Raw genomic sequence first — 104,359 nt, 5'->3', positions numbered from 1 at the left:
TTTTTAAACACACTGCTATTATTTTGAACACGACTGTATCTATGAAAAGATAGAAAGTTGACCAAGAAAATATTCAGAGATGGAAAATGTATTATCACTTTAAAAATATAGCATCTGTTCAGAGCATGTGCTACTATTAGAATGCAACACATATAGCAGAAAAACTGTCTTATTTACAACCATAAACTAGATGTTGAAGTATTAAAATATAACTCATCACCATTAAGTCATGTTAGTTCATCTGCAGTTTTGTAAGCGAGGAAGTTTATGTAGCTTGCACAATTTTTTTTTTTTTAAAAAAGACATGAATGCTCCTGTGTTGAGTTTGTGGTCAGTTCTGGTTCATCTCACTGCCTGCTACTGGTCCACCATTGGCCAGTGCCTAGTGCTGCTCATCCAGAGGCGGGACAATTAGGATATTTGGACTTGTGACCTCCTGCTGTTGGCCAACTGCTGTTCTGTTGCACTTCAACTATTTCTCAACAAGGTCACCCTCTGCTGGAAAGACGCATTAAATAAACTCTGCAAATGTCTCACGCTGAGCAACTGTTGATCATTTCATTGCTCCAGAACTGTACAGTACATTGCTGTCAAAGTGTAAGATCCAATTTATTAGTACTGTAGTCAGCTTGCAATGAAGTTCTACCAAACAGACGTCTTACTGACATTTAATATTGAAACAGCATCTACGGAATAACAGCAGACATTCTAGTGGAGTTTTTGCATTGAATTTTAGCCTAAAATACACGAGACATTTATCCAAAACCTCGTCAAAATGTAAAATTCATCTCTGATCCATTCAGAAAAAATCTTAAAACAAAACACCACACTTTAAAGAAATATTTTTCAAAAATAAAGGCATGATTTATTAGTACCAATCACCTCAAGGTTACATTGATGAGCAAGAGGACACTACAAAACCAAGTGCTTTTTAATACCCCCTTAAAGTTTTTATACAACACTTGGACTTGGTATTACTAACTCAAATTTCATTAACAAATTCACTCTATAAACAAATCTGACCATTAAACAAATCTAACTGGATGGACAGACCAGTTACTAATGCACATTTGATAGTTTGGAATCAAACCTGCGTTAACTGGAAAAACTTAAGCTTAATGCGTTGATAGTTTTCTTTTTATTGTCAGGTATCAGTTACACTTCACTCAAACTTGATTCCTTGTGCCAGCGGGAGGTCCTTGCTGTAGTTGATGGTGCTGTGAGAGGGAAAAGAAAATATATTTAAATTCTCTCATACAGAATTTGTCTATTATGCACCAGTTCCAATGCTCACTCTTGGAGGAACACTTAAAACATTGTTATAAACCAGTCAGCCAGAACATTAAAACCACTGACGTGAATAACATTATTTCATTACAATGGCACCTATCAAGGGTGGGATATATATGAGGCATCAAGTGTACAGTCAGTTCTTGAAGTTGATGTGTTGGAAGCAGGAAAAAAAATTAAAAAGAAGGGGGGGGGGATCTGAGCAACGTTGACGAGGGCCAAATTGTGATTGCTAGATGACTGGGTCTGAGCATCTCCAAAATGGCACATCTTGGGGAGTGTTCCTGGTATGCAGAGGTGAATACCTACCAAAAGTGGTCCAAAGAAGGACAACTGGTGAACCTGCAATTGTCATGGGCACCCAAGGCTTAACAATACGCATAGGGGGTGAAGGCTAGCCTGTCTGTCCAACCCGACAGAAGAAGCTCATCTCATCTCATTATCTCTAGCCGCTTTATCCTGTTCTACAGGGTCGCAGGCAAGCTGGAGCCTATCCCAGCTGACTACGGGCGAAAGGCGGGGTACACCCTGGACAAGTCGCCAGGTCATCACAGGGCTGACACAGACAACCATTCACACTCACATTCACATCTACGGTCAATTTAGAGTCACCAGTTAGCCTAACCTGCATGTTTTTGGACTGTGGGGGAAACCGGAGCACCCGGAGGAAACCCACGCGGACACAGGGAGAACATGCAAACTCCGCACAGAAAGGCCCTCACCGGCCACGGGGCTCGAACCCAGACCTTCTTGCTGTGAGGCGACAGCGCTAACCACTACACCACCGAGCCGCCTTGTAAACTGTCATTTTGAAATAGCATTTTGATTCTTGAAATGACGTCAAAATCCACCTGATGTGTTTCGTAAATACATTCAGTTAACAGGAAGTCAATGTGCGACAGACCTGAAAACGGTACAGAACCCCAAGCTGAAGCTCGGCGCCAAATATCAAGCGCTTGTGATTTGTAGTTGCTGAGAAAAGTGTTATGAAAATTTTGTAAATCCACGCTGTGTGTTTCGTAAATACATTCAGGTCAGTACACAGGAAGTCGATATGCGACAGATCTGAAAACGGTATACACTATAGAACCCCAAGCTGAAGCTTGGTACCAAATATCAAGCAGTTGTGATTTGTAGTTGCTGAAAAAAAAAAAAAAAGTGTTGAAAAATTTTGTAAATCCACACTATGTGTGTTTCGTAAATACATTCAGGTCGGTAAACAGGAAGTTGATGTGCGACAGACCTGAAAACGGTCTACACGGTTTCGAACCCCAAGCTGAAGTTTGATACCAAGTGGCTATGGTTTGTGATTGCTGAGAAAATGGGCGTTTCGAACGGATGGAGGAGATATGGATGTAAACCAGTATAAGCCCCCCCCTTCCTTCGACGCAAGGTATAAAAAGTTAATGCTAGCTATGACAGAAAGGTGTCAGGACACACCGTGCATTGCAGCTTGGTGCGTATGGCTCAGTGTCCATGCTGACCCTTGTCCACTACTGAGCATCAGAAGATGGCCGGGTCTGAGGACTCGTTTTCCTTGACATCCTGTGGATGGCCAGGTGCATGTACATCCCTTACTTGGAGAAAGATGGTACCAGGATGTACTATGTGAAGAAGCCATCAGAGGCAGTGTGATGCTCTAGGCAATGTTCTGCTGGGAAACTTTGGGTCCTGGCATTCATGTAGCGGTTACTTTTTACACGTCCTATCTATCTAACCATCGTTCCAGACCAAGTACACCCCTTCATGGCAGAGGTATTCCCAAATGACAGTGGCTTCTTGCAGCACTATAATGTGCTCTTCTACACTGCAAAAATTGTTCAGGAACAGTTTGAGGAACATGACAGAGTTCAAGATGTTGATTTGGCTTCCAAAATCCCCAGATCCCAATCCGATCGAGCATCTGCAGGATATGCTGGACAAACGAGTCCAATCCACAGAGGCCCCACCTCACAACTTACAGGACTTGCTGCTAATGTCTTTGTGTCATACCACAGCACACCTGAAGAGGTCTTGTGGAGTCTGTGCCTCGATGGGTCAGAGCTGTTTTGGTGACACAAGGGGGACCTACAGGGCGGCACGGTGGTGTAGTGGTTAGCGCTGTCGCCTCACAGCAAGAAGGTCCGGGTTCGAGCCCCGTGGCCGGCGAGGGCCTTTCTGTGTGGAGTTTGCATGTTCTCCTCATGTCCGCGTGGGTTTCCTCCAGGCGCTCCGGTTTCCCCCACAGTCCAAAGACATGCAGGTTAGGTTAACTGGTGACTCTAAATTGAGCGTAGGTGTGAATGTGAGTGTGAATGGTTGTCTGTGTCTATGTGTCAGCCCTGTGGTGACCTGGCGACTTGTCCAGGGTGTACCCCGCCTTTCACCCGTAGTCAGCTGGGATAGGCTCCAGCTTGCCTGCAACCCTGTAGAACAGGATAAAGCGGCTAGAGATAATGAGATGAGATGTTATGGCTGACTGGTGTACGTAGCAACCTACAAGTGTCTCCCTATCGGAGAACTGTTTTCAGAAGGACCTTTAAATTATAGTTGAATAAAAGAAGCCCACTATCCTAAAATTGCATTTCGCATTACATTCACCAGCCAATTTAATAGGAACCCTATTAAATTGGGTTTAATAGTGTTCATTATTATTATTATTATTATTATTATTATTATGTAACCCTGCTCATTTATGTAATTATCCAAAATCACATGGAAGTAGTGCAATGCATAAAAATATGCATTACGGATACAGTAATAGCCACAGTGAGCAGAAAAGCTTTTCAGAATACACATCAAACCTTGAGGCAAATGGGTTAGAACAGCAGAAGACCACACTGGGTTCCATTCTCATAACAAATCTGAGGCTACAGCATGCACAGACAGCAGGTATGACCAACTCTTCAAGACTATACATGACCCAGGCATGGAGGGTTGTAGGAAGTTTTCCTAAGGTTTGTGCCTGCCTGCATCTCTCTCCCACAAATCCAAGGGAAGAAAATTTTCCTTTGTGTAAAACGCAGACAGATAGCGTACGAGTGCGCTTACCACGTGGACCTCCTCATATACTGCTTCCACGAGTCGCTGCCTGACTCACGTCCACCTCCTGTGTGCTTTTCCCCTCCTGTACACACAAAAAGCCACACGCTCATCATCAGAGCCTAATCTAGGAATTTGAAAATAGGGGACAGATCCCTCACTAGTTGGAGAAACAGGGGACAGAAAATATTAACATAGGTAAAAATATCCCTCATTTGTTCCAGTTAGTGGGGACAGAAAAATAAGTAATACATTGGTAGATATTTTCAAGAGTACATCTATAAACAGAAGAGTTTTATTAATAAAACTAAATACATGTAACACATTCATATCAGATGTTAATCTATATAATATCATAATTATGGCACTATATACAGTGATACAAAAACCATATCAGCAAACACTTATCCACAGTTTATAGTATTGCACAAACATGATCAGATCTGAACTTTAAAAACGTAAAGATTTTAGATCAAAAACTATATGAAGACTTATATACTGCAAAACCTTACAAATATTACTAGTTTTCTGTTATATGACTAGGTTACTGTTTTACTATAAATCATGTGACTAGCCTATTTTTACCGATTTGACCACCAGTAGTATAATGTTGCATTTCAAATATGACTAGGTTAGGCCCCGGTCACACCGCCCGAACTTTGCTGGAGCGTTCCTGGAGCGGTGAAAAAAATTCATCACCACTCGTAACCGTTCACCACCGTTTAACAAAAGTTGGCCCCCGTTAAAGCAACGCCATATACGCTCGGCCACCACTGATGTTTCTCGAGAGGCCCTCCTACCGCTCCGAAAGTTTTGAGCTGCACAAAATATTGCGAGCGGTGAGGAGGGGGCAATTTTCCGCCCCGGCAAAGTTCACGCCCGCTCCACCAACGCCCAGTCAAAGTTTGGCACCGCTAGACGCAAGTTCGTGGACGCTTGGGTCCGCTAGGCCAACGCAGAAATCTTGAACGCTGGACCACCGCTGCTTCGCCAGCGTTGCCCAGGCGGCGATTAAATGTTGCACAAACTTCGGTGGAGCGGTTGTAAGCGTTTTACGAGCGGACACGGGGTTGCTGGAACGGTGTCGGGCGTTGAAGCAGCTATCCATGGCGGCGATGAACTTTGGTTTGGCGTTGGTATAGAGGTGTCGGAGCGGGACCAGAATTTGGCTATTAATACGGGGAGAAATGGACCAGGAGCTCATTTGGAATCAAGCTGCCGTTGAGTTCAGACCTCATCTATATCGAATTTGCTCAAAGTTACAGTAAAACTGTATCACCATGGATGCTGAGAGACTTGCTATGATTGGTGCTAAACCAACTTTATACCCCCGCCGAGCCAAAGCCCGCATGCGCAGAACGCCGCTATACCAACGCTCGCGTCACCGCTAAACCAACGCTCGCTACCGCTAAACCAACGCTAAAGCAACGCCGGCTTCAGCGGTGCGCCGCTAAGCCAACGCCCGTGTTTTCGATTTTTTTCCCCATTTTGTGCGCGGTGATGAGCGTTGTCAAAATTCGGCCCCCCCTCCCTACCGTTCAAGGAACGCTCCAGCAAAGTTCGGGCGGTGTGACCGGGGCCTTAATATTGCATCATTTGATATAGTTAAGTCTAAAATCCATGTAGTCTTGCCACTATTAATTAAGATGATGATGAAAAATCTGACTTTCTGAATAAAATAAAATCACTATCAAATATTTAAAAATGCTCTCATATTTGTTTTGTTCAGACCACCTTTCATGAAAGTGAAAAATATTAAACAATCTACCTATGTTTAAACTAGATTTTGACATAAATGACTGGAGATAATCTCAAAATTCAGACTTCCTAAAAAGTATATAATCTCTATCATTTACAATCTTACAGTACCTACAATTACACAAGAACAGATTCAATATATTTCATAATATTTTAAATAAAACTTTTCGTTTTCTTCTTGGTCGGTCCATCGGTAGTATTTGTATCGGGTTGTGTAATGTCAGCTGGATTAGTATCTGTCACTTCTGCGTCTTCGTTTTGTTTCCTTTTTTCGTCCAAAGGTCTTTCAACGTGACCACGCGTTTTGACATTGTTATGTTTGGATGAGACAGAACAATATGCCATGTGCTTTTGGGTATTTTTAAAACACTTCACACGATTGGTTGAGATACACTGTCTTCCGGTTCAGTGACCAATGATATAATAGTTCACAAAACTGTTTTACCCGCTAAATAAAACCATTCGGAATACTTCGGTCCTTTCCGATTGGTGTGTAAACAACACTATATTTACCGCAGCGCTTGCTAGCTGGTGCTGACAAATTGATACGCACAAGATTCAGTAAAACGTGACTACATGCTCTCTACTTATAAATGCACGACAAAATGAATAGATACGCGATATCACTCTCGTGCCCAAAAAGTGGATGTGCGACAGACAGATAAAAAAAGCGTATTATGCGCCCTAGATTAGGCTCTGATCATCCGTTCCTTCCGCCAGCCTCTGTTAGTACTGTAAAAAGGAATGTGTACCCACCGAAGGCTCCTCCAATCTCAGCACCGCTGGTTGGAATGTTGACATTCACAATGCCACAGTCTGATCCTTTAGGTCTGGAGGAAACAAAATCCTCTCAGTCTCCCAACAGCTACTTTACACTTATTAAAACATTAGCAGTGCACATATTTATAGAGTCCACATACCCGAGCCAGCGGAACACTCTGCCCATGTCTTTTGTGAAGATGCTGCTGGTGAGACCCTGCTTGACTTCGTTATTCCAGGCGAACGCCTCCTCTTCTGTCTAACGGTAAAACAAGCCAGGGAAGGAGACACACACACCATTGAAATTTGGAAACCCATATGCCTGTCGAGAGAAAGAAAAGAAAAGTACCATTTCCTACCTTGAATTTGATCACATAGAGAATTGGCACGAAGGTTTCTGTCTGAACGATAGGGGCGTCATGTGCCAGCCCAGTGAAGATGGTAGGCTCCACGTAGTGACCAGGGCGATCCATGACCTGCGCAGCAAATTTAGAGGTAGAATTCAGTTTTGCAATAGAGGTTCTTCAGTAAAGGCGTCACAGATACACAACATATCTACCAAAATGCTGCTTTCCAACCCTGTTTACATGCACGAGACCCAGTGAAAAGTGCAACACTGTACCTTTCCACCACAAACCAGAGTGCCACCCTGCTGCTTGGCTTGCTCTATGGCTGCCAGGTACTGGTCCACAGCTTGCTTGGAGTGCAGAGGACCATACAGTGTACTAGCTGTTGACCAACATACAAAAATACACTCAGTACTAAGCTATTTGGTTATGATGCGCAAAAAAAAATAAAAAATTATTTATTCATGACTATAAATCAGTGGTTCTCTACTGGTGTGCCATAAATTAAGGAATCCAATGCATTTTTATACAGGCTCATGAAATAGTACTTCTTTCAAATACACCAAGGACACTGCTTCTTAATGTAAATCATTTGTAGTTCGTAACTTATTACACCTTTTACAATTTTTATCAAAATGGCCTTTCATCCCAATCTCAGTCTGATTTCGAAAATAAATTTAGGTCTAGGGAGAAGGATTATTATTGCAGCGACCAGAAAAGTCGGTCACTCACTGCTGTCGGCTACATGTTGCAAGTGCAAAGACTCTTGGGAAATGTCAATGTTGAAGCATAGAGCGCGTTAGAGGCTATATAGCAAATGAGCCACCATGTTCGAGACTCCTACACTAACTGATCACCTCTGGCCAGTATTCATGGTAGGCATGATCATTCTGGATATGGGGGGGTGGAGCTTCTCCTAGATCCATGGACTGTACAGAGCACATCTGTCTCATGACACCTTCCATGCATGCTTGCCACATTAGTTCACTGCCTGTCAACATGGTTGCTAGGATACGTTGTAGAATCACGGTCACCTACTTTTACATTTTGATTTGATGGAATGGAGAGATTTAACAGCTACTGCAACCCGCAAAAAAACAGGTAGATGGTCTGACAGTCTGCTGTATTGCAATATAGGTCAAATCTTGCTAATGACATTATAGCCCATCATAATGTGGGCGGCATTCTTCATAATCAATAACCAACTTTAAGTTGGTGTGTGGGGCGGCACGGTGGTGTAGTGGTTAGCGCTGTCGCCTCACAGCAAGAAGGTCCGGGTTCGAGCCCTGTGGCCGGCGAGGGCCTTTCTGTGTGGAGTTTGCATGTTCTCCCTGTGTCCGCATGGGTTTCCTCCGGGTGCTCCGGTTTCCCCCACAGTCCAACGATATGCAGGTTAGGTTAACTGGCGACTAAATTGACTGTAGGTGTGAATGGTTATCTATGTGTCAGCCCTGTGATGACCTGGCAACTTGTCCAGGGTGTACCCCGCCTTTCGCCCGTAGTCAGCTGGGATAGGCTCCAGCTTGCCTGCGACCCTGTAGAACAGGATAAAGCAGCTAGAGATAATGAGATGACATTGGTGTGCCTTTAAGTACTGGTTTGACCTCTGGTGTGCATTAGCCTGCCAGAATGTTTGAACCTCTGCTATAGACCCTTTTCAGTCACGTGACCTTCGTAAACGCGACCGCCATTTTGGACATGTAGTGGACTTCGGCTCGAATCAGTTTGAATGCGAGGAAGGCGACAAACGAAAAACATAAAAGAAAAAGGAGCGAGATGTAGAAAACACCTTCACTATCCAGCGACGTAGGGCATTTACAGGGCGAGCAGAGGGAGAGGTATTTGCAAAAACTGAGGTTAGCAGGCTTAGAGAACGATGTTTACCTGCTTCCACCAGGATTGTTCACTGACGTACGGAAGTACACGAAGCCCTCGTCTTTACCTGACTTCGGCCCACATGATCTGTATACCTATGTCGTTAAAAACCCATCGCCATACACATACACGCCAACGTCCGAGGTTCCGGAGTGCGCTCCGGCTTGCTCCCCCTCAAATTAAGCAGCGCGCTCTGGCTTGCTCCCCCTCAAATTAAGCAGCGCGCTCCGGCTTGCTCCGGAGCAAGCCGGAGCGCGCTGCTTAATTTGAGGGGGAGCAAGCCGGAGCGCGCTCCGGAACCTCGGCCGGAGCACTCCGGAACCTCGGACGTTGGCTCCGGCAGCTATTTACACTGGATCCGGTGTAAATAGCTGCCGGATCATAATTACAGTAAACTAGTAAATACAGTAAAGGAAAAACTTGAGACTGAAAGGTTTTAACACTCATCCAAATGACTGAACGTAAACATTGCTACAGTAACATACCAGCTGCTGTTGTTGACATTAGCTAGTCAACAATAGCTACTACAGAAGAACAAAGAGGTTACAATGGGTTATTTTAACCCATTTGGTTACAAACTCGCCGCCACAGAATGTTAACAGCAATGTAATGCCTTTTCTGGCTAATTTTATTCGTCTTACCTCCAACAAAGTGGTCACTACACAAGCGTTGGTATGCCGAGGGCTGCCAATCTGTTAATGGCCACTATCCATCTTCTCCGTCGGGATCTGATAAAATGATAACCCTTGCCTTGTGTGTTGATGGTTACTACATCCAGGTGCACAACAATATAGTGGCATGATGGAAGTCTTGCTGAAAGTAAAAACTTTCTTTGCTGCCATTCCTCAATGTTGGCTGTGGTAAACTACTGGTAGTACATGTCCAAAATGGCGGCCGCGTTTGTCGTGACGTCACGTGAAAAGGGTCCATAGATGATAATTTACAAACTGTGCATAAATATTTTAATTTCCGATTCATTATTTTCCTTCTGATACAACAAAGAGTAGTTTGGCATTTTTAGAGCCCTCTGCTACTCTGAAAATATGATGAAAACATTGACAAGCCTTTGTCTTCCCCTCACGTGACCCCACCCTTACTCGTAAAGTGCCTTTTAACTAAAATCATGTCAGCTCTGGCTGGGGAAGTGGCTAATTTCCAAGCTCTGTGTGTGGGTTTTTTTTTTTTTTTTTGGGGGGGGGGACGACACAAAACCCCATCCACCTATATTGCACCGCATAGCAATATTTAACAATTATTGGCCAAAGGCAAAGTGACTGACTAAAACGACGACGACGAAATTGAGGTTATTTAGTTTTCACCGATATTTACTGCACCACATAACTGTTTTAGTATAAATACACAGGTGATTATAGGAAATCGCGCACGCTGATTGGGCAATAAATTCGGACCATTTCTCAATAGTCACCTCGAGCAACTCGGCAAAATAGAGACCAATTGCTTCGCCACCGTAAGTGAGCAAGAATTACAAATTATGAAAGAAAATGCTGTTCCTAAAAGCACGAAAGATGCGCCAAAGTTTGGTCTAAAACTATTCAAAGGTAAGGCGGAATTGAGATTTATTTTATCTATTTCAGAACAAAGTCTTTTGTGAGACTCTGGATAGATAAGTGACAAGTCTGTGTGCGCCTTTATTACATTTCCACACTACTTTTGAAGTTTGAAATTTTTTTGAATGCAATTTTTTTTTTTGAATAATGACCTGTGTATTTATACTAAAACAATTATCCACCTCAGGCTCAGTGAATAATAACCTCAACTTCGTCTCAGTTATTATTCACTAATGCTCACTTCGCCATTGGTGAATAATTGCTAATTCTAGGTATATTTTAAATCCTATTATTTATTACAGGTCTAGAAATATTTTATAGACTACACCTTTAAAGTCGGCTCTCCTCTTTTTATTTATTTATGTACACACCAAACTAGCAAAAAGATTGTGTGCGTGTGTGAGCCTAAATTAACTTACGGTCCCAGGGGTCCCCAATGCGGACTTGCTTGTAGGCTTTGATTAACCTCTCCATGACCTGATCATGAACACTCTCATGTAGCATCTAGTGAACACAGTGAAAGACCGATTATAGACTGCAGATTACTAATAACCAAAGCATGGCTCATAAGATTAAAAGGGAACAAAAAAAAAAAAAAACTCATTTTCATTTTCACAGTCGTTGTTTCTTCATACCATTCATATCTTTTATTGGGAATGTTGCATTTTGCATAAAGTCTAGCTTACAGTACTCCTTTTGTTTTGACTGTATAATGTAGAGCAGAGGTGTACAATCATATCTGTAAAAGGCCAGTGTAGCAGTGCGTTTTCATTCCAACCAGTCAGGAGCCATATCTGACTCCAGTTAAATTCAATTTTATTTGTACAGCACTTTCAACAAAAAGTATTTTAGCAAAGCAGTAAACCAGATATAGATCAGCAAGTCAGAAACCACAATGGCAAGGGCAAACTCTGACAACGTGAGGAAGAAACTTTGAGAGGAATCAGCCTCAAAAGGAAACCCGTCTACTTCAAGGTGTCACCAGATTGTGTAGGATTATGAAAAACATTCTATAACTGTATCTCAAGTCAGACAGTGCCAAGTGTACTTAAATGATGTTTAGTACAAGTATATTGTGAATAAGAGTCCTGGGATAAGTACAGCAGAGTCTTGTTTATAATTTCATCTTAGCCTTCAAGTGATTATCGGGGTGGATGCTAATCAGTTGAAATGAAAATATGCAGCCACACTGGCAGATAAGATTCTCCACCCTAAATAGAACAAGAGTGCTCGGAGAGCACAGTATCCCCCGCTGGCAACTATGCCATAACTCTGGTAAAATGTAACTGAATTGAATGAAATTGCAATATGCGTATCACTGACGTATAACAAAGAATCCTGTCAAGTTTCGTGAAATTCCTCCAAAAATTGTGAGAGGAGTTGATTTCAGAAGGTGAGTACCCTTCCTGGGCCGGCCAGCCAGCCATCGCCACAACATAATCCCCCTTCGGGCCTTTCGGTCAGCGGGGGATAAAATTGTGAGGGAAGTTGATTTCAGAAAGCAAGCACACCTTGATGAAATTGCCAAAAGTACAAGTTGGTTAATAATCAAGGGCATTAGCCGGGTTTATCAAGGAAATCAGAAAATGGTGACAGCTGTCCAAAGCCCCATAAAGCTGCCCGACATGATTGAAGCGGTGGGCAGAGCTGTCGGCACTCAGACTGTGGCTATTCAGAACTTGAACGGCAACATGGATATCATCATGGAGAAGCTTTTGGCTTTGCAAAGGAAAATCAGAGCTTAATCTAGGAATTTGAAAATAGGGGACAGATTCCTCACTAGTTGGAGAAACAAGGGACAGAAAATATTAACATGGGTAAAAATATCCCTCATTTGTTCCAGTTAGTGGGGACAGAAAAATAAGTAATACATTGGTAGATATTTTCAAGAGTACATCTATAAACAGAAGAGTTTTATTAATAAAATTAAATACATGTAACAAACATTCATATCAGATGTTAATCTATATAATATCATAATTATGGCACTATACATATCCATTAATACAGTGATACGAAAACCATATCAGCAAACACTTATCCACAGTTTATAGTATTGCACAAACATTATGATCAGATCTGAACTTTAAAAATGTAAAGATTTTAGATCAAAAACTATATGAAGGCTTATATACTGCAAAACCTTACAAATATGACTAGTTTTCTGTTATATGAGTATGTTACTGTTTTACTATAAATCATGTGACTAGCCTATTTTTACCAATTTGACCACCAGTAGTATAATGTTGCATTTCAAATATGACTAGGTTAATATTGCATATCAAATATGACTAGGTTAATATTACATCATTTGATAAGTCTAAAATCCATGTAGTCTTGCCACTATTAATTAATAATAAGATGAAAAATCTGACTTTCTGAATAAAATAAAATCACTATCAAATATTTAAAAATGCTATCATATTTGTTTTGTTCAGACCACCTTTCATGAAAGTGAAAAACATTAAACAATCTACCTATGTTTAAACTAGATTTTGACATAAATGACTGGAGATAATCTCAAAATTCAGACTTCCTAAAAAGTATATAATCTATCTATTTACAATCTTACAGTACCTACAATTACACAAGAACAGATTCAATATATTTCATAATATTTTTAAATAAAACTTACATAATACCAAACATTATCAAACTAATTTTATATTGGCATTAGGAAAATAATACCAAATTCAAACTTCAAAAACCATTATCAATCAGAATCAAATGACTTAGTATGTCTTCACACTGTCATATAATTACTCTAAGATCATATTTGTACACAAACTTGTATATATCAACTAAGCACCTTTACTATTTGAATATGATTAATAACATAATACTCACTTCTGTGTCTTCGTTTTGTTTCCTTTTTTTGTCCAAAGGTCTTTCAACGTGACCACGCGTTTTGACATTGTTATGTTTGGATGAGACAGAACGATATGCCATGTGCTTTTGGGTATTTTTAAAACACTTCACACGATTGGTTGAGATACACTGTCTTCCGGTTCAGTGACCAATGATAATAGTTCACAAAACTGTTTTACCCGCTAAATAAACCATTCGGAATACTTCGGTCCTTTCCGATAGGTGTGTAAACAACGCTATATTTACTGCGGTGCTTGCTAGCTGGTGCTGACAAATTGATACGCACAAGATTCAGTAAAACGCGACTACATGCTCTACTTATAAATGTGCGACAAAATGAATAGATGTGCAATATCACTCTCGTGCCCAAAAAGTGGATGTGCAACAGACAGATAAAAAACGCATATTACACGCCCTAGATTAGGCTCTGAAAATGGATCGATTCGGAGACCAGAATGGACAAACAAAGTAGTCGTGTAAAATAATGCGTCTACTTGCCCCAAGACCAAACAATCCCAATCTTATCTGCATTCGGCTCCCTCAGACAGCACTGGCCTTGGCCAAGGCCGTTGCTGGAACAACAACTCCCCCTGAAGATCACTGCAGTGAGATGCTCTTGCATTCCTTCCCCCACTCTCCACGGTCGCCGCTTTTTACCCCCAGTGTGACAAGCGGGTGCACGACCAGCGCCGTCATGGCTGCAGGAACCGGCTGCTTGCTTGCGCTGGGTTACCTATTCCCCTCCCCCCCTCCTCAAGTCCCGAGTTTTCATGTAAAGTGTACTGTGTTATTTTGTGCTTATGTGCTGAGGTGTTCACTGTTCCCACACTGTACTCCCCACAGGAGCATAGTGTGGGGGGTTGCTTTTTCTCCTCCCCTCTCCTCATGTTTTCTGTATTTTTTCTTTTCATCCTTGTCTTCCTGTCCTGTCTACTCCCCCTCTGTCAATTGTATGCATGTGTATATGTAAGGACGGGCTGATGGTCAATTTCACTGGCACGGACTAGTGACAATAAAGGGTTCATTCATTCATAACTCTGGTAAAATCTGCCCAAATTAAACAAAATTTCAATATGCGTATAACTGTCATATAACAAAGCCTTTTGCCAAGTTTGGTGAAATTCCTCCACAAATTGTGAGAGGAGTTGATTTCAGAAGAACATACACCCTCGTGGAATTGTCAAAGTACAGGTTATTTAAAATCAAGGGTCAAAACTCTGGTAAAATTTTCACAAACAAAATTAAATCGCAATATGCGTACTACCGTCATATAACAAGGGCTTTTGCCAAGCTTCGAGAAATTCGCCCAAAAATTGAGAGAGGAGTTGATTTCAGAAAAGTGAGTACCCTTCCCGGGACGGACAGACATCACCACAACATAATCCCCCTTCGGGCCTTTCGGCCAGTGAGGGGATAATAAAAAGTCTCATCATATCATGATTTTTTTTTTTTGCAAATCAGTGTGTGTCACTCAAATGCTACTCACCAGTCTCCTAGTAGTGGTACAGCGCTGACCTGCAGTTCCCACGGAAGCAAATAGAGCTGAAGGCACTACCAGGTTAAGGTCGGCGTCCTCAAACACTAACAATAACAACAACAGTTTTTCTTCTATCAGCTATACAAGAAGCAGGGCTCCATGCAAATCTTTTGAACACTAGCTTACCGATGATGGCATTGTTCCCTCCCAGCTCCAGCAGCTGTCGACCTGGCCAGAAAATAAATAAATATCCAATATCTTCATACAGATGCCCCAAATTCAAGAAACAACTGTGAAAACAATGTCACACAAGCTGAAGTGAATCATGGGTAGCAAGAAACAGATCACTCACCAAACCGCTCCTGCACCATCAGAGCCACCTGTTTGCCCACCTGAGTGCTGCCAGTGAAAGACACGAGGTCAACCCGCTCATCTTTCGCAAGGGCCGTGCTACAAAAAGAACACAAGTAAACCTGAAGTGTGCACAAGGGAGCATCAATGTGTCCAAATCATAAACTGCCCTTTTCCACTGAATGGTACTGGCTCGACTTGCTTTTGGCATCAGTAGTTTGTTTTCCGCCCTAAATTGACCGTAGGTGCCAATGGTTGTTTGTCTCTGTGTCAGCCTTGCGATAACCTGGCGACTTGTCCAGGGTGTACCCCGCCTCTCGCCCATAGTCAATTGGGATGGGCTCCAGCTTGCCTTCGACCCTGTATAGGAATGTTAACCGATGACCATTTGACCAATGGTTGACCGAATCAGCGTCAACCGGTTAATTTTTTTTTTGGTTGTCGGTTAAAAAAAAAAAATCAATCAATCGTTTTGGAGCTGCCGATTTTGGAGCGGAGAACCTGGAATTCTGTGTTGTAAACTCTTGGGGCATGCCATGTGGTGTAAGGATGACAGCTGACAAATCAGAAACACCCGTTCAGTCATGTCCCGCCCTCCCACCCCAGTTGAAGACAGCTGCCACTCAGCGAAAGAAAAGTCTCAGTGTTGGATTACATTTTACTACGATGTTAACCAGGTACGGAACATCAAGGAAATTCTTGACTATCAAAGAAACAAGAACACGGCGCATGAATGAAGTCGATGGTTGATTAGTCCGGTGAATATTAATGTCAACGTAATAATAATAATACACAAGATCTGAACTAAAACCTGGTTACTCACTGATGTTACTTATGCCGCTTTTCCACTACAAACGCGGCTGAGTCGGGCTGAGCCATGCCGTGCTGAGTCGGGCTGAGCGGGGCTGTTGGGGTTGCATTTCGACTACAACCGCGCTGAACCGTGCTGGCTGGAAGTGGGTGGACACATTGGGTGGAGTTAGCGAAAGTGGGTGGACGTCAGGTGATGTCGTTAAGCAGCACAAACAGTGACATCAGTGATCTTTTAAGCGGTAGTCTCACGACCCGAATAGTAAACAATAAACATGGAGGACATGGAGTCGTTAGTGTTGCTGGTCTTGGTGCTGTGGCTTGTTGTCACCGACAACGCCAACAGATACTGGCAAGAGCGTATAGATGAGCCGAGGCGCATAAGGCTTCAGAAATTCTCGTAATTCGTAATTCTTCTTCTTCCGGGTTTGCGGTGTTTACAGATCCCAGCGTGCTCGCGGGGCGTGTGTGGGCATGTGAGGACACTCCTCCTCACCAATCAGTGCACAGGGGAGTGTCTGCTCACGCCCCCAGCCTCACTCGGCACGGTTTGGCTCGCTTCAGCCCCACTCCAAAACGGTGCGAGTTTTAGGGGCTAAGCAGGGCTGAAGCGAGCTGAGTCGTGCTGGTTTTTGGTAGTCGAAACGCGAGCCGTGTCGGGCTGAAGTGAGCTGAAGCGAGCTGAAGTGAGCTGAAAAAGGGTAGTGGAAAAGGGCCATTAGCATCAGACAGTTGTTATATTAGCTTAGCGGCTAATCAGCTCAGCTATCCCATTCCCAATGGCTGTGCACAATTAGCAGCCATGTAACCGTAATATCAGTAGCTGGAAAACAATTGCAGTATGAGGTCTCTGTGGCTCACTTTGAAGAAAAGTGCCTAGTCCGTAGCAGTATGCAACATCAACACACAGCCTACTGCAGTTAACTGTAAACACCAGGGGCCGTATCGCTAAAGCGTCCTATCTTCAATGAAAAGTTAAGATGGGACAAGTGTATGATAGGATTGTTTTCAATAGGCTACTCAATGCAAGCACCTGTAGTGACTGAGCTAAAGCTTGCCGCTTAGAAAATAACGGCAATTTATTGAAAACATGTTCACACTGATATTTTTAATGCCAAGTTGCAACTTAACAAAAAGTGCGTGCCCCTTGCTGACACGGCCACAGACACAGACCCGGGTGGAGAAGGACAAGGAGGAGGGGTCGAGGGGGGATTTCACGCTTCTCACGATGTCTCTAAGGCCAAGTTTACATTAGACCGTATCTGTCTCGTTTTCTTCGCGGATGCACTGTCCGTTTACATTAAAACGCCTGGAAACGCCGGGAAACGGGAATCCGCCAGCGTCCACGTATTCAATCCAGATCGTGTCTGGTCCGGTGCTGTGTAAACATTGAGAATACGCGGATACGCTGTGCTGAGCTCTAGCTGGCGTCGTCATTGGACAACGTCACTGTGACATCCACCTTCCTGATTCGCTGGCGTTGGTCATGTGACGCGACTGCTGAAAAACGGCGCGGACTTCCGCCTTGTATCACCTTTCATTAAAGAGTATAAAAGTATGAAAATACTACAAATACTGATGCAAATACTGCCCATTGTGTAGTTATGATTGTCTTTAGGCTTGCCATCCTTCCACTTGCAAGTGGTAAGTGATATGCGCTGGGATCACACACACAGCGGCTCAGTCCCAAATCACTGCTTGTGCACTTCACTCGCGCGCTCTGTGAGCTGCGCAGGGCCGGAGTGCGCACCCTCCAGAGGGCACTCACTGTTCAGGGCGGAGTGATTTGGAGCGCAGGATGCCTGCGGAGCCGAGCGTATCCGTGTATTGGTATTGCTGTGTGCACGCGAATCGTGTATTGGCGTTGCTGTGTGCACACTAATCGTTTTAAAAACGTTAATCTGATGATCCGCTGATATGGTCTAATGTAAACCCCACCTAAGCTGGAGCCATTTGTCCTCCGCTTCAATACAAACCCCTCGACATCAGTGCCGCGTTTGACTAAATGTTTCGCACTGTAGAAAAGATAATGTGCGTGGAGGGCAGCGACTGGGACTGAATGTGCGGATGCTCACGGTTAGATTTAGAATAGATTCTAATAATTCCAATTCTAGAATTTTAAACTCATAGGTTAACCGACTTTAACTGGCTAATGAGGCTCGGTGGTCGGTCAAGAGTTTTTTTAGTTTTCGCCGTCCCTAACCCTGTAGAACAGGATAAGCGGCTCCAGATAATGGATGGATAGTTTGTTTTCCCAGTACAGCTGGTAATCAGAGCGATGCTGCATGAAACTGCCGTGACGTCATCTTCAACGCAACACATTCCAAAGGCTCACTGTTCGATGTATTCAGTGATTGTGCACTTACCCAATGTCAGCTCCACCACATGTCATAGAGCAGATAGCACCAGGAAGGTTATTCTGCTCCAACACCTCGGCCACAATTCTGAATGAACGTACACACACAGAAACAGACGCACACATTGTGGTGAGATGTAAATCCTGACATGTTTTATGGCAGAGTTTACTGCATTTCATAGCCATATTGGTGAACTACTGTTCACACACACTCACTTAGTCACTGCTACACTGGTCAGAGGCGTGCTTGGGGCCCCTTTCCTGCCAAGACAGGAGGCACATTTAACAGCAAAGCACTGCGAGCCAGGTATAAGTGCCACTTTATTTCATGTTTTATCTTTGACTCCTCAATTTAAAAGTCGATTAATTGAATAAGTTTTCTAACAAAAAAAAGTCTCACCAGAGGCAGACGTTGCCACAGATCAGAGCAATAGCATTGTTCCAGCCATACACTGCTACAGGGAAGTTAAAGGCAGTGATGATGCCCACCAGACCCACAGGGTTCCACTGTTCAATCAGGGCATGGCCTGGTCCTGAAAACACAATAGGAAAGAGCTTCTGAGAGACTTTCTCTACCAACAAGTGCCACTCCTGATTGCAGAGGTGCTGTGGAACCATTGTGCACTTTTTCCAGAAAAGATCCTGTTCTTGGTGTACGAATTGAGATTGCTTCCAACCTTAAATTGCTGCTAGAAGCAAGCACTGATGATGTAACGTGCTTGGGGGTCATCATGACAAACCTGAGCAACTGAGGGGGAATAACGATAATATCGATGCATCGATAGAGTATTGGTCCAGTCCTGTGCTCATTTACTCGTGCTCACAAAAAAGCTTCAACAACGCCACCTGATATCATGTGCTATTACACTACCGTTCAAAAGTTCGGGGTCACCCAGACAATTTTGTGTTTTCCATGAAAAAAGTCACACTTTTATTTACCACCATAAGTTGTAAAATGAATAGAAAATATAATCAAGACATTTTTCTGGCCATTTTGAGCATTTAATCGACCCCACAAATGTGATGCTCCAGAAACTCAATCTGCTCAAAGGAAGGTCAGTTTTATAGCTTCTCTAAAGAGCTAAACTGTTTTCAGCTGTGCTAACATGATTGTACAAGGGTTTTCTAATCATCCATTAGCCTTCTGAGGCAATGAGCAAACACATTGTACCATTAGAACACTGGAGTGAGAGTTGCTGGAAATGGGCCTCTATACACCTATGGAGATATTGCACCAAAAACCAGTCATTTACCATATTAGCAATGTATAGAGTGGATTTCTGATTAGTTTAAAGTGATCTTCATTGAAAAGAACAGTGCTTTTCTTTCAAAAATAAGGACACTTCAAAGTGACCCCAAACTTTTGAACGGTAGTGTATGTAACACAAACATTGCGTACCTTGTTGTGCAAAACAGAGCTCTGGATATATTTCGCAATTAATGATCACAGCAAAGACACGGGGACCTTGTCAATGGAAAACTGTGCATTAGTGAGCTATTGACATGTAAACACTGACAGATCAGCAAATTTATCTCAAAAGCCTTCAATATTTCACCTCTCCCTACCTTACAGATGCTGTAAATGACCAACTAGAAAAGTGAATGATTTTTAGCGCCACTGATGGGACATACTTTCAGAAGGCAGGACTGGACCGCCAATCATACGGGAGAGGCCGACAGCGTAGTCGCACACGTCAACGTATTCCTGCACCTCACCGACGCCCTCCACGTAGATCTTCCCCATCTCCAGAGACACCTGATGATAGAAACAAGTTTTCACACAGCAGTCCATGTATATGCTTTAATTCTGAAATAGTGTCAGTCGGAATGCAGAATTTTTAAACGCAAGTGTACCAAGCTGCCAAGAACTTTGATCTTTTTCCTCAGAGCATCTCCGATCTGTCTTACAATCTCCCCTCTTTTTGGAGCAGGGACCTGCAGAAAACAGTGAAGTTTGATGTCAGAGATTCAGCAAAGCTAAAAGAAGAAGCAGCTATGCTAGGAATAAAATATGACGAGATGTGAAAGCTAGACGGCCTTTCAATTTCATAAAAAAAAAAATCGGTGAAATTTAGTTCTCTCTGAATTTTGGTCATTGCGATACATGTTTATTTCTGTAACATCTCAAAAAACAGGCCATTCTGTGGCTGGGAAATTATTTAATTTGAGGGGATTCCCTAGCAAATAACATGCATGAAAATCGCTCGCTTTGTGGAGTCAAGCAAACAGAGGACGTCTGCGTGCGCATGTGCAGGTTTACCTTCGTCTTTTGGGTTTTACGGCAGCTGGCATCCACAGTGTTGCATTACTGCCATCTACAGGTTTACCTTTGACCGTGCACTGACAGTTTCATCATTCTGTCACTAAACGAACAGCTGATCACACCGAGGTGCTCGCTGACCACCGATATTTATTAGTTTGGTCCTGTGTTTCCTTTCCTTCGCAACATAACGTCTTCTTCTCACTTTCCGTTATTGTAGTCGCTCTTTCACGTTTCATTCACATCCTCCATTTTTCTCTCCTGTTTCAAATTTGTATCCCACAATACCTTGCGCGAACAGGGAAAGCCCACCATGTGATGCATGGCGTAGTATCTTGTATTGCGTCATGGTGAAGCAGGAAAAAAAATAGCAGAGAGTTTAGAGCCACATGGCCCTAAATTAATTAATTGTTCTATTTTTAAAAAAAAAAAAAACTCATAAAATTGGAAGTCTGTGATTTCAATTCAGTAGCTTTTGGTCCACTAAAAAAATAATTAGGTGTCAGGGAAAATTCTTTTAAATTACCTAAACTTGAAAAATCTGAAAGGCAGGCTACCTTTAATTGTTATCAAGGAGAACCCATTAAGGAATAACCATCTTTATTCAGTGATCTCAATGGCCCTCAATCTTGTTTAAAACCTGTTGTTTTTAAATACTCCATTTTCCTACCAATATATAAAACGTAATGCATTGTGCTTTTCAATTTCATTTTACAAGACAATGTAGACAGTCTATCATTCATAGTCTTCATGACATACTTGAACAGGATATTGTACTTCAATAAATGTTGAATATTTCAGTGTTGTGTTATGATTACAAACAAATTATGATTTCATGAACTATACATTTTTCTGTGTATAGGCTTATGCCGCTTTTCCACTACCAACACGGCTGAGTCGGGCTGAGCCGTGCTGAGTCGAGCTGAGTGGGGCTGTTGGAGTTGCATTTCGACTACAACCGCGCTGGCTGGAAGTGGGTGGACACATTGGGTGGAGTTAGCGAAAGTGGGTGGACGTCACGTGATGTCGTTAGGCGGCGCAAACAGTGACATCAGTGATCTTTTAAGCGGTAGTCTCACGACCCGGATAGTAAACAATAAACATGGAGGACATGGAGTCGTTAGTGTTGCTGGTCTTGGTGCTGTGGCTTGTTGTCACTGACAACGCCAACAGATACTGGCAAAAGCGTATAGATGAGGCGAGGCGCATAAGGCTTTATAATTCTCGTAATTCATAATTCTTCTTCTTCCGGGTTTACGGTGTTTACAGATCCCAGTGTGCTCGCGGGGCGTGTGTGGGCATGTGAGGACACGCCTCCTCACCAATCAGTGCACAGGGGAGTGTCTCCTCACGCCCCTAGCCCCACTCGGCTCGGTTTGGCTCGCTTCAGCCCCACTCCAAAACCGTGCGAGTTTTGGGTGCTAAGAAAGGCTGAAGTGAGCTCAGTCGTGCTGCTCTGAGGTAGTCGAAACGCGAGCCGTGTCGGGCTGAAGTGAGCTGAAAAAGGGTAGTGGAAAAGGCCCATTAGTATACCAGTTACAACTATAATAACTGAGGAGCGGTAGGAGGTATTAAATGTCACATTATGTTAAGACAGAGTTAACATTATTGCAGCGTTTATCAAACATATGAGCAAGTCTCTGCTCTGTGTAGCAGCTCTAGGGCCGCTGAATAAAAGTAAACATTGAATTCCTTATGTTACTTCAATCATCTAATATAATATAGAACTATTCACATATTTTATAACATTTGTACTTGTAAAGTATTATATATTATACAATAAGTTTGTTATTATGATTGTAGGTCAGCGGCTTGTAGATGAAATCACGTCCTATCTGGAGGAAGCACGTGGGCTCTGGCCCTGGCTCCTGGGCGCCGCGGTCTTGGGTGCAGTTTGTTTTGCGCTTTTGGCTTTGAGCTGGCTAAAACCCTCAGACTTTTATCAAGACGTGGGAAAAGGGGCTCCGAGAGGCAGCCGCTCATCAGCAGCTCGGAGGGCTCCAGTGACTCTTACCAAGCCATGATGGCGTGAAGAATATTACCACTAGGGGGTGACATTGCCCATGACACCTCATCCACCAGACCTACGCTCGATAAGCGAGGAGTAGAATATATACATATGAAAGTCCATTATGATTTTTTTTTTTTATTTCATTTAAGAACAAAATGTAAATTGTTCATTCATAATCCTGAGTATGTATTGAAGCATGATGCTTCAATAAACGTCAAATATTTCAGTGTTAAACTTACTGACTGACTTAAAGTGTGTTTCAAAATACATCACTTATCCGCCGGTTATTTCCCAGACTACTCTATGAGAATATATCACAGCACAAGGGTTTGTGTAGGCTTAGCGTAGCCCCGTCCCAAACAGCCTACAAAAAAATCCAAAGACATCAGCGTTACTGGATCATGTGTACAGCAGTTCTGGAAGACCATCATTTTCCCCACTTCTATACTGGGTCAATGTGGATAGATTAAGCTGATAGGATTAAATAAGGGCCTTACCCAAGAGGCCAGCAGTGCTGGGGCTTGAACCACCAACCCGCTAAACAGTAACCCAGACATTTAACCCATAAACCATCACTGCCCCTTGAAAGCTGCTGATTAAAGGTCCATGGCGACTTGCTGATTAGGATCACCTGATTCGAGTTAGGCTTGGCATTTAAATATTTCACCAGGAAGTTAACTTTTTTTTTTTGGACCAATGTCGTAATCGGCCTGGTGTGGTGGTGTAATTATCTCTACGTGAAACAAACAATGGCGCAGTCCAAGCTGATCAAGTTTTTGGGTAGGTTTCGATGCCAATCTCTCAAAGAATAAATAAAAAAAAAATACAAGTCCCAGAAAAACTTGACTTGGCCCCGGGTCTTTTAGCTGCTACCGTATGATGAAAAACGCAGTGTCGTTCACTGTTCGGCTTCAAAATTGACTGGAAATTCAAATTCCTTCACCGTTTGTTTCAAGATTCTTCTTGACTCTCTTTAATTGTAAATCAAGTTTCCTGTTGAGGTAAAGGGAGTCCCAGTACCTATTTTGAATAACTCCATGCTAAATTAACCTTAAGTAAGCTCAAACTAAATGAGGTTTATTTTAGCTTAATGGTGCACATGGCACCCAGAATCAAGTCTCTTATTAGAGACTGGACTGAAGTCCAATTTTTTTTTTTATGTAATGGAGAGGCCTAGCTGTATCTGTACAAATATTTGAGTTGTGGCAGTTTGGTTTGTATAAACCTGTATCAAGTCCACTTTGATAAGTCGGTAACGGAGATAAAACAAGGTCAACTGTGAGCTACTGCGCACTTACGCATCCCCCCACTCTCGCTTATATCAGAATGCAAGCAATCGAAGGAATAGGACACTTATTATAAACGTTGACTTCAACAGATAATTAACCCTGAAACGAGTAAGTAAAGAGCAGTGTCTCTCCCCAGGGATTTCAAATAGCATCCTGGTAAACGGTCATTTTGAAATAGCATTTTGCTTCTTGAAATCGCGTCAAAATCCACCCGATATGTTTCGTAAATACATTCAGTCGGTAAACAGGAAGTCGATGTGGGACAGACCAGAAAACAGTATAGAACCCCAAGCTGAAGTTTGGTACCAAGTGACTAATGATTTGTGGTTGCTGAGAGGGAAAAAAAAAAAAAAAAAAAAGGTGTTTCAGACAGACGGACAGAGGTAAACCGGTATACTCCCCCTCCTTCGGAGCAGGAGTATAAAAATACAGACTAAGAAAAAGCGAAGAATACTTAGATAATTTTTCAAGGAAAAAGTGGAGAATATTTTTCAGAACCCAGGGGGAGCCCCGATATTTAAACCATCAATGGAACAGAACATAAATCTCAGTGCCTTCACTTTACAGTTAGGTCCATATATATCTGGACACTGACAATTTTTTTTTTTACCTGTTTACTGAAACATATTCAAGTTATAGTTATATAATGGACATGGACATAAAGTCCAGACTTTCAGCTTTCATTTGAGGGTATCCATATTAAAATTGGATGAAGGGTTTAGGAGTTTCAGCTCCTTAACATGTGCCACCCTGTTTTTAAAGGGACCAAAAGTAATTGGACAATTGACTCAAAGGCTATTTCATGGGCAGGTGTGGGCAATTCCTTTGTTATGTCATTCTCAATTAAGCAGATAAAAGGCCTGGAGTTGATTTGAGGTGTGGTGCTTGTATTTGGAAGATTTTGCTGTGAAGAAAACATGCAGTCAAAGGAGCTCTCCATGCAGGTGAAACAAGCCATCCTTAAGCTGCGAAAACAGAAAAAACCCATCCAAGAAATTGCTACAATATTAGGAGTGGCAAATCTACAGTTTGGTACATCCTGAGAAAGAAAGAAAGAAAGCACTGGTGAACTCATCAATGCAAAAAGACCTGGACACCAACAGAAGACAACAGTGGTGGATGATCGCAGAATAATTTCCATGGTGAAGAGAAACCCCTTCACAACAGCCAACCAAGTGAACAACACTCTCCAGGAGGTAGGCGTATCAATATCCAAATCTACCATAAAGAGAAGACTGCATGAAAGTAAATACAGAGGGTTCACTGCACGGTACAAGCCACTCATAAGCCTCAAGAATAAAAAGGCTAGATTGAACTTTGCTAAAAAACATCTAAAAAAGCCAGCACAGTTCTGGAAGAACATTCTTTGGACAGATAAAACCAAGATCAACCTCTACCAGAATGATGGAAAGAAAAAAGTATGGCGAAGGCAAGGTACAGCTCATGATCCAAAGCATACCACATCTGTAAAACACGGTGGAGGCAGTGTGATGGCTTGGGCATGCATGGCTGCCAGTGGCACTGGGTCACTAGTGTTTATTGATGATGTGACACAGGACAGAAGCAGCCGGATGAATTCTGAGGTATTCAGAGACATACTGTGTGCTCAAATCCAGCCAAATTGATTGGTCGGCGTTTCATAATACAGATGGACAATGACCCAAAACATAAAGCCAAAGCAACCCAGGAGTTTATTAAAGCAAAGTAGTGGATATTCTTGAATGGCCAAGTCAGTCACCTGATCTCAACCCAATTGAGCATGCATTTCACTTGTTAAAGACTAAACTTCAGACAGAAAGGCCCACAAACAAACAGCAACTGAAAACCGCTGCAGTAAAGGCCTGGCAGAGCATTAAAAAGGAGGAAACAGCATCTGGTGATGTCCATGAGTTCAAGACTTCAGGTAGTCATTGCCAACAAAGGGTTTTCAACCAAGTATTAGAAATGAACATTTTATTTACAATTATTTAATTTGTCCAATTACTTTTGAGCCCCTGAAATGAAGGGATTGTGTTGAAAAAAAATGCTTTAATTCCTCACATTTTTATGCAATCATTTTGTTCAACCCACTGAATTAAAGCTGAAAGTCTGAAGTTCAACTGCATCTGAATTGTTTTGTTAAATTCATTGTGGTAATGTACAGAACCAAAATTAGAAAAATGTTGTCTCTGTCCAAATATTTATGGACCTAACTGTATCTCAGTACTCACATCTGCCCAAACTTTCCATGCTTCTCGTGCCTTCTTCACAGTTTCTTCATATTCAGCCATGGTGGCCTGATTGAAAGGTAGAAATACATTTTTACAAAAGATCAAAAACCATCTTACGATACACATTTACCCATTTGTCATAATAGAGCATAAGACTCACACAAGGAGAGCTCTTGCATGGTCATTATTTAAAGTGGAAAAATTCCGTTCACCAGCTTTAGTTTAGATATTTACCACTTTGAAGTGACTTAAAAGACTCAGCATTGACATTGACATTTGACATTGATATTTATTTCTTAGGAACGAGCAAACATGTGTACACAAGTAAAGTTACCTGTCGGACTCGGGCGATGGGCTCATTGTTGGCAGGACAGTATGATGTGACCACCTAGGAACATAAGGGAACAATCAGAAACTAGTAAATAATTGTGAAACTGGACTGCACCATATGAACACACTCCAGTCGGAGGATAAATATACTCCAGGAACATACTGTCATCAACCACTTCATGCGAGTTCTGGATCATCCAAAAAAAAAAAAAAAAAAAACCTCTTGCTTCACCAAAGGTTGATATCATAGGCCAACGTTGCAATAATGATTTGTTAATCATTTGTGTAACCCTCAGTTAAACATCAGTTAAAGTCAACTCAGAATTACAAAATGTAATAAAATCGTTGACTATATAAAATCAACATGTGATGGGTTAATCATGATCATGGGTTAATTAAAGATTAATATGCAAGTTTTTCGGTGTGGATTTTTCATTTAACAGTCATGAGTATAAAAGGGTTGGTACCAATAGGAACATGATTTTGTTTATCCCCCTCGTACTATTTAGTACAGTAGTATGCACAGCCCTGTGTTTGGAATAGGGATGGTGAAAACTAAAAAAAATCTTGACCGACCACCGAGCCTCAGCCGGTTAACCTATGAGTTTAACAGGGATGCAAATGGCACGCCTTTTGGCGCATGCCGCCTTTTTCACGGCTGAATCGTGCAGATCCGATTTTTTTTTGGGGGGGGCGTTGGAGTGTCTGAATAATTTCAACGGCATTTGCTTATTTAGTAATTTTAATACAGAATTTACTCTGATGAAATTATTCAGACACTTCAACGCCCCCCCCCCTAAAAAATAAAAAATCGGATCTGCACGATTCAGCCGTGAAAAAGTCGGCATCTGCACCTTTAGTTTGTGTGGAGAGATGTGATCTGCAATAACATGCATTGTTGGCTACAGACCGAAACATACTTTCAGAATGCACTGGCCAAGGCAGGACTAAACTCGATGTGCCTTCTAATAATAATTTTAAAAAAAAACCAATCGTAATTTGTAAGCTAAAAAGCCTGTGTCTACACTTTTCTCTCGCCGAGTGGCAGCTGTTTTCAACTGGAGCGGGAGGGCGGGACATGACTGAATGGGTGTTTCTGATTTGTCAGCTGTCATCCTTACACCGCATGGCATGCCCCAAGCGTTTACAACACAGAATTCCAGGTTCTCCGCTCCAAAATCGGCAGCTTCAAAACGATTTTTTTTAACCGACAACCAAAAAAAAATTAACCGGTTGACGTTGATTCGGTCAACCACCGGTCAAACGGTCATCGGTTAACATCCCTAGTTTGGAACACAGCCCTCCTTGGTGTAGTTGTGTGCCAGTTCCAGTAGGCATCACTGCATGCAACCCCAATAGTAAGGAAGCAACTAATAACTTGCTAGCTAGCTTTAACCTACAAATAGTTTACTTTCCATTCAGCATGTTGTTAAAGCATACTCATTCCTCAGCACTGAAATGCATAAATTTAGTCACTGAAGCACTGTGGCAGCCAAGCGTACCAAAATTAGATAACCTGGTCAGTGGCGGATTTAGATATGGGTGACATGGGCAGCCACCCAGGGCTGTATCCTGCCAAAGGCGACATGGATCTCCCGTACAGAATAAATTAGGAATGGTGACATTTGCACAATCGGTTTTCAATTGCTCATTTGCACATCAAGTCAATGATCTCATGACACCGTGTGGGTCAATTAACCTCGTCAAAGCGAGCACCCTGATTCTAGTTTGTGAGCTAGGCAGGCTACTGCCTGAAAGAAAGGTCGCCCACTCAGAAGTATGAGATGGGGAAGGGGTAGGTTGATATCAGATCTCCCGACTGGAAGCCCAAAGTAGGGGGAGTGGGAGAATCTATCCAATAGCACAACCAACTCTGTACAGTACTAATGCAATTAGTAAAAATCAGTCACACTACAAAATTCTACCAAATAATCCACAATTCTTTCATAATACTGTGAACTATATAGATTCACATACATCGGTGCATTTTTCTTTCCGATTTGTGTGAACAAACCAAAGTGGATTAGTTTAGCCTTGAACGACAGTGTTGGGGGATGAGTAATGTACTGATGTAGTACTAATGTAGTGCCAAGTCAACAAATGGATAAGCAAAGGTCTCAGATCAGCCATCAAGTGCTCAGTTTAGACGAAAGAAAAAGGAAGAACGTGCAAAAGATAAAAAAGGTAAGCAAGCAAGTCGTCTCTTTATGAGTACAATATTATCCATGTAATGAAACGGGCTAGAATAACACTTATGTTTGTCAGTCTACGCTGCCATGTTGGCTTGCTTTGCTATTACACATAATGCAACAACATTCCATTTTCTGTCCAACTGGCTTACGCAACATTGGGCTTACACAACATCTAATTTCACACAGTTTCATGATAATGTACGGCTATGTATTAAATAAATAAATAGCATCTGGTGTGCAGGAGATCATTTCCAGTGCATGCAAATAAGTATCTGGTGCACACATCATCTGTTAATGGACACCATGTGTTCCAGACCAAAGATGAAAAGGACCATCCAGACTGTTACCAGCAACAAAGTCCAAAAGCCAGTGTCTGCCATGGTATGCAGAGATGAAAGTGGAGCAAAGAAAAAAAAAAAAAACCCTGAAAGTCAAACTAAGATATTGGGGGGGGGCAACGTCCCCCGAAAATATTTTAATAACATAACACGCAAAACCCTGCATTCTAGCGCATTTTAGTGCTTATTTTCACTAAAACAAGTTATAACTTTTAAGCCTTTTTCTTTCATGTACATTAATGATTAACATGTCAAAAATATCAAATTTAATCCCCCCAGTTAATGAGTAAATTTCAGGAGTGCATTTAGAAAACGCGGTGATTTTCCTGCTACACAGTTCATTACTTTAAAAAAAAAAAAAAAATCAGACAGTTGAAGGTAAACTCAGCAAAATCCCAAAACTGTACTGTTAAAAAGTAAAAGGTCTGTTAGAGTTTCTAAGGTGGGGTTTACATTAGACCGTATCAGCGGATCATCAGATTAACGTTTTTAAAACGATTAACATGCACACAGCAACACCAATACGCGATTCGCGTGCACACAGCAACACCAATACACGGATACACTCGGCTCCGCAGGCATCCTGCGCTCCAAATCACTCCGCCCTGAACAGCGAGTGCCCTCTGGAGGGTGCGCACTCCGGCCCTGCGCAGCTCACAGAGCGCGCGAGTGAAGTGCACGAGCGGTAATTCGGGACTGAGCCGCTGTGTGTGTGATCTCAGTGCATGTCGGGCATGCGCGTCACTTACCACTTGCAAGTGGAAGGATGGCAAGCCTAAAGACAATCATAACTACACAATGGGCAGTATTTGCATCAGTATTTGCAGTATTTTCATACTTTTATACTCTTTAATGAAAGGTGATACAAGGCGGAAGTCCGCGCCGTTTTTCAGCAGTCGTGTCACATGACCAACGCCAGCGAATCAGGAAGGTGGATGTCACAGTGACGTTGTCCAATGACGACGCCAGCTAGAGCTCAGCACAGCGTATCCGCGTATCTCAATGTTTACACAGCACCGGACCAGACACGATCTGGATTGAATACGTGGACGCTGGCGGATTCCCGTTTCCCGGCGTTTCCAGGCGGTTTAATGTAAACGGACAGTGCATCCGCGAAGAAAACGAGACAGATACGGTCTAATGTAAACTTGGCCTAAAGCTTTCAGGTTTCAATGTTGGGGACATTGAGCCTCGTTTATCAATCTTTTAGTCGAGTTGTGCGTTTGCAGAAGCTAAAGTGAACTAAACATTTCCAATTCATATTTATGCGAGTTGAGGCCAATTGTTTACATTAGTTCGTATTGTCTGTAAATTTAAAACACATCAATGAATACCAAATTTCTCATGTAAATCGGGGCGTACGGTGTGTGTGTGTGTGTGTGTGTGTGTGTGTGTGTGTGAGAGAGAGAGAGACACACACACTGACTAGCAGCCTGAGTACATTATGTAACAAAAAATAAATTACCATTGCTAGTTTTAGGCAGCTTAGAAACCGGCTCTTCCATTATTGCTGTTTCTTCCACGTTTTCTTGATGCGTTCTAGAAACGGCACTAACCCTGCATTCATGTGCTCTGGGAAGATGATATTTTCCAGTTGGGAAGTGGTATTTACCAGTGTGTTGTGTTCACATGCTTTTGTTGTGGTTGACAAATTAAAGATGGTGGACCAGATTCAAGTTAGCAATAGTTAGTTAGCTATCGTTAGCAATAGCGTCTGCTCTGGATAGGTAAAAACAAACCATAACAACGCATTTTTAAAGGAAACGGATTTCTAATGTATTATATTACACTTGTTAATGACGCAACAATGCATAGACACCAAAAACTACCCACTAGTACTAGTTGTGGCAGCGGGGGCGTGGTCAAGCGCCGGTCGGTGACAGGAGGGCGGAGTCAGGGAAGGTAAGTGGCAGAATCACGACACCTGAGAACAATTAACCTGTGTTTGTGTGTGTCTTCCCAGTGACCGCGCCCTATTTAAGGAGGGAGAGTGAGAGCAGAGGGGATCTCCGGACTAGACGCTGGCTGTGTGTGTGTGTCTGTCTAGTCACCGTAACGATTGTTCACTGAAAAGTGTGGCAATAAAGCCTTTTCCCAAACCTGATCTCCGTCCTGCCGTCCTCAGTGCTCCACCCACACGTAGGGAGTGTTACAGTGGTGCTGAAACCCGGGACGTGGAGCACCAAACCAGCAGCCCCATGGAATCCTCCCCGTTCACCGATCTGGTCCACGCCCTCGCCACGGCTCAGCAAAGCCAGCACCAGGCACTCGTCACTCTCCGAAAGGAGCAGGAGCAGCGCTTCGAAGCCCTGGTGCTGGCCCAGCAGGAAGATCGCGAGGCGTTCCGGCATCTTCTCGCGTCGGCGGGGTCCACCAGCGCTCCGGCCGCGGGCCCGTCTCCCCTCATTGTCACCAAGATGGGCCCGCAGGACGACCCCGAGGCGTTCATCACGTTGTTCGAACAGGTCGCCGAAGCCTCGGGGTGGCCGATCGAGCAGCGCGCGGCGCGCCTCCTCCCCCTGCTCACGGGAGAGGCGCAGCTGGCCGCGCTACAGCTCCCCGCCGACCGCCGGCTGGCCTACGCAGACCTCCGCCGGGCCGTCCTCCAGCGCGTGGGGCGCACACCGGAGCAACAGCGCCAGCGCTTCCGCGCGCTGCGACTGGAGGAAGTCGGCCGGCCGTTCGCGTTCGGCCAGCAGCTCCGGGACGCCTGCTGGCGGTGGCTGAGGGCCAACAATCGCGACGCCGAGGGAATCGTCGACCAGGTGGTACTGGAACAGTTCGTCGCCCGCTTACCAGCCGGAACCGCGGAGTGGGTCCAGTGCCACCGCCCGGCGTCGCTGGATCAGGCAGTCGAGCTGGCGGAGGATCATCTGGCGGCTGTCCCGGCGGCAGGACAGCAGATGGCATCGTCTCTTCTCTCCTCTTCTCTCTCTCTCTCTCCCTCCCTCTCCTCCTGTGTCCCGTCCCTGCCCCATTCCCCCACCGCGGAGGCGGGGGCCGGCTCCACCCCAGCCGGCCCGCCGCACCCGCGGTGCCCTCCCGTGTCTCCCTTCTGTGTCTGTCTCTCCCCCATCTCAGGTGAGTGAGCCCCAGATCACCGGTGCAGAGGGAAAGCCCGGGCCGGTTTGCTGGCGCTGCGGGGAGCCGGGCCACCTTCATGAGCAGTGCACAGCAATGGAAGTGGGCGCGGTGGTTCGGATCCCCGACGCGCCAGAGGCCGCCCTCGATCGGGCCGGAGCGTATCGCATACCGGTGAGTATCCAAGGGGCTACATATCAGGCGTTGGTGGATTCTGGTTGTAATCAGACCTCAATTCGCCAAAGCCTGGTTCAAAACGAGGCATTGGGGGGAGCACAGGGGGTGAAGGTGTTGTGTGTGCACGGGGATGTTCACAGCTACCCTTTGGTGTCGGTTCACATTATTTTCAGAGGGGAAAAATTTATAGTGAAGGCGGCGGTTAATCCTCGCCTTACCCACTCGTTAATTTTGGGGACGGATTGGCCGGGATTTCGGGGTTTAATGACACGCCTAGTCGAGAGTGGGTCCTGCCATTTGACAGGGGGAGGTCCCGGTGTCGCTTTGGCGGGAGCAGCTGTCACAGAGCCGTCTACGTCATCTCCGCGTCAGAGTGAGGAGCCGCCGGCCCCTCCTCTCTCTATTGGGGATTCCCTCACGGATTTCCCATTAGAGCAGTCGCGAGACGAGACTCTGCGGCATGCGTTTGACCAAGTGAGAGTAATCGATGGTCAAACGCTCCAGCCGAACGCCACCCCGTCCTTCCCCTACTTCGCTATTATGAAGGATAGATTATACCGAGTGACGCAGGACACTCAAACTAAGGAGCGAGTCACGCAGCTTTTGATTCCAAAAAGCCGCCGGGAATTGGTATTCCAGGCGGCTCACTTTAATCCCATGGCTGGACACTTAGGGCAGGATAAAACACTAGCCCGAATAATGGCCCGTTTCTATTGGCCGGGGATTCGCGGCGATGTCCGTAGGTGGTGTACGGCATGCCGCGAATGCCAGTTAGTAAACCCAGCAGCCATTCCAAAAGCGCCATTGCGCCCTCTACCGTTAATCGAGACCCCGTTTGAAAGAATTGGGATGGATCTCATCGGGCCATTAGATCGGTCAGCACGAGGGTACCGCTTTATATTAGTTCTAGTGGACTATGCAACGCGATACCCGGAAGCAGTGCCTCTGCGCAATATCTCAGCACGCAGTATTGCAGAGGCACTCTTCCGCGTCATCTCCCGAGTTGGAATCCCGAAAGAGATTCTGACTGATCAAGGCACTACGTTTATGTCACGAACACTGCGCGAACTGTATGGGTTATTGGGGATTAAGCCGATCCGCACCAGTGTATATCACCCACAAACGGACGGTTTAGTAGAACGGTTCAACCGCACCCTCAAAAATATCATTAAGAAATTCGTAAGTGAGGACGCACGTAATTGGGATAAGTGGCTCGAACCCTTGCTGTTCTCAGTGCGAGAGGTCCCTCAAGCCTCCACGGGGTTCTCCCCGTTCGAATTATTATATGGGCGTAAGCCGCGCGGCATCCTGGACGTGCTGCGGGAAAATTGGGAGGAGGGACCTTCACAAAGTAAGAATGAAATTCAGTACGTTATGGACCTGCGCGCAAAACTCCACACGCTCACCCACCTAACTCAGGAGAACTTGCGGCAGGCCCAGGAACGGCAAGCCCGCCTGTACAACAAGGGTACGCGCCTTAGAGAGTTCACACCGGGAGATAAAGTACTCGTACTCTTGCCCACGTCGAGCTCCAAATTAATCGCCAAGTGGCAAGGACCCTTTGAGGTCACACGGCGAGTCGGGGACGTCGACTATGAGGTGAGGCGAACAGACAGGGGTGGGGCGCCACAGATTTACCACCTCAATCTGCTCAAACTCTGGAACGAGGAGGTCCCCGTGGCGTTGGTGTCAGTAGTTCCGGAGAAGGCGGAGCTGGGGCCGGAGGTTCAAAAAGAGAGTTTGGCATCACGTACCTCTCCGGTCCCCTGTGGAGACCACCTCTCCCCGACCCAGCTCACGGAGGTCGCCCAGTTGCAGGCCGAGTTTTCGGATGTGTTCTCGCCCCTGCCCGGTCGCACTAACCTCATAGAACACCACATAGAGACACCCCCGGGGGTGGTAGTGCGTAGCCGCCCTTATAGACTACCCGAACACAAAAAAAAGGTGGTTCGGGAAGAACTTCAGGCCATGCTCGAAATGGGCATCGTCGAGGAGTCCCACAGCGACTGGAGCAGCCCGGTGGTCTTGGTTCCCAAGGCCGACGGCTCGGTCCGGTTCTGTGTGGACTATAGAAAAGTCAACGCGGTGTCTAAATTTGACGCATACCCAATGCCTCGTGTTGATGAGCTGCTCGATCGACTAGGCACGGCTCGCTTCTACTCGACACTGGATTTAACGAAGGGATATTGGCAGATCCCCTTGACTCCATTATCCCGGGAGAAAACGGCCTTTTCCACACCGTTTGGCTTACACCAGTTCGTCACACTTCCGTTTGGGCTGTTTGGGGCGCCCGCTACGTTTCAGCGGCTGATGGACCGGGTCCTCCGGCCCCACGCCACCTATGCGGCCGCCTACCTGGACGACATTATCGTTTATAGTAACGACTGGCAGCGGCACCTGCAACACCTGAGGGCCGTCCTTAGGTCGCTGAGACGGGCGGGGCTCACTGCCAACCCAAAGAAGTGTGCGATTGGGCGGGTGGAAGTACGGTATCTGGGCTTCCACTTGGGCAACGGGCAGGTGCGTCCCCAAATTAATAAGACAGCAGCGATTGCGGCCTGCCCGAGGCCCAAGACCAAAAAGGGGGTGAGACAGTTCCTGGGGCTGGCTGGCTACTATCGTAGGTTTATACCTAATTATTCGGACGTCACCAGCCCGCTGACTGACCTCACTAAAAAGGGGGCGCCAGATCCGGTCCAGTGGACGGAGCAGTGCCAGCGGGCTTTCTCGGAGGTAAAGGCTGCACTGTGTGGGGGGCCACTTTTACACTCCCCTGACTTCTCTCTCCCTTTTATGTTACAGACGGATGCGTCGGACAGAGGGCTGGGGGCCGTTTTGTCCCAGCAGGTGGAGGGGGAGGATCGCCCGGTCTTATACATCAGCCGGAAGCTGTCAGTGCGTGAGGGGCGCTACAGCACGATTGAAAAGGAGTGCCTGGCGATCAAATGGGCGGTCCTCGCCCTCCGGTACTACCTGCTGGGGCGCTCTTTCACCCTCTGTTCGGACCACGCGCCCCTCCAGTGGCTCCACCGCATGAAAGATGCCAACGCGCGGATCACCCGTTGGTATCTGGCGCTCCAACCCTTTAATTTCAAGGTGGTCCACAGGCCGGGGGCGCAGATGGTCGTGGCGGACTTCCTCTCCCGTCAAGGGGGGGGGGGGGGGGGAGTCGGCTGCAGGCCGGACGGGCGCCCGGCCTGAGTCGGGCGGTGGGGGTATGTGGCAGCGGGGGCGTGGTCAAGCGCCGGTCGGTGACAGGAGGGCGGAGTCAGGGAAGGTAAGTGGCAGAATCACGACACCTGAGAACAATTAACCTGTGTTTGTGTGTGTCTTCCCAGTGACCGCGCCCTATTTAAGGAGGGAGAGTGAGAGCAGAGAGGATCTCCGGACTAGACGCTGGCTGTGTGTGTGTGTCTGTCTAGTCACCGTAACGATTGTTCACTGAAAAGTGTGGCAATAAAGCCTTTTCCCAAACCTGATCTCTGTCCTGCCGTCCTCAGTGCTCCACCCACACGTAGGGAGTGTTACACTAGTAAAAAAAAAACTTTAGTAGCGTACAATGCTTAGCATTCAAGTGTCTTGTACCGCTCGCCGCCATGTTGAAAAGGTTAAAGTTCATCTCATCTCGGCAACTCGTGTATCAAAATTTTCTACGAGTTGCCCAGTGGAAAATACCACAAGAGGGGGCGTTCATGTGTGCTTTCCATGTCGGCGTTTGGTATTTACCATAATTCCCATAGCACATGAATGCAGCATAAAACTCAGCTTCGAAACCACAAAATGCAACTTTGATGGGAAAAAATATATATACGTATAAAAAATAAATTGCTTACCTCTCTTCACGTCGAAAGAAGGAGGAAAGTTTTGCTATGGCGAATTATTAACACGAGAGAAAATACTCGTAATTCGCAACTAAAAAGACTGCAGCTACACTGGCACAATGCTTTCTAGTGCGATTGTGTTGCGCAGAACAGTGTCAGTCCTGCGCGCCTTAGCACGTGCACCTGAAGGCGCACCTAACGAGCTCCGGCACGCACGCCGTTAGCAAAAAACACCTGTCTTTAATCAATGAACTGTGTTTGGGCTATTTAAGGACTGCGCCCATGCAAGGACAATGCAAAGTATTACGCCGCGTCTAGGAACGCGAAAAATCCGAAAAATTAATTTCTCCATTCGGAAAACCGGAGATTTTCAAGAGTTTTGTCAAATATCCGGATTTCCGGGTCATTAGCGGAAAAAATCCGGAACACTTTCATGACTAGGTATGGGGTTGTGTGGCAAAAAGGTAACTTGTACTTCTGTGACGGCAGCATTAATGCAGAAAAGTACACCGATTTTGGAGCAACATATGCTGCCTTCAAGACGACATCTTTCCCAGGGAGGTTTCAACAATGGCTGTGGAAGAAGAGGGTGCCTGCCTGTCTCCTCTATCCTCAATAGAGATTGAGGTGTTGCAACCAGTTTATTTGACCAGGGTGCCATGCCCTGCTCTCAAACACCAATGCCAAGCCCAAATTTATTTGCTCCCTGCTCATAAAAACACCCTTGACATGCACTCCACCACAGAAACAAAAGTGGAGTACTAACAAATGTTGCCAATTTCCAGTGAAAGTAATGCATGTTAACCAAATCACAACACTATCTGCATGGGTCATAGGCATGCTCTGCTGACCATTTTGTCTTAATAGCAGAGCTCCATATGATAAGGAATATGCATCAACTTGATTTTTGACAGCTTCTGCGACCGTGGGGAACCCGATTGTAACTGAAGGCCAACGCATCTCAAACACGTGACCACCGGACAATGAAATATGTATCTTTATTTACATAAGATGGGTTTTATCCAGAACTTATTTTTAATTTGCTTTTTTTTTTTTTTTTTTAAACATGGAATTATTTACCAACACATTTTACGGAAAATATTCATGACAGTTTCAGTTTTTCCTTAACAAATTTCCAAGATGATATGCTGGTGGAAAAAAAATAAAACAAGACCCTGTGGTTTCAGCGGGATTCCTTGACACACACGTGCATCCAGGTGACAAAATGAGTTTCGAGTGTTTTTGCTACTTTTTGTTTTCATACCTATAAGCTTGATACTAAAATACTTCTAGTTTACTTTTTTCACGGTCCGGTTTCCATCAAATCATGCGCTCTGATTGGCTCGCGGGCGGTCCGGAATCCTACGATATGGACCCCGGTTACAGACCTTTGGCGACTCGCTCGTTCACAACAACAAACATAATAGCAATTTTTTGTCAACATTTATTTTCACATTTCTCAGTATAATAGCATTAATTGTGCAGCATGGATAGCGATAACGACAGTGTTCACAGCGAAAGCGAGTTTTACTACCCTGATGAAACAAAAGAAAACATTTCAGGAGAAAGCCGAAAACCTGTAACTGTTGCTAACGCCGAGCGAATCCAGCAGTTTATTGAGGAGCAAAGGGCAGAAAATACAACAAAAAAGACGACCTACGACCTCAGTGTCTTTGGGAAGTTCTGTCGAAACCTAAATGAAGGTTGAAAGGTGGAAGACATACCTGGCGGCGAAGAACTAAACATGTTGCTGTGCAACTTTTTCATGTCCGCAACAAAGAAAAATGGCGATGCATACGAGCTGTCCTCGCTCACGTCTTTCCAGAGAAGTATCCAGCGCTATCTGAATCAGGTTTGTTCTAAATATGGTTTCCCTTTTAGGCGCTCTCATTTTCTGTTAGAATTTGAAAGAAAAAAAAAAAAGTATATATTATTTACCAGCTTAAGGTCAGTCCGTATCGTGAAATACCGTGACTGAGGTCTTGAAAATACTGACCGAGGCCTCTGGGCTGAGGAAAATACTGACTGAGACCTTAAGCTGGTAAATAATATCTTTTGCTTTCTTACAATCACATCAATACAACAGAATAAAAGTCCATAACCATTTTGGAATTGATTAAGGAAAAGTCACAACGAAATTACAAGTCGTAACTCTTTATCCTTTGAAATTGCAACGTGAGAATCAGGGCTTTGAACCGGTTTAAGGAACGAAAACCGGGAACTTTTTCTATTTCACATGGAACAGAAACGAAACCAGAAACTTTATTATTTTTTATGCTCCGGAACAGAAACGCTTATTAAAAATAATGGTAACCGGTTAATACCGGTTTTTATTTCATTCCTCAAAGTTTCCGTAGCCTACAAATAAAAAAAGTCATTCTTCTCCTGCGCAAGTTTCTGTGACCCGCTGGGGTTCACTTCCTGTGTGACGTTCGCTGACTGAATGGAGAGAGCGGGAGGGTGGACTACTATCACGTCTCCACATCTTAAATAAGAGGTAAATATTGCAGTCTATCGTTATTCAAAAACGTCAATTTCAAACACGATATCAATATATTTGTCCACATTAATGAGAGGCTCGCGAACATTAAATGATGTTAACCTCTGTTAGCCTATCAATGCATAGGGCCTGACTAGCCTTTGGTAACACACTAAACGAATTATCTTTCATTTTTGGCACTTTTTCTGTTTGTGTAGATGGGAAGACATACTGAGAATCCAAATCGCCAACATTTGAAATAATAATTGTTTTGAATTCTTTTTTGTCTTATTTAATGAAGGTTGTAATAGAATTAGCCTACATTTGGCTTAAGCTGGATGAGACAGAAACATAATTTTATAGCCATTTGTTAAACAGCTGACAGGGAACGTAATTAACCGTTCCGGGAACGAATTTTTTTTGTTCTAACCGGTTCGGGAACGTCTATTTAATGGTGGAACCCAAAACGTTAAAATTCCGTTTCTGTTCGGAACGAACCAATAGGAAAAAAAATTCTGGTTCAAAGCCCTGGTGAGAATTCTTGATGCCTGCAAATGAATTAAGCTTAACTTTCAAATCTTGTAGAGAAACTGGATTATTTAAGCTTATTTATGAATATTTTATTCAGGTTGATTTTGTGCCCTTGCAAATATTTTGCTCATACACTCATCAGAAGCTCCGCTTTTAAGCAGTGCCTAAATATCTATATATTAACCCAGCAATAAATCTAAAAAGATTAAATCTTTACAGTTAGGCTGCTGTACTCAATAGGCCTAATGTTATTGGTCTATATTTGGCCCATGATCTCATTTGAGGTGATGATTTACAGATCTACATTCTCCAATATATTTGCAGTAATATTAATTAAAACTAAATCCCAATGCACCACTTTGTCAGTGATTTGTGCAAAATACAGACATATGATCGAAGCTAAATTTATTAGATCAACACCGGCAAGTCAGCACTAATGAATCCTTTATCATCTTTCACATTTTTCCTTTAAATAAGTTGAAGGTATTTAAATATTTTGCACAAATCGACTGATTACTTGAACGTGGAAAGCTGTCTGTCTTTATTGTAACGTCAGCACTCAGCATGGTGCATTTTTCTTTCCCCATCCTGGATAATACAATATTATTAACGTTAAATGTAACAGTTATACTGGGGCTGCTACAAACAGAGATGTTAATTGGCAGCAAGGTCTACATTCAGGATTAGTTAGTTTATATAAAATGGCCTACACTGCTTTGCAAAATCTTAAGTCAGCCTGTTTAGGGGAAAAAACTACAGAAGCCGCGAGAGGCCCTTCATATAATCTTTTCTATTCACCTTGTTATCCTGAGATAACGACATAATTAATTCAGGATCTCGAGAAAACAAAACCGTTATTTCGAGATCTCGAGAAAACAAAACCGTTATTCTGTGATCCCGAGAAAACAAAACCGTTATTCTGTGATCCCGAGAAAACAAAACAGTTATTCTGTGATCTCAGCTGGATCACTGTATCTCCATCGGTAGAGACGAAGCCGGGCCAGTCTTCTGCGGAGGTGCCGCGGACTAATTTTGAAATGATCCCTTATTAAAAGACTTAATGCAATCTCTCCCTGTGTCAACCCCTGATCAAAATATTGCCTTATTAGGTGATCGATTATTCCAGACATTCTAATGACCAAAGTTGCGTCTATACAGAATGAGAAATAGCCCCAAAGTCAGCATATCACAAGTCTCTTGGTGCACCTGAATGAACCATTTCTCAGCTGTTTACTCGAGATCAAGAAATAATTGTTTTGTTTTCTCGAGATCACGGAATAATTGTTTTGTTTTCTCGAGGTCTCAAATTAGTTGTGTTGTTTTCTCAAGATCCTGAATTAATTATGTCGTTATCTCGGAATAATGGTTTCGTTTTCTCGAGATCTCGAATTAGTTGTGTTGTTTTCTCGAGATCCTGAATTAATTGTCGTTATCTTGGGATAAGGTGAATTAAAAAAAGGATTATATGAAGGGCCTCTCTCGGCTTCCGTAAAAAACAAACAAACCTCAGAATAATAAATTTATTCTCAGCACGTCTGCAGCTGAATGCAGGGATTCTTTAGAGACTGATAAAACTGATAGTAAAATAGAACAGGACAGAAATTACATTCCCGAATGTATGTATGTATTGCGTACAATTTTTGCAGAGACGATCACTTAAAATGCCTTTGTTAGAATTAGTCAACTCTGATAATGTCACTTTTAATAAATATACGTTGTGTGTAATCCTATGGTATTAATAATACTACACTGCTATTATGAAGTACTGTATTAAACCGGTTAAGTAAAGTTTCAGATTTGCGTACTTTATTTTACAAAAGTAATCTACCATGCAAAGTTGCCCAGTATGAACAGTTTTGCATGATAGGTTCTTTGCTCACAGCGACGTGTGCAAATGGCCTAGATGCACGAAAAAATTGGCTGCGATAATCATTGGCACCCTGCCCTCTCGGAAAGTGAGCTAGAACACTGGAATGTGTGGGGAATTTTGAAATGGAAAATATGACCATGACGAGCCCGTAACGTTGCACACTGGAAGACCTGTTTGCAGGAAGAACGGGACAAAAGAACACCTGAAATGCTTCATCACTTGGTGTCTTCAGTCCCTAAACGGTGTTGTGAGAAGGAATGGCAGCATTATAAAGTAGAAAATGCTTCACTGTCCTAACTTCTTTGGAAATCCATTACAAGAATCAAAATTGGGATGTGTTTATTTCGGAAAAAAAACAAAACAAAGGTAAAACATCAAATAATGTACTGGTGTATTGTTTCGAGTGCAATTCAGGTCACAGATTATTCACAAATCATTGTTTTCAGTTTTAATTTCAACATACCGTCCCACCTTTTCCTGATTCGGGTTTATACTATTGCAGGTGATATGAACAGACGAAGTGTAAAGATTAAGTGTGAGTGTATGCAGTCACTAAGCATAATGAGACTTGCATGTTAAAGAGGTTCTCCTTTGTGTGTGTGTGTGTGTGTGTGTGTGTGTGTGTGTGTTTTAAATAAGGATCATGACACTGATGTTTATATCATCTAAAGATGCACAAAAACATGAAGTTAGGGGGCGTCGTGGCTCAGTCGACTAAAGGCCTCTGCATGCTCTTGCGACAAGGCTTTCGCAGATAGCTTTTCGCAGACGGTTGTAATTTATCGTTGAGCGGGGAGTAATAGGCGTGCGCGATGTTATTCACCGCCACAACGCAAGGGGGCGCGAAGTCGCGAAATCGCTAGGAGTAGTTGGTGGGTGTGGTTAGTGGAGTGTTTATCCTCCGGTTACTTATAATGACTAGAACTGGAGTCGTATAGATGTACGTACTTCCTCACTTCCTCGATCAACCGCTCTTCGTGCTGCTCCATCTTCGCTCGTGTTTTTAAAAATGGCGGTCGTGAAAACAAAAACCGGGAAAGTAGGGAAGCGGAAGTGCGTGTACAGCGGATGTAGAGTGGACCAATCAGAGCCCTCTTGTCTGCAAGGCTTCTGCGGTGGTCACAATTTTTGGGAGGTGCGCGCAGAGCGTCTGCGAAGGTGGGGGGGCTACGCAGACGCTGTCTGCGACGCCATCTGCGAGCACTGCGTTGTCCGCATAAATTGGCCTTAAAGCGCCATACCATAAATCCAGGGACCCGGGTTCGATTCTGACCGGAGGTCATTTCCCGATCCCTCCCCGTCTCTCTCTCCCGCTCATTTCCTGTCTCTACACGGTCCTATCCAATAAAAAGGTGAAAAAAGCCCCCCCCCAAAAAAATCATGAATTTAACTGTAATACGTGTTCGTTTTCCAATACGTTCATGAGTGATTTCAGCATGTGTGGTGTAGCTGAGAAACTTTTTTTTAAAGGACATAATCCAGCTAATTTTATAAGCAAGGGCACTAGAGGGACATGAACCCCTTTGCAGACAAGGGTCACCATGTCGGTTTATATGATTAGAACACATTTGCAGTGTTGTCAATTCTCTGATGTCAGGAGGCATTCTGCATGCTTCCGAAAGAGATTAACTCATAACTGTGGTGTTACGTTAACCTGGAGATAGCGCCAGAGGCCTGTTAACATTGATTGTGGTCATTCTTCAGGTGCTCTGTGATAACGTCTACCCTGCAGCAAAACGATTACAACCAAACTAGCATATTATTGATTTGGTTAACTTTCATTTGCATCATGGGAGGCAAGAAATGTCAGGGTTTAGATGGCAGTTGTTCAATTTAGTTTATGCCTGAAGCAAAATGGTGTAATAATCAGATTTGATTCTTTATAAGTGTGCTATTCTATTTGTGTGATACAAGACATGCAATTTGTGTGTTTTTTTTGTTAGCAGTATGGTGATCGTCTAATAATTCAATTTTGCATTTATACACTACCGTTCAAAAGTTTGGGGTCACTTTGAAATGTCCTTATTTTTGAAAGAAAAGCACTGTTCTTTTCAATGAAGATCACTTTAAACTAATCAGAAATCCACTCTATACATTGCTAATGTGGTAAATGACTATTCTAGCTGCAAATGTCTGTTTTTTGGTGCACTATCTACATAGGTGTATGGAGCACTTGCATGTGACGTCACAGCCGATCCAGATTGTGACAGACGCCATCTTGTCGGTCAAACGCCATATTTCCGCCTTCTACTTCTGGTTCTACTTCTGCTTCTACCTTTTCTTCTGGAAAACCCTACTATATACAATTCTACTACAACGGCTGCGGCTACAAGCTCTCCCTACCTGTGCACATTTTTTTATGTTTTTTGTGTGTATTTTTGCGTGTTGTTCGTCTGTATCAGACTTCAATATCCACTACAACCGTATGGACTTACTGGACATTGGTTTCCAGCAGAAAATGACGGTTTGTAGCGATTTCCATCGCATGCACAACATTCCAGACGAGATAGCGAGACCAGCGGGGTCTCCGTGGATTGTTGTCGGAAGCAAAGCAAAGGAGGCGGCACCGGGAGCAGAAGCAAAAGCGAGGCTGCAGAGCCGGCCTGTTTACTAAGCTCAGAAAACAGCCACTCAAATCTCCACTGCTAAGCCTCTATCTCTCCAACGCCAGATCCATGGTAAACAAGACGGACGATTTGGAATTACCTTATTCTATTCTATAATCGGCTGGTCAGTGCTATACTCAATACTTAAAGGAACAGTCCACCGTACTTCCATAATGAAATATGCTCTTATCTGAATTGAGACAAGCTGCTCCGTACCTCTCCGAGCTTTGCGCGACCTCCCAGTCAGTCAGACGCAGTCAGACGCGCTGTTACTCCTGTTAGCAATGTAGCTAGGCTCAGCATGGCCAATGGTATTTTTTGGGGCTGTAGTTAGATGCGACCAAACTCTTCCACGTTTTTCCTGTTTACATAGGTTTATATGACCAGTGATATGAAAGAAGTTCAGTTACACAAATTTAAATGTAGCGATTTTCTATGCTATGGAAAGTCCGCACTATAATGACAGGCGTACTAACACCTTCTGTGCGCTTCGGCAGCGCATTGATACGGAGTTCTAAAGAGCTAAACTGTTTTCAGCTGCGCTAACATGATTGTACAAGGGTTTTCTAATCATCCATTAGCCTTCTGAGGCAATGAGCAAACACATTGTACCATTAGAACACTGGAGTGATAGGCCAAGTTTACATTAGACCGTATCTGTCTCGTTTTCTTCATGGATGCACTGTCCGTTTACATTAAAACGCCGGGAAACGGGAATCCGCCAGGGCCCACGTATTCAATCCAGTTCGTATGTGATCCGGTGCTGTGTAAACATTGAGGATACACGGATACGCTGTGCTGAGCTCTAGCTGGCGTCGTCATTGGACAACGTCACTGTGACATCCACCTTCCTGATTCACTGCCATTGGTCATGTGACGCGACTGCTGAAAAACGGCGCGGACTTCCGCCTTGTATCACCTTTCATTAAAGAGTATAAAAGTATGAAAATACTGCAAATACTGATGCAAATACTGCCCATTGTGTAGTTATGATTGTCTTTAGGCTTGCCATCCTTCCACTTGCAAGTGGTAAGTGACGCGCATGCCCGATATGCACCGAGATCACACACACAGCGGCTCAGTCCCGAATCACAGCTCATGCGCTTCACTCCCGCGCTCTGTGAGCTGCGCAAGGCCGGAGTGCGCACCCTCCAGAGGGCACTCGCTGTTCAGGGCGGAGTGATTTGGAGCGCAGGATGCCTGCGGAGCCGAGCCAGTGAAGAGAACACATTTCAACTTACGTGCCGTCTAATTAGTCATGTGATTAGCGTATCCGTGTATAGACCCTTTTCACTGACGTCACCCGAAACCGGAAGTAAACAGACCCTGCGCCATTTTGGAAGACCAACAAACTCGTGATTAGGGGGAAATAACGGCAGCGGTATGTGAACCCACAAGAATAAAGTGGAGTGGCAAACGACTTAAACAAATCTGAGCTGTTTTATTTATGATTTATTGGCCCAACAGTAGACTTGAAAGAAACCTGTGTGAGACTTGGCAAAAAACTGTGGATATAATGGATAAGTCTGTGCATGATCTGCGGACACTTTGAGGTAAGCAAACGCAAGAAATTCAGATTTAAAACATGCTAAAGTGGCCCCAAGTTGATAACTGTATGAGGAGCAAGCCTCCCAGACTTCTACAATTTAATAATAATAATAATAATAATTTAGGATGGTTTGGGGCTTGCTCGCTGCTGCCAGGTTGGTTGTTGAGTAGCCTGACTGGTTTTTTTTTTCCTTGCATGTGGTATCATTGTTGACGCAAGGTTGTTTTTTGAACATGCCAATGCAGACATGATTTCCCCTGATGAGTTATGACTTCAGACGCGATGCGTGTGTGGAGGTGTGGAGTCCGCGTGATATGTGCGCAAGATAGGCTTCTCATGTGTTTGGAGATCCGCGCTCCGAGACCAGCGCAAGCACACACACCCCCAAGGGAAAAAAAGGGGCCCCCCGAAAATATCGGCATAGTTCGAACACTGAGTGTAGGCACTGGGTGTAAACAACAAATAGTTTATAATGTCTGGGTAGCAAACAGATGGCAGAATTGGTGTCCGGTCCTCCTTATGTTTCCATTCTCCCTTGCCCCGAGTCTTATCATATAGGTCAAACCCATCAATCACAGCCAGTTTCTCCACATACCGTGCCCTTTCTGCAACTGGTAATGTACTCACATAACCAGAATTATCATCCATCGTGTCACTTTACTCTCGCTCGTACTTTGTTTTATATTGTGAGTGCATGTACTTGGTCTTCCAATATGGCGCCTAACAAAATCTCGCGGCGCGGTGACGTCATGTGAATGGGGTCTATTGGTGTTGCTGTGTGCACGCTAATCGTTTTTAAAAACGTTAATCTGATGATCCGCTGATACGGTCTAATGTAAACCCCACCATAGTTGCTGGAAATGGGCCTCTATACACCTATGTAGATTATTGCACCAAAAACCAGACATTTGCAGCTAGAATAGTCATTTACCACATTAGCAATGTATAGAGTGGATTTCTGATTAGTTTCAAGTGATCTTCATTGAAAAGAACAGTGCTTTTCTTTCAAAAATAAGGACATTTCAAAGTGACCCCAAACTTTTGAACGGTAGTGTGTGTGTGTATATATATATATATAAGTTGTCTTTTCAGATTATATTTTCAGAGGTGGTGTGATTTTATGTTGTAATATAAAATAATTCTGTTTATGTTTGAATTTAATAAAAATAAATAATGAAGGGAAAAAAGTCAGTTTTTTATATCAAGTCTAGACGCGACAGCCGACGTCATCATAACGCGACACAGTAAAGAGCAAAACAATAACTCAACAGGTAATGCAGGACGTCACGTGACAGAAACAATCATTTCAATTGAACACCTAATAGCTGGCTGTGAATTATGAACAATGCGGTGCCCCGACAACGCAATAGTTACACAGCATACGTTAGCTTCAAGGTGCCTGGAAAAAACTGCTCCAGGTACAAGTTCCTGGTCAACAACCTCAATACATAAAACATAAAACTGTTTAAAAAATTATATAAAAACATGTTATACATGTGGATAAGTTATTACTTCTTCCTAATCCTTTCTGAACATTATGTTATTGCCTTGTGGCTACGCTATTGTTTGTTTATGATGATGTTTTGATTATTGTATTTTTTAAATTTTTTTATTTTTATATCTTTCTTCTTTATTGTTCAGAATAAAGTAATCAATCAATCAATCAAAAAACAACCTCAATAAAGGAGGATAGGCCCGAGTGGGCCTCTGTTTAACAGCCTCCATGCGCTCTGTGCAGCCGTCTATAGGACCGTACAGCTGTCATGTATCTGCTCTTCCGGTCTCACCTCGCCTTTACCTCCCCAAGTCCCGTTGTAAACGCCGTCGTTGTCTTCACTCAGACCCAGTTCTTTCAGCCAGGAATACTTCTGCTGGTTGATGAGAAGCGTAGACATGGCTGCAGTCTGCCGAAGGGTCAAAGTGCAGCGTCTTTTCTGAAGAACAAACTGACGGAAAGCTGTAAAAGACAGCGCGCGCTGCATGGCTGGTAGTGATATGTCATGCGCAAAAGAGCCAACTCCCCCACTTTTTTTTTTCCTTTCGCTGCTCAGCTCTGCTCACGGCAGAACTTTGTTTTGATTGGCAGCATGGTGGCCTTGTGGCCAATCACATGTGAGGATATAGGATCATACCATTATGTGAAAACAGAGAGGGGGACTTTTTGATTGATTGATTTCGCAATAGAAACATATGCATAACATGTGAACATATAATGTAAATATAAATATTGCGGAGGATAACACAAAAAGTAAAAATACTTATTTCCATTGTGGTCCTCGAACAGAAGACAGTGGTGAGGAGGAAAGTGCGAGTGTGTCGCAAAAACACGTAAATATGACTGACACCCGTAAACGAAGCTGGTTCTGTTCTGCTCATTTGTTTTTGTGTTAAATTAAAATGAAAAGTTTGATTAAAATATTAAACAAAAGTAAGAATGCCTGCTTTTGTAACAGAACAAATACACAAAATTAGGCAATTATAAGGCTTCTCATAAAAACACTGAATGCAAAAGAGTTTATCAACACACAAAGCATTCATATTTGCCAAGTGAGGCTAAAATATGAGGCGACAGATGATGATAAATAAAGAGCTGGCTCTCTGAAATGGCTGGAGCAATTCAAAACCAATGCGCGTGTGCGAACCCGAACCTGCTCGCCACGTGACTGAGACCAGGGTTGCCAGATATGTATCACAAAAAAAATTTAGAGAGGGAGAATCAACTGTGGGGTGGCACGGTGGTTGGCACTGTCACGTCATAGCAAGAAGGTCCTGGGTTCGAGCCTAGCGGCCGATAGGAGCCTTGTGTGGAGTTTGCATGTTCTCCCTGTGTCTGCATGGGTTTCCTCCGGGTGCTCCGGTTTCCCCTACAGTCGAAAGACATGTGGTTAGGCTAATTGGTGGCTCTAAATTGACTGTGGATGGTTGTTTGTCTCTTATGGCCCTTTTTCAGCTCACTTCAGCCCGACACGGCTCGCGTTTCGACTACCTCAGGACAGCACGACTCAGCTTGCTTCAGCCCTGCTTAGCACCCAAAACTCGCACGGTTTTGGAGTGGGGCTGAAGCAAGCCAAACCAAGCTGAGTGAGGCTAGGGGCGTGATGAGACACTCCCCTGTGCACTGATTGGTGAGGAGGAGTGTCCTCACATGCCCACACACGCCCCGCGAGCACGCTGGGATCTGTAAACACCGTAAACCCGGAAGAAGAAGAATTACAAGAATTTCTGAAGCCTTATGCGCCTCGCCTCATCTATACGCTCTTGCCAGTATCTGTTGGCGTTGTCAGTGACAACAAGCCACAGCACCAAGACCAGCAACACTAACGACTCCATGTCCTCCATGTTTATTGTTTACTATCCGGGTCGTGAGACTACCGCTTAAAAGCTCACTGATGTCACTGTTTGCGCCGCTTAACGACATCACGTGACGTCCACCCACTTTCGCTAACTCCACCCAATGTGTCCACCCACTTCCAGCCAGCACGGTTCAGCGCAGTTGTAGTCGAAATGCAACTCCAATAGCCCCGCTCAGCTCGACTCAGCCCAACTCAGCACGGCACGGCTCAGCCCGACTCAGCCGCGTTTGTAGTGGAAAAGCGGCATTAGTGGGCCTTTTTCAGCTCACTTCAGCCCAACACGGCTCGCGTTTCGACTACCTCAGAGCAGCACGACTGAGCTCACTTCAGCCTTAGGGCCTCTGCATGCTCTTGCGACAAGGCTTTCACAGGTAGCTTTTCGCAGACAGTTGTAATTTATCGCTGAGTGGGGAGTAATGGGCGTGCGCGATGTTATTCACCGCCACAACGCAAGGGGGTGCGAAGTCGCGAAATCGCTAGGAGTAGTTGGTGGGTGTGGTTAGTGGAGTGTTTATCCTCCGGTTACTTATAATGACTAGAACTGGAGTCGTATAGATGTACGTACTTCCTCAATCAACCGCTCTTCGTGCTGCTCCATCTTCGCTCGTGTTTTTAAAAACGGCGGTCGTGAAAACAAAACAAACCGGGAAAGTAGGGAAGCGGAAGTGCGTGTACAGCGGATGTAGAGTGGACCAATCAGAGCCCTCTTGTCTGCGACGCTGTCTGCGAGGCTTCTGCAGTGGTCACAATTTTTGGGAGGTGTGCGCAGAGCATCTGCGAAGGGGAGGGCTACGCAGACGCCATCTGCGACGCCATCTGCGAGGACTGCGTTGTCAGCATAAATTGGCCTTTACTCAGCACCCAAAACTCGCACGGTTTTGGAGTGAGGCTGAACTGAGCCAAACCGAGCCGAGTGGGGCTAGGGGCGTGAGGAGACAGTCCTCTGTGCACTGATTGGTGAGGAGGAGTGTCCACACACAAGCATGCTGGGAACCACCATCTGTAAACACCGTAAACCCGGAAGAAGAAGAATTACGACAAATTATGCGCCTCGCCTCATCTATACGCTCTTGCCAGTATCTGTTGGCGTTGTCGGTGACAACAAGCCACAGCACCAAGACCAGCAACACTAACGACTCCATGTCCTCCATGTTTATTGTTTACTATCCGGGTCGTGAGACTACCGCTTAAAAGGTCACTGATGTCACTGTTTGCGCTGCCTAACGACATCACGTGACGTCCACCCACTTTCGCTAACTCCACCCAATGTGTCCACCCACTTCCAGCCAGCACGGTTCAGCGCGGTTGTAGTTGAAATGCAACCCCAACAGCCCCACTCAGCTCAACTCAGCCCAACTCAGCACCGCACGGCTCAGCCCAACTCAGCCGCGTTGGTAGTGGAAAAGCCCCATATGTGTCAGCCCTGCGATGACCTGGTGACTTGTCCAGGGTGTACCCCGCCTCTCACCCATAGTCAGCTGGGGTAGGCTCCAGCTTGCCTGCGACCTAAGCAGCTACAGATAACAGCTCCAAGGAATAACTTGGTGGTGTAGCAGTTAGCACTGTTGCCTCACAGCAAGAAGGTCCTGGGTTCAAGCTCAGAGCCTTTCTGTGTGGAGTTTGTATGTTCTCCGTGTCTGTGTGGGTTTCCCCCAAAGACATGCAGCTTAGGCTAATTGGTACCATCGCTCTAAATTGGTTGTCTGTGTCAGCCCTGTGATAACCTGGCGACTTGTCCAGGGTGTACCTTACCACTTGCCCATAGTCAGCTGGGATAGGTTCCAGCTTGCCTGCGACCCTGTAGGACAGGATAAGCGGCTACAGATGGATGGAATAACTTGGGCTGTGTGCCAAAATCTGGTGGTGTAGTGGTTAGCACTGTCATCTCACAGCAAGAAGGTCCTGGGTTTGAGCCCAGTGGCCGGCGAGGGCCTTTTTGTGTGGAGTTTGCATGTTCTCCCTGTGTCTGTGTGGGTTTCCTCCGGGTGCTCTGGTTTCCCCCAAAGACATGCAGGTTAGGCTAATTGGTGGCTCTAAATTGACTGTAGGTGTGAATGGTTGTTTGTCTCTGTGTCAGCCCTGTGATGATCTGGTGACTTGTCCAGGGTGTACCCTGCCTCTTGCCCATATTCAGCTGGGATAGGCTCCAGCTTGCCTGCGACCCTGTAGAACAGGATAAGTGGCTACAGATGATGGATGGAGTGTGCCAAAATCACTATCTGGGGGGTGAACAGGCAGAAAATTCCCAATCCAAGATGGCCACCAGTATTCCAGTACAGAGATGGCGGCAGGAAGTTTTGATTTGTGTCGCACACCGAAGGCGTGCCAAATCTGTGTGTGTGTGTGGGGGGGGGGGTTTAAAACACTATTCCCTGCATTTTGAGAGGCAAATTTTGGTGGAGTAAAGCTAAGTTTAATGTCTCTATTCTTGTACATTTCGTCCATGTATTTTTTCTGTATGAAACAAAACCAATGATACAATTAAAGCCGCAAGCGGCCTCGACGGGCCCTCGCGCCAGCGGCCAAGGGGGGCGGGGGCACGCGTCCCCGCGAAATACCTTCCACAGCTTCTTTGGCAAGAGACATTACTCCCACAATGGTGACAAAGCACAGAATTGGACACAGAGTACACGGTGCGCTGAGATGTTGTCATGGACAGAACATTTTATGCCATGGCTTCCCAACCAAATTAATGTATTTACCTCATCAGTCACCAAGCTAAAGCTACATAGGATTGTCTTCTGCTAGACATCTATTAGTCTGTATGTAACGCTACAACACTTGCTCCCGACTGCCTACCCATTCCCCACAAGTCATGTGTGTTTAAGGCAACCAAAACAACATACTCCTGGTGCCTCATGATTGTAAACACCTCTCCTGCAACTGCTACAGCGCAATGAGCGCCCCCAGTGGTCCACAAGTCATGTTTGTTTAAGGCAACCAAAACAACATACTCCTGGTGCCTCATGATTGTAAACACCTCTCCTGCAACTGCTACAGCACAATGAGCGCCCCCAGTGGTGAAAGTTCACCAAATTTGGTAGACATGTCAAGGGACCTATGAAGAGTTGTTTTGTAAAGTTTGATCAAGTTTGACCAATCAGAAGCCGAGATATAAATTGCTGCCTGAAAACAGCGCCCCCAGTGGCAAAAGTTCACAAAATTTGGCACATATGTCAGGTGACCTGTTAAGAGTGTGCGTATCAAGTTTGATCAAGATTGAGAAAATAGAAGATGAGATATTGATTTTTGAAGAATAAATTTTTTGGTTTCTCCCATGTCAGTAGGTGGCGCTATGCTGCACATGAGCGATTATGAGTTGGAAAAATAAGTGTCTACAACAGCAACGTACTATCACAAGGTAGTGGTGTGAAGGAGAAGCATTATGGAATTATTTACCAAAAACCTGTTTCGGAGCAATTGCGTTGGCCAAAAACAGCGCCCCCCATGGACGAAAATTCCCAAAATGTGGTGTACATGACATGGGAGGTAGTAAGAGGGTGGCCGTGAAGTTTGACCAAATTTGAGGAAAGATTGGATTTTTTGCCCCAAAATAGCGCCCCCAGTGGCGAAATATCACAGAAATTGGGTAACATGTCAGATGCCCAATGAGTGATTTGCGTGTGAAGTATGAGCAGTTTTGAGCAATGTGAAGAAATGTTATGAATTTTTTAGCATGTAAAATTTTGAAGTGAAAATTGATTGACGTATAACTTCTGAACGGTTTATCCTACGTGAAAGGTATTTAGGAACTTTTGTCAGCCATGTCTGACGATGATGTGTATCAATTTTGGTGACATTCCTATGAACGGTCTAGGAGGAGTTGCGCCGTCTTCGTGGCCATGCATTTCGCACAAAAGTGAAATTACCTCACTTCCTGTTGGGCGTGGCTAATGCATTGGCATGACATTTTTGTCCGGCTTAGTGAGATACATATGCGTACCAAATGGCATGCCACTACTACAAACTACATGGCAACCAGGCACCTTAATGCGGGAGGCCAAAATCACAATGAGTTAGGGGGCGCTAAAGAGGCCCTGAGGCCCGCCTGGATCTGGGCTTCTGGTTCCCAGTAGCGGTGGGAGTCTAAGAAAAAGGAGCCAAATTTCCCGCGATGTCGACCATGGCAAGCGCCCCAAAAAGGGTCTTGTAAAGAGTTTGCTTGCCAAGTTTGACAAATCAGAAGCTGCAATATCATTTCTGCCATAACCAGCACCCCCAGGGGCGAAAGTGCACAAAATTTGGCGTACATGTCAGGTGAGCTATGAAGAGTTCGCGTATGAAGTTTGATGACAATTGAGTAAACAGAAGATGAGATATAGATTTTTGAAGAATAAAATTTTTGGTTTTTCCCATGTCAAAATAAAGAAGAAGAAGAAGAAGAAGAAGACGGAAGAATAATTAAAGCCGCAAGCGGCCTCGACGGGCCCTCGCGCCAGCGGCCAAGGGGGGCGGGGGCATGCGTCCCCGCGAAATACCTTCCACAGCTTCTTCGGCAAGAGACATTACTCCCGCAATGGCGACAAAGAACAGAATTGGACACATGGCAACGATAGGGTCTCGCACTGTACGGTGCTCGGGCCCTAATAATAATAGCGCCCTAAAAAGGGTCTTGTAAAGAGTTTGCTTGCCAAGTTTGACAAATCAGAAGCTGCAATATCAGTTCTGCCATAACCAGCACCCCCAGGGGCGAAAGTGCACAAAATTAGGCGTACATGTCAGGTGAGCTATGAAGGGTTTGCGTATGAAGTTTGATGACAATTGAGTAAATAGAAGATGAGATATAGATTTTTGAAGAATAAAATTTGTGGTTTTTCCCATGTCAGTAGGTGGCGCTATGCTGTACATGAGCGATTATGAGTTGGAAAAATAAGTGTCTACAACAGCAACGCACTATCACAAGGTAGTGGTGTGAAGGAAAAGCATCATGGAATTATTTACCAAAAACCCGTTTTGGAGCAATTGCGTCGGCCAAAAACAGCGCCCCCCATGGACGAAAATTCCCAAAATGTGGTATACATGACATGGGAGGTAGTAAGGGGGTGGCCGTGAAGTTTGACCAAATTTGAGGAAAGACTGGAATTTTTGCCCAAAAATAGCGCCCCCAGTGGCGAAATATCACAGAAAGTGGGTAACAAGTCAGAAGCCCAATGAGTGATCAGCGTGTGAAGGATGAGCAGTTTTGAGCAAGTAGAAGATTTGTTATGAATTTTTAAGCATGTAAAATGTTGCATTGAAAATTGATTGACGTATAACTTCTGAACGGTTTATGCTACGTGAAACCTATTTAGTAACTTTTGTCAGCCATGTCTGTAGATGATGTGTATCAATTTTGGTGACATTCCTATGAACGGTCTAGGAGGAGTTGCGCCGTCTTCGTGGCCATGCATTTCGCACAAAAGTGAAATTACCTCACTTCCTGTTGGGCGTGGCTAATGCATTGGCATTACATTTTTGTCCGGCTTAGTGAGATATACATGCGTACCAAATGGCATGCCACTACTACAAACTACATGGCAACCAGGCACCTTAAAGCGGGAGGCCAAAATCACAACAAGTTAGGGGGCGCTATAGAGGCCCTGAGGCCCGCCTGGATCTGGGCTTCTGGTTCTCAGTAGCGGTGGCAGTCTAAGAAAAAGGAGCCAAATTTCGTGCGTTGTCGACCATGGCAAGCGCCCCAATAAGGGTCTTGTAAAGAGTTTGCTTGGCAAGTTTGACAAATCAGAAGCTGCAATATCATTTTTGCCATAACCAGCACCCCCAGGGGCGAAAGTGCACAAAATTTGGCATAGACGTCAGGTGAGCTATGAAGAGTTTGCGTATGAAGTTTGATGACAATTGAGTAAATAGAAGATGAGATATAGATTTTTGAAGAATAAATTTTTTGGTTTTTCCCATGTCAGTAGGTGGCGCTATGCTGTACATGAGCGATTATGAGTTGGAAAAATAAGTGTCTACAACAGCAACGTACTATCACAAGGTAGTGGTGTGAAGGAAAAGCATTATGGAATTATTAACCAAAAACCCGTTTTGGAGCAAATGCGTCAGCCAAAAACAGCGCCCCCCCATGGACGAAAATTTCCAAAACGAGGTATACATGACATGGGAGGTAGTAAGAGGGTGGCCGTGAAGTTTGACCAAATTTGAGGAAAGATTGGAATTTTTGCCCAAAAATAGCGCCCCCAGTGGCGAAATATCACAGAAATTGGGTAACATGTCAGAAGCCCAATGAGTGATTTGGGTGTGAAGTATGAGCAGTTTTGAGCAATCAGAAGATTTGTTATGAATTTTTAAGAATGCAAAATTTTGCATCGAAAATTGATTGACGTATAACTTCTGAACGGTTTATCCTACATGAAACGTATTTAGTAACTTTTGTCAGCCATGTCTGTAGATGATGTGTATCAATTTTGGTGACATACCTATGAACGGTCTAGGAGGAGTTGCGCCGTCTTCGTGGCCATGCATTTCACACAAAAGTGAAATTACCTCACTTCCTGTTGGGCGTGGCTAATGCATTGGCATTACATTTTTGTCCGGCTAAGTGAGATACATATGCGTACCAAATGGCATGCCACTACTACAAAGTACATGGCACCCAGGCACCTTAATGCGGGAGGCCAAAATCACAATGACTTAGGGGGCGCTATAGAGGCCCTGAGCCCCGACCAAGTTTGGGCTTCTGGTTCTGAGTAGCGGTGGCAATTCTCGGAACTGGTGCCAAATTTCGTGCGTTTTCGCCCATGGCAAGTGCCCCGAAAATGGCCCAACAGCGGAGAAAAATAAAGAAGAAGAAGAAGACGGAAGAAGAAGAAGAAGAAGACGGAAGAATAATAATAGTGAACTCTTACAAGAACAATAGGGCCTTCGCCCATAGGGCTCGGGCCCTAAAAATAGTGAACTCTTACAAGAACAATAGGGCCTTCGCCCTATAGGGCTCGGGCCCTAATAACGTAATTACGTCTACTTAGTATCGTTGAGAGGATAACACCCTCTTACTATAAGTTTGATACTTTCTACTGTGTTTACATGTGAGTAAATACACATACAATGTTCACATGTACCTTACTTAATTGAAGGAACCAAAGTACCACATTCTCTCGTCATTGAAAGACGAGAAGGCAGCAGCAATAGGGGTCAAGTCCATAGTGTCCACGATATCTTTATGTACATGTAGCAGTGTACAGTTGTTAAGTCGTTGTTCGGTCATCGAAGACCAAAGGTATGTCAACACCCTTTTCAAGGTGGACAAAGCTTTTACAGATGTTGCGGATGCTGCCGGGATGAAGGGACGCAGCAGGATTTAATAAGGGAAAACAAAGGCGCACAGCCGGCTGTTTATTCACACTACTCTTTTTCCTTCCTTGTAAATAGTCTAAGGACTCCCATCGTAACTTTTGGGAGGCACAGTCCCCCCAACATAACTTTAGGACCCCCTGCCCCCATCTTTGCCGCTGCCACTGCAGTATTATTATGATGTTACTCTTCATGTTCCTGATCCTGGTTTAGTGACACATAAACAGTAATAATGTGATGTTAAAAGTTGCATTGTTGGCTGTTAAACGTTTAGGCTCTCAAGATATTGTTGCCGACTGAAGTAATAAGTTTTGTTTTGCATTTTTCACTTTAAGTTAACATTCCATTTATCATAATAGTATGATTGAAAATATAATTTCTTTATATTAATCAAATGCTTGCTTTCTTATACTCTCCTAAATTATGTGCATAGGTCTCCCAATTCCATGAGTTCATGTTTGAGATAGTTTCTGTGAAACTGCAATTTTGGACAATTTTTGATATATTTTTTTTTACCTTGCCTTTGACCATAGCTTGTTCCTTTTTCCTTCAATCATGAAAATGATGTCCCCATACCCCCCCCCAAAAAAAAAAAAAAATAAAAACATAAAATGAGGTATTGCACATACTTCTGTGGTGAGGGATTCAAAAATTTATATTTTCAATATGGCTACCGACAGCCATCTTGGATTGGTAATTTTCGGCCTGTTCGCCCCGAACATCGATTTTGGCACACATCCCAAGTTGTTCATTGGGTTCAAATTAGCCTATAACAGTTGAGTTATCCTCTCCTAAACTATGTGCATACATATCTAACCCAGGTCCTCTACTAATAATGGAGAAATCCATCCATTTTTATAGACCCCTTGTGCATGACGTCACGGACACGTCATAATTTATCCTGGGGGACAACCAGACACAGTCTTTCCTGTAAGTAAGGCTTAACCTGTCTTAAATATAGTTCATTTTTGTGCTGTTTTTGGTTGTTCCAATTGTTTAAATAAAAAGGTACAATGTATTGCCATCTTCCTGGAACTATGCCTTGAACATCTGATTATGGCTTAAGAACTTGATTATGAGAAACACGATGATTTTTTGGGAAATGTTTGCCAGTGACGGGCAGCATGGTGGTGTAGTGGTTAGCGCTGTTGCCTCACAGCAAGAAGGCCCTGGGTTCGAGCCCAGCGGCTGACAAGGGCCTTTCTGTGTGGAGTTTGCATGTTCTCTTCGTGTCCGCGTGGGTTTCCTCCAGTTGCTCCAGTTTCCCCCACAGTCCAAAGACATGCAGGTTAGGTTAACTGGTGACTCTAAATTGACCGTAGGTGTGAATGTGTGTGTGAATGGTTGTCTGTGTCTATGTGTCAGCCCTGTGATGACCTGGCGACTTGTCCAGGGTGTACCCCGCCTTTCACCCGTAGTCAGCGGGGATAGGCTCCAGCTTGCCTGTGACCCTGTAGGACAGGATAAAAAGGCTAGAGATAATGGATGGATGGATTTGCCAGTGACACTAAGGACGGTTTGGAGTTGCTGGAGGATGGGGGTGAGGACCAGCCTGTATCTGCGCTGGGCACAGAGGGAGCTCCTAGAATGTATAACTGTTGTATAGCTATTATTTATAACTGTTGCATAATTTATCAAAATGTAGCAGATTTAATATGAGCTTTAAAATGCATGTTATCCTCTCGGGGACTTTCCATAGGACTGCCATGTATTAATGCTCTCGCGAGATCTGTGTGTGTGAGTTGGAATGGTGGGAAAAGTGTTCTAATAAACGGATGTAGATCTGTGTCTCCCTCCGAACGTGTGTCTCCTCAGTTATTACAAAACTCTGTTTATAAGATAAGTACCAACGCTCGGTTACATTGGTGGCAGCGGTGTAGGTTGAATTTGTTTTACGAACGGTTATTTTGTAATAGTCGTTTCTTTTACCAGTTTTTGTATACCGCTGTTAACTATCCGTGCCTAGCTTTGCATGTACGGCTTCCTCTGCTAATTCAGACCTAAGCGTGGAGTAGTTAGTGGACAATTCGAAATGTATTTCAAAGAGGAAGAGAATTTGGATGCATTTCCCTTTCGTCAGGGGAAGGATTATCACGTTGCTCGAGTGAAGATTGACCTCCCACCTCCGTTTTGTGGTGAAGACGACAAACAAAGTTTTCTCTGCTGGGCACGTCAATTTGAGGTAGCAGTGCGCGCTCTCACCGAGCGGGGCAATGAAAGAGACTATCAATACGAACTTGTAAGGATTCTGCCAACCCGTTTGAGCAAAGCTGCATTCCTGTTGTGGGATAATCTGCCCGCGACAGTGCAGAGCGATTACAGTGCAGTGAAAGAGAGACTCAAAGAAGCCTTTGGTCGTAAGCAGTTTTTGAACCGTTTCAGGACCGACCTGTCGGCTCGCCCACGCGCTCCTCACGAGAGCCTCGTTGTTTATGCTGCTGAGATCAGCCGTCTCGTTTCGGAGGCTTTCCCAGACTATGGCGAGAATGCGACTAGAGAGGAGAAATTCCGCCGTTTCCTTGGCGGTCTCGATTCTGAACTTAAACTCAAGTGTCATGAACAAGGTGCCACAGACATGGAGGAGGCGTTGGTGATTGCTGAGCGTTGTGAGAACGCCAGAGAGGCAGTCAAGCAGGACTTTGCCTCCAAAGTCACAGCAGCTGGCAGCGCAGTAGGGCATATCGCCTCTGTTCATTCTGTGACTGATTATGAAGGGCTTCACAGGGCGGTACACAGCCTGACGGAGGAGCTTAGGGAGATGAGAGTCGACATGAAAAGGATGGCAGAGGAGAATCAACGGCTGCGGACGAGGACGAGTCCAGGGGGGTGGCGTGGCTCTTCTTCACCAGGGAGGATGTCATGCCGTTGCACCTGTGGAGGCTATGGATGCCAGTCGCAGGTGTCACATGAGCCTCAATATAGCCGTTCGCCTGACAGAAGATTCCCGTCACCTGGCAGAGACCGGGGCCAGTTCACACCATCCCGCAGTCGGAGCCCTGGTGCTACCTGGTCACCAAGAGGACGCAGCCCCAACCCGGGTCGACGCATGCAATATGAGGACGACGCTCACAGGAGACGGGGTGTGCGCTTCATCTCCCCACACAGCGACCACCAGTCCAGCCATCAGGGAAACGGGGTGTAGCTGATGTTGCGGGCCGAACGCCAGCTGCCCTTTCCTTGGGCCCTTCAACCACTACCTGTGGCAGCACCCCTGTAATGTATGACTCTGTGAACAGCACTGAAGGTGAGATCCCTGTATCCTATGTTAATGGTGTGATTGAAGGCACAGTAGTCCCTGTGTTGTTAGACTCTGGGTCAAGTGTGTCTCTTATTAGTGCTGACTTCCGCACGTCTGTACCTGCACTTCGTAACCGTCCCCTGAAGAAAGACTATGTCAGTGCCCGTGCAGTGAATGGACAAATGTTGGACACTTTGGGTACTATATCTGTTGTTTTGTGGTTGGGGACAGCATCATGGCAGCACACTTTTCATGTAATTAGGGGAACTACACAAGCTGTGCTTTTAGGTTGGGATTTCATGCTGAAAACCAATGCTCTTTTGGACCTCCCGTACGGCAGGGTTCAACTGCAGGGCTCTACCATCCCCTTACTTACGAGAAACGACCTAACCCCTGTATGCTGTAATGTCACCATAGCCAACACTATGACTTTCCCCCCACTTAGTGAAATTATTGTGCCTGTTAATGTCCTTCCACCTACATCATCCGAGGCCTATTCGTGTAATTTTGTCGGCTATTTAGAGCCCAATATCCCTGATAGCTCTAGCCTAGTGGTAGCACACACAGTTACATCAGTGAAAAATGGGATGACTTGTGCTTGGGTCTTGAACCCCACTAAAGGTGATGTTGTTTTACAACAAGGCACTCATCTAGGGGAGATCTACTCTGTCGACGAGGCAGACATATATGCACTACCACACGTTGTGGCCACGGTGGCTGCTAATGACCCCTCTTTTTCTGATTTGACCCCCCCTGTGTCGCTAGCCGATTCGCCTGTCTCACCATCACAGAAAGCGGCTCTGTCTGCATTGCTCCTACGGTATAGGGATGTTTTTTCTTCCAATGATAGGAACGTCGGCAAGTGTACGCTTGTGCAACACCGTATCCATACAGGGAATCACCCACCAATTAAACAACGGGCCTACCGCACCACTCCTGAAAAAAGGGCCGAGATTGAGAAACAAGTGGCTGACCTGCTAGCTGATGGTGTAATTGAGGAGAGCTGCAGCCCCTGGGCCTCTCCGGTCGTTTTAGTCAAAAAGAAAAATGGTCAGTGGAGATTCTGTGTTGATTACAGGCGTCTTAACAGTGTGACTGTGAAAGATTGCCACCCTCTGCCGCGGGTGGACGACACACTGGATGCACTAGCTGGCGCCGTGTGGTTCAGCACGTTGGACTTTTCAAACGGGTTCTGGCAGGTCGAGGTCGCTGAGCAGGACCATGAAAAAACGGCATTCACTACAGGTAGGGGTCTTTACCAATGGCGTTCTATGCCAATGGGTTTATCTAACTCACCTGCCATGTACCAAAGGATGATGGAGTTAGTTCTGAGGGGTTTGCCTTGGAATATTTGCATGGTTTACCTAGATGATGTCCTTCTGTATAGTAACACATTCGAACAGCACCTCTCCAGCTTAAGGGAAGTACTTGCTAGGATTGAGGCCGCTGGTCTTAAGTTAAATCCGTCCAAGTGTCACCTTGCCAGAAATCATGTAATTTTCCTAGGCCATGTAATTTCCCAGCAGGGTCTCCAGCCCGATCCAAAAAACACAGATAAGGTCAAGAATTGGCCTGCCCCTCAGTCCACGTCAGAAGTCCGGGCATTTGTGGGTTTATGCTCATACTATAGGCGCTTTGTACGCAATTTTGCCAAACACGCTGCTCCCCTGAATCACTTAATGGGTAAAAACGTGCCTTTTCAATGGACTGTGGACTGTGAAGCGTCGTTTCGTTACCTTAAAGACGTGCTATCCTCTGCTCCCATCGTGACCCTCCCAGACTTCAGTATGCCCTTCAGGGTGTTCACTGACGCCTCTAGGGAGGCTGTAGGTGCTGTTCTGGCTCAGATAAAGGAAGGGGTGGAGCATGTGGTGGCTTACGCCAGCCAGACTCTGAGCCAAACACAGCGGAGATGGTCAACATTTGACCGCGAGCTGTGGGCAGTTGTATGGGCTGTTCGCGAATTCCGGCATTACATTGGGCTTAGGCCTTTTACCATTGTCACTGACCATCGTCCTCTGTTGGGCCTGCGACGCATGGCGCTTGGTGATGACCCAACTGGCCGACGGGGTAGATGGATTTTGGAGCTAGACCCCCTTAACTGGGACATAGTGTATAAGGATGGTCAACGTCACATGAATGCTGACGCTCTCTCCCGACGCCTGGAGAGAGACAGCCGAGCTGATTGTGAAATACACCCACCTGACACCACAGGAGGGGTTAAAGCCGTTCACCAGCTAATAGACAGTACCACACCCTCCCCTGAGCAGCCTCAGACAGTAGCCTGCGGGTCATTAGGAGCATCTACTGGTGACCCAAGGCCTATTCAGCCACTGTTTTTCACCTTGGACCATGACCTGGCGGATGTTAAAGCTCATCAGGAGGCAGATGCGGATATTCAGATTGTTTGCAGCTGGCTAAAATCATCACGAAAGCCGTCTAGGGCGCAGTTGAGGGGGGCCTCTATTAATGTAAGGAAACTGTGGGCAGAGTTTGATCGCCTGCTCATGCGAGATGGACTGTTGTGTTGGTCTGTTGTCTCCCCCTGCAGTGGTGAGAGGCTCCATCAGATTGTGGTCCCCTCTTCACTGGTACCTGACCTCCTGAAGCAGCTGCATGGAAGCCCCGCGTCAGCCCACTTTGCGGTGGAGCGTGTGTGGGAACGAGCACGTCAGACTTGCTATTGGCCATCCATGTTCAGAGACATAAAGAAATGGTGTGAGCAGTGCAAGGCATGCCAGACGCGTCGGTCCCCAGTGCCATCTCATTGTGCTCCGCTGGGAGGCTCTGGTGCGACTCGTCCTTTTGAGAGAGTGGCGGCCGACATTGTTGAGTTGCCAGTGACTAGCAGAGGAAATAGGTATGTACTGATAGTCGAGGACTATTTTACGAAGTTTGTTAATCTCTATCCCCTACCTAATCAGACAGCACAAACAGTGGCACGGTGCCTCTTTGAAGATTATGTACTGGTACACGGTGTACCTGAGCGCTTGCACAGCGATCAGGGACGGCAGTTTGAGGCGGATGTTGTGCAGGGTCTTTGTCGTCTCTCTCTCATCTCTCATTATCTCTAGCCGCTTTATCCTTCTACAGGGTCGCAGGCAAGCTGGAGCCTATCCCAGCTGACTACGGGCGAAAGGCGGGGTACACCCTGGACAAGTCGCCAGGTCATCACAGGGCTGACACATAGACACAGACAACCATTCACACTCACACCTACGGTCAATTTAGAGTCACCAGTTAACCTAACCTGCATGTCTTTGGACTGTGGGGGAAACCGGAGCACCCGGAGGAAACCCACGCGGACAACATGCAAACTCCACACAGAAAGGCCCTCGCCGGCCCCGGGGCTCGAACCCAGGACCTTCTTGCTGTGAGGCAACAGCGCTAACCACTACACCACCGTGCCGCCCCGTCTTTGTCGTCTGTTAAAGATAACAAAAACGCGCACTACTCCCTACCATCCGCAATCGGATGGGATGGTTGAGCGCTTTAACAGAACTTTGATTGATCAACTGGCTAAAACATTACTGGACTGTGGGGGTGACTGGGACGATTATGTGAAACAGGTGGCCTTTGCGTACAATACCTCAGTTCATGCTAGTACACATTACACTCCTTACTTTCTTACCCATGGGCGCGAAGCCAGAGTCCCAGTAGACGTACTGATACCTACCCATGTTATTGAGTCGCAGAGTCCTGAGTCTCACACAGAGTTTGCCTCCTCTTTACAAACAAAACTGGACGTTGCTTTCAGTAGAGCCAGAATGCGTAGTGCTGAAGCTCATGAGCGCCAGAAGCTTTACCATGATGAGAGGGCAAGGCACAAACCCTATGGAGTAGGTGCTATGGTGTGGCTTGACAACCCGGTTGAAAGTCGCATGAAACTAGCCCCTCACTGGAAAGGGCCTTATCAGGTCTTGCAGGTGATGGACTCAGGTGAGGTTCCCGGCCTCACTTACCGCATCTCCAACCCCTTCAATAGTGATGAGCGGCAACAGGTCGTGCATTATAACAGACTGAGACCTTATACATTACCAGTTCAATTGCCCCCTCAGCCATTGACATTAGACTCTTCCTTGTCCCCCATCCCTGGTTCTCCTGTGTTACCAGATGCTGGCCTGGATGACCTGCCGGCTTCTGCTGAGTTGCCTTGTTCTGCAGAGGCCACTGTGTCGCCTGGACCGGTCAGTAGCAGGGCAGGTAGGGTGCTTAGAGCGCCTGGTCATTTGAGTGATTTTGTTGTTTACTGATTGTGCATTTGTGACAAGTTGTTCCGTGATCTTGTCGGGAAAAAAAATGTTGACACAAAAACAAACAAACAAAAAAACAGGATGTGCAATGTTGCTATATTGTATTCCCTATGCAATGGGTCTAGGCTGGTGTTTAGCCGGCATTGTCTCTGTTTAGTGTGCTTTTTTTCATATCTCATGCTGTGTTGTTTTTTTTTTTTCATTTCATGCATTCCCTCCTTGTTTTGTGTCTTGTTTTGTTATAAACGGGACGTTTATTCTCGTTGGGGGGGACGTATGTAGCAGATTTAATATGAGCTTTAAAATGCATGTTATCCCCTCGGGGACTTTCCATAGGACTGCCATGTATTAATGCTCTCGCGAGATCTGTGTGTGAGAGTTGGAATGGTGGGAAAAGTGTTCTAATAAACGGATGTAGATCTGTGTCTCCCTCCGAACGTGTGTCTCCTCAGTTATTACAAAACTCTGTTTATAAGATAAGTACCAACGCTCGGTTACAAAAATATAAAATTTGGTGTTTTATAATTGTTTTTATTTCATTATACACAATATTTTTTCTTATTCTGGATACTTAGTTGATATTTCTTCGTCTTGTTTGCTACAGTAAACTAATGACTTCTTGTTTTGGGGTATTCAATAAGTTCCAAATCCTCAATTTTAGCGTTTGAAAATCATGGATCTGGCAACACCGACTCCGACACGAGGATTGGTCCGGTCCAGACTCTCCCACTTCAGATCCCAATAAAAATAGGCCGACGTTAAAAATGTACGCGAGTCAAAATCAGTGGAAATCAATCCTTTATCATAAATGGTCGCCTAAAATAAACGGTTAAAACCCTGCGAATAAAACATGTTCGGCACGAGGAACATCTTAGTTTAAAAATAAAAATAAACAAACTATAAATAAATAAACTTCACGACAGGGAATTAATTTCGCTTTTAGAATTAAAATGATAATATGCATTTTCAGTTAGAGTAGAAGATCATTACCTTTTTATGTGGCGTATAGCTTGCCTGTTTTAGATTCATAAGCCTTAGTGTATGTGATTGCTTCATAGCAGAGTGGCGCAGCGGAAGCGTGCTGGGCCCATAACCCAGAGGTCGATGGATCGAAACCATCCTCTGCTAACTTTCTTATTTCTCCCTCTTAAAAAAATTTATTTTGTGTAAAATGTATATTATGACTGAAAAAGTGCTTTATCGCGTTAGCTAACCAGGTTACTTCAGTCAAGTAACTTAGATAGCTAGCTAACTAACACTACAGCTAGCAGAAGACATACAGGCCCTATACGGGTGTGTATAGCTGTACATCTCATTATCTCTAGCCGCTTTATCCTGTTCTACAGGGTCGCAGGCAAGCTGGAGCCTATCCCAGCTGACTACGGGCGAAAGGTGGGGTACACCCTGGACAAGTCGCCAGGTCATCACAGGGCTGACACATAGACACAGACAACCATTCACACTCACATTCACACCTACGGTCAATTTAGAGTCACCAGTTAACCTAACCTGCATGTCTTTGGACTGTGGGGGAAACCGGAGCACCCGGAGGAAACCCACGCGGACACGGGGAGAACATGCAAACTCTGCACAGAAAGGCCCTTGCCGGCCACTGGGCTCAAACCCGTACCTTCTTGCTGTGAGGCGACAGCGCTAACCACTACACCACCGTGCCGCCCCATAGCTATACATGTACTTGTTTAATAAACTGTTAATTGGTCCGAAAACACTTATCGGCAAGTTTAAGCTGAGATAAATCCTGACAGATCAGTGACATTACTCTTTAGATTTTTCTGATACTGGTTTTTCATGTCTTGGCGGGTCAGCTGGTTTGGATATCATTTTGCGGGCCTGAACCACCAGATCCGGGTCACTAGGGTGGTCTGGATTTTGTGTTTCCAGGGACTTACACATGTGACCCTAGCATAATTTAAAATTTAGAGTATTTTTGATTTTTAAGGGTTTTTGTTCTCCAAAAATTTAACAGTGTCAAAATTTGATAATTGTTCTTTGGAGCTTGAAAATTCTGTTTTGTTTTGTTTTTTAAATTCCATTTTCCATACAGTCCTAACTGTTTCTGATTTGGGGTCATAAATGATGTATTTTTATACCAAAAATGTTTGGTTAATATAAAAAAGGTTGCTTTATTGGAGTTATAAGGAATAAACTTTGTATTTGTACCACAACAAACTGATACGAATGAGGAAGAACCTTTTTTTTTTAACCAACTTAGTTGGAGGTGTGTGTACAACTCTCACTGTATGTACCAACTCTCACTGTATGAAGGAAGGAGCAGGATCTCTCTCTCTTTCTCTCCCTATCCAACTTCATGTAGTGCTATGTAGCCACATAGCACTACATGAAGTTGGATAGGGAGAGAAAGAGAGAGAGATCCTGCTCCTTCCTTCAGACAGCTGAGACCTGATGTTTGGGTTATAGAGGCTTTGCATTGTCACGTGACCCCATAGCGATGGTAACTAGGGCACCATGACGGGGCATACTTCAGTGCTTCATTTCAGCCGAGTTAGTTGTTATTGATCGGGGTGGGTCTCCCAAAGGCCTCTTAACGTTAAGAGCATCTTAACTAGGAGAGAGAGAGAGTGTTCATTGTGCTGCTTACTCTACCATTTAACGATGATCTTTGTGCTGCGATGCTTTTGGGAAACTCAGCCCAGTATGGGAAGGTTTTGCTGTGTTTTTCAATGCGCAAATCGTTTTAAACAAAACAAAGACATCAGGTTTTATTTAAATGACCAAAAGTAATTCATTACTGGGAGGAAAACTACATAAATTTCTTAAAATAGAAGGGAAAAATGGGGGAAAAAACATTCAGCGGGACTCGGTGTCGAACGAAGAGGTCAAAAACCCTACAGTATGCTCACTTCATTTCCATGAAAGTAAGAATTAAAAAAATTATTTCACAACTGCAGCGCGGTGCTCATTCTTATACAGTGAAGTGAACATGAGCTTCAACACAGCAGCTCTGCACAGCCTCATCTTCACCGGGACTGAAAAAGTGCATCTTTTTAAAAAGGGTGATCTTTCAGAGCATGCTATGCACAAGCTTGCGACCCAGTCATTATGGGAAACACCTGATGATGATTTTAGTGCGGTCAGAACATGCATACATATGAGGACACAGAGGCTTTGTGAAGTATTGTCATTATCACTGTCACATTTGTTTTGAGCCATGTTCATGACTCTGCTTTCGATTTCTTTTGTGGAAATATCACACCTGCTAACTGCATTTAGACCCGTCTACTTTCACACACCTGACAGAAGATTTCACGAAGTCTCTGTGAAAACAGTGTCCTGATTGCACTCAAATCAGTATTCGATGTTTCCCATAATGACTGGCTCCGAAGGATCCCTGAATGTAAATGTATACATTATTTTCATGAACAGTTATACATTAAATCATCATCAAGAAATATGACTAAATGCATGTCACAATTAAATTTTAAAACAACCATAACTTTAATCTTGGAATATTTGAAGAGTATTTTAAAAGCACATACAGTGGTATGCAAAAGTTTGGGCACCCCTGGTCAAAATTGCTGTTACTGTGAACAGTTAAGCAAGTTGAAGATGAAATGATCTCCAAAAGGCATGAAGTTAAAGATGACTCATTCCCTTTATATTTTAAGCAAAAACAATTTTTTTGATTTTCATCTTTTATATTTTCAAAATGACAAAAAAGGAAAAGGGCCCGAAGCAAAAGTTTGGGCACCCTGCATGGTTAGTACCTAGTAACACCCCCTTTGGCAAGTATCACAGCTTGTAAACACTTTTTGTAGCCAGCTAATAATCTTTCAGTTCTTACCTGGGGGATTTTCACACATTCATCTCATCTCATTATCTCTAGCGGCTTTATCCTGTTCTACAGGGTCGCAGGTGAGCTGGAGCCTATCCCAGCTGACTACGGGTGAAAGGCAGGGTACACCCTGGACAAGTCGTCAGGTCATCACAGGGCTGACACATAGACACAGACAACCATTCACACTCACATTCACACCTACGGTCAATTTAGAGTCACCAGTTAACCTAACCTGCATGTCTTTGGACTGTGGGGGAAACCGGAGCACCCGGAGGAAACCCACGCGGACACGGGGAGAACATGCAAACTCCACACAGAAAGGCCCTTGCTGGCCACTGGGCTCGAACCTGGACCTTCTTGCTGTGAGGCGACAGTGCTAACCACTACACCACCGTGCCGCCCCAATTTTAAGATTTAAATGAGAAAAAAATATCTAGAGATACATAGAGAAACAACTACGGTCAATTTAGAGCCACCAGTTAGCCTAACCTGCATGTCTTTGGATTGTTTCCCGGAGGAAACCCGCTCAGAGACAGGGAGAACATGCAAACTCCACACAGAAAGGCCCTTGCCAGCCACTGCACTTGAACCCAGGACCTTCTTGCTGTGAGGAGACAGTGCTAACCACTACACCACCGTGCCTCCCCATGTGAGTTGAATATGAATCGAAATTTAGTTTACAGTACATCTAAGTAACATGTGTTTTGCCTATTTAATGTCACTCTAGTTACTTGCTCATTTATAATTCCTGTTTATTTACAGAAAATACTGGTAAAACCTGTAAAAGTATTTTATAGTAAAATGGCTGTAGTTATAGAAAAATGCTGATATACACAGGGAACAGCAATATTCACTATCTCTGGCAAACACAGCTGCCAGCATTTTACCATAAAATACACTAAAATTATAATGTACAGTAATATCACATACTTAATGGTAATATAATAAAAGCAAACAGTTTGCTGTTAATCTGTGAATGTAAAAGGTTTGGCTGTTAATTTTTCAGCAAAAGTCTGTCCTTTGACAGTGGTATAACAAAAAAAAAAAATCCAAATGTGCAAAATATTTTGATAAATTCAGAAATGATGTAGAAAGGAAATGGAAACTGGTTATCTAAACCAACCTGAACTCAGTTTCTTCCTCGTGGTGCATTTGTTCATAAGTTTCACTGTAAATTAATAAATTGGCCAACTTGCTGCACTCAACTGTGGAAATCAACTCTAAACAGCAAAACTGCACCTTGAGATTCACCTGTTATTTACCCATTTATTTATTGTTTATTTGGCATAACACCACAGATTATATAGATTGAACAGGTTCAGACTGTTGGCTGGAGTGTATTTGCTTGCGAGAAGAAATCAGTGGAATTACTTCTGAACACCTGAAGGTTTCAGCTGAAGGTTTATTTCTGATCCATTATAATTACATGCAAAACCAATGAGAAATGCTTACAGTGTGTTATAAGAAAAGACACTTCAGACATGAGTGTTCAGCAAAAAGGTAATTTATTGATCATTTCAAAGCAAAAAAGTCTGATTGGACAAAAAAAAAGTTTGCATTATTATTTTTTGCATTTAGTATAAATACAGGCGATTAGAGAAAATCGCACGCACTGATTGGTCGAGCAATTCGGACAATTTCTCGACAATCACCTCGAGTGACTCGGCAAAATGGCGGCCAGTCACTTCATTACCATTAGCAAGGAAGAATTACAAATTATGAAATAAACTACTGTTCCTAAAAGCACTAAAGATGCTATGAAGTTTGGTCTAAAACTATTCAAAGGTAAGGTGGAATTCTGATTTATTTTATCTCTTTCAAAACAAAGTAATTTATGTGACTTGACATAGATGACAAATCTGCACCACACCTTGTAATAACATTTGAATGGCACTAATGAAAATAGAATTTTTTTAATTTAAATAATTACCTGTGCATTTATATTAAAATAATAATTATCCACCTCAGACTCAGTGAATATCGATGAATAATAGCTGAGACGAAGTTGAGGGAGCAGTACGGGCAGTAACGATGGTTAAAGTGCATATCCTGGACCAATTTCTTTTTTTTTTATATGAAAGAATGTCCCTTTACACACTCATCCAGAAGGGTCATTTTGCACAAGGCCATCTGTCTACAGCAGAAAAAAAAGAAAATAACAAAACGCGTCTGGAAAAATCCCAAGGGAGTCTGGAGCCAGATTCATGACGTCACCTGCGGAAGCGCCAGCAGGCTGCGCGAGCTTGCACGGTTTCAGTGCACAGCCTGTGTAGCCCAAATTTAGCAGCTTGCGATTTTGCATTGAAATATGGAATTGTCACCTAAGCGCAATGTTACTTCACCTTTGGATGAAGAATATAAGAATTATTTCTTACCCTGGCAACAGTCAACTTGTGAATCGCCTTTTTTCTTGGTCTTTTTCTCGGCTCTGTTTTGGTCCTTGGCTTCCGGGTGCCTCGCCCGAAGTGCTCCCATTTCTCTCATTGTCCGGTCTTTTGGAAAATGATGAGTACTAATCCCATCAAGATTGGTGTTGCTACACCCTCCTACGATACATCTGTTAACCATTTTAATAATTACGCGATAACGTTGAAGAAATTTGCAGAAAACCACCAGGTCGTTTTCTCATAAACAAACCAGCGCTGACGTAGGATTCAGAAGGAGGCGTCCCGCACGTGACGTCACGAAAATCAATGTTTCCCGGGAAATCCAAATGCCAAGTTTTTTCAGAGGCGGACCAATTCGCCTCAAATGGTTTGATTTCAACTGAATTTTTCTGGTATTGCGCAAGGTAAAAAAATTGCACAAAATGCAAAAATGTGACAGATATTTGACCAAACTTTAATATAAAATAGGAGAATTACATTGATCTTGCTCCTGAATTTACCCGTGATATGCACTTTAATATTAACGCACTCGTTCGAATACTGTATATTGTTTCTATAGTAACAGCTCATACACAGGGACTTGTACGGTGGGCATAATCTGAGACTATAAATAAACGGATGTTTGTTTAACAAAATTATAATAAATCACCGATATAATGTTTTTTGTTAGCAGACATTAATTTAAGATTTATGGAAGATAATTAAAACGTGCGCTGTGTTATAAGTTAAACATTGCTATTATTGGCAAATCGCTGTCGTATAAGTGGAATAACACACTCCAGTCCATGGAGGGCGGTGGGGGCGTGCGCTATTTTTATAGAACAATTTTGTAAAATTGTCTGTAGTGTGTTATTCCTTAATCTTCACCTTTTTAACCTTAAAAACTTATTAATCAAACATTGAATATACACATGTACATATTTACATAAAAACATAAAATATCCTGTACTTTAACACTATTATGTACATATGTTTGCTATTAATTTATAACTTTCATTACACTAAAGCATGTTATAATAATATTCTACTGTAAAACACCTGTACTTTTAACAGTAACTACACATATAAACCTACAAAATGATTTTAATTGCTGTAACTGCTTTATAAAAAATAATAAATAAATTATTAACTAATAATTAATAGTTTATTAAATAACTATTTATCAAATAATTTATTTTGTAATGAATTATTATTATTCAAAAAGAAGGCATAACGGTGATTGTCACTGCACCTCATTGTTTAAAGAGGTGAAATAGCTACCACAAATTAATCCAGAAAAAAAAGAAAGGAAAAGTCTATTAATGGGGTCTGGGGTAAAATACTTGGCACACGTTAAAAAATGAACATGTGGTGATGACTGAGGTGTTGAGGGTTACAGCGTGTTCATAAATAATGGAAAAAGCTGGGTTGGGATTGGCCTCCTGATGAAGCCTCCTCAGGCTATTCATGAGGATTCAAATGCGGCCTTCTACAAGGAGGGGCTTCATCATCGTTGTGTGTTTCATCTGTTCTCCTCTTCCTTATCCCCTTGCATTGGATGGGAATCATCATATAGCGGCACAGGCTCAATGAGGAAGGGTTACCTAAGGGGGTTGGGGTTGTCAAGGGGGACAGGTTCAATAAAGGAGTTGGGGTCCTCAAACAGGACGGCTTCAATAAGGGGGTTGCAGTCCTCCACGGGGACGGGTTACCTGAGAGGATTGGAGTCCTCCAGGTGGACGGGTTACCTAAGGATTTTGGGATCCTCAAAGGGGACGGCTTCAGTAAGGGGGTCAGGGTCCTTAAAGCAGGCCGGTTACCTGAGGGTGTCGGGGTCCTCAAAGCAGGCCGGTTACCTGAGGGGGTCGGGGTCCTCAAAGGGGGCGGGTTACCTGAGGGGGTCAGGGTCCTCAAAGGGGGCGGGTTACCTGAGGGGATCGGGGTCCTCAAAGGGGGCCGGTTATGTAAGGGGGTTGAGGTGCTCAAAGAGGATGGGTTACCTAAAGGGGTAGGGGTCCTCAAAGGGGACGGGTTACATAAAGGAGAAGGTATCCTCAAAGGGGACGGGCTCCTCAAAGGGAACGGCTCCTGTGAGGGGGACGGACTCTGTAAGGGGGATGGGGTCCTCAAAGGGGATGGGCTCTGTAAGGGAGACGGACTCCTCAATGAGGTTGGGTTCCATAAGGGGGACGGGCTGCTCAAAGGGGACGGGTCCCATACAGGAGACGGGGTCCTCAAAGGGATCGGGTCCCTCAAAGGGGATGGGGTCCTCAATGCGGCTGGAGTTCATAGGCAAGGCAAGTTTATTTATATAGCACATTTCATACATAGTGGCCATTCAATGTGCTTTACAGAAGTAAAAGCAAAACAGTAAACAATAGAAAATAAAATTACATAAAATAAATGGGGAAGAAGAGAGAAAAATAATAAGAATTAAACAATAGTAGAAATAAAATAATAAAATGAAGTAAAAGTTCAATAAAATAAATAAACAGCAGAATAAAATAGAATAAAAGTTAAGTAAAGTTTAAAACATGCAGAGACTGTAAAAGTTAAGAAAGTTTAAAACATGTAAAGATGATATTAATCAGTTAGCAGAAAGCATCTGAAAGCAGCTTGGTCTTTAGTCTAGATTTGAAGCTGCCAACAGCAGGAGCATTTTTGATATCCTCTGGGAGTTGGTTCCATAGCTGTACTGCATAGTAGCTAAAAGCTGCTTCACCACACTTTGTTTTAACAACAGGTTTTAATAGTAAATTTTTCTGTTTTGATCTGGTAGATCTGATTGGGTTCGGCCGCTGCAACATATCAGAGAGGTAATTGGGCCCTGTACCATTTAGAGATTTGTACACCAGCAGCAATGCTTTAAAGTCAATTCTGTAGCTTACTGGAAGCCAGTGAAGGGACCATAGAATTGGAGTAATGTGCTCTGTTCTTTTTGTTCGTGCGAGAACCCTAGCCGCTGCATTTTGAATCACCTGAAGTCGTTTAATGGTCTTTTTTGGCAGGCCTGTGAAAAGGCCATTGCAGTAATCAACCCTACTAGAGATGAAGGCATGTATAAGTTTTTCCAGATCATTTTTTTGACATAAGTCCTCTTAGTTTGGAAATGTTTTTTAGATGATAAAATGCCGATTTAGTGATTGCTTTCATGTGACTGTCAAAGTTTAGCTCGCTGTCAATGAAAACACCAAGATTTTTAACCATATCTTTTGTTTTAATCCCCTTTGTGTCAAGAATAGTGATAATCCTGAGTCTTTCATCTTTTTTCCCAAATAGAATTACTTCTGTTTTATCTGTGTTCAGCTGAAGAAAATTTTGTGACATCCAGTTGTTGATTTGGTCAATACACTGGTAGAGACATTCAAGGGGGGCATAATCATTAGGTGATAGAGCAAAATAAATTTGGGTGTCATCTGCATAGCAGTGATACAAAATTGAGTTGTTCTTGATAATTTGTCCAAGTGGGAGCATATAAAGGTTGAATAGTAATGGTCCAAGGATCGACCCCTGGGGGACACCACAGGTCAAGGACATTGACATAAGGGGGATGGAGTCCTCGAAAGAGGTGGGGTCCTGAAATTGAGTGAGATCCATAAGGGGGACTGATTCCCTAAAGGTGAGGAGATCCTCAAAGGGGACTGCTTCCATAACGGGGATGGGGTCCTCAAAGGAGGCGGATACAATAAAGGGGACGGGGTCCTCAAAGAGGGCGGATACAATAAAGGGGACAGGATCCTCAAAGAGGGCGGATACGATAAAGGGGACAGGGTCCTCAAACACACCTCACGCTCATCACCATCATCTTCCCATAAATGGGTTCCAATAAGCTGCTCAGGCCCGTGGTCTTCATCCTCGTCCTCTCGCTTGTCTGTGCAGCCGTCGATCTCAATGACAGGAAACGTCCTTCCTGTGTCCAAAGAGATGAAAAGACAGTGAGACACATCTGCAGGTCTTGTCAAATGAATCAGAAGCCATTTTATAACACGGTCTGTTTTGTACAGCAGGAAACCCTCACTCTAAACAACCAGTCCTTTACACCAAACATATTTACACAAGTGATGCTACTGCAAACTCGAACATGGACAATTAGGGAATTTCACTTTTTGTAAGAAATACATAAAAGATATGCAGAGACAATCCTGTACAAAGAATCTGTAATAAATATTTCCTTCAGTTTTCACCACAGACCCGTGTGTTTTTAAAACTGATTAAATACCACAATCCCATCAGTAAAACCATTTTTACACTCCGTTATCACACTGTGGACATTTCTAAAAATGTTTTACTGAATGTTTTAACTATTTTGCTTCTTGTAACACCGTGTATAATCCCATTTCTGCTCACTCTCACACACACTTTCCTTTCCTATTAGCTGTACAACAGTTTACTGAACCACACCAATAAACAACTCCATAATAAACTCGGACACACCTTATTGAAAGCATTGTGTCTGTTTTAACTCGGTTATTATTTTCTAGTGACTATTCACTGTTTCGCAGCCCAATAAAAATAGAAATAAAACCCTGAACACTGAAAAACAATAATTTAGTGACATTAACTATGCTAACTAGCCAGCTAGCTAACCTTAGCTCCACTACATTCCTCCTCAAAGTAACTATTTAGCTTTTAATAAAATTTAAGTAAATTATCTGACTTTCCTAACAAACTAGTGAACATTAACACTGGGTTACAGAAATTATTATATCTCTGAAACCTTTTGCCATTTTGAATCCTCAGTCACGGCTGTAATGCAAATTGCTTCCTCCTCGGTATACAAGTGCACTTCCATGGCAGGAAAAAAACTACATTTTGCCGCCTATGTAGTCCCCTATTTATACAAATAGGCAGGGCCGTTGACAGCTTTGGCTGGGCCCGGGACAAAATAATCTGAGTGGCCCCCCCCCCCAAATAATCTGAGTGCCCCCCCCACACACACATACGCGCGCACGCACATCGCCACACAGCAACCACCCACACCCAACCCCTCTTTTCACAGTCTCCATTCACTCCAACCCTTAAATAACAGGTATTCCAAGCCCATTATAACAGTCAACCATTTTATTTCAACATTTCAACATATTTTACAGTTTGAACATTTCCTTAGTCTGCAACTATTCAGGTGCGAAATACAATGCGCCGGACTTTCGCTGTGGCAAAGTCGTCAATAAGGTCATTGAAGTCCAGCTTCTTTGCAAGTTCGCGCTCTATAGAGAGCATAGCCAGCCCATTGAGCCTCTCCTGTGACATGTTTGAGCGCAGGTAGTTGATAAACCAATATGATTGTTTACGGGATGGAACTGGGCCTCAATGAGAACGGAGTTATGGCTTTCCCAAAATCTGAACATAGAAGCATCACCACTAGTCACACACGGACTGGCCATCGGGAGTAGCGGGAGTTTTCCCGGTGGGCCGGTGGTTCAGTGTGGGCCGGCGGAGAAAAAAAAAAAAAAAACAGTTGTTTAAGAAACTGTTAACATTGCTTATCATATTAAAGGCCAGCGCGCAACTGTTTTTTTTTTTTCTCCGCCGGCTCACACTGAACCACCGGCCCACCGGGAAAACTCCCACTACTCCCGATGGCCAGTCCGTGTGTGCCACTAGTGATGTGTACAGTGAGTTTTTCAGTGTATTTTTTTGTCTTGATTTTCACAAACGTCTTTTCCGTACTCGATTCAGAATGTTACAAAAAAAAATTGACACCCTCCCAACCACGTAACATTAGCCTATCTGACCTGGGGGCTGACACGTTTATTACGGATAAACCAAAAGGATTACAACATTCCCTGGATATAGAACTGGACCGAGAAGATTTCAAAATCTTAACGTGTAAGCAACAACAATAAAACAGAGGTTGTTTTATTCATTTAGGGCTTATTAGGCTACTTTCATTAATTGCGCTTTTCATACAGGCCTATCATTTTTCACTTGAGCAAGGGAATTGTTTGAAGAGTATCCAGTCTAAGCGAAAGTTTAATGTTTTGCAACAGACTAACCTCAAAACACCCCATTTATAGCCCATTCGTTACGTTAAACTCTATCTAGCTGGCAATTTCACATGCCGTCGTATCTACACGGGATGATTTCCAACAAAATAAGGTTTAATTAACAAGAGGCAGCGTTCCACGGGCTTTCAGCTAACCGGAGTCCAGCTCAGCGCAGCTCAGCAAGCGTGCCTAAAACATTTGGATATGATTGCGGGCCAATGTGCTATTCTTTGCTTCATTGAGATATATGCAACACAGTGTTATTAAACCGATATGTTTATGAAATAATTCAATGCCCTGTGCATTTCAGTGTTCACTCAGTGTACCCTGCTATCCCCTACTTTATAATTATGAATGGCGCGTCGCGCGTGCTGGGGTTACATTACGGGGCTGGAAAAAAGTTATCTGTGTCTTACCTGGCTCAGCTGCATCATCTGAATCTTTTCTAAAATATCTATGCAGTGAGCCCCTGAGGCTCTTGGCTTCTTCATCTCTTTTTCTCTTTTCTTTTCTTTGCTCCTGACTTGTGCATGTTGGCAAACGGGCTCGCACGCTTATTGTCGAAGCGTTATGATGGAATAGTGCCGTGTTATTTGGCGCCTTAATCAAAGACCAAACCATTTCTGCATTAGGGGTGGTAGGTGGGTTCTTGAATCTATTTTCGAAGACAATAAAGGCAAAAGAACCAGAAATCATTCATTGAATGCAAATATAGCACATTTTTCTCCCCCAAATCAACACATTTTGAAATGAAACAGAATGATTAATGGCATCTTCATGAGGGACCAGTTCTGGGCCCCCCCTCATGCCTGGGCCCGGGACAAAATACCCGGTTATCCCCCCCTGTCGACGGCCCTGCAAATAGGAGTCATTCAGGATTCAGCCATGTTTTTGCTCAGCATTAAAATTAAAAAAAAAAAACATTTCAGGAGAAAGCTAAAAACCTGTGTTTTTAGCTTTCTCCTGAAATGTTTTTTTTTTTTTTTTTGTCTTCCTCAGGGTAGTAAAACTCACTTTCGCTGTGAACACTGTCGTTATCGCTATCCATGATGTAAAATTAATGCTATTTTGAATTCTCATTCACGGCTGTAATGCAAATTGCTTCCTCCTCGGTATACAAGTGCACTTCCATGGCAGGAAAAAACTACATTTTGCCGCCTATGTAGTCCCCTATTTATACAAAATTTAGTCATTCAGGATTCAGCCATGTTTTTGCTCGGCGTTAGCAAGTTAGAGGTTTTTAGCTTTCTCCTGAAATGTTTTTTTTTTATTTTGTCTTCCTCAGGGTAGTAAAACTCGCTTTCGCTGTGAACACTGTTGTTCTCGCTATCCATGCTGTAAAATTAATGCTATTCTCCTGAGAAATGCGAAAATAAATGCTGGCAAAAATTGCTACCATGTTTGTTGTTGTGAATGAGCGAGTCGCCAGAGGTCCATAACCGCGGTCCGTACTGTAGGATACGGACCCGCTCACCAGCCAATCAGAGCGCAGGATTTGGACCGTGAAAAAAATAAATGTTTTTATTATTATTATTATTATTATTTTTATTTTACATTTTTACATGCGATATTTAGCATTTCCTCTTTTTTTGGTGAAAATGGTGATTGCTGACATTACAACATGGAAAAATAATTTGTTTGGGACGTAAATAAAGGGTTAATACTGAGAAACCAGGCTTGGCAAATTTTGCTGTATAATTTCTCATAAATATAAAATGTGGTGTTTTATACTTGAGTTGATTTAATTATACACGGTATTTTTCTTATTCTGGATACTTGGTTGATATTCCAAAGGCTTGTTTGGTACAGCAAATGAATGACTTTTATTGTTTTGGATATTCAATAAGTTCCAAACCGTCGGTTTTTAGTTCGTATCTCAAAATGCGTCACTAAGTGCACTACGTAGTGTGTAACGTCATGTATTTTACATCCTATTTAGTGCGCTTTGTTTTTAAATCCGTGCTATTTCTAACGCAGCCTTGGTTCAAGGTTTATCCAATCAGGTGAGACGCACGTGACGTTGTTGCGCTTCAATTTCCGTAGAACTTCCGGGTTGGAGAAATGGCGGGCCATAACAACAGAGACACAATGGAGAATTTGGAGGATGGGGAAATAAGTGGCTCTGATTCAGAGCCAGAAATGCATTCAGAAGACCGGCAGCAGGTAAGAATATAAAACCTGCATCAATTTCTCCTTAATGACTGAAAACGCGCTTTCTCGGGTTAGCTAACCAGGTTACCTCAGTCAGGGAACTTAGCTAGCTAACTCACGCTACTAGCTGTGGAATTTATCCAGCGTGCTGAACTGCTTAATTTAGTGCCGTCAGAAGTACAGATTAAATATTTGTTATTTTCAGCCAGGAAGGCTTGCTTTTAAAACATTAGAAACAAGTCTTTCTGGTTGAAAGAAGCGACAGAGATGATTTCTGCCTGATACTGATTGTTTTTAACTTTTCTAGTCATAAAGTACTGTAGTGTACTGTTCTACTCACATCTCTTTATTGTGTTTGTTGTTACTGTGGGTAGGAGCTGAACAGCAAAATGAATGGTAGTCTGATCTATCGGAAATTATTGCCCTTTTACAGTGGTGCTTGAAAGTTTGTGAACCTTTTTAGAATTTTCTATATTTCTGCATAAATATGACCTAAAACATCAGATTTTTACACAAGTCCTAAAAGTAGATAAAGAGAACCCAGTTAAACAAATGAGACAAAAATATTATACTTGGTCATTTATTTATTGAGGAAAATGATCCAATATTACATATCTGTGAGTGGCAAAAGTATGTGAACCTGTAGGATTAGCAGTTAATTTGAAGGTGAAATTAGAGTCAGGTGTTTTCAATCAATGGGATGACAATCAGGTGTGAGTGGGCACCCTGTTTTATTTAAAGAACAGGGATCTATCAAAGTCTGATCTTCACAACACGTGTTTGTGGAAGTGTATCATGGCACGAACAAAGGAGATTTCTGAGGACCTCAGAAAAAGCGTTGTTGATGCTCATCAGGCTGGAAAAGGTTACAAAACCATCTCTAAAGAGTTTGGACTCCACCAGTCCACAGGCAGATTGTGTACAAATGGAGGAAATTCAAGACCATTGTTACCCTCCCCAGGAGTGGTCGACCAACTAAGAGCAAGGCGTGTAATAGTCGGCGAGGTCACAAAGGATCCCAGGGTAACTTCTAAGCAACTGAAGGCCTCTCTCACATTTGGCTAATGTTCATGAATCCACCATCAGGAGAACACCGAACAGCAATGGTGTGCATGGCAGGGTTGCAAGGAGAAAGCCACTGCTCTCCAAAAAGAAAATTGTTGCTCATCTGCAGTTTACTAAAGATCACGTGGACAAGCCAGAAGGCTATTGGAAAAATGTTTTGTAGACAGATGAAACCAAAATAGAACATTTTGGTTTAAATTAGAAGGGTTATGTTTGGAGAAAGGAAAATGCTGCATTCCAGCATAAGAACCTTATCCCATCTGTGAAACATGGTGGTGGTAGTATCATGGTTTGGGCCTGTTTTGCTGCATCTGGGCCAGGACGGCTTGCCATCATTGATGGAACAATGAATTCTGAATTATAGCAGCAAATTCTAAAGGAAAATGTCAGGCTGTCTGTCCATAAACTGAATCTCAGGAGAAGGTGGGTCATGCAGCAAGACAACGACCCTAAGCACACAAGTTGTTCTACCAAAGAATGGTTAAAGAAGAATAAAGTTAATGTTTTGGAATGGCCAAGTCAAAGTCCTGACCTTAATCCAATTGAAGTGTTGTGGAAGGACCTGAAGCGAGCAGTTCATGTGAGGAAACCCACCAACATCCCAGAGTTGAAGCTGTTCTGTACGGAGGAACGGGCTAAAATTCCTCCAAGCTGGTGTGCAGGACTGATCAATAGTTACCGGAAACATTTAGTTGCAGTTCTTGCTGCACAAGGGGGTCACACCAGGTACTGAAAGCAAAGGTTCACATACTTTTGCCACTCACAGATATGTAATATTGGATCATTTTCCTCAATAAATAAATGACCAAGTATAATATTTTTGTCTCATTTGTTTAACTGGGTTCTCTTTATCTACTTTTAGGACTTGTGTGAAAATCTGATGTTTTAGGTCATTTATGCAGAAATATAGAAAATTCTAAAGAGTTCACAAACTTTTTTTTTTTTTTTTTTCAAGCACCACTGTACGTTTCTGAAAGTCTGTTTTAATTCTTCCATAGAGATCTTCTGCAGTAGCTTTTTCAGCCCAGCACTTCCAGAGTGGAGATCGTCCACAGACTGCTTCATATGTCACCAGCTACCGTAGCTCCATTGCAACCGATTCCAGCGACAGTGACTCGGAAGAAGAGGCTGCGTTGTGGAGGCGAAAGCGTCAGAAGTGTTCCAATGTTCCTGTGCCTCCCACAGCTTTCGGACGTTCCGGCACTGTCATGGGTCCTCCATGCCGCAAAGTGAACAACATCTGGGGTTCTGTGGTGCAGGAGCAAAGCCAGGAGGCTGTTGCAGCTGAGCTTGGCATCATGGGAATGGAGGGGGGCATCACTATGGACAGCCGTCAGTCTGAGACCTATAATTACTTACTGGCACGTAAACTGATGGAAAAGGAGAAGGAGGAGCATGACATGGAGACCATGCTGGAGGGGCAGCTCGAGGAATACATGCAGCACAGAGCACAGGAAGAGAAGAACGATGGCCATCTGAAGAGGAAGCGGTCAGCCAAGGAACGGCTTGGTCCTAAAGCCGAGATGGACTTTAAAGGGCGGTATGAGCTCACGATGGATGACCCTGAAGATAAAGTGATTGATGAAATAGCACACAGGTGAGGAAAATATCTTCTTTTTAAATTTCATCTTCAGAAATTTGATTGTGTGTATAACAGACTGTTTTATCACTCGTTTAATACAGTGTATCGGATGTTATGTCATGCTATGTTGCATAATGATTGTCTTCTCTATTCTTCTTAAAAGGTTAATGGAGCCAAAGAAGGAGTTAATAGAGCGTGTCGTGAAGGTGATTGGCACAAAGAAAGCGATAGAGCTTCTGTCAGAAACTGCAACGATTGAGCAAAGCGGAGGTCTTTACACAGTGGTAAGCCTTCCCACATTTCCACTTTGAATAACTTTCACATTGTTTTGAAGCAATGGTAGTTCAACACACATGCTGTAACAAAGCATTATTATACAAATTAGATAGGTTAATTTATTAAAATAAATTGTGGAGTTATTCGTTGCATGGTAATACACTTGATAGAGAAATGTAATTTCCCACTACTCCTCAGTGGGCGGCACTGCTGAGCTGTATTACTTCTGCTGACATCCTTTGAAATTCTAGGGGTGTTCACACGGCACGTTTGCATCGATGCTGCACCGATGTATTTTGTTGCGATATGTCTTACACCGGGCAGCGCGGTGGTGTAGTGGTTAGCACTGTTGCCTCACAGCAAGAAGGTCCTGGGTTCGAGCCCCATGGCCGGCGAGGGCCTTTCTGTGCGGAGTTTGCATGTTCTCCCCGTGTCCGCGTGGGTTTCCTCCGGGTGCTCCGGTTTCCCCCACAGTCCAAAGACATGCAGGTTAGGTTAACTGGTGACTCTAAATTGACCGTAGGTGTGAATGTGAGTGTGAATGGTTGTCTGTGTCTATGTGTCAGTCCTGTGATGACCTGGCGACTTGTCCAGGGTGTACCCCGCCTTTCGCCCGTAGTCAGCTGGGATAGGCTCCAGCTTGCCTGCGACCCTGTAGAACAGGATAAAGCGGCTAGAGGTAATGAGATGAGATGTCTTACACCGGTGTAAATTTTGTGGAGCGTTCACACGTCACAACCCTGCTTACTAGAGAGAAGCATGTTAGCACCGGTGCAGCCCCACTTGCGTTCACACGGCAGTTTTTGCGACCGTGCTATACGATAGTAATAATGCGGAAATGAAATATGCGCATGCGTGAAAATGTACTTCCTTTTTCCGGTTGTCATGGCATCACCAAGCGCCGGGAAAACAACGTGGATGAAGACACCAGTGTTGCCAGATACTGCTGACGTTTTCCAGCCCAAAATATGTTCAAATCCGCCAAAATGCACTTAAAACCGCCCAATCTGGCAACACTGGAAGACGCGCAGTTCTGTTGTTGTTGTTGATATTCGCCATTTTGGAAGCGCAAAATACCAGGATGCAAATTATGCAGTGCCCGTATGTAATCAACTCTCCTCACGCGTAGCGAGTCTACCCCTGTAGCGTTCAGATGTCCCATTTTATATCGGTGCTGCCCCGCAAACTAGCATTTACTCCGGAGTAAATTTCTTAAACCACCTCCCGAGCAGGGTTAGATTTGCACCGGTTTAAGCAGCTTTCAGGGGCTACGCCGGTATAACTTTGTACCGTGTGAACGCTCTACCGGGGCAGCCCCGGTGCTACACCGGAGTAAAAGTTGCCGTGTGAACACCCCTATTGATAGCTTGAACATGTGTATTTGTATGTGTTTCCTTCCCACAGGATGGCAGTAGAAGGCGGACGCCTGGAGGGGTTTATCTGAACTTGCTGAAACATACTCCTAGTATTTCTCATGATCAGGTCAAGGTATGATGAGAAGAATGAACCACCATGGTGTTCTGTTATAAACATTATCTAGAGGAAATACACCAAGTCTTTATACATTCACTTATTTCCCCACATGATTATGTCCCTGATTCATAACTCGTTCATGTTTTTGTTTGTCCTCATACACTTGGAGGGATTCTCCAGCCGACTTATTTTCAAACGTATTTTAAGTAAAAGTAGTCGCAGATTTCAAAAGTCAATTTAATTTGCGGAGAAAATGAATTTTCTTTAAAATGCCAGACGGGCTTCCTGCCCGATGGGTATATGCGATGATGTCATGTAGCGGTCACTTGGAGCAATTCCGCTGTTTATATTCTCTTTTTACATCGTAGTTTTACAAGCATTTTACTGAATCGGTTTTTAACTCTTTACCCCTTAAAGCAGTTGCTACAGCCACCCTTGTATACAACCCCAATTTCAAAAAAGTTGGGACGCTGTGTGAACTGTACATAAAAACAGAATGTGAAGATTTGTAAATCATGGAAACCCTATATTTAATTGAAAATAGTACAAGAACAACACATTAAATGTTGAAACTGAGAAATTTTATTGGTTTTGAAAAATGTATGCTCATTTTGAATTTGATGTCAGCAACATGTTTCAGAAAAGCTGGGACAGGGGCAACAGATGACTGAAAAAGTTGTGTAATGCTTAAAAAAAAAATTTTGGTTAATTGGCAACAGGTCAGTAACATGACTGGGTATAAATGGAGCATCCCAGAGAGGTGGAGTCTCTCAGAAGTAAAGCTGGGGAGGGGTTCACCACTCTGTGAAGGACTGCATGGGCAAACAGTACAACAATTTAAGAATAACGTTCCTCAATGTAAAATTGCAAAGAATTTGGGCATAACATCATCTATGGTCCATAATATCATGAAAGGATTCAGAGAATCTGGAGAAATCTCTGTATGCAAGAGACAAGGCTGAAAACTGACATTGGATGCCTGTGATCTTCAGGCCCTCAGGCATGAAAAGCAGACGCGTCTCTAGTGGAAATCACTGTATAGGCTCAGGAACACTATAGAAAACCATTGTCTATGAAAACAGTTCATTACTGCATCCGGTTAAAACCAGATATAAACAATATCCAGAAACACCGGCGCCTTCTCTGGGCTCGAGCTCTTTTACGATGGACTGAGGCGAAGTGGAACATTGTCCCGAGGTCTGATGAATCAAAAGGAGAAATTATTTTTAGAAATCATGGACACCACGTCTTCCAGGCTAAAGAGGGGAGGGACCATCCAGCTTATCAGTGCACAGTTCAAAATCCAGCATCTGTGATGGTATGAAGGTGCATTAGTGCACATGGCATGGGTAGCTTGTGCATCTGGGAAGACATCATTAATGCTGAACGATATATACATGTTTCAGAGCAATATGCTGCCATCCAGACAAAATCTTTTTCAGGGAAGGCCTTCCTCCTTTCAGCAAGACAATGCCAAACTACTTTCTGCACATATTAAAACTGCATGACTCCATAGTAAGAGTCTGGGTGCTAAACTGGCCTGCCTGCAGTCCAGACCTGTCTCCCATTTAAAACATTTGGTGTATTATGAAGTGCAAAATAAGACAAAGGAGACCGTGAACTGTTGAACAACTGAAATTGTACATCAGGAAAGAATGGGACAACATTTCTCTTTCAAAACTCCAGCAATTGGTCTCCTCAGTTCCCAAACGTTTACCGGGTGTTGTTAAAAGTAGATGTGATGCAACACAGTGGTAGATATGCCCCTGTCCCAACTTTTTTGAAATGTGTTGCTGACATCAAATTCAAAATGAGCGCATATATATAAATTTTTTTTTTCAAAAAACAATGAAATTTCTCAGTTTCAACATGTGAAATGTTGTCTTTGTACTATGTTCAATGAAAAATAGGGTTTCCATGTTTTGCAAATTATCGCATTCTGACTTTATCTATAGTTTACACAGCATCCCAACTTTTTTGGAATTGGGGTTGTCTGTATATACTGTTCACCCTTGTCTAAAGACAAGGTTTTGTTCATATCAGTTTTCTCCTTCATTATGTTGAAACAATCATGACATTTTTGAAAAGAGGGCATGAGACAGAATACGGGCGGCACGGTGGTGTAGTGGTTAGCGCTGTCGCCTCACAGCAAGAAGGTCCGGGTTCGAGCCCCGTGGCCGGCAAGGGCCTTTCTGTGCAGAGTTTGCATGTTCTCCCCGTGTCCACGTGGGTTTCCTCCGGGTGCTCCGGTTTCCCCCACAGTCCAAAGACATGCAGGTTAGGTTAACTGGTGACTCTAAATTGACTGTAGGTGTGAATGGTTGTCTGTGTCAGCCCTGTGATGACCTGGCGACTTGTCCAGGGTGTATCCCGCCTTTCGCCCGTAGTCAGCTGGGATAGGCTCCAGCTTGCCTGCGACCCTGTAGAAGGATAAAGCGGCTAGAGATGATATGAGACAGAATACAAAAATTACTGTTATGTTTCAACATTCATCAACTCATAGGTAGTGTCTGAAAGGTGAGTAATACCTGTGTGAAAACCAGTCTTCACATTTTACATGAAGAATTTGTCAAATGGTGTACAATAAATGATTACTGCAACTTTACGAAGATGCTTTATATAACGTTCAATTATCTTTTCAAAATTCATACATTTTATCATAAATATTCACCTGGGATACCTGTAAAGGGTAAAATACGTATGTAGAGGCAAATTCAGAGTCGTCATTAATGGTGCATACACGCCGGCGTCATGTGTCCTCATTATGGGATATACACGGGGTCGTCATACGTCGTCGTTAAGGGGTAAATAGGTAAATAAGTATGACTCATTGTGTAGCATATAAATGCCACAGTGATGCTAAAACAGGAGTACAAGCTGGAACTAGACTGCATTTCCACAGAGAAAATGCCAAGTATGCTTGATCAGCTGGAACAGAGTGCCACTGATAGAAACTGGATCAGACATGAGACCTTGTGCGACAATCTTTTTTTTTTTTTTTTTGGAACATCTAAGGTAGTGTGTGCGCCTGTGCGCTCTAAAATCTTGGTGTAAAATGGCTCAACTTGCAGTGCGACATGACACTTCGCACTTTTATTTATATATATATATATATATATATATATATATATATATATATATATATATATATATATATAAATAAATTTTTAAACATGAGCTGGCACTTGGTATATTGTGTGTCGTCCCCCCCCCCCCCCCCCCCCAATTTAAAATGAATGGAGTTTCAGGAGAAAAACTTATGCGCACTATTGTTTTTATTATTATTAAAGTAAACTTAAGAGCACTAGTGTACTTCATGCTGCTTTGTGCTGAGCAAGCACACTAATGAGACTCCTTAGTGTTTTCCCCAAGTAGCCATACGTCCACCAAGTCTGTAAGCTGCATAACGCAGAAACCTGTAAAACGACAAGTCTTTGTCTTAAAGATATCAACACCGTTCCAACTCTGACACATCCTGCCTGAACCGGTGTAGTGTTTTTTTTTTTTGTTTTGTTTTTTTTTTTGTATGCAGCTTTTGGATAGACACACCTGTTCTCTCATTCTTGTTTTTCTGTAGTTTTTTCCCATAGCCAAAAAAAGTTTAAAATGGCTCAACTTGCAGCATGACATGACATTTCACGCTCTACAATCCAGTTTTGTTTGTGGTTTTTATTTTTTTAAATAACATGAGCTGGTGCTGGGTAGATGAGCAGACAGAGTGGTATGATTTAAAACGGAGATTTGAGAGCAGGAGGCACGCAGCATGACATGACACCAAGGTTTTTCTCCTGAAACTCCATTCTTTTGAACGGGGGGGAATGAAGGGAAGAGAATTGGGGGGGGGGGGGGGGGAATGCCTCACGTTCTCTGTTAATCTACCCAGCATCACCATTTTTTTTTTTTTTTAAAAAAGTGTGAAGTACCATATCGTGCTGCGAGTTGAGCCATTTTAAACCAAGGTTTTAGAGTGCGCAGGCACATACTTTCTTACACCATGTTTTAAAACAAAAAATTCGTAGTGCGAGGTCTTTTGTCTGATTCAATTTGTCAGTGGTACTCTGTTCCAGCTGATCAAGCTCACTTGGCATTTTCTCTGTAGAAATGCAGTCTAGTTCCAGCTTGTGCTCTCTCTTTAGCATCATTGTGGCATTTTTATATGCTACCCAGTGAGGCATACTTATTTAAAAACCGATAAATTCGGTAAACCTACGGTGTAAATGGAGAATATAAACGGCTGAGCTGCTCCAAGCGACCACATGACGTCTTTGCGTACGTCACCACCGCAGGAAGTCCATCTGGCATTTTCAAGAAATTTCATTTTTCTTCAACACTATTTGGTCTCCGCAAATGAAAGTTTGATTTTTGAAATCTGCGACTAATTTTACTTAAGTTTGAGAATAAATCTGCTGGAGGATCCCTTTTAAGTTCTCACTTCTTTTATCTTGTCCCTGATCCATTAGTATGGCAGATGCTACTCGTCTGAATTGCTATTCATCCAGGGTAGCATATTTTCCATGGATTATGCAACAAAAGCATGTGGAGAATCCTCTCAGGATGTCTGTGTCATCAGTGGTGGCTCATCCATAGTAGCATATCAGCTGTTCAGCAAACTTACAATTACATACATCTTAAATTCAGCTGAAATACGAATTAATTACCTTTTTTGAGTGACCAACGATGCTATTTAAAGGAAATATGCAGAGCCTTTATTTTTAAATACGTTTCTGAGTGGATAGTATCTCCATCCTTGACTCTTGTATGCTGCATAAATGGGAATAAAAAAATATATATTTTTGAGAGTTAAAATCGACCGCAAAGTTGGCATTTGATCTGAGCCAGCCAGCCCTGAGTGCGTGACGTCACAGCGGGAACCGGTTTTAAGGCCGAGGCCTTTGACAGCTATAGACCAAAGTCATATAAATAAAAATTTATGGTGAAAGTAAGAAATCCTGTTACCGACTTGCTCAACTAAGACTGATTTGACTTCATTGATTGTGGGTTGATGCTCATTAAAACAGGATAGGTGTTATAACTTATGCAACATGTACATGCATGCATTTTCACTGATAAAACGTAAAAGGCTAATTAAATAATCAGATGAACCGAGACAATCACATTCTGAAGCAAATTAAATAATCTTAGACCGGTAACTTAAATACACCAATACAAGTTACATGGATTAATCTAAATGCAGGTGAATAACGTGTTGTTTTTTGTTTTGTATTCAAATGAGAGTCGGAGCTTACCCGTCTGTTCTCGCTTCTTGAAGGCCGATCTTGTGGCCGATTGTTTTGAAACAATCTGCCTTTCAGTTGTTCGTTCATTTCTCCGTTCATTCACTCCTTCCGTGTAAGGGCGAGGTATCGCTGCTGAGGCAAGCATATCCAGCGGAGAAATCAGATGGCTGGTCCACTCATTCTCCATTTTGTCCATACTGAGTACTCTGCCATTACCGCTCGGCTCAAGCAATTACTAAAACACGGGACAGGACGTCACTGAGGCGGCACGGTGGTGTAGTGGTTAGCGCTGTCGCCTCACAGCAAGAAGGTCCTGGGTTCGAGCCCCGGGGCCGGCGAGGGCCTTTCTGTGCGGAGTTTGCATGTTCTCCCCGTGTCCGTGTGGGTTTCCTCCGGGTGCTCCGGTTTCCCCCAAAGACATGCAGGTTAGGTTAACTGGTGACTCTAAATTGACCGTAGGTGTGAATGTGAGTGTGAATGGTTGTCTGTGTCTATGTGTCAGCCCTGTGATGACCTGGCGACTTGTCCAGGGTGTACCCCGCCTTTCGCCCGTAGTCAGCTGGGATAGGCTCCAGCTTGCCTGCGACCCTGTAGAACAGGATAAAGCGGCTACAGATAATGAGATGTATAGCTATACACACCCGTATAGGGCCTGTATGTGGGTTTCCTCTGGATGCTCCGGTTTCCCCCACAGTCCAAAGACATGCAGGTTAGGTTAACTGGTGACTCTAAATTGACCGTGAGTGTGAATGGTTGTCTGTGTCTATGTGTCAGCCCTGTGATGACCTGGCGACTTGTCCAGGGTGTACCCCGCCTTTCGCCCGTAGTCAGCTGGGATAGGCTCCAGCTTGCCTGTGATCCTGTAGAAGGATAAAGCGGCTAGAGATAATGAGATGAGATGAGGACGTCACCGATTTTTAGCAACAACCTTGGGGAGGTCCCTGCCTGAGCAATCATGTCCTGTCCTGTCCCAGATTTTACCAACAACCCTCGGCTCACACTCCAGGAGAACTGGTGCAACTGAACTTGCTTTCCTTTTCTTGTACTTTTTCCTTTTAATTGTTGATACTGCACCCTCTTTCAATACGGGCTTATAGCCAACGCTCCTCAACAGATCGGAGGTTTTGTACAAGTCCTCAGTAAAATGTGCAGAGGAGAGACCACTTCGTAGGTGCCCAATGTGCCCGTGAACTTCTTGCAAAACATGTCCAAAATGGAGGATTGGAGTTGCAGTCAACTGTGGGTGGGTAAGTGTAGTGGAAATGGCGATGAGACCGATAGATTTCCTGCAGTGACGTCACAGGTGTCAAGGTCATTCACTCAGACGGTTACCTATATGAATCATTTTAAGCATAAAAATTACTAGATTAGATTCATTGTTAACACTTAAAACTATTCCTATGCCATTCTTGAGGTCTCAAGGCATTTATAAACAAAGCGAGGCCATGGTTCTGCATATTTCTTTTAACAAGGAAGCTGATGTTAAGCTGATTTGCTCAACTGCCCCACTGAGCATCCTTAGTTATTACGTCTAGTCACCAGAAATGGGAACTAAAACGAGCACTACCAGTGGCTCACTGGGGCAGGAAGAACGCTGCCCCATCTTCAGTTTATAAAGATTTCCAGTGGAGGAGGAGCAACAGACAGGATGGTTAGTTGGCAGGGTGACATTTTGTCATGCCAAGTTGGGCTAGTTTAAGAAATGACGACCACAAACCTTATTTTATAGCAAATAATCTAAAATATGTCCTCTGCAAACGAAGGCAAAGTGTGAGAGGAGATGGTGTGTCTAGGATGTGCAGAGCAATTTGTAACCCTGTCATGGTTTAGGGGAAATGAGGAAACAGGAGGCAGCGTAAAAATACTCAAAGGTGTATTTTTATATTTGCTTACTTTCACTTTTCAGCTATTTTTATTGCATTGATCACAGGGCGTGGTGGTGTTACTGCCTCCTCTCTGCAAACGCACAAAAGACCCATAAATAAATTGCCAGTAATCCTACACAGGAGAAACTCCTCACGTTACCTGCAGCTTCAACCCTGCCACCACCGTCACGCTATTTCTGTTGTAAGAAATATTGTGAGAGGAGAAAATTACAGGGGCGGCACGGTGGCGTAGTGGTTAGCGCTGTCGCCTCACAACAAGAAGGTTCTGGGTTCGAGCCCCGTGGCCGGCAAGGGCCTTTCTGTGTGGAGTTTGCATGTTCTCCCCGTGTCCGCGTGGGTTTCCTCCAGGTGCTCCGGTTTCCCCCACAGTCCAAAGACATGCAGGTTAGGTTAACTGGTGACTCTAAATTGACCGTAGGTGTGAATGTGAGTGTGAATGGTTGTCTGTGTCTATGTGTCAGCCCTGTGATGACCTGGCGACTTGTCCAGGGTGTACCCCGCCTTTCGCCCGTAGTCAGCTGGGATAGGCTCCAGCTTGCCTGCGACCCTGTAGAAGGATAAAGCGGCTAGAGATAATGAGATGAGAAAATTACAGATTGAAGATTCTGGAATCGACACATCAGTCCATATGTCAGAAATGTTTGTCTTGCTCTTAAAGAAACCTTTTTTTTTTTTTTTTTCTTTCTAGGAAATATTCTATGAAGAGAACCAGAAAGAGTATAACAGCAAAAAGGCAAACAAGAAGGCCGCCAAGCAGCGACAAAAATACTTAGTAGCCAAGAAAATGAAGCAAGCGATCGGCACTTTGAACCTGCAGGAGCACGATGATGTTTCTCGGGAAACGTTTGCCAGTGACACCAATGACGCTTTGGAGTCGCTGGAGGATGGGGGTGAGGACCAGCCCGAGTCTGCGCTGGGCACAGAGGAAGCTCCTGTAGTTTATAACTCAAATGACCTGGAGGTTTTCTGATTGTTGCTGATTTTCTTCCTGAGAGACTGTGTAGATAGTGACGAGACAGTAAATTGAGCTGTCCCCATGTTCAGTGATGTGGGCTGAGCAGATTAGATTTCATTTAACGTACGTGTGTTTGACCTAGTCATTTCTTTTCCCCCGTTTCATGCTCCATCTCTTGGGTGAGGCTGGACATGGCAAGTTCTGCACTGCATAAAGGTGTCCGTGTCGGTGTTAACGAGCTCAGAAACCTTCGGCTGCTTTGACATTAGGCATCTTTTCCTGCCTTTAACGTCTACATGTACCGTAATCTTATGGGAGGAAGGCAGAACGTGATTCTGTCACTGTGGAGCTCTTCTGAATGTAAGAGGAAAAGTCCCTTTTCAGAAAAGTGCAGAGTGAGGACAAACATGATCTTATCAATCAGATTTCAGTTTGGAGGCAAGTTAGGAAAAATCAGCATGGAAGGCAGTGCTGGTAGAAAGCATAGGCTTTTTTTTTTTATAAATATATTTAAAGTGAGCGAATGTTGTGCTTAATGATGTATTTAGTTTGGTGTCAATGGTTTTCATTTCAGTGTTCGATATAACTAACAGTTATTCCACGACGTCGAGCCGTACATGAGCTGATACCCGATGAGGCGCATAGCAAAATTCGATAAATAAAAACTTTTATACAAAACGTGCGACAAAATAATTTCCACTTAGAATGTAAACAAACCGGTGAAATGACAGTAGCAATTTGTAGAAAATGTTATAATAATTCCTGAAAAATAAGATCTTACCATCAAATACTGTGTTATTCCATATTTTGTTGCTTTTTTTGGGGGGGGGGTTGAGTAGAGTTTTTATTTCATCCTTGGTTGGTTCAGCAACATGCTCTGTCTTTCTCTACTCACAGTATGAGCTGATAGCCTAGTTGTAGAGTAGCCAATCAGAGTGCGTGATTGCTCATATCCAGTGAATGTGGCTAGAATAACAAAAGGGTATTTCTGGGACGTTCGTTGGTATCCGATGTCACAGACCAGTCTTGGTATAAATCTGGCTGAATACAGTGTTTTAGGTTTTTTTTTTTTTTTTTTTTTTTTTTTTTAAATGGAGGGAACCTTGTGAACGCAGCCTTATTAATGACATTTTCTTTAATTAGCAGTTTTATGCAGTATAGTGTAAGTGAAGCCAGTTACGACCATGCACTTTTGCTTGCTCACTAATTTTATACTTTATTTTAGTACTAAAATGTCTGTGCAATCAAGTTAAACCTAATCATACCTTCGGTTCCTTCTGTCCTGAAATTGTTCAGAGAATCTGCTTAATACTACTTGTACAAGTACTGACAGATGATATTATGCTTAATACAAAGCAACACTGAGCATTTGTCACAATCTAGTCATAATGATGCTTCATCATCGTGCACTTGTTCTGCCTGCCATTGACTAACCACGATGTTAAATTTGTATTTGTGAAAAATGACAGCGTATTCAGATACACTAAGCATTCAGAATGCTCATGTCAAATACGTGAGCGTTTTGTCAATGAATAAAATGCTCTCATGTAAGGTTTTTATGTTTGCCATTGAATCAAGTACCAAATTTTAAAATAAAGTTCTGATTAGAATCCTTTTTTTGACCATTCTTCAAAATGTAAGAATTTTTAGTATATTGATATCCAGACCACTAATTAAGAAGTGAGAAGGCTGTCTATACTCTCTCGTTTGTTTTTTTTTCTGTTACATGTCACGATTCATGAAGCAATAGCCTGCTATTATATTACTGTGGCTAATATATCTGTACCTCAGTAGTACAGTTGATGGTTTCCTGTCTTTTGTGTTAAATCTCTGACTCAGTTGACCCACAGGTCTCTCTTTCCCACTGAAGCATTGAAAGCTCAGGGCTGAAGATGACTATTCATCCAAGTTTAGCTCAGTAGAGGGTTTTTTTTCCTGCATTGCATCACAGCTAATGACAAAATGATGCCTACTCTATATAGAACAAGGAGAAAATAGCCAAATTATGCTATTATTTGATACGGCCATAAAAGAGCATGCGTGCATGCATTTATTTATTTATTCATTCATTCATCTTGCACCAAATTTGGTATGATTATTGTTGGCACTAGCTTGAAGAGGTCCTCAGTCTGAGATGAAACCGAACCTCTTCACTACTGGAGCAGAGCCAAAGATCTGCACAGGCTCAACTATGAAAAGTTGTCATGGTGACTGTCTAAATTCTGACGATTATCATATCAGTTCCTCTGTCGTATAAATTATGCCACGGTTACAGAATCCCCAGGTGTAAGAACGCTCGCAACAAAGGTCTTTCCAGGAAACTGAATGCTTAGAAATACTTTTCCTTGTTACTGAGGTGTTACCATTAAGGGTAGATATGTTTCATCTTTTAGAAATAATAAAAGGTACATACTTTGATTTGCAGAACCACTGATGCACCTTTTAAAGCTTGACTCTAAAAGCTAATTATAGCTACACAACATGAACCTTCGTAGATAAAAGATAAATACTAAAAGTACTAAGATGCACCACGGCACGGTGGTGTAGTGGTTAGCGCTGTCGCCTCACAGCAAGAAGGTCCGGGTTCGAGCCCCGTGGCCGGCGAGGGCCTTTCTGTGCGGAGTTTGCATGTTCTCCCCGTGTCCGCGTGGGTTTCCTCCGGGTGCTCCGGTTTCCCCCACAGTCCAAAGACATGCAGGTTAGGTTAACTGGTGACTCTAAATTGACCGTAGGTGTGAATGTGAGTGTGAATGGTTGTCTGTGTCTATGTGTCGGCCCTGTGATGACCTGGCGACTTGTCCAGGGTGTACCCCGCCTCTCGCCCGTAGTCAGCTGGGATAGGCTCCAGCTTGCCCGCGACCCTGTAGAACAGGATAAAGCGGCTAGAGATGATATGAGACTAAGATGTACCTTTGATGGTATCACTCCAGCGAGTCCAGTTTGGTACCCTTATTTCTAAGAGTGTATTATATGACTATTTCGACTATAGTGGGAATTTTATGTTTGGTGTTTATTTATAGTCACTTGCCGGTTTAAGTATTGATCATTTTAGAGTTTGTGTAAATTGCTTATGCCTTTGTGTTCTTTGGTTTTCTCTCTTTAACCCAAAACATTCTGGTGGACCAATGATACCAAATTGCTCCTCTATGTGAATGAGGGTGTGCGTGATGTCCTGCGATGATCTGGCATCCCGTTCAGGGTACATCCCTACCTTTTCACACAGTATTATAAACTCTGGATCCACCAAGTCCCTGACCTGTATAAAATAGTCACTGAAGATGAATGAAAGAATGAATGTATGGCTGATTTATATGACTTAGATTAGTCCTTGGGTCAAAATTTATTAACAGCACATTATTATTATTATTATTATTATTATTATTAATTTATTTTTATTTTTTTTAAATAATATGTTCTCAGTACTTCAGTTGAGTTGTAGAGGTGATTCTTGAAGGTCATTAAGAAACTGAGATTATCAGGGGAAAAAAAAACAAATCTGGGAATGTGTTCCTTTCTACAATGTGAACAAAAGCAATTGAATCTGTATTCGAAACATAACATTTCAGAAATGGATTGTTTATTAAGACACAAGCACAGAACCACTACACACATTTATATTCAGAAGTCTGGAAATCAAACGACAGTAACATACAGCACAAATAACAGACGACTGCAACTAAATATTTAGTTACTTATATTTTGAACGAATAATGAAGTCCTCTTCTAACTATGATCGCATGAAAACCTCGACTCCCATCAGGACCATAAGGCAGACGCAGGACTCCAGGTGGTGCTGTGTCTCCATTTAGAGCTCTTTTCTCACTCATCTGACAGTGCTTGTTTTGGTTGGCACACAACTTGCGTTTCTCTCGCAACTCTGGACTTGTACCTGGACTGCCCCAGACTTCCGAGGCTAAGAGTGGTGACATGTAAGGACCTGACATCGGCGCACGGACACATCTGGGGCTAGAACGTGGGCTACTTAAGGGGCTGCCGCACACCTGGCTGGAGAAAAAGCGAGGGATGCTCGCTTGAGGTGATGAGGAGGCCAACTCTGATTCTGAGGAGCTGTATGCTGAGGAGTCTTCACCACCAGTCTGAAGCCGTAACATGCGCTGGTTCAGGATGGAGATCCCTTTCCCATTACTTCTGTCCTCCAAACCCACATCACCAGCTTTCTTCTTGGAAGCTTTCCCTACCAGGAGTACTTTCATGTTCTCTTCGGACTGCGAGAGTTGGTGATAAGCACGTCCAGCTCCTTCCAGATCTTCATATTCCACTAGTACGCTCTCCTTAGTGAAGAGCTCTGGGTATCTGTAGCTGTATTTCTGAAGCTCCGGTGGAAGCTCTCGGCCAGGCCGGTTGACCCGAGCCATAGTGATGGTGCCAAATGGCTCCAGAATTGCAATAGCAGTCTCCATGGTGCTCTTGCGAGGTGTTGACGTGTCATGTGCCATGTCCTCTGTCAGGTTTGGTTCTTTGACGTTCCAGACCAGCAGGAGTCTGCTCGGTACCTGAAAGAGGATAGACTCTGGCACGGGCTTTAATCTACGCACTTTATTTCCCTCTTCATTTACCTCCAGTGTTAATGAATGCCGGAGGGCGTAGGCTGTGACCCGCCAGTCTTTTGTGAACTGCTTCATCTGGAATCAAAGTGAAAAGGGCCTCATAGTACACATTACAGTTCAGCTAGGTATACAAAGAAATCATTTAAAAAAAAAAAAAGAACGAAAAAGCCTTTTTACCTTTTTAAAAGAGGTCAGCAACTTGATATTGACATAACCCATCTTATTTCTCCTGACGTGCTTTAAAAGGAAAGCATCCTTAGCCAAATTCTCATCAGAGAGGTAATATTCAATCTGAGAGACCATCTTTCGTATCAGATCAGCATCTGGAGGTATCCAGTTATCAGGGTCTATATCGTCATCATTTTCGTTTGACACAGACAAATATCTGAAGAAGGCAAAGGAACAGGGTGTTCGATTAATATACAGATGAGAAAAATGTTTCATAAGCAAAAAATTTAAAAAAATATAGAAGCATAAATAAAAAATAGAGCTTACTTTTTATTGCTCATGCTGTCCGTTTTGTCTTCAGCTTTGATGTTCAGTGCACTTGGTAGCAGTGTTCTTCAAATGTACATGCCAATGTAAAAACTGTTGAATAATAGCCCTTAGAGCCTGAGTGGTCTGGTCTGCCTTCGATGCTCTCCTACATCGTTATAAATCCACTGGAAACACCCACACAGCTGAGTCTGTCACGCAGCATCGAACCAATCAATAGTGTTTATGAGAACAATGCTGGATTACCATTTGAGGACACTTCCACACACTGACATCACAAGAGGAGCCAAAAAAGGTTACACGAACTTCTTGTGCCAAAAATAGTTATATTATGTGATTATATTATCATAAGTATATAAACTCACCGGCCAATTTATAATGCAGTTATCTAATCAGCCAATCCCTTGACAGCAGCAGTACGATGTATAAAATCATGCAGATACAAATCAAGAGTTTCAGTTAAAGGGCTGATGACACGTTTTTGACATCTTTGGCGATGTTTTATAACATAAAAAGTAATTCCCGATGATCCATATATTAATCCACGAAGGCGCCTATTTTACAAGTTATGATAAACGCGGCTATTTGGGCAAATTTGACGGGGCTGCAGCACCCAGGAGACGAATGAGGAGGAGGGGCTATATGACATCAGCGAAAGAACCTTCCTCCTAACTTACCAGTTTGTTGTTGATGCGAGAGGTGTTCAGTTTATCATTATTAGTATTATTATTATACATTATTATAATATATAGTTATTACGCCGGGGCGGCACGGTGGTGTAGTGGTTAGCGCTGTCGCCTCACAGCAAGAAGGTCCGGGTTCGATCCCCATGGCCGGCAAGGGCCTTTCTGTGCGGAGTTTGCATGTTCTCCCCGTGTCCGCGTGGGTTTCCTCCGGGTGCTCCGGTTTCCCCCACAGTCCAAAGACATGCAGGTTAGGTTAACTGGTGACTCTAAATTGACCGTAGGTGTGAATGTGAGTGTGAATGGTTGTCTGTGTCTATGTATCAGCCCTGTGATGACCTGGCGACTTGTCCAGGGTGTACCCCGCCTTTCACCCATAGTCAGCTGGGATAGGCTCCAGCTTGCCTGCGACCCTGTAGAAGGATAAAGCGGCTAGAGATGAGATGAGATGAGTTATTACGCCTTCGCGTTGTGTTGCCGGCTTTTGCTCCAAAACCCACAAAGATGGGGTAAGTTTATTCAAGTTTCCCAGAGATCCCGAGCTGCATGCGAAGTGGGTGAAGCAAGTCAGGCGCACTCATGACAAGTGGGAGCCCTCACCAACATCCATCCTGTGCTCTGAACACTTCGATTTGGATTGTTTTGACACCCTTCCCAGCTTAAAGGAATCTCTTGGGTGTTCAGTTCAGCACAAACGTGTGTTGCTACCATCAGCAGTGCCTACAGTATTCCGGAGGGGGTCTACTAGTAGCTATGCCGGATCCAGCAGTCGCCTGGGACAAAGCGACTCCTCCAAAGACAGTCCAACTGTCAGAACATGTGTTGAGAAACGACATAAGATAAAGGTACGTAGAGCTATAGAGTGCTCCGACATGATGCTAAAAATAGTAACCATGCGGTCTGTGTGGCCATCTTGGAAGTGACTCGCTCCAGAGCGCTCATAGAGTACACATCATAGAGTACACATTCATGATAATCATAAATGTAATCATAAAGTCGGCGTGATATCAGTCATGTATTTGCTTGTGAAAGCTTGTTTCTCAAAGCAAACACTGAGGGAAAGCTAACTTAGCCAGACAAGTAGGCTACAGATTGTCATTTGTTTATGCTGATGTAGGTTATCAAATATTTTGCTTCATTCAAGGATAAAACTAAGAAGCCATAAACTAGAAGACGTGCCTGCCAATATTATCCAAATTTGTATCACGGATCAAGCGTAGTCGTAAGCTTATTATGTTAGCCGTTTGCATGCTCAATTAGGAACTATGTATTCAGTGTAGCATACGGCTTACATGATATAAGCAGTGTTTACACATGCAAGACAACAATACACAATATTAAAATATTGATTCCGTAACATTTTGAACAAATACGGGTTGACCTACCAATCCTTGTTATCCAACCTTGTGGCGTTCAATGCTGGGCTGTCTGCCTGTCTGCTGTCCATCTCAGGGTCGGAGTCGCTCTCAGATTGCACAGTAACAGGTTCAAACCTGTACGGTTGGATGCACCCGTGTTCGTCATCACTTGATTCTTCCGATCTATCCCACTCACAACACAATTCTAGACTCCCAGAAGAGGAAGAGCTAGAGAGTTCACCGGCATTTTCATACGCCATTTCCATTGAGTAGAACAGCCAGTGAACCGCAGCGTGTTGTTCCGCTGACGTCACAACATGGCCGCGAGCCACGGACCCAGTTTTCTTGCGGTGTGCAATTAAAAGTTGGATATTCGCATAACAACAGCTTCTTTTCACGTAATTATAACAGAAATCTAACATGTTTGCCATGTTGTATAGTTTATTTAAGAAATTGCATAGAGTCATGTTCGTGTCATCAGCCCTTTAATGCTCACGTCAAACATTATGATCTCTGTGGCATGGGTGTTGGTGCCAGATGGACTGGTTTGAGTATTTCAGAAACTGCTGATCTCCTGGGGTTTTCACACACAGTCGTCTCGAGAGTTTACACAGAATGATGCGAAAAACAAAAAAACATTGAGTGAGCGACCGTTCTGTGGGTAGACATGTCTTGTTGATAAGAGAGGTCAGAGGAAAATGGGCAGATTGGTTCAAGCTACCAGGAAGGATATCGCAATTCATAGCAACTCTTTACAGCCATGGTGAGCAGAAAAGCATCTCAGCATGCAACAGCAGAAGACCACGTTGGGTTCCTCTCCTGCCAGCCAAGAACAGGAATCTTAGAATCAAAAACAAGTTCCTATTAAAGTGGCCGGTGAGTGTATAAGGGATTTGGGTTGAAAATTAACTCATCACTGGGATATACTTGGCGGGATGGTGGTGTAGTGGTTAGCAATGTCGCCTCGCAGCAAGAAGGTTCTGGATTCGAGCTCAGTGGCCAACGGGGGCCTTTCTGTGTGGAGTTTGCATGTTCTCCCCGTGTCTGCGTGGGTTTCCCCCACATGCCCCGGCATGCTTGATCCAAAAATACGTTCCCTACATTTCTCCTAATCCTTGTGGTAAGTGGCACTAGGCCATCAATAAAAAAGGAGAAAAAAAACAGTAAGATGAAAAGGAGCTGAGGTATCCAGTTCCAAAAAAGTCTTTCTATGATGCACTTTGTTCAAAAGATAAGTTTGTTTATTGTCACACAACACTTTTAGAGATTCAAGACTTCTTAAGCATTCTCAGCTTCCTAAAGGGGTTCGACTTGGAAGCATCTCTCTGAGAGACAAACACTCTTTTGTAGCATTCTACATTTAGTGTAATTACATTTAAGCGACATTTAGGTAGCTTCTCGCTATAAAAAAAAAGACATTTTATATTAATATTCTATATGAATACTTTAAATTTATTCAAAAAGTTTACATCCTATGGTGGTGTAGTGGTTAGCACTGTCGCCTCACAGCAAGAAGGTCCGGGTTCGAGCCCAGCGGCTGGCGAGGGCCTTTCTGTGCGGAGTTTGCATGTTCTCCCCGTGTCCGCATGGGTTTCCTCCGGGTGCTCCGGTTTCCCCCACAGTCCAAAGACATGCAGGTTAGGTTAACTGGTGACTCTAAATTGACCGTAGGTGTGAATGTGAGTGTTAATGGTTGTCTGTGTCTATGTGTCAGCCCTGTGATGACCTGGCGACTTGTCCAGGGTGTACCCCGCCTTTCGCCCGTAGTCAGGTGGGATAGGCTCCAGCTCGCCTGCGACCCTGTAGAAGGATAAAGCGGCTAGAGATAATGAGATGAGAATGAGATGAGATGAGATGTTCTGTCTCCAAAACCGAGTCTAGTGTTCAATTGTTATATCAAGACCCATCATAATTCTGCATGAATAAACTACCAAAAAGACTGCAGCAAATCAATGTAGTTTATTGCAGGAAACAAAAAATAGACTATGGACTGCTGTTATCGAGGTCTTTTTAAAGTATCCGACTGCATGTCAGAGAGATTAATAATTACCTGATGTGCTGGATGTGTCTGCTTGTTTCAATTCAAGTACTTTCATACAATTCTAGATATTTTCAATATACACATCTGTCTAGGTTCTTCATGCTAAGGTATGCCGATTGCAGTGTACTGACTGAACTTCTTGTAATAACCTGAACCATCACGTACCATAGAGCTCAGATAACAGACAGAGCTGCTTTTGTGTTTTGCTTTCTGTCTCCAAAGCTGTAGCTGGTAGCTAGCTTATGTAATCTGCATTATGTACAAAATAGTTAAGAAGTACAAACGTATCAGAATTGGAACAAACCTCTTATGAACATTCTATTTATATTATGGTTGTAGCTAGCGACGTAGCTATAATCCTGCAAATTTTATATAGCTAGGTGCATCAGGAAAAAAATAATAACTCGTACAACACAACAAGGTGTGCTGTTATAAGAAAATAATCAATTGTAATTACCATCCTCAGATATCAGCATGTCCTGAAGTGTTGTATTCCTTTCATACCACAGCAATTTGCCAACATTTACAATTAAAGAATGACAGTTCAGACTTGTACTTGTTTATAGTTATATCTAATAGGGTGCATCAGTTGCCCCCTAAAAATGAAAAGTTCCTCCGATCATGATGCATTTTTGTTTTTATGTTCCTTTTGGTAAGAAAACACACTGGGTGAAATATTTTGACAAAATTTAAAAGTTTAATGGTGGCACCAGGAGCTCAAAGTTATGGAAAAAGCTGCTATTTTATGACTTTTATGACAAAATTTCGATCACTTTTCATGAAACATTACGGCACCTTATAGAGTATACCAAATATCTTAGATACACATTTTTAGTACATATTCTAAATATATTATCAAGCACAGTTTGAGTTTTAGCTGTTCATTGAATCATTGTTCAACTACTTTTAAACAATATAAATGTATTATGAATCACATTAATGCTTCTCAATCCCTTGCAAAGGTTCTTAACATGAGCTCTGGGTCACAAGAAATCAATAAATGGAGTCCAACATTGTGATTCAAACCTGACGCGAAAACATAAAATAAGCGTTTTTTGGCAAAAAATGAACGTCATGGTGCCACCATTAGACTTTTGAATATGGTCAAAACATTTTACAGGATGTCTTTATTGGTGAAAAGGAACACCCAAACAAAAATGCATCAGATTTTATGAAAGTGAGGGCAACTGATGCACCTTAATATCTAATGTTGTGATATGTCCACAAAGGTACCGATAGTTCCCATTATCTTTTATGGTATAGTACCAATAAACAGTCGTTCCTTCAGCCTCCTTTTTTACGCTCTGCCTTGAATTAATAAAGCAATAAAATGCATGTTAAGGCAAAATCTAATCTTTTACTAATCTCAGATTATGTGGAGTATTTTGTTTTGAATGTGCTGAAATAATAACATATTTAAACCAGTGCATTAATATACACGTGTTATGAATAACACCTGGCACTATTGTCAGATCCATGCTGTTATAGAAAATTTATCAACACCTTCTGGCCAATCAGATTCAGGAATTCAACAATGTTGTGGTATAATCGGTTTTAGAGAATGATTAGATTTGCTGTGTATTGGACACCTGATCGAAATGATTTTCTAAAGCAGCACAATGAACGAGGCTTCATGTTTCAGCAATGTGCAGCACTCCACAGCTACTGCTTACTTGACATTAAATGACTTTTTGAAAAAGTTATTTTATGTCACCCTGGGGGCAGGATGGTGGTGTAGTGCTTAGCACTGTCGCCTCACAGCAAGAAGGTCCTGGGTTCAAGCCCAGTGGCCGACGAGGGCCTTTCTGTGTGGAGTTTGCATGTTCTCCCTGTGTCCGCGTGGGTTTCCTCCGGGTGCTCCGGTTTCCCCCACAGTCCAAAGACATGCAGGTTAGGTTAACTGGTGACTCTAAATTGACCGTAGGTGTGAATTTGAGTGTGAATGGTTGTCTGTGTCTATGTGTCACCCCTGTGATGACCTGGCGACTTGTCCAGGGTGTACCCCGCCTTTCGCCCGTAGTCAGCTGGGATAGGCTCCAGCTTGCCTGCGATCCTGTAGAACAGGATAAGTGGCTACAGATAATGGATGGATGGATGGATGGACAACTGTTTCCAAAAAAATGTTGGGACGCTGTGTAAAATATAAATAAAAACAGAATGCGATGATTTGCAAATCATGGAAATCCTATATTTAATTGAAAATAGTACAAAGACAACATAACTGTTGAAAATGAGAAATTTTATTGTTGCTTGAATAATGTTGGTTTTTAGCCTTGTCCCTTGCTTACAGAAGTTTCTCCGGAATCTCTGAATCTATTAATGATATATACCGTAGATTAGATAAACCCCAGATTCTTTACAATTTTACATTGAGAAACTTTATTCTTAAATTGTTGCACTGTTTGCCCACACAGTCTTTCACAGAGAACCCCTCCCCATCTTTACTTCTGAGAGACTCCGCCTTTCTGGGATGCTCTTTTTATACCCAATCATCTTACTGGCCTGTTGCCAATTAACATAATTAGATTTTTTTTTAAGTATTACAACCCCAGTTCCAAAAAAGTTGGGACAAAGTACAAATTGTAAATAAAAACGGAATGCAATGATTTACAAATCTCAAAAACTGATATTGTATTCACAATAGAACATAGACAACATATCAAATGTCGAAAGTGAGACGTTTTGAAATTTCATGCCAAATATTGGCTCATTTGAAATTTTATGACAGCAACACATCTCAAAAAAGTTGGGACAGGGGCAATAAGAGGCTGGAAAAGTTAAAGGTACAAAAAAGGAACAGCTGGAGGACCAAATTGCAACTCATTCGGTCAATTGGCAATAGGTCATTAACATGACTGGGTATAAAAAGAGCATCTTGGAGTGGCAGCAGCTCTCAGAAGTAAAGATGGGAAGAGGATCACCAATCCCCCTAATTCTGCGCCGACAAATAGTGGAGCAATATCAGAAAGGAGTTTGACAGTGTAAAATTGCAAAGAGTTTGAACATATCATCATCTACAGTGCATAATATCATCAAAAGATTCAGAGAATCTGGAAGAATCTCTGTGCGTAAGGGTCAAGGCCGGAAAACCATACTGGGTGCCCGTGATCTTCGGGCCCTTAGACGGCACTGCATCACATACAGGCATGCTTCTGTATTGGAAATCACAAAATGGGCTCAGGAATATTTCCAGAGAACATTATCTGTGAACACAATTCACCGTGCCATCCGCCGTCGCCAGCTAAAACTCTATAGTTCAAAGAAGAAGCCGTATCTAAACATGATCCAGAAGCGCAGACGTCTTCTCTGGGCCAAGGCTCATTTAAAATGGACTGTGGCAAAGTGGAAAACTGTTCTGTGGTCAGACGAATCAAAATTTGAAGTTCTTTATGGAAATCAGGGACGCCGTGTCATTCGGACTAAAGAGGAGAAGGACGACCCAAGTTGTTTTCAGCGCTCAGTTCAGAAGCCTGCATCTCTGATGGTATGGGGTTGCATTAGTGCGTGTGGCATGGGCAGCTTACACATCTGGAAAGACACCATCAATGCTGAAAGGTATATCCAGGTTCTAGAGCAACATATGCTCCCATCCAGAAGATGTCTCTTTCAGGGAAGACCTTGCATTTTCCAACATGACAATGCCAAACCACATACTGCATCAATTACAGCATCATGGCTGCGTAGAAGAAGGGTCCGGGTACTGAACTGGCCAGCCTGCAGTCAAGATCTTTCACCCATAGAAAACATTTGGCGCATCATAAAACGGAAGATACGACAAAAAAGACCTAAGACAGTTGAGCAACTAGAATCCTACATTAGACAAGAATGGGTTAACATTCCTATCCCTAAACTTGAGCAACTTGTCTCCTCAGTCCCCAGACGTTTACAGACTGTTGTAAAGAGAAAAGGGGATGCCTCACAGTGGTAAACATGGCCTTGTCCCAACTTTTTTGAGATGTGTTGTTGTCATGAAATGTAAAATCACCTAATTTTTCTCTTTAAATGATACATTTTCTCAGTTTAAACATTTGATATGTCATCTATGTTCTATTCTGAATAAAATATGTAATTTTGAAACTTCCACATCATTGCATTCTGTTTTTATTTACAATTTGTACTTTGTCCCAACTTTTTTGGAATCGAGGTTGTACAAACTTCTCCAGTCTTTTGTTGCCTCTTCCCAACTTTTTTGAAACACGTTGCTGGAATTAAATTCAAAAGGAGCATATATTTTTTCAAAAAACAATAAGATTTCTCAGTTTCAACTTTTGGAGACGTTGTCTTTGTACTGTTTTCAATGAAATATAGTTTCCATGATTTGCAAATCATCACATTCTGGTTTTATTTCCAGTTTACACAGCTTCCCAACTTTTTTTGAAATGGGGTTGGATATATCATATCATATCATCTCATCTCATCTCATCATCTCTAGCCGCTTTATCCTTCTACAGGGTCGCAGGCAAGCTGGAGCCTATCCCAGCTGACTACGGGCGAAAGGCGGGGTACACCCTGGACAAGTCGCCAGGTCATCACAGGGCTGACACATAGACACAGACAACCATTCACACTCACACCTACGGTCAATTTAGAGTCACCAGTTAACCTAACCTGCATGTCTTTGGACTGTGGGGGAAACCGGAGCACCCGGAGGAAACCCATGCGGACACGGGGAGAACATGCAAACTCCGCACAGAAAGGCCCTCGCCGGCCCCGGGGCTCGAACCCAGGACCTTCTTGCTGTGAGGCGACAGCGCTAACCACTACACCACCGTGCCGCCATATATCATATCACATATCATATATTGCCCCAGTCTCAAATTCCCAGGGATATAAGTGGGTAAGTAATCCTCAACCCAAGTCAGGTGGTTGCCCCAGTTGACCCACTGGCCATTATGAAATAGACTTAGTTAAGAGAGATGGGCTTCAGTAAAATGACCTCAGGAATTTTTTTTTTAGCAAGAAAGAATGCTAACTGGTTCCATTGAATCACATGTGCACAGGTGATGAATTTTGATAATTGGTGAGGACTTTTGAATGGCCTAACTGCAATGCAAA

General features: G+C 43.5%; 3 protein-coding genes and 1 non-coding gene across 6 annotated transcripts; 2 read left to right on the top strand and 2 right to left on the bottom strand.

Moving 5' to 3' along the window:
• Nucleotides 1–840: 840 nt before the first annotated feature.
• aldh7a1 (aldehyde dehydrogenase 7 family, member A1) lies at nucleotides 841–47,256 on the bottom strand. The gene is made up of 18 exons (XM_060908668.1): nucleotides 47,012–47,256; nucleotides 26,585–26,638; nucleotides 26,251–26,316; nucleotides 20,335–20,415; nucleotides 20,113–20,236; nucleotides 18,881–19,013; nucleotides 18,697–18,741; nucleotides 18,491–18,568; nucleotides 15,316–15,413; nucleotides 15,150–15,191; nucleotides 14,973–15,067; nucleotides 11,038–11,122; nucleotides 7,451–7,557; nucleotides 7,188–7,304; nucleotides 6,990–7,087; nucleotides 6,826–6,899; nucleotides 4,321–4,396; nucleotides 841–1,217 (listed from the first exon to the last, which is right to left on the bottom strand). Exons 1-18 carry the CDS (start codon nucleotides 47,204–47,206, stop codon nucleotides 1,163–1,165), a joined length of 1,623 nt encoding a protein of 540 aa, XP_060764651.1. The 5' UTR covers nucleotides 47,207–47,256; the 3' UTR covers nucleotides 841–1,162.
• On the top strand, nucleotides 41,388–91,769 carry phax (phosphorylated adaptor for RNA export). Of its 3 annotated transcripts, none has more exons than XM_060908669.1 (7): nucleotides 41,388–41,435; nucleotides 63,225–63,314; nucleotides 77,578–77,697; nucleotides 79,749–80,347; nucleotides 80,496–80,616; nucleotides 82,013–82,096; nucleotides 89,893–91,769. In XM_060908669.1, exons 1-7 carry the CDS (start codon nucleotides 41,403–41,405, stop codon nucleotides 90,172–90,174), a joined length of 1,329 nt encoding a protein of 442 aa, XP_060764652.1. In that variant the 5' UTR covers nucleotides 41,388–41,402; the 3' UTR covers nucleotides 90,175–91,769. The 3 variants fall into 3 exon arrangements, with proteins under 3 accessions (XP_060764652.1, XP_060764653.1, XP_060764654.1); XM_060908670.1 differs by lacking the exon at nucleotides 41,388–41,435 and adding an exon at nucleotides 44,972–45,228; XM_060908671.1 differs by lacking the exons at nucleotides 41,388–41,435; nucleotides 63,225–63,314 and adding an exon at nucleotides 67,705–67,830.
• trnam-cau (transfer RNA methionine (anticodon CAU)) lies at nucleotides 64,421–64,492 on the top strand. The gene has a single exon. It is a non-coding gene; the product is annotated as a tRNA-Met (tRNA).
• Nucleotides 91,770–93,851: 2,082 nt separating the features above from the next.
• On the bottom strand, nucleotides 93,852–95,275 carry LOC132873523 (la-related protein 6-like). Its single transcript, XM_060909182.1, has 3 exons — nucleotides 95,223–95,275; nucleotides 94,905–95,112; nucleotides 93,852–94,802 (listed from the first exon to the last, which is right to left on the bottom strand). The coding sequence occupies exons 1-3, from the start codon at nucleotides 95,234–95,236 to the stop codon at nucleotides 93,852–93,854; spliced, it is 1,173 nt and encodes a 390-aa protein (XP_060765165.1). The 5' UTR covers nucleotides 95,237–95,275.
• Nucleotides 95,276–104,359: the final 9,084 nt, after the last annotated feature.

Source organism: Neoarius graeffei, chromosome 25 (assembly GCF_027579695.1).
Source record: "Neoarius graeffei isolate fNeoGra1 chromosome 25, fNeoGra1.pri, whole genome shotgun sequence".
Taxonomy (NCBI): domain Eukaryota; kingdom Metazoa; phylum Chordata; class Actinopteri; order Siluriformes; family Ariidae; genus Neoarius; species Neoarius graeffei.
The sequence above is the reverse complement of the archived record's forward strand: the minus strand, read 5'-3'. Positions and strand labels throughout refer to the sequence as shown.

Bases quoted from the DNA above. Each gene is read 5' to 3' on its own strand.
- aldh7a1 (XM_060908668.1), bottom strand. From the start codon at position 47,206: ATGCAGCGCGCGCTGTCTTTTACAGCTTTCCGTCAGTTTGTTCTTCAG. The intron at 11,123-14,972 runs GTGAGTAGCATT...TGTGTTCACTAG, and splicing joins GTACCACTACTAGGAGACTG to ATGCTACATGAGAGTGTTCA. The intron at 4,397-6,825 runs GTGGGTACACAT...TTGTGTGTACAG, and splicing joins TGAGATTGGAGGAGCCTTCG to GAGGGGAAAAGCACACAGGA.
- phax (XM_060908669.1), top strand. From the start codon at position 41,403: ATGTGTTTATTTCGGAAAAAAAACAAAACAAAG. The intron at 63,315-77,577 runs GTAGGGTGCTTA...CAATTTCCGTAG, and splicing joins ACCGGTCAGTAGCAGGGCAG to AACTTCCGGGTTGGAGAAAT. The intron at 80,617-82,012 runs GTAAGCCTTCCC...TCCTTCCCACAG, and splicing joins GCGGAGGTCTTTACACAGTG to GATGGCAGTAGAAGGCGGAC.
- LOC132873523 (XM_060909182.1), bottom strand. The intron at 94,803-94,904 runs GTAAAAAGGCTT...CTTTGATTCCAG, and splicing joins TGCTGACCTCTTTTAAAAAG to ATGAAGCAGTTCACAAAAGA.